Below are 133,763 nucleotides of genomic sequence, written 5' to 3'. Positions count from 1 at the left end.
ATTAGAAGACTATTCCATTTTCCAACATCCTTGTGATACAATCAGTATAATTTAATTTAGACGATCGGCTGATCACAGCACTGTGACATTTTCAAATGCTACTCCTATCGTCGTAATTTTATATCGTTACTCTTTGCGACTGTTTAAAAATGTGTCTGTCATTTTAATTACCTTCCCTAATTGTTATTGGTAGTGCACTAGTACATAGCTGCCTCCTCTCAGACAGTTTGCTGATACATGTGCAGCCTACAGCTCTGTAATCACTGGCAAGAATAATTAGGGAAAGTTTAATCTGTAATGTTAAAGAAGACGATGTATGGGGTAGTTTGTTAGAATTTCTGTGGGGCTAGCTGCTTGATGCTTATCTGTAGCCGAGTATGAAATGGTGTTGTACATGGCAATCTGTTATAGTTTCATTCGGGCTATTTGGGTGTTAGAATCTGGTGCTAGAACACTGTTTGAAGACGGAAGGAAAGAAGATTATGGTTTAACATCTCATCGACATCGAGGTCATCAGAGATGGAGCGCAAACTGCGAAAATTGCAAGTATGGGGAATGGTATCGGCCTCGTCTTTCAAAGGAACCATCCGTGGTATTGGTGTGGAGTGATTTAGGCAAATTATGGGAAACCTAAATCTGGATGGCCGCATGTGGATCTGAAGCACTGTCCTCCCAAATGCAAGAACAGTGTGCTAACCACTGCACCACCTCACTTGGTGATACTACTTGAGATCCAGTAGCAGACATCTGCTGTCAGGTTATGGCAAACATGCACTGTTAGTTTTTGGAGTTAGAACACTATTTGAGATCCAGTAGATGACGGGTTATGTCACATATACTCTCAGCTTATGGTATTGGAATAGGGGCAATCTGTGTACATTTGATTGGGGATAGTTGCTACAGTGTAACATCCTGTCCTGTGTCATGCGCATGGTGCTGTATTAGGCAATTTTTTATCCTTTTGTTGATGCTAGATGTTACAGTGTCGCTGAATGTGTATTAAATTCAGATGTTAAAACTACTGTTCAGTATGTCATTTCACTGAAGTATCATCTAGTTTTTACTGTGCAATAATATAAGTCAGCATTATCAGCAAAAGATGACAAACGTTTTGTACTTTAAGATAACGTTTGATTGACTTTGAAATGTATTTGAAAGTGGATAGTTGAAACCGCTATAATGCACTTGAGCCATTATAATGTTTGGGTGATTCTGAAAGTAGTTGGAAGTGGTGTGTTGAAAGTACAGCAACCGTTATTTCTTACACATGTGAATGTGTGTTAAATTTACATGTTAAAATTAGTGTTCAGTACGCTATTTCATCGAAGTGTAATGGAGTTTCCAATATGTGACAGAATAAGTCACTCCTTGCCAAGCGTACTTCAACCTGTAAGTTATGTAAGTAATACCAATAAACGACACATATTTGTTTCTGCTGTTCTAGAACAAATCTTATGCGTTTTGATAAATAATACAAAAAAATTTTGTTTTCTTTAAAGTGTGGTATAAAGATCGATGTATTGTCTTTGACAAGTGCCCGTCAACATGTCAGTTAGGTCAGTAGTACCAACAAACGACGAATGCGTGTGTTTTTGCAGTTACAGAAGAAATCTTTATGTACATTCATAACTAACACAGAAAATTATCATGAGAGATCCATGTGGCACCTTGTCCATAGTTGTCTTTGATATACATAAATCGACCAGTGTTTGCAAAGCTAACATATTATATTTCGTGCATTTCGGAGTTATACTAGTGTTTACACGGCGAGTCACATAGGACGTAAGACCCTTTTATTTAGTGAATCGTTCCAGATATCGAAACGAGCTTTTCGGCAAATGATAGAACCTTAAAGAGCACGTGTTTCTGTTGTATGATAACGAATCGTAACTCTTGTATCGATTGAGATACTGAAGTAGGTACTAGTTTTTTAAATAGGATGATATACTTTTTTTTACGGCATTCGAAAGGGCTTGGAAAGGAGTTACAGTGATATAACGATTGTTAATTTTGAAGGTGAAACTATTAGCAAACGATTTTGAGAAATATTCCAAAAATTTAAAGACAACTCAACCGGAATCACTACTGCATGTAGCCGCACTCATGTCGGGCTATACCGTTGTATCAAACTCTTCAACTGTTTAAGTGCCTGCACTGCAGTGCTTGCAGGAACTGCGTCGTCCATCGGCAGATCATTTCTACTACATCATTCCTTGCACGCAGACATACACACCAATGAGATGAAGTTAGGCTTGCTGCTTTTATACGGCGAGTGTCAAGGAAATGCTCTCGAAATTGTACTGCGTATAAGGATGTCTATGCTGATTGTCGTTGCCCGTCGCTCCAGGCATTAGTGCGAACAGGCAGTTTCAGCGTTAAACGGAGGACGAGGATGAAGAATGCAACTGACAGAACAGATGAAGAATTTGTTCTGCTACGAACAATCCATATGGTGGCACGAGAGCTGTTGCAAAGGAATGGGGTTCAACCAGACGAGTGTCATTCGCATTTTCCATCGACATAAATTCCGCCTGTATCATCTGTCACTACATCAGGCATTCCGACGTCGATATTTCGAACGTCGTATAGAATTTTATCAGTCTGGTCTGCAGCACCTGGGAGGCGACACAACGCTTTTGCAACATATGGCCTTTACCGGAGAAGTAAGTTTACGAATCACGGTATTGTTAAGTTAGAGTGTTGACAGTTTGCTCTGCACCGCTTGGGAGACGACACCATGGTTTTTTTTATTTTTTTAATTTTTTTTATTTTTTTTATGTTCAGATGTGTGTGAATACCTAAGGGACCAAACTATTGACGTCATCGGTCCCTAGTCTCATACACAACTTAAACTGTTGTTGTTGTTGTGGTCTTCAGTCCTGAGACTGGTTTCATGCAGCTCTCCATGCTACTCTATCCTGTGCAAGCTTCTTCATCTCCCAGTACCTACTGCAACCTACATCCTTCTGAATCTGCTTAGTGTATTCATCTCTTGGTCTCCCTCTACGATTTTTACCCTCCACGCTGCCCTCCAATGCTAAATTTGTGATCCCTTGATGCCTCAAAACATGTCCTACCAACCGATCCCTTCTTCTAGTCAAGTTGTGCCACAAACTTCTCTTCTCCCCAATCCTATTCAATACCTCCTCATTAGTTACGGGATCTACCCACCTTATCTTCAGCATTCTTCTGTAGCACCACATTTCGAAAGCTTCTATTCTCTTCTTGTCCAAACTGGTTATCGTCCATGTTTCACTTCCATACATGGCTACACTCCATACAAATACTTTCAGAAACGACTTCCTGACACTTAAATCTATAGTCGATGTTAACAAATTTCTCTTCTTCAGAAACGATTTCCTTGCCATTGCCAGTCTACATTTTATATCCTCTCTGCTTCGACCATCATCAGTTATTTTACTCCCTAAATAGCAAAACTCCTTTACTACTTTAAGTGTCTCATTTCCTAATCTAATCCCCTCAGCATCACCCGATTTAATTTGACTACATTCCATTATCCCTGTTTTGCTTTTGTTGATGTTCATCTTATATCCTCCTTTCAAGACACTGTCCATTCCGTTCAACTGCTCTTCCAAGTCCTTTGCTGTCTCCGACAGAATTACAATGTCATCGGCGAACCTCTTTACTTCTTCTCCATGAATTTTAATACCTACTTAAACTAACTTACGCTAAAAACAACACACACACCCATGCCCGAGAAAGGGCTCGAACCTCCGACGGGAGGAGCCACGCAATCCGTGATACCGCGCCTCTAATCGCGCGTTAAAGATATCGTCAAAACAGGCTGTTTTTAACATACTTTGTTGCAGTAAAGTGTCGGAAAATATGACATCGGTGGATAAACATGCAATAAATACTCCTATTATTGAGTAGTATTGGTATTATTTAGCAGCTAGATTATGTACACCAGTGGAATGTAACTACAGGTAGGCAACAACAAAAAAAACTACACTGCTGTGACAAAAGTCATGGGATACCTGCTAACATCGTGTCGGACCTCCTTTAGCACTACCTACTTCAGCATCTCAACGTGGCAGCTCTGAACAGGTCGTTGGAGTCCCCTGCAGATATATTTAGTCATGCTACCCCTATAGCCGTCCATAATTGCGAAGGTGTTGCCGTTGCAGGATTTTGTGCAGGAACCCACCTCTCGATTTTATCCCATAAATATTCGTGGGATTCATTCGGGCGATCTGGCTGGCTAGAGCATTCGCTCGAATTGTCCAGAATGTTCTTCAAACCACATCTGTGGCTCGGTCACGTGGCGCATTGTCATCAATAAAAATTCCATCGTTGTTTGAGAAAATAAAGTCCATCAATGGATGAAAATTGTCTCCAAGTCGCCGAACGTGTTTATTCCCAATCAATAATCGGTTTAGTTGGACGAGAGGGCCCAGTGAAATCCATGTAAACACAACCCATACAATTATGGTGACACCACAAACTTTCACAGTGGCTTGTTGACAACTCGGATCCATACCTTCATGGAGTATACGCCACACTCGAACCCTACCATCAGCTCTTACCAACTGAAATCGGGTCTCATCCGACCAGGCCATGATTTTCCAGTCGCCTAGGAAGCAACCAATATGGTTATGAGCCCAGGACGGGCCCTGCAAACGATGTCGTGCTATTAGCAAAGATGCTCGCGTCGCTCGTCTCCTGCCATAGCTCATTAACGCCAAATTTCACCGCATTATCCTAACGGACATATTCGTGTTACGTCCGACGTTGATTTCTCCGGTTCTTTCGAGCGGTGTTGCTCATCCCTCTGACAACTCTACACATACAGCGCTGCTCTCGAAAGGCAATGCCTGAAATTTCATATTTTCGGCACACTATTGACACTGTGGATCTCGGAATACTGAATTGCTAACGATTTCCGAAATCGGATATGGCACGCATCTAGCTCCAACTATCACTCCGGATTCAAAGTTTGTTAATGCTCGTCGTGCGGACACAATCACGTTGGAAGCCTTTTCACGTGAATCATCTGAGTACAAATGACACCTCTGCCAATGCACTGCCTTTTTATGCCTTGTGTACGCGACACTACCGCCATCTGTATACCGGGTGGTTATAATTAAACTTTCCCTACTCAACACGTCATATCACGAAAACTAATTACCGTACGAGTACCAACCTTGATAGCAATGATGTCCAGAGTGCATGATTTCCATGCGTCACAGCGCCTACGTCCAGTTCCAACTATGGTACCGTGATCAGTCATTGTGATTCATACTCTCATTCACCCAACTAGTCACAGTGCACTTGTTGACGTGTCAACATGAGCGTGGACAAAAGGAGCAGGGCATTATTTATTTATTTAACCTGGCAAGATTAGGGCCATCAGGCCCTCTCTTACATCTAACCAGGCATTCTACTTATTTTACATTCACATGTTTTAGTAGGCATGTTAAACTACATCTAGTACAAAAAGTGAAATAAACAATTAGAAAGGTACACCTGGAAAAATACATACATATAGAGTTTATATTCGTAGATCATAGGTACTGTTATAATTAGACATTATTGAAGAGACAGATTTTAGATAGGAGTGCTGGCAGCAGGGAGTATGAGGGAGACTCATGGTGAGGGGAGGAGAAGAATAGAGAGACATGATGAAACATAATTAAGGAAATATAAAGGAAAAGAAGATTGCGTGCCTAATAGAGATAGATGAAGAGGAAGGCATCTCAGGAGCAAGATAGGATACACTAGCTTTGCTATTTGACAGATGAGAGGATTGGCCTTGTACATTAATTTTGTGGAGAACTTTATGAGGATGATAGTAGGAAATGCTTCAAATTCTTCTTAAAAGCAGCAGGAGATTGAATTCTGCGCAAGGTAAGGGGCAGTTTGTTCCAGAGGCGGACAGCGGCAACTGAGGAGTTTGCAAAAGTTTTTGTTTTGTGAGTGGGCACAGTTAGGATACCAAATAAGAGTGACCTCGTGTTTCGATTATGATGGCATGACAGGTTTTTAATCTCTGAAGCAAGGTACTGGGGTGCTTGCGCGACGAGGAGTCGGTGAAGTAGACATAGAGTGTGGTAGTCACGCAATTTGTCCGGCCGCAGCCACCCTAGCTCGGAGTATGAAGCACTAACTTGATCATATCGGCGAATGTTGCAGGTGTAACGCACACAGGCATTCATGGTTAGCTCTAGCCGTCTTTTGTTTTCACTACTCATGCCTTGTTGAATCACATCACAATAGTGGAGGTTCGGTAGAACGAGTGCTTGCACGAGCTGGCGTTTCAAGTCCTGTGGAAATATGTTCCGAAACTTTTTGAGAGCATAGAGACAAGCAGACGTCTTTCGGCACACTGCGACTGTATTCTCCGCCCAGTTGAGATGCTCATCCAAAGTTACACCCAAGTTCTTAACTGTTTTCTGATATGGTACTGGAGTACCGTCGAGCAGAATAGGAGATAGCCGTTCGCGGAAATCTGAACTTATTAATTTCTGATGGGCTATTAAGATTACTTGCGTCTTTTTTGCATTTAGTTTAAGCCCCAGGGTTTTCGCCCATGTCACTACTGAAGACAGATCATCAATCATCTGAGCGATTGCAGTGTTTACATCTTCAGGTCTGACGCTTAGGTAGAGCTGGAGGTCGTCGGCATAGAAATGATATTTACAGGAGGACAGAACCGACGAAATATCGTTGACATATAAAGAAAACAAAAGTGGTCCTAAGACTGATCCTTGTGGCACTCCCGAGGAAACATGTTTCCAGGAAGATTTTTCATTTACGCAGACAACACATTGCTGTCTGTCTTTTAAGTAGCTTTCAAACCATCTCATTGCACTATCAGAGAAATTAAGCTGTTGCATTTTTCTGAGCAATATGTCAAAGTTAACAGTGTCAAAAGCTTTGCTGAAGTCCAGTAGCGTCAATGTTGTTGCCTTTCGATTGTCGATGGCATATTTCAGGTGAAGCTCTATTACCAAAGCAACAGTAATGCTGCAGCTGCACTTCGAGAATATCGCCGGCTGAAAGGATTACGGAAGGGCCCTCTTTCTCCACCTGCTGTGAGGAGCATGATGAAGGAGTTCGTATCAACTGGAGAACTGGGCGTCCCCCGGGAAGAGGGCGACGACCGGTTGCACCACAGGTGGTCGATGAAATCGCTGCGCGCAATTCCCGATCGTCAGTCAGTGTGCGTGCTATGTCACGGCAGTTGAACATCCCCTGGTCAGCTGTACGGAAGGTGCTTTGAACCATTCTCAAATGGTGTTAGTAAAATATCCATATCATACAGCAGCTTGTACCACAGGACGCACAACGACGTGTTGACTTCGCTCTACGATTTCTCTCAAGGGTTGAAGTTGACCATCCTATGGACAGACGAAGCTCATTGTTCTCTGACTGGTGAGGTGAACACACAGAATCGCAGAGTGTGAGGGTCTTCACCTCTAATCACTATGCATAAAGTTACTCTGTACGGTGAACGTGTCACCGTATGTTGTGGCTTCACGGCTACGTTCACAATTTTCCCATTTTTTTTTTTTTTTTGAACAGGTTGGCGCTCAGGGACCAAAGACGGGCAGTGTGACTGGTCACCGTTACTGCGATATGCTTCGGCAGCATGTCACAGCTGTCCTCGATAGTTTTCATGCAAGGTGGGGCCGTACCGCATATCGTCCTTGAAGTTCATCTGCTTCTCTGAAACACAGTTGGAAACGATCGAATTATCAGCCGATAGTTTCCAAATGGTTAGCCAGCACGATCACCTAATTTCACTCTCTGTGATTTCTGGTTATGCAGCTCCCTGAAGGCAGGATTTATCAGCAGAACATTCACGCCTGTGCTGATCTGAAGCGCAGTATAGCCACTTTTGCAGTAGTAATGGTACCAGTATTTAATGGTATTATGTATCGTAGCAGCAGATTAAAAGTGTATCAGTTGAACTGATTCTGCATTATTTCTCTTGTCACGTCCTTGAAATAAATGCTACAAAATTTGGCCCTCATACGGTAGTTATTTTCCGTGTTACGAGGGCTATCCACAAAGTACATTACGTTTTGGAATTAAAAATAAATAAAGTATTGGAATTTTTTTTATTATATACAGATGAAAGCCACACTTAAGTGCTACTTTTCTACATAGTTGCCATTTAAATTAAGGCACTTATCGTAGCGATGGACGAGCTTGGAAATTCCTTCGTCGTAAAATTCGGCCGCCTGCGCCTTCAACCACGTGGTTACCTCTTTTGGGACAGAAAAGGTGTGATTTTTGTGGATTTCCTGGAAAGAAGAACTACAATCAACTCTCAAAGGTATTGCCAAATTCTGCACAACCTCAGAAGAGCAATACAAAACAAGCGCAGGGGAAATTTGGGCTCAAAGATCTTGCTGATTCACGACAACGCCCGGGCCCACACGGCAAATGCCACTCGTGAAGCTCTCGAATCTTTTAAATGGGAGTTGTTTCCTCATCCGCCGTACAGTCCCGACCTGGCACCGAGCGACTTCCACTTATTCCCAGCAATGAAGAAGTGGTTGGCTATGCAGCGTTTTGATGACGACGCACAGCTTCAAGAAGAGGTAACCACGTGGTTGAAAGCGCAGGCGGCCGAATTTTACGACGAAGGAATTTCCAAGCTCGTCTGTCGCTACGATAAGTGCCTTAATTTAAATGGCAACTATGTAGAAAAGTAGTATTTAAGTGTGGCTTTCATCTATATATAATAAAAAAATTTCCAATACTTTATTTATTTTTAATTCCAAAACGTAATGTACTTTGTGGATAGCCCTCGTATAACATGTTAAATAGGGGAGGTTCAATAATAACCACCTGGTGTATGCATACTGCTATCCCATAGCCCTGGCTGTTCAGACACTTGTCCCACAGTGACACAAGGCGGTGAATGGCTGTCTCATAAAATTCCAGGGGCTGCGATGTTAACCAGTTCCGCACGAACAGCTGGACGTCGTCGTCCGAGGTGAATCGTATGCCCCTCAGAGCCTTTTTAAGGAGACCAAAAATCGTCCCTTCTGATTGTCTTCCTGCTGCACGGGTCAACAGTGAATGCCCAGCGTTACTCACAAACCTTGGCCACCCTTCGCCAAGCGATCAAATCAAAACGACCAGGCAATCTCAACCATGGGGTCATTCTGCTTCATGACAATGCAAGCCTCATACGACCAACACAGGCGCGGCACTTCTGCAGAAATTCAATTGGGAGCTTCTCGGTCACCCTACATACAGCATTCGCTGTTGTATAATAAGAACGGTATGGTACTCAGCATGTATACTGAGAACCAGTACTTTGCTGTACTGCATATTTAATTTGGGGGCCCATTATGGCTAGTAAGCACAAAGTAATGCTAATAAAGTGAGTCATGCGTGTTTTGTACTATTGCAGAACAAATATTCATGTATTTTGATAAATAACATGCACAACTTTTTGTTTCTTTAAAGTGTTACTCTACTTTCGTACAAATATCAAACTATAGTCGTGTTTTGAAACCAAATGCATCTTGACCTGTAAGTTACAAAAGTAAAGTGTTATTTTACTTTGATACAAAGATCAAACTATAGTGTTTTGACAGCATGTGTATCCTAACTTGTAAGTTACAACAGTAGGGACAATATCTTTATATGTTTTGAGAAACAATGTAAACAATTGTTGGTTTCTGTAAAGTGCTATTTTAGTTTGGTACGAAGATCAAACACACTTTGTGTTTTGACCCCAAGTGTGCCTCAAACTGTAAGATACAGCAGTAGTGCCAATAAAGTGAGTCACATATGTGTTGTACTGATACTGAGCAAATCTTTACATATTTTGATGAATAACACAGACAATTTAAACGAGGAATGAAGTGTGACATTTAATCAGAGGGTTCACTGTGCCTTTCACGAAGTAGATAGAAAGCTCGAACAACTGTCGGGTTTCGGCGTCAAGTGAAGATACAAAAGCACAGTGGCTGTCTCATTTTTTTACAACGGTGAAACACAGAGGTGTGATTGGGAGTACAAAATTTATGTATATTATGTGCGTGTGTCGGCTCAGGAGCTCTCTGATTGGCCTATTTCCTAGATAGAGGTGGGGATTAAATAGGAGCTGTGATTCGAAGAGCAAACTATGTGTGTTTGAGTGTGAGTGTGCATCCTCCAACTCCATTTTTTTTGTGTGAAATGGGTGGCAGCATCGAACAGTGCAGGTGAAGGAGCTCTTGGAGCTAGAAGATATTCGGCGAACGGACTGGATTACCCGTTTCCCCGACTTGTCGGGCCGTGTCCTACGTGAGCGACAGAAGCGAGTGACAGCGCGCGACAGCTTCAGGCGACAACCGCACGTGTAGTTACGGAAGTTTATTACGTGAGCGACATCTGTGTCGCTGCCTGTCTCTCGCTGCAACTGGCGACGTTTGAATTCAAACGTGTTTTGAGTCTTGTCGCTGCAGCACGCGCGACACAGAGCGACAGCCGCGTGTCTTCTTAGCAAAGTAGTGGAGCGGACGCGACGGCAGCTATGAATTACGACATCTGACTTCAAGAAAACTATTTGGTGAAAAATTTGATTCTTCCGCAACCTATAGCTTGATATCCTTAAATGATAAAGGATAGAATTTGTTTTCGTTTTTCGTCATAGTTACTGTGCTGCACGAAATTGAGTACATGGCTGCACGAAGTTTTTAAGAATTTGCAGAGGTAAAATCACATTGTGTAGACTTTCCGTACAGTTCATTTAAGGCCATACATTACTGCGTATGAAATGTAACCAATATTTCTAAACTATTTTAAGTTGAAACCGGAATGACACCTCTTTTCATTTTTGAGATATTGGTTGTTATATCCGCGGACGAGTCGCTCGCTGCGCGTCCGAACCTTAACTGCACTTCAGGAATCAAGTGGTCGTAAAAATCGTCGTATCTCACAAAAGTTTCAAGATATCGAAACGACGAATTTTGGAAATGACAGCACGCAGAACGGACTATTTTATCATATGATTAACACTCGATACATTTTTGTAAACGCTTGAGCAGAGCGAAAACAAGACTCCCTATACCTTACACCATGAGGTTTTGTCCAAATTTTCATAGCCAAACAAAGGGAGAGAAACAGGTAAACTGGGTATCAAAGTGACCAGCATAAGGTCTAGTTTGGCATGAAAATATTTAACTGCTTGAAAGTAATCAGGGTAAAGAACGAAAGCTTAATAAGCTGAGAAAAAACTGAAATATTTCACGAAAAGCTGCTGTAAATGAAGTGTCAAAAATGTCATCTGTTCAAGACCTAGCTATTTTGCACATAAAAAGAAACATTGGTGCGGTATTTAAATGTCAAAAAGGCTTCCTTCGAATGAAGTAAGTTAGAAAGGCAAACGAGGAGTCAGTAAGATCACGCTTTCTGAATAAAACTTGAAATTCAAAAATGGAAGAAATCAGTCAAATATTTTATGAAATGATTTGTGTAAAAGAAATAAGTAGATCAGAGAAACGTTCTATGTGCCTTTGAATGATGCTCGAAATCATGAACAGAAAATGAGGTGCACCAAACGTTTCCCTAATATTTTTTTTATTTCATACTTTCAGTCAAATCATTACACAAAACGTTTGACTTTCTTTTCAAAAATTTTGTAAGCCTCGCTTTTACGGACTATTTAGAGTAATTGAAACGCTTAACACTGACTGCTGATGAAATTTACGTTCGCAACATCAGATATCTGTAAAATTTCATGGTTCATTGTAATTTATTAGTAATTAAATGTGTGTGATATACTGGGATAGGTGTGGAGATCAAGTTCTTTGGCAAGACCTTAAAATATACTTAGCGATGCAGAGTAAACAGTATACATAAAACTTAGTATACAGAATCGTACCAGAGTCGGTAAAAACATATGAACGGCCAGAAATCAAACCAAGGACCTTTTCCTCACACACAATTGTGTACTGTGTACACTACCCCTGCTTCTCAGCTGCCTATTGTTCACCGGTGTCAATCTGTGTTTGTATTTGTATTTAGCCTAGTTAGTCATGTAATAGTAATTCCTCCTTAATTATTGGTTATTAAAAGTTCTTGATCATGTAAAAAAACATTCGTATTTAATTTATTGATGAGATAGTCGAATGCTCCTCTGCTCATTCACGTGTATTCGAAGAACTTGTCTGGCGATCTTCCTAGTTAACGATACTTAAGAAATTCTCCATGGAGATTCCTCCCTTTCTAAATTTCATGACTAGCATTCATTTTCGCTTTATTTTCTTAAGTAAACCTAATTCTGTAGCCTTACTCTCCAGCTACAGTATTCTGCAGTTTTATAGAAACAGCTGGTTGGCTCCAAGTAGCCATCTTGTAGCGCGACATGGTCGCTCGCACGCAGGACGCCCAAGGTTATCGCCCGATGTCGCTGCTTGTCGCAGGAGTGTTGCGTATCCAGAAGTCGCTCGCTGTTACTCACCTAGGACACGGCCGTATATCCTATCGAGCACCTTTGGAATGTGCTTGGGAGACACACTAAAGCACGTCCACATGCACCAACAACCACCCAACAGCTGTCCACCGGCCTGATGGAGAACTGAAACGGCGTACCATAAGGATTCCTTCACAACATTGCGGCCTGCATGGTAGCACGCTGCTGAGCATGAATTCCCTATTAATAACCACATCCCACGTTGCTCAACGTCCAGAGGACTACCATAAATCGCGGTGACTTAACTGTAATTGAATAAAAGTTTCATTTCTGTTCGCCTCACTGTATATTTCTTTCAGCTACCTTCTGTACTGTACTGTACCAGCTCTTTCCATTTATGGTTCAAATTTAATCGAGGTATTTTAATTGATAGTGACACATCATGGGCAAGTTACTTTCGTCGCTAAGTTTTGCACACCATTTTTCCCTAAGGGAAAGGTCAGCTTGAAAGGAATTGCGGCAAGTACATAGCTAGGAAACAGTTTGACAACAACTTACACAACATTTTTTTACGGAATGGAGGCAACAAATGCAAATGTAAATAATACAAGTAGTAACTCACGCAATACATACTTTACAACCGTATGCGAAATGTTTTAACAGAATATCGTTGAACAAGAATAGACAGTTGCAGGTACATGCTTTTGTGTAGTGTTCTTACTTTAGAGACATCCTTAAAAATGAATTACCCTAATAACAGTAAAATGCCCGAGAACAAAATCGGAGTCAGTTTTTAACTGCAATAAACAGCAAATATTGTAACTAGAATACACAGTAAATACACTTGATGGATGAAATCAACAAATTAACTCGTAAGTCAATTTGCCTACCATTTTTTGAGTTCCTCTCATCAATCGCTAAGAACGGAGTTCTAGGATCACTTTGTTGTCCGTCTGTCCGTCTGTCTAGCCGTCTGTCTGTCCGACTTTTAAAACCTCTTTTTCTCATATAAGTGTAGAGCTATCACAATGAAATTTATGCCACTTACGGTCTCTTGGCTGGGTACAAAATTGAAGTTTGTAACTCAACGAAATTAAAATATACGGCCGTTTATGATACATATTTTCGTACTCGCAAACTCACTCTTCAAAACGCATGGGGAACTTTCTGTTGACCTGTAATTATGAGGTTTCAGAGTACAACTAAAGAAAGAAATCCGAAAAATTTGTAAGAATATCACACGAAAAAAATTTTTTTGTCATTAGTTATCCTGTTCGTCTGTTAAAACCTCGTCTTTCCAGGGACGGGTAGACGCATCAAGTTGTAGTTTACGTCACGTACTAAGATGTAAGGTACGTCGGCGGTGTAATAAATATAAGCTACTAAGTCAATGTAAGGAAAAGGTACGGTTATTTATGTCATATATAGTGATACTCGCAACTCACTTATCAAAAACTGTAGGGTACTTTCCGTTAGCCTGGAATCATGTGTTTTGGCAGGAAACAAGATTCACAGTACAAGTTAAGGAAAAAATCCAGAAATTCTTAAACTGTAATTATACCAGTAAAATATTTCTTTTGTCCTTTGTCATCCGATTTCAGAATTAAAATTGGAATTTCCCGAACCGATACCTCGGCAGTATCAGTGTCGATAACAGAGAAATATCGTCGAGATTCTCGATTCCCGGAATGGATGAAATGTTTCAATACATAATTAAGTTTGTACGGAACTCTGAGAGCGCGAGTCCCACGCACAGCTGGCTAGTTTTTTGTTACTCCAGATCAACAAAGGTCCGTGGAAGCCCCACAAAAAATCGTTCTGTCTGACTGTAGGCTATGTATCGGCTGTTATATATAAGGCCAAGTGAAGGCGTCTCTACCACAGGCGTGAATTCTGTCAAAATTAGTCAATTGAGAGAAATGGGTGAATTAGAGCGGAATATGATTTTGTACGCCCAGAAGTTGCTGCATCTCACAGGATGTGCATGTTATCGAATCCAATGTTAGCCGAGTTACTGTCCCATACGTAACTATACGAGGTGTGGCTAGAAAAAAACCGGACTAGTACTGGTGAAACAATAAAACGAATGCAATAAGGCTGAAAGTCGCGTGGCCTGTCACGTGACTCTCGCTCCGCCTACTGCTCGAGTTTCATCTGCCTCCTGCACTCAGTCTGCCCGTGGCGTCTGTTTCAAGTAGTTGACGTTTTGTCTGTGCGTCGGAAAATGTTGAGTGTACAGAAAGAACAGCGTGTTAACATCAAATTTTGTTTCAAACTAGGAAAATCTGCAAGTGAAACGTTTGTAATGTTACAACAAGTGTACGGCGATGATTGTTTATCGCGAACACAAGTGTTTGAGTGGTTTAAACGATTTAAAGATGGCCGCGAAGACACCAGTGATGACACTCGCACTGGCAGGCCATTGTCAGCAAAAACTGATGAAAACATTGAAAAAATCGGTAAACTTGTTCGACAAGATCGCCGTTTAACAATCAGAGCAGTGTCTGAGTTAACAGGAGTTGACAAGGATTACCGATTTACCGATTTTTTCAATGTTTGCATCAGTTTTTGCTGACAATGGTCTGCCAGTGCGAGTGTCATCACTGGTGTCTTCGCGGCCATCTTTAAATCGTTTAAACCACGCAAACACTTGTGTTCGCGATAAACAATCATCGCCGTACACTTGTTGTAACATTACAAACGTTTCACTTGCAGATTTTCCTAGTTTGAAACAAAATTTGATGTTAACACGCTGTTCTTTCTGTACACTCAACATTTTCCGACGCACAGACAAAACGTCAACTACTTAAAACAGACGCCACGGGCAGACTGAATGCAGGAGGCAGATGAAACTCGAGCAGTAGGCGGAGCGAGAGTCACGTGACAGGCCACGCGACTTTCAGCCTTATTGCATTCGTTTTATTGTTTCACCAGTACTAGTCCGGTTTTTTTCTAGCCACACCTCGTATACTGCCGAAACTGCTCGTCATTTTGATCTTGCTACACATTCAAATCCGTATTTTTCAGATACAGGAACGCGCGAGGTAAACGTTTACTTTCAATCAGTCTTAGAAATATTACCTCCGTTTTTAATAACACAGCGTCATTTTTGTAGTTGATTACTCTGCATTGCTTTCATAGTTTGTTTTTGTAGATACATCATTAATTTCAACGCATTCTGGTATTTTGCATGACTGATACTGAAAGCTGGCAATTACATTGTAACTTTCAGTACTTAATTTGTTGTGTCACAATTCAACAATTTTTGAGTTACAATTACTGAAAAGATGCCATTTTGTACCTAGTATCGAGTACAAATAACTTAGTTATCTTTAGGGTTAGTTTGTAGGGCACCCTTGAAGTATTCTTCGAGTTCCAGGTGGGCGAACCAGTTACGTCACTGTGCACTTGCTGAGAATGATGGGGCTTGGGTTTGAGTAAGTACACTCGCTTGTTTTCCGTCGTGTAGAGAGAAGACGTACTTGGTGTTCAATGCCGCCGATTGCTGTGTTGCTATGAGGAGAGGTGGTTACATGTAGCCTGGATGTGTGCAGGAAATGCACACGCGTAATGTGATTACATTAATAACTCACGACATATTGTAATTCCCTATTAGCTTCCTTATTAGCTTTCACGTGTTAGACTCGCGTCTCACGTATGGTTATGAGCTCTTTGGTCTTTGTGAGGCGAGTATGTTTCGAGGCTCGCTACAGAATCGGCGTGTTATTAATTAATAGCCGACCGGAGTGGCCGAGCGGTTCTAGGCGCTACAGTCTGGAACCGCGCGACCGCTACGGTCGCAGGTTCGAATCCTGTCTCGGGAATGGATGTGTGTGATGTCCTTAGGTTAGTTAGGTTCAAGTAGTTCTAAGTTCTAGGGGACTGATGACCTCAGAAGTTAAGTCTAATAGTGCTCAGAGCCATTTGAACCATTTTTATTAATTCATACGAACGATGATACTGTCAGTTTCGTCAATCTCTATTACTGAATCTTTGCAAGTGTTCTGCAGTTTATACTGGACCACGCTTTTGTTAAATTTTCTTACATATTGCCTATATGTGTGCCACGTGTTTTCTAGTCGCAAGTTATACATGTGTCGTTGTGACTCATTCATTCTTCTGAGATCAGTTATTTGAGTTTACATTTAAAAATTCTTTCAAATTTTTCTCCTTCCATTTAAGCTGACGTGGCTAATTTGTACTCAACAGTTGATACACAGCAACTTGATTTGAAACGTGTTACTTGGCTACCTAATCAATGCAGTTCACGTTAACAATAGTAAGTCAGTCGAATATTATACTTCACATTTCTGTGCATGTTTGCTGCAGTAAAGGTGGGTTTTGGTGCATTCTGCTACAGAAAGTGTGGTTATTCGATGTATCATATTTTTTAAAGCGTTACCATAAACTCTGAGCCCATTTCCCTTGCGTCGCAAGGGTAGTCGCGCGTTCTAAGGCGCCTTGCCACAGTTCGTGCGGCTACCCCCGTCGGAGGTTCGAGTCCGCCCTCGGGCATGGATGTGTGTATTGTCCTTAGCGTAAGTTAAAGTTAGATTAAGTATTGTGTAAGCCTAGGGACCGATGCCCTCAGCAGTTTGGTCGTATAGGGACGTACCACAAATTTCCAAATTTTTCCATTTCCATTGCACTGAATATGGCTGTAAGCACCATTGCTTTAACACTTTTATGCTTGGTGAAATATCTGATATGATTGCTCACATCCACTTAAATTCAATTTTAATTATGCTGTGTCCACTACTGATGGTTGCGATGACAAAGTAGTTGTTGCCACCTAGGTAATTTCCTATAATCTCTGCGCAGTCCTTGAGCTCCTAAATATAATTCATGCATCCAGATTTCGTGTATGACAGTGCATAATTTTTATATCAGGGCATAGTCTCACGGAATTTCAGACATAAACCACTACTTCTGATTATGGAATATCTGCTGCTGTCTTGCTTCCATCAATTAATATCGCTGTAATAAGTTATCTCTATCTAATGTGAATGTGGGACTGCTAACGTCTGATCGTGCTGGTCAAAATCTTTATATTTCATTTTTTGTTTAATTGCAACATGGAGGCTGTGGAGTATCATCAAAACGCAGAAGAAAAACCTTTCCGATTCTGTGCCATGCGAGATTCTTACATCGGATGTCCCAGATTTCTGGAGAACAATAGACTAGACTATTTCAGATATAGTTCACCAAGGTGGCAGTTCCACTGTACCATTTCAAAATACAGGGCTATTACAAATGATTGAAGCGATTTCATAAATTCACTGTAGCTCCATTCATTGACATATGGTCACGACACACTACAGATACGTAGAAAAACTCATAAAGTTTTGTTCGGCTGAAGCCGCACTTCAGGTTTCTGCCGCCAGAGCGCTCGAGAGCGCAGTGAGACAAAATGGCGACAGGAGCCGAGAAAGCGTATGTCGTGCTTGAAATGCAACTCACATCAGTCAGTCATAACAGTGCAACGACACTTCAGGACGAAGTTCAACAAAGATCCACCAACTGCTAACTCCATTCAGCGATGGTATGCGCAGTTTAAAGCTTCTGGATGCCTCTGTAAGGGGAAATCAACGGGTCGGCCTGCAGTGAGCGAAGAAACGGTTGAACGCGTGCGGGCAAGTTTCATGCGTAGCCCGCGGAAATTGGCTCATGCCACAACTGGAGACCGACAGCGCCGACTTCATCTTTCAACAGGATGGTGCTCCACTGCACTTCCATCATGATGTTCGGCATTTCTTAAACAGGAGATTGGAAAACCTATGGATCGGTCGTGGTGGAGATCATGATCAGCAATTCATGTCATGGCCTCCACGCTCTCCCGACTTAACCCCATGCGATTTCTTTCTGTGGGGTTATGCGAAAGATTCAGTGTTTAAACCTCCTCTACCAAGAAACGTGCCAGAACTGCGAGCTCGCATCAATGATGCTTTCGAAATCATTTATGGGGACATGCTACGCCGAGTGTGGGAGGAACTTGATTATCGGCTTGATGTCTGCCGAATCACTAAAGGGGCACATATCGAACATTTGTGAATGCCTAAAAAAAACTTTTTGAGTTTTTGTATGTGTGTGCAAAGCATTGTGAAAATATCTCAAATAATAAAGTTATTGCAGAGCTGTGAAAGCGCTTCAATCATTTGTAATAAACCTGTACTTGTGCGTTCAGAATGATAATTCCGTTTTCTTCCACATAAACGTACTCACAAATTCTGTTGAGGTGCAAAAAAAGACATGAGATGCAGCAGAAATAGATTCATTATATACTGTATTAGCCAAACCTTTACGTAAATGTTATTCGTAAAAACAAATGGCGTAACCAATGTAGACGCCTCTTGAACAAAGTTAGATCAGACGTGCCACAGCTGATGACGGAAACTGCGAACGTTCTAAGCAAACACTTATTAAGTGTTAACTAATAGACTTATGACCACAGCAGTTGAGTCCCATAGTGCTCAGAGCCATTTGTTAACTAATATGAAATGTGTAAGAGTAGCTACTTCGTGGTCTAACTTACTTGGTACCTTAAGTGATGCGTGACTTATCAGTTTTAATGTTGCCCTCGGTGTCATACAGGCACCTACTGCAAATCGCACAATGTACCTACACTGAAGCGAAAAAATTGCAGCACGAAAAAATAATTAATATAGAGTAATGAAATTTTGGGAATACATTTTTCTAGGTAACAAACTTAAGTGATTAACATTGCACATCAGAAGTTAATGTAAGCACGAGATAACCTATTACAAATGTGAAATGTTGGCACATTAATAACCGGTGTAACTTTCGGAATGCTGAATGCAAGCGTGCAAACGTACATGCATTGTTGTACAGGTGCGGTATGTCAGTTTTCGGAACGGCGTCCCATGCCTGTTGCACTTGGTCGGTCAACACAGGGACGCTTAATGCTGTTTGTGGATGACGCTGGAGTTGACGTCCAATGATGTCCTATATGTGCTCGATTGGAGACACATCTGGTGGTAGAGCAGGCCGAGACAACGTGTCGACACTCTGTAGAGCATGTTGGGCTACAACAACGGTATGTGGGTGAGCGTTATCCTGTTGGAAAACACCCCCTGGAATGCTGTTCGCCGGCCACTGTGATCGAGCGGTTCTAGGCGCTTCAGTCCGGAACCATGCGGCTGCTACTGTCGCAGGTTCGAATCCTGCCTTGGGAATGGCTGTGTGTGTTTTTCTTAGGCTAGTTAGGTTTAAGTAGTTCTAAGTCTAGGGGACTGATGACCTCAGATGGTAAGTCCCATAGTGCTTACAGCCATTGGAACAATTTTAAATGCTTCCAGAATGAGATTTTCACTCTGCAGCGGAGTGTGCGCTGATATGAAACTTCCTGGCAGATTAAAACTGTGTGCACCGACGGAGACTCGAACTCGGGACCTTTGCCTTTCGCGGGCAAGTGCTCTACCATCTGAGCTACCGAAGCACGACTCACGCCCGGTCTCACAGCTTCACTTCTGCCAGTATCTCGTCTCCTACCTTCCAAACTTTACAGAAGCTCTCCTGCGAACCTTGCAGAACTAGCACTCCTAAAAGAAAGGATATTGCGGAGACATGGCTTAGCCACAGCCTGGGGGATGTTTCCAGAATGAGATTTTCACTCTGCAGCGGAGTGTGCGCTGATATGAAACTTCCTGGCAGATTAAAACTGTGTGCACCGATCGAGACTCGAACTCGGGACCTTTGCCTTTCGCGGGCAAGTGCTCTACCATCTGAGCTACCGAAGCACGACTCACGCCCGGTCTCACAGCTTTACTTCTGCCAGTATCTGTGCACCTGATATGCACTTGCCCGCGAAAGGCAAAGGTCCCGAGTTCGAGTCTCGGTCGGTGCACACAGTTTTAATCTGCCAGGAAGTTTCATTTTAAATGCTGTTCGTGAGTGGCAGCACAATAGGTCAAATTTCCAGATTGACATACAAATTTGCAATCAGTCTGCGTGGGATAACTACGTGAGTGCCCCTGTTATCATACGAAACTGCACCACAGACCGTAACTCTAGGTGTAGGTACAGTGCGTCAAGAATGCAGATAAGATGGTTGCAGGTCCTCAACTGACCTCCTCCTAACCAACATATGGCCCTTACTGGCACCAGGCAGAACCAGCTTTCATCAGAAAAACACATCAGACTCCCACCCTGTCCTGGAATGAGCTCTCACTTCACACCAGTGAAGTCGCAAATGGCGGTGGTTTGGGGTCAGTGGAATGCACGTTACAGGGCGTCTGGCTCGGAGCTGTCCTTGAAGCAACTGATTTGTAACAGTTCTTTGTATCACTGTGGTGCCAACTGCTGCTCAAAATTGTTTCTGCAGAAGCAGTATGATGGGCTAGACTCATACGCCGAACATGATTCACTTTCCTCTCGGCAGGACCACATGGTTGTCTGGAGCCTAGTCCTCCTGGGACCGTACATCTCGTGCCCACCGGTGCCAGTAATCACGTACAGTGGCTACATTCCTGCCAAGTCTTTCTGCACTATCGCAGAAGAAACATCCAGCTTCTCGTAACACCATTACACGACCTCCTACAAACTGAGTGAAGTGTTGACAATAGTGTTTTTGTCGCCTTAAAGGCATTCTTGACTAATATAAACTCACCACATCTCCTGTCAGAGGCAACTAACGCTCACGACCGTTACGGCGTCTATTTAAAGCAAACCTGATATGCAGCCTCATAGTAGCGCTATTAGCACCACTGTTACGCAGCTTGTGCGAAGTCTGAAAACGTATCATCTTTCAGAGGTAAAAATACGTCCACCAACTTTCGTTTATGTGGCACAACTGGTTCTTGCTGTTGTGATTTTTTTCCCGTCAGTGTGTTTATCTCAATAGGACATCCATTTCGAGCTTTCAGGAAGATTGTCTTAACTTTTGGGTTTTACATGTTGTCTATTTTGACAACAGTGTGTCAGGTCATACTTGGTTCTGAAGTCAAAATGTATTAGGTAATTTGTTTTCGTTCTTTTCCCTTTTATCTGGGAATGAGTGACGAATGTACAGTGGTTGGACAAAAATGTGTAGCGGCACCACCGTTTAGGACAGGGAAAGGTAGTTTTGTGCAATATTCTGAGCACAAGTTCCAGCCAGGTGCGGGCTGGATTGCAGTGGGTTACGCATACCAACAGTTGCGAAGTAGAATAGAGGCTAATGGCTAATGGTTCAAATGGCTCTGAGCACTATGGGACTCAACTGCTGTGGTCATAAGTCCCCTAGAACTTAGAACTACTTAAACCTAACTAACCTAAGGACAGCACACAACACCCAGCCATCACGAGGCAGAGAAAATCCCTGACCCCGCCGGGAATCGAACCCGGGAACCCGGGCGTGGGAAGCGAGAACGCTACCGCACGACTACGAGATGCGGGCAGAATAGAGGCCACAGGGCCATAAAATTGCTGAAAGACTATACATAGTGGATTTGTATGTCGCAAATCACAGGCAGAAGGGGTCCACTGGCCAACCTAGCGTGTTACGAGTATGTAATGTGAAGCGGCGTGTATGGCAAAACAGAGGCACACAGCTGTGTATAAATAGGTGCAGGTTCTAATGAGATTCATTCAACTGTGACAGCTCTCCTGGACAGCGGGGCGTGTCACACTTCCAACTACACCCAGCAGCAGATGGGGCGCCAGCGTTCCAGACTACAGCGGGTCGCTGGTTCAACCCTCTGAGGCCAACATGGGGTCCGTAGCTATCCAGCAGTGGAGCACTCCATGGCTCGCTACTGTGGACAGATGTCCTGGCTTCCAGCACACACCAGAGGCATCCTGAGGCTAGGGCCACTGATTCAGACACTGCATCCTAAGCCACACTGGCGAGGGAACAGGGCGCACACCATCTTGTAGTTGTCGCTCGGTGGCTCCTCGGAGCGGCGCTGAGGCAACGAGGATGGGGCAGCTGAGTCGGCAGCCAGTGCATCCTGACGCCATCGGAACTCCGCAGGTGGCCAAGACCGGTTCGACACTGCATTGCATTGCACAGGCCGCTGGGGTGCTTCCTCAGCATTGCGGGGCCCTGTGACGCAGACTGGGGTGTACGAGGGCACTGTAGTTGGAAACAATCACTTGGAGAGCTCGGACAAGTCTTAATACGGTGCCTTCTACCTCTTCCCGCTACATTTGGTCATCCTGATACATTCAGTGGCAGAAGTTGCCGCTACAAATGTGTAAATACCGCCAGTAATAGATGCTTGGACATGAATGCAGATGCTTGCCAAGAATGTCGATTGCTCTATTCTATTTCACGATGGAAGGCACCTGTGCAGCTTCCTCATAACGTTTCAAGTGTCAGTCATGGTCAGAATAGTGTTTTGTGTAGTTGTGAGTGCACTGTGTAAAAGTTAAGTGAATTCGAACCTGAACAAATTATTAGTGCTCGCATGGTGGGTGTTTCCGTAACCAAGGTGCCCAATGTGTTTGGAGTTTCACGAGGCAATGCATCGAAGATTTATACTACATACAAGGAAAGCGGAAAAACATCATCCACTCAGTCACAACACAGCCGAATGTGTGTCATGAGTGAGAGTGACCGGCGGTCATTGAAGAGGATTGTGACAAAAAAGAAGACGTAGACAGCTGTAATAGTCGCCACAGAACTGAATGTTACACTCGGGAATACTGTCAGCACCAAAACAACACGACTGGAGCTCCATAAGCAGGAAATTGCATGGCAAGCTGAAATTCCAGAACCATTCATCAGTGATGCAAATGCCCGTAAGAGGATACCGTGATGCTGCAGTCATAAAACCTGGGCTATGAATCAATGGAAGAAATTTAGTTGGACGGACGAGACTTGCTTCATTCTGTTTCAAACTTCTGGCCGGATTTACTTCATAGCAGTGAAAGATGGCGGGTTATCCGTGATAATTCGGACAGCCATATCGTGGTATTCCTTGTATCTCATGGGTAACCTGCAAAGTCGCATTCCTGACAAGGATTATTTGACAGTTTTGGTTGTTCAGGTCCATTCTGTAGGTCAGTGTTCGTTCCCCAATGGTGATGCTGTGTTCCAAGACATCAGGACTCATGTTCAGACAGCTAGCATCCTACAGGACTAGTTTTGTGAGCTCGAGGATGAACTGTCGCATCTCACCTGGTCACCACAGTCACCAGATCTCAATATTATTTTATGGCTAGCTTGGTATCTAAACAACACTGATTTCATTTTCAGTATACACGTTGTCATCGCAGATGAAATTCTGTTTCAAAATCTTTCGCTTCTTCTCTTTACTTTCTTTCATTTCATCAAAAGCTCTGCAAGCTGTTATATAGTACGATCAGCAAAACCACGGCAGAACGTATTTTGTATTTCGCCAACCCACACAGTAGGTGATGTATGTTTTCTTTGAACCTTAAGAATAACGTGTTATTGATTATATGGAGCACAGTCTCCTACAGTCTATGAAACAATTTCTATGTAACTGTTCCTATACATCAAGTATTGAATAAATGATCTTAAATAGTTCGACGAATGAAATAAAAATTTATTTCTATGTGTATAATCCATTTCCTTCTTACTTCGCTGCAGCCGACTTTGGGGCACTTTAGATCAATCACTTTTTAATGTTCTGTGCGTTCCTTAGTCAGCCACGTATTGTTTCATTCTTTCTGCTCTTGCTTTCGGTTCTTCTTCAGAGATCTGTGTCGTTCATTTGGTTTTGATTTTGTATTGGAACCTCTTTTTCTAGTTTTATCTGTGAGCATCAAGTGATTTGGAGCTCTTTTAAGTACTTTTCCGTTTTCTTAAAATAATTTGCTTGCTTTTCCGGAAGTAGTCAAAACATTTTATTTGGTTAGTCTATTTAAGTTCATTCTGCGGATGCATCCACAAGAACCAATTCTTTGAGTCTGTTTTTCATATGTTTGGTAAAGGATTTCGTTTGTTATGTGGATCAGTTTCTTGTCATGAAATGTGGGACCTGGTCCTGTATAAGAGTCTTCCAACTTTTCTGGGTACTGAATACATGGAAGCAAAAATAATCTCATTTAATCTACGTATTTTAAACTTCTCTATAAAAATGCAATGGAAATCGATCATAAACTGCTAAATTTTATGTTTCTAACAAAAACATTTTAATAAGTGAGGTTGTAGAAAAACGTTTTTAAGTGACAGGAACAACTTTTTCCGAGTATGTAGGGTTTTACTATGCTTTCCTTTCGGATTTGTGGTGTGTGGCAACCAAATATTTCTTACAAAAATAATCAACGTTTCACGCATTTAGTTGGAGTTCATGCCATGCTTTTTCAGCAAGTCGAGGAACATGCATCCAGAAGGTTGTTAGCTTCGTTGTGTGGGTTCTGTCGCCACTTAAAATGTCCTGGTCTTGAATTTTATCTTCCTTCCACTACGAAGGTCATATAGAGTTTTTGTGACGAGAAAGATGACCCAAACAGCAAATATAACATGTGCCACGATAAAATAATCTTCACCACAAATATTGTTTATCCCGAGTCCTGCTTATATTGACTCACTTTCTGCATGTTAGCGCCCAGTACACATGTTTGGTTACGTTTTTATTCAAAAACAGGAATTTTAGTTTTATTTAACTAACTACACTAAACAAATACTGTTACAATACACAGAATGATTTTTATATGCTCTATTCTATTTGACCATGAACGGCACCTGTGCACTGTGCAGATTCCTCATTAAGTTTCATGTGTCAGTCATGGTCAGAACAGTGTTTTGTGTAGTTGTAAGTGCACCACATTTCAGAATTATAGCGTAAGTTGTATCCTAAAAGAAAGTTCATTTAGTGGATGAAGACCTTCAAAAAAATGTTTCTTAACAGAGCAAAAGAAAAAAAATCTAAAAATTCAGAGGATATTCACCAGAATGTCATTTACGGTGGTAAAATGCCATTTCTCTATGTTTAAAATAACGGTAGATGACAAAATGAAATTAATTAGTTATTAGAAAAAGGGAATCGTGGATTTGGATCACATCTTGGATACGGGTCAGTGTCTGTCCTCAACATGCCCATATATGTACGTCTGATTACACAATGGGTGTACCATTAAAATGAGCTGGATGTTTGTCAGTGGAACATACAATCTCTTTCTTGCGCTTTGGTTCATGAAAGAATACACAATAATTTGCTACATTCAAGTGTGACTTTCTGGTATAGTTATTCAAGAAGAAATATAGAACACTTAAGGAGTATGTTCAAATCCCAGTGTGAGTCTCAACTAGTTTTCACCAGCAACACAAATTTACTTTGGAATATGTTTTTAAGTCAATGATCCACATTCTGTACGAACCTGTATTCTTCATAATTGAGGGGGTAATCCGAATAGGAAATCAAAGAAACACAATGGTAAAGAGATCTGACTGGACAACCCACTTTATGATTGTGGATGTCCTATGTCTAATGAACCAAATTCTGTATGGAAATAATTTCGCCACACATCCAACTTAAAACTCATTTAACTGTGGACTTTTGAAGGCTAGAAGGTATGCATCTCCACAGTTATTTAATGTGAAAGCATTGTAGCTTCATGAAAAGTATTTTATTCCTGCTCTTACAGTCATTCTCCAATAGGACTAGGTGTTGAACCCTTTTGATAAATTTGTGTCAGACAATGACTCACACTCTGGTCTATGACTTTAGTGATCAATGCTGTCAATCTGAGACGCCAATTAACGCAATATGTGGATACTTGTTGAGACTTCTTTGTCCTGTACTACTGATATATTCATAGTAACAGACTGGATGTATCTAAGTCCTAACTGAACCTTGATCCTGATTGGATCACATTAACAACAGTATACATACCTGAAGGTATATTATTGGAGAATGTGAAAATATATGTAATCAAACAATTAAATGGTAGAATAATTGATATAGAGAAGCTTGTGCCCTATAAACTTTTATTATTTATTATGTTTCACATAACTGATATTACAGTTTCACAAAGAGTAGTTATCATTTCTTGCTTGTTTGTAAACATAAAGTATATTGATGTGGTACATTATTTTGTAATAGTTCTTAGCAACCTTAATAAAGTCACAAGGATCTTTGCAATTTATGAGTGTGTAGGTTAACTAACTATTCAAACAAAGTACTCATTATTTATGATCTGAAATATTTATTAACCTTTTCCATTAATGTTGAATGGAGCAGAACTTATAGAACTAATTTTGGGACAATTCTGTAGTCCAATAAAATCGATACAGCAATCTGAAGGCATTAGGTAAAAGACGTTTGAACAATTTTATACTGGTGTAGGGTGCGTTGATACTACAAAAGCCATAAAATTCCGAATCATCTAATTAGGAGACTCACGATGCGGCCTAACGAAAAATCAGTCCAGTAACAGCTTAGTGTACGTCTGTGGTGTTACTATCCTCTATTACTGTGCACTGAGTGCGCTGTGGTCACTGAGCATGTCAGATGCAGTTAGAGATCATTCTTCAGATTAGCTTTGCTGCTGATGAAACAGTTTTGTTCTGGTACAGAGGTAAGACTGACGTTCTGATCCTGGAATACAGGCAAAAGTTCAAAGTGAGCATTTGGAGAGACGCTTATTGTATCTCAGGATCAGAACAGGGGTCACAGCAATATCGAATTCAGTACTCGTTAGATAAATTTTGTTTCTACTTTTATGTAGGTCTGTGCTGAAACTGCTAGGGTCGACAGCACCATTTCACATTAATGTTGAATAGAGTAGAACTTTACGCACCAGTTGCTTTTTATTGTTGGAATGTCTTGATTTTCAATTAAACATTAACACTTCAAGTGAATTCTTGGTTCCAAAATGCTTCTTAGAAACATGAAAAGATAATGTGGTTTAATTTGTCACTAACTATTGCACACTACTGTGAGAGTGAACTGATATGATGATTCAGCCCATTAATCTTGAAGTGCATACTGAAAATATATTTGCAACAGGAATATATTCATGGTAATATATTCTTTCTGAAACGATCGTGGTGCTGTTGTAAACAGTAGTTGATAAAATGGGTTTCATATTCAGCTACCATTGTGATGAAACATTCTGCTGTATACTAGATGGTATGGCCAAAAGTAGTATCCAAGACCCGTGGGAGCTTTATCAGATGGATGTTAAACTCATTCTGATCATTGGCACAGAAGCCAAAACACACTGTGAGAGTTTTAGAGATGCCAAGGGTATTCAGCATAGCGGGCTTTAAAATTATTTCCCAGGGCGGAAATCGTATTTCACTTTTCAGTATTTGTGATTGTACAGTAGCTTTATAAGTTGAAGGTAGACAATATCAACTACAAGTAAGATAGCATGTCAGCTGAAAATGTTTCTCACATTACTGTATTGATAGGATTGTATTACTGGAAGCTCCAGTTATGAAGAAGTGCTTAAATCTCAGTGCCGCCGATCTGGCGTCTAGGCTGTAGCTCAGATCTTCCGATTAACTGAGCTTATCACAATCTGGAGCAATTTCGTATTGACGTGAACATGAGTATGATAATACAGCATTTGAAATATTTTTGTGTCTTAGTAGATGATGAAGCAGAAGTATATTGTGAAGATTCACAATGCAATCTAGTAGCCCTGTATTCAGCAATAGTGAGACATTGTGTGTAAGGGTGGACATGGATGGGCAGAACTTTCTGGTTCTGACCATGTAGTAATGGATAGAACTCTTGAGTGGTTAATGCTGAGAATTCTGTCCTTGGTGTGGCCAACAGGTAGTTGAGTAAGACAGCGAAGAAAAAAACCGATGTAACTTCATGGCGGTGTACTTTTTTATTCACTGTACATTCACTGAAATAGTTTTCCCCTTTAAAGTAGACGCTGTAGATATAAGAGGCTCCTTGTAGACATTGATAATGCTTATCAAGTTCAACCCGAAGACGATCTGATGTTCACTACAGTAGTGGACTGTTGCAAATAATTAGTGTGGATGTCACTACACAGTCACAGTATGTTAAAAACTGGTAATGGTAGCGATGAATATAGTAACAAATGAAACCATTTTAACGAGAGGCAGACCAAAATGCATATCACGGTGTTTTTCTTCGTCACTGGATTATAATTCATATAAATGAGCATATATGTAGATCTGCATACTCCAGTCATGCGGCATGTCTGTAAATTTCAGTGTTGCACTGAGAGACCAGTACTACATTTCTTTTTGAGCCCAAAGATTGTTATATGTGTTGTATAGAATACATACTGTAGTAATTTCTTGTTTTCGTGGATGTGACACTGTATTTCAGTAGGTTATTACAGGATGATACTTAAGGAGGTGTCACGTGGTGGTTTACACTTAATCAAAAATTAAGCCTAAATGTCAGAGTAGATCTAAGTTCAATAGATCTGGAAGAATTAACATTAATGTGCATAACAATGACAGGCTGTGGTGTCATTCGCGATAAGCACTGGTTGTGCAAGAAGTCCACATCAGTGTGGTGGTATGGCAGATGTTATCGGTGGAGCAGTTCCTCCAAGAGACCGTTAAGTGGACTAGACTTGACGTAGAGATACTAGCGCTTCCGAGGGAAGCAGCTTGTGAAACAGTTTCATATTGTACAGATGTTACATTGTATTGTTGCCAGAATTAGTTCCTTCGTGGAATCATTAGAAGACGTCGGTGTGGAGGTGATGGTAGTGTTGCATGAAGTAGGTGTCAGCAATATTTGGATCAAGCGGCATGTTGGACGCTGAGTCTTGCACACAACACTCAGAGCAGCCAAGTAGTGGTGAGTGGTGGATGATTGCACATTGGTTTGATGGAGAGTACTCACAAGCTTTACTAATTCAAAACGTATAGATGATTTGTAGAACTGAAGCTCTTTGGCCGGCTAACATGTCATCACGGGACCAACCACAGGAGCGATGGAGTACTTTGATATTGGGGTGGATGTGGACACTGACGTTAGATAAGGGTATCTTGAATCGACTGTGAAGTACGTCAGACTCGGTTTAGACTACTGACGGCAGTAGATGGTGAAACTGTTTCATACTGGTGAAAATGCAGCTCTAGTAATACATTATTCACACTGCGTGTTGGCTGTACAGTGAGGCCATAACAGGATAGTGGTATGGGGGACGTTATTGGTGGAAATAATTCGTCCAAAAGGCTATCAGAGGACGTCTCGCCTAGAGGTGATGGTAGGTGCCAGTACTGTGGCTAGGTCAGGCGCGCGGCCCAGCCAGCAGCCCAGAAGCGTGGATCTGCGGCGCCCCCGGCACCGCGGCGGCCAGCTCCTGGGCAGAGCAGCACGTGACGCGGCCCTTGTTGGGTCGGTTCCACTTGCGCCTCGCCCACCCAGCGTCGCCGCAAACGTCGGGACACAGCTGCGCTTCTGCCGCCGTGCCCGCGGTGAACGGGTTGTTGACTCCCACGAAGGCGATCGCCGTGCCCGATTTCGGGTCGTGCACCAGCTTCCAGAAGAACAGCGGCACCGCCATGCGCTCGCCCTCCGCCAGGTACAGCTCCTTCTGACGGCCCTCCGTGTCGTTCAGCGTCAGCACGCCGTGCGTCCCTGTCCATACCTCCACAACACACAAAAAAATCCGCCATCTTTATTTAGACACCAGCTAAGTACCCAGCCTTTCCCCAGTATGTGTGTATTTCAGTTCTGTTGGTCCATCTCCCCTGTCTTTCTTCTCTGCTCCCCTCTCTGTCCACTTGCTACTCCCCCCTCTCTCCCCATCCCCTCCTCCCCTCTCTCTGTCCACCTTCTCCCTCCCACACTCTCCATCTCCTTTGCTCCTTTGCCTGTCCAGCTGCTGCTCCCCCTTCTCCCTGCCTATCTCCTTCTCCCCACTCTCTGTCCATTTTCTCCTCTTCTCTTCCTATGAACACCTCCTCTTTCTCCTTGTCCATCCCCTCCTCTCTCACATTTCTCTGTGCATCTCCTCCTTCTCCTGTCTCTTTCCATCTCTTTCCCTCATGTGAACTACACTGAAGCTCCAAAGAAACTGGTATAGGCATGCATATTCAAACACAAGAGGTATGTAAACAGGTAGAATACGGCACTGCGGTCGGCAACGCCTATTTAAGACAACAAGTCTCTGGCGCAGTTATTAGATCGGTTACAGCTGCTACAATGGCAGGTTATCAAGATTTAAGTGAGTTTGAACGTGGTGTTAAAGTCGGCGCAAGAGAGATGGGACACAGCATCTCCGAAAGCACTCCGTCTTCAGGCCACGAGTGGCCTACCGGGACCATCCGACCGCCGTGTCATCCTCAGTGGAGGATGCAAAGAGGAGGTGCGTGGGGTCAGCACACCGCTCTCCCGGTCGTTATGATGGTATTTTTGACCGAAGCCGCTACTATTCGGTCGAGTAGCTCCTCAATTGGCATGACGAGGCTGAGTGCACCCCGAAAAATGTCAACAGCTAATGGCGGCCTGGATGGTCACCCATCCAAGTGCCGACCACGCCCGACAGCGCTGAACTTCGGTGATCTCACGGGAACCGGTGTATCCACTCCGCCAACGCCGTTGCCCACAGCCTCTCCGAGGTAGCGATCACGTGGGGTTTTCCCGGACGACCATTTCACGAGTGTGCCTTGAATATCAGGAATCCTGTAAAACATCAAATCTTCGACATCGCTGCGGCCGGACAAATATCCTGCAAGAACGGGACCAACGACGACTGAAGAGAATTGCTCAACGTGGCAGAAGTGCAACCGTTCGGCAAATTGCTGCGGATTTCAATGCTGGCCCATCAAGAAGTGTCTGCGTACGAACCATTCAACGAAAGACATCATCTTTACGCCAGTGATTGTCATACGTTTTTATTACACTATTGCAATTTCGGCCTTAGGCCATTATCAAGTGCTGATATTGTGGCTTTAAGCCATGTAAACGTAATGTAAGCTGACACATTTGTGTGTCGTTGGCACTCCTGCTAAATACATTCGTGTCGTTGTTACATAGTGCGAGCACACGTATACAAACAGTGTAAAATAGTATAATCTGTAAATGCACATGTTCATTAACCCATCACTAGTCACACATGCATTAGACCACAGCTGCAGACTACTGTGACAAACAGTAGTCTGCAGCTGTGGTTTAACACATCAAGGAATAACTTCCCAGGTATTACAGGGAGCTGTATAAGATTAAAGCTGTACAGGAAGACAGAGATTAGATTGCTTAAAAGACGACATTTTCAATAAATTTAGAGGATATCACAATCACAACTATTACCCTTTCTGTCTGCATTTGTTTAATACCTCGTAATTTAAAAAATTGTATTATTCTAAAATTGTCATTTGACAACGACATTGTCATTTTACAGTTTTCTACACTTCATATTTTGGCTTTATACATGCTGAAAACTATTAAACTATTTGCTATACATGAAATACTTCGAGGCGACGGAAGTCACGGAATAGCAATATGCGTGTATACAGATGCGGTAGTATCGCGTATACACGTTATATAAGGACAGCGCACTGGCGGAGCTGTGATTTATACTAGGTGATTCATGTGAAAAGGTTTCCGACGTGATTGTGGCCGTACTAAGGGCATTAACAGACACTGAACGCGGAACGATAGTTGGAGCAAAACGCATGGCGCGGAATGACAGTTGGAGCAAAACGCATGGGATATTCCACTTTGGAAATCGTTAGGGAATTCAATATTCCGAGATCCACTCAATACTGTGAGATGGACAGTGTCAGGAGTGTGCTGGGAATACCGAACTTCAGGCATTAGCTCTCACCACGGACAACACAGTGACCGATGACTTTAGCTTAATGACCGAGAGCTGTGGCGTTTGTGTAGAGCCTCCAGTCGCCCTAGTATTCTGCCCCTCATAACATCAATATGTGTTATTTCAGCCATTTTCAACACACAGTCACCACCAGCACGTCTGAAAACGTCTACAGACTTACTCGCTGCACCGTACTTTGACATGGACCAACACACCTCTGCGTATGTGGACTGCTGCCAGCGCCACCGTGGGACGACCGCAGGTCAAATGCACCACATGGTCATACCCAGAGGTGATTTAAACCCGCAAACCGCCCACCAGAGCGTTGTTTCACCATGTATCAGTATTATCCTTAATTTATGAGCATGAGCTGGGTCTTATAGTATTTCTTGTACACGAAGCCATGTCGAAGCCATTTAAACAAATGATAGAAAAATACAAAATAAAAAAATTAAGAGAAAGAGAGAGAGGAGCAAGGAGTATTATATAGGAAAAACAGCAAACAGAACACGACGGTTACAGAGTCTTTAAAAGTTAACGCTATGACTGAAGGGTATAAGAATAAGTGGAAGACTCATATGTTACACATGGAAGACTCCAGAATCCCGAGGCTGACGTATGATTACAGCTCTGTCAGACGACGACCACTGAGAAGATAACGCGAAAGGTGGCGTGACAGCCGGAAAAAGTCGACAAGCCAAATTCTTGAAGTGGAAGAAGGAGATTCCTTTCACGTATATCTCACTAATGTGTTTCTCTTGATAAATGTACAACCAAATAAAAGCTCAAAATTACACTGAGGGAATCCGGCCAGAAATTCATATAAGGAAGTGTCCCATTTAACGTAACATCTTTAATAGAGAATAACGTACCTGTTTACAAATGTTTCAATTATATGAGATAAAACCAAAATACAGGGTTAACATAAAACCGACAAACTTCAAGGGCGGATTCCTGACTGGAAATGGAAGGAAAAAGGTCCTACGAACATGTGTTCGGAAATGGAGAGCGTGCGAGCAACGACAACAAATCGTCCCAGAACACAGAACAGAGCTGCATCGCATCCATGTGACGAAAGATGCTCGAAATGGCCTCTATGGGATGCAGTGTCATGGAGGATACATATAATCGTCTTTGGCTTCCACTATGTAGGTAGGCGACTTGCCTGGAGCTTGTACTAGGGTTCGCTTCAATATCCTGTCGAACCCGGTCCTCCAAATCTGTTGCACGTACAGTCCGAAGCCTCCCTACACGTTTGTCTGTCTGAGAGGATGCCTGATCACACAAACGCCCAAAAACAACTTGAAATATTGCGTCATGTGGTTGGTGTCTGTGAGGATACTTGTTTTGATATAGCCGTGCTGCCTCTCGGCCGTTTCCATCTGCTTGGCTGTACACAAACATCATCTCGGCTTGTTCCCGACATGAATACCGGACTATTCTGCTGCTTACACTAGGCTGCGTCAATCACACAGCCTGCAATTCACGGCATGTGGTCATTCGTCGGTGCCATCTACCTTGGCAAAGATGTATTTCCGAACACATGTTCATAGAACCCTTTCTGCCTCATTTCCAGTCAGGAATCTGTCCCTGCATTTGTTGCTTTTAATAATTTTCACCTTGTATATCAGTATTGTGTTGATTAAGTACCTGTATAATATTTCTTTTTATTTTTTTCCCCGGCTACCAGTGTGAGTAGAGAAGGAAGCCTACAACCGGCTCATTAGCGATACACGTGCTAACTTACTCGGCTTCCACTCGTGTTGCGCCAGGCTCGTGCGTCATCTTCATTTGGGGTCACTTGCTTGCAACATGCTGCTATCATGAGAGATGTAAACATTCAGGCGCACGCCGAGTATACTACCGCAAAGATATTGTGACGGTCATTTTTTTGTAAAGGAGGTAAAGAACGGCTCACGGCGAACCAATTGTGCAATGGGAAGGGCAACTACGCGGCATGTACCTTTAGTTAAAGGACTGTCAATTTCATTTCACCACTTTTCACATGGCTCAATTCCTAAACAAAGTCGATAATTTGAAAGCATTCTCTCCAAATGCTCGTCATTTAGGCACCAGGTAATGAAGCAACATATTACAAGCACTAAAATTTCCTTTTGGGGCCATGCCTGAGTTTAATTCGTAAAATAAACCAGAAAAAATATCTGACTCCAGTAGAAAATCGAGGTTTGTATCAAGCTGCACTATGCGTTTCGAAGCTTGAAGGCTCGTTTCCAGATGCCTGACATCAGTATGTAGTCACTGTTTGCACGTAGCAGTTCCCACTGGACCGGTTCTAATATTACTTCAACTGGCTTGAGGTGTGAGTAATTTCTACAGTTTTAGACAGTTTTTGCATATTACATTCGATTATTTAGAAACATTAACATTCTGAACTCTTGTGTTCGCAACAAAACTGAAACGAATATTCTTTTATCAAGAGATACCAGCATTTTTCCAAAGACCTGCCACTATAAACATCCAAAAATCATTTAATATGTGTACGCAGACGAAAAGTCCCGTGATTAATGGTGATAGTAGCGCCGAGCATACAACGGATGACATACAACATCTAACGAAAAATATCCTGGCAATCCAAATGAAACGTGGAACTGGCCACTAAATGTCACGCGAGGCGGACCTGCCAGTATAAAAGGAGGTGGAGAATATCGTGGTGTCACTACAGAAGCAGTAATAGCAGAATGAGACAATCGGGAGAGCTTTGTGACTTTGAACGTGGACTGGTGATTCGATGTTACCTGAGTAACAAATTATCAGGGACATTTCAACTCTTCTACAGCTGCCTAAGTCGACTCCTGATGTGACTCTGGCGTCGAAACGCGAAAGAACAACCACAACCAAGACCAGGTAGACCTCATGCACTGATAGACAGAGACCATCAAGCTTTGGGAGGGTGGATTGAAAAAAGTAGCACATACAGGCAATGATAGGAGACGCTTGAATTGGTGTAAAGAGTGATGCTACCGGATGGTGGGTGATTGAAAACGAGTGGTTCAGTCTGATCAGTCACGCCTGTGCTAATCCGCTGGAACGGTTTGGGTTTGGTGAGAGCCTACAGAACGTTATCTGCCATCATGTATAGTGGCAGCAGTGAAGTACGGAGGAGGTAGTGTTACGGCATAGGGGTGTTTTTCGCGGCTCGAGTGAGATCCGCCTACTGCACATATACAGATAGGCACATATACAGATGGCGGTAGTATCGCGTACAGAAGATATAAAAGGGAAATACATTGGCGGAGCTGTCATTTGTACTCAGGTGATTCACGTGAAAAGGTTTCCGACGTGATTATCACCGCACGACGGGAATTAATATGGACTTTGAACGTGGAATCGTAGTCGTAGCTAGACGCATGGGACTGCATTTCGGAAATCGTTAGAAAATTCAATATCCCGAGATCCAAAGTGTCAAGAGTGTGCCGAGAATACCAAACTTCAGGCATTACATCTCACCAAGGAAACACTGTGGCCGACGGCCTTCACTTAACGACCAACAAAAATGGTTCAAATGGCTCTGAGCACTATGGGAACTTCTGAGGTCATCAGTCCCATAGAACTTAGAACTACTTAAACCTAACTAACCTAAGGACATCACACACATCCATGCCCGAGGCAGGATTCGAACCTGCGACAGTAGCGGTCGCACGGTTCCAGACTGTAGCGCCTAGAACCTCTCGGCCACCCCGGCTGGCTAACGACCGACAGCAACGGCGTTTGCGTAGATTGTCAGTGCCAACAGACATGCAATACTGCCTGAAAGAACCGCAGAAATCAATGTGGGACGTACGGCGAACGTATCCGTTAGGACACCGCGCCGAAATTTGCCGTTAATGGGCTGTGGCAACAGACGACAAACGCGAATGCCTCTGCTAAAAGCGCGACGCCGCCTGCACTGCCTCTCCCGGGTTCGTGAGCACATCGTGTTGAGGCTAGACGACTGGAAAACCGTGGCCTGGTCAGATGAGTCCTGGTTTCAGCTGGTATGAACTGATGGTAGGGTTCGAGTCTGGAGCAGACCCCAAGAGGCCACGGATCCAAGTTGTCAACCGGGCACTGTGCAAGCGGGTGAAGGCTTCATAATGGTGTGCGCTGTGTTTACATGTAATGGACTGGGTCTCGTGGTCCAACTGAACCCATCATTCATTAAAAACGTTATGTTCGGCTACATGGAGACCATTTGCAAACATTTATCAACTTCATATTCCAAAACATGTCACCAGGTCACAACTGTTGGAACTTGGTTTAAAGAAAATTCTGGATAATTCGAGCGACTGACTTCGTCGCCCAGATCATCCGACATGAATCCCATCGAACAAGTATGAAACATAATCGAGAAGTCGCTTCGTGCACAAAACCCTGCACCAGTAACACTTTCGCAATTATGGACGGCTGTAGAGGTAGCATGCCGGCCGCGGTGGTCTAGCGGTTCTGGCGCTGCAGTCCGGAACCGCGGGACTGCTACGGTCGCAGGTTCGAATCCTGCCTCGGGCATGGGTGTGTGTGATGTCCTTAGGTTAGTTAGGTTTAAGTAGTTCTAAGTTCTAGGGGACTTATGACCTAAGATGTTGAGTCCCATAGTGCTCAGAGCCATTTGAACCATTTTTTTTTTTTTTTTTTTTTTTTTTTTTTTGGTAGCATGGCTCAATATTTCTGCAGTGGACTTCCAACGACTTGTTGAGTCCATGGCACGTCGAGTTGTTGCATTATGCCGGGAAAAAGGAGGTCTGACACGATATTAGGAGGTATCCCACGTCTAATGTCTACGTACAGTAGAGGAACAGTTCTGAGTTACTGATCATATCATAATTGGATTGGATTGGATTGATTGGGGGAAGAGACCAAACAGCGAGGTCATCGGTCTCATCGGATTAGGGAAGGAAGTCGGCCGTGCCATTTCAAAGGAACCATCCCGGCATTTGCCTGTAGAGATTTAGGGAAATCACGGAAAACCTAAATCAGGATGGCCGGACGCGGGATTGAACCGTCGTCCTCCCGAATGTGAGTCCAGTGTGCTAACCACTGCGCCACCTCGCTCGGTGTCGTATCATAATGACAACGCATCTGGTCATAAAGCAACATCTGTGAGGCAATGGTTTGCGGAGAATAACATTCCTGAAATGAAGTGGCCTGTTCAAATTCCCAATCTGAAACCAATCCAACACCTTTGGTATGAATTTGAACGTCGACTTTCATCCACACCCCAGCGTCCAACATCACTACCTTCTCTGGTTTCGGCTCCTGAGGAAGACTGGGCTGCCATTACTCCACAAACATCCAGACACGTTGTTCAAGTGCCCCCAACAGAGTTCAATCCGTCATAAAGGTGAAAGATGGACATATAAAATATTCATTTCCACTGAAAGCTGTCCAGATACGTTTGATCGGATACTGTAAGACAGAAAGAGTACGAAAATTTACGCGTAAGTGGCGGCTGAGAGGCAGATTCATTGAAATTACAATAATATTTATCCACAAAGAAGGTTGTTTACAAAGGACCAGCTCTTTCGATTAATCATTTTTGTTTCAGTGGGGGGGATCCATAACGAGCTGGGTTAACGGTAGAGGCACAGAAAATTCGAAAAAGGACACTTTTCCTCGTCACATTGTTACTTAAACAACATTAGAACGGCACAGAAATGATCAACCAGTAGGAAACGCTGTAGGAAAAACACTGTGAGGCACATCAAAGTTTAACGTTAAAAATAGCGAGCCTCTCGTTTCGAGACGAGTCAAGAGACGCAGTCACGTCACGTACTGATCATAACGATAAAGTTAGAGGAATTCTGTCTTAGAGACAGGTGCAGCAATAGCCATTCATTCCGTTCACCATACGCGAATGAAGCAGTACAGCGGTAAAATGATACTGTTTACACCACGTTGCTGTTGGCAGATCCCCCGCCGAGAAGTGATTCAGAAAGTGAAGTAATCAAACGGCCACCAGACAGCTGCAGAGGCCCCAAAAGAGTAAATATTTGCTCCGGGGAGACTCCTTGGTGAGCGTATCCTTTTAAAGCCGTGGACGCACAACATCCGTTCATTTACGCGTGTGAAGCACACTGTTACGCACTACGGTGGTTTTCGCCTCAAGTTCAGTATTCGACTTATATGCAATTACGACTCTCACTCTGCTTTGATCTATGGATATCTCGGTTCGCAACTTGTCATATGAAACACGCATTCATCCACTGTGGGGGTTATTGACTGGGCTGGCTGGACCAACATTCTAGTGCTAGGTCAATAACTGCCATCCGAGGACTGGAACTTCCCTTCCTATCGGGAACACAAGCGTCTGGGATGCTCCCAGACTTGCATTCACGATCTGGAAAAAGCTTCCTGCCATTATCTTCCCCATCGCCAAAGCCCTGTGTCGACTACTGTCAACGGCGTTTTCGTGCCAACGTCGTAATCCCCTGTCATCTTCACAGTCTTCGTACCGCCTTTCTCACCGTCTTTCATCTCGTCAGTTCTCATTCTGTCCTCATCTCCGTCGTCTTCATTGCCCTCTAGCACTTTCAGTCAGTCATTTATTAGCTCGTATTTCACACCACCTTGATCAATATGGGTGTTCCAGCACCCAACACTTTCGCTGTCGCCTATACTCACCTGAATCGAAATCCCACTCCCACAACCTGCAGCCGTCTCTTTTGTATTATTTACACAACCAGTTTGGGTGTTCCATTACAGGTCCCTTGACCAACGTAAACTGCGAGGAATCCAATATCGTGTGCAATCACGAGCCAATATTAAGTAACCGACGTCTGTAGATCTTTGGTTTACATGACACTACCCCCTTCGTACATCAAGCAATATCCTGAGTCTTCAGTTGATGACTGAAAGGATACTGCGTTGTAAACCAGAGATTTACGCGCACTGGTTATTTAATATTTCTTTCTCCCAAATTACGGTGGTCAAGGGACCTAAATATCGTGGGATCAAACACCGGAACTAGTTGCATCAATAAATTAAATGCAATAAAGAGGGATCCAGGTGTTTTAATTTTCATTTCTCCTTTTCATTCACCACAGCCTCAGCTACATAAACTTCGCCATCAGCACCCCCTAACACACCAGCCTTATCTTAGATTGCCCTTACTCCAGGTAAACCACCCCGCTACAAGTTCCAAGCAACCGATCAACTCACTTCCTTGTAAACATCATCCAAAGGGACCAAAATAGTGAAGAAATCACTCTGTAACACTCTCATAGATTTTAAATCAATCAACCCCAGAATCTCACTCCTAACCATAGACACAGGAAAACACAAGCTCTCATATATAAATTGTCATGCTCCAACCGAAGAAAGCGATGACATCAATAAAGACATTTTCTATGAGGAACCAGAAACGGTTTTAGACAATGTGCCAAGTGAACATTACAAATTCATCCTTGGAGATTTTAATGCGAAAATAGGGAAAGAAGCAGCCTGCACGGGGATCATCGGGAGGGTCAGTTTACATGATGTGAGCAGCGATAACGGCACTAGGCTGGTTAGCTTTGCGAATGCAAAAGGCTTGTTTGTAAGTAGTACTGATTTCGACAGGAAGAGAATATATAAAGGAGCCTGGGTGTCTCCAGATGGGAAAACAGTGAACCAAATTCACCACCTAATTGTAGAGACGAGAATAAAGAAGTGGATATAAAATGTCAAACGGCAACAAGTGCGGAATGTGGATCAGACCACTTCCTTGTCATGGAAAGGATGAATACAATATGGAGAGCCAGGAAGTACAAAAGAATGCAAAGAGCCATTTGATGTGACCTGGACAGCCTGATTAAAGATAACATAAGAAGAACTTTCAAGGTAGCACTGACCGTTTTCAGGCTTTGAATGAAGGCGAAGGAGATACTGTGGTAGCTCAGAGGCGACTGCAGAGACCATTAAAGAAACAGCCAAGAAGTAATCCCAAAGCGAACTAAGGGAAAAAGAGTGTGTTTCGATGAGGAGTGTGAGGAAGCTATCAGGGAGAGACAACTGGCTAGACACTGTGGATACAAAGTAATGTGCAGGAAGAAGAAAAATCAAAGTTCGAAGAAATACAATGGCAGACACAAGCCACATTGAGGAAAGCAAAGAGGAAGTATGTGAAAAGCACCATGAAGGAAGCTCAATAAGCCTTTCATGGAAATATATATAAAGAACTTTGAGCTTTGCTGGGAAGCCAGCGGTGGAGAGAAGAAGTCTCCCGTTTTGAGCTCCCAAGTTTGACAGTCGCTCAGTATCAGCTTTTGTTGGTACAGATGGACTTGCTGTCCTTGCTCTCAGGAGATTTTATAGTTAGAACGGTTAGGCACTGTACTGGCGAACTTATACGATTCTGTACTTCGCCTCCGGGTAGGGTGCCGTCGTTGAGTACGCAGCGTTCAGTGATTGAGAGCACTTCTGTGTATACTCACGTAGAGACGTTATCTGAATTCCGTCCTGGTGACTGGGAGTTCGCGTTTCTTGTCTGTATAGCACAGAGAGGAAAAGACAATATTAGATCATACTAGTCAGAGGACCACCTTCTGCCGTCCTACTGTTCGAAATAGTTTATTTTATTGCTGGAGTTCTTCCACTGTCGCAGACGTGTACGATAACCATCACTCCGACGCACCGGACGCAGTACATACGGTGATATTGCTATAATATCTAATGCTATTATTACTAGGGCTATAAGGATAAATAGCTGTGATCACGTAAGTTTTATTTCCACTGAGGTTGCACACCACTGTAGATATTCTTTGAAAGTAGTGTCTTCTAATATTTGGTACATAGATGATGTCAGACATCTCGCGTTGTTTATATTAGATCGCGTAACCATAAAAAGGGACAAATTGGGACAATTTATCACTAATATTAGTTAGTTAGAAAATTCAAATGTGTCTCTTTATGTCCACTGGACATTGATATATAAACATTTGTAATATATAAAGGGGTTTTAATCTACAATAAATGTACAAGCAGAAACAACCTTTATCATTTTATAGTTATTACTTCCCTTAAGAATGGTAAAAGTCCAGGAGAGGACGAAATTCCCGCTGAACTTCTCAACGCTGGAGACCTCTGTTTCAAGATCCACAAGCTAATCGAGCAAACTTGGGCAAAACACGAAATACCAGAGGAATGGAAGGTAGCTGTGATATGCTCCATATATAAAAATAAATCAGTATGTGACAACTATAGGAGCATAGCGCTGTTATAAGATCTTCTCCAACTGCGTATTAGAGCGAATAAAACCTCTAGCAACAGAGATAATTGCAGAATACCAAGGAGGTTTTCAAGCAGGACGATCAACCACGGACCAGATTTTTGTCCTAAAACAGGTCTGAGAAAAAATGTACGAATAGAGATACATCTCCTGTTTGCAGACTTCAAGTAGGTTTATGACAGTATACATAGACCAAGCCTGATTAGAACTATGACAGAGTTTGGTATACCAAAGAAATTGATCAATCTGGTAGAGGTATGCCTAAAAGACACAAAACCTGAGGTTAAGGTAGGCAATAAAATGAAAGAAAGCTTCCCAGTTGTAATAGGATTACGCCAAGAAGATGGGCTATGACCTGTCCTCTTCAGCCTGGCACTTGAGAAGGAAATGCGGGCTTTCAACAAAGAAAACTTCCAGGGCATTCAAACTGGCAATACATTACATATCTGGGCTATGCAGACGACATTGCACTATTAGCATGCACACAAGAGGATCTGAAAATAAGTATCCAGACCTTGGAGTTATTGGCGGCTAGGCTCGGTCTACAAATCAGCTGAAAAGACTGAGTATATGACCATAGGAAGAAAGATTCAAAACTCTCAAGATTTAATTGTATAAACATGTGAAAGAGTTTAAATATCTTGGATCAATTTTTACAGAAGTAAAATCAACTGAAGCAGAGATAAAAGCACGACTACAGGTTTGAAACAGATGCTATCACTATCTAGACCCTATATTAAAATGTAGAAGTGTCTCTCGACAACTAAAACTACGGTTGTATAAGACATTAATAATGCCAGTAGTATTTTATGTTTCTCAAACCTGGACTACTCGAAAACAAGGCCTTAATCGACTGCTTACATTTGAAAGGAAGGTCCTTAGGAAAATATTTGGACCAGTCCGAGATCAGACTACTGGATATAGGAGAAGACGCCATAACACAGAATTAGAAGAGCTGTACAACGAGCCTAACATCTTGGGAGTGTCCGACCCGATACCTGAGTGGTCAGCGTGACGGATTGCTGTCCTACGGGCCCAGGTTCAATTCAGGGCTCCGCTCAAGGACTGGGTGTTGTATTGTCTTCATCATCATTTCATCCCCATCCGGCGCGCAGGTCGCCCAATGTGGCGTCGAATGTAATAAGATCTGCACCAAGGCGGCCGGACCTGCCCCGCAAGGGGCCTCCCGGCCAATGACGCCAAATGCTAATTTCCAACACCTTGGGAGTGATGAGAAGCAAAAGACTGCAATGGGCTGGACATGAAGTTAGAATGGAGGCAACAAGGTGGCCCAAAATTGCAATGGACTGGATCCCGTCAGGCAGCAGGCCAGTGGGTAGAAAGTGGTGGATCGGTGGAGTGAGAGAAGACTTGTTGCAGCTGGGAGTCACGGAATACTGGAGACAGATAGCAGAAGACAGAGACGGATGGAGAGCTCTAACTGTCGTGGCCTGGGTCCACTGGGCCTGATCACGTGAACGAATGAATGCTGGTACCAGCGGTCACGTGAACATTCTCATACCCATAAACGAGATTCTGGACGCCCATGCAGCACAAAAGCCCGCCAGGATCACCGTATCGAACAGGCAGCAGTGGCACATCGTACAGTTACCACAGCACAGGAAACAGGGCTTGAGAGCCCAGACGTGTTAACATGACGAGTAGCGAAACAGTCATCAGCAGTGGGACTACGGGCAAGAACAGCTGTATCTCGTCTTCCGCTCACGACGCAGCTTCGACGTGCACGACTCGCCTCGTGTCGCCAGAGGATCACTTGGAAGATAGAATGGCGCACCGCAGTCTTCAGCGACGAAAATACATTCTGCCTGCACGCAAGTGATAGTCGTTTGCGCGTACGACGTACACCTGGTGAACTCTGTCTCGTAGAGTGCAAAAGTCCATGACACCCAGGCCCCATCCAAGGATTTCTGGTCTGGGATGCGATAAGCCACAACTCTCGTTCACTTCTGGCGTTTCTGGGGGACGCTAACCAGTGTTTGGTACGTGCAAAATGTTGTTAGACACGTTCTTTTGCCGTTCTTCCAACAGGAAGCTGTTGTGCTGTTCTAACGGGATAATGCTCATGACACGCTGCTTGTGAAACTCAACGTGCTCTACAAGACGTGCAGCAACTTCCCTGGCCAGCACGATCTCCACTCTAGTGTCCCATCGTGCATATGTGGAATATGATGAGTTGAGAAGTGACTCGCGCGACTCACCAACCAACTCTTCAGAATTACGCCAGCCGCGGTGGTCTAGCGGTTCTAGGCGCTCAGTCCGGAACCGCACGACTGCTACGGTCGCAGGTTCGAATCCTGCCTCGGGCATGGATGTGTGTGATGTCCTTAGGTTAGTTAGGTTTAATTAGTTCTAAGTTCTAGGCGACTGATGACCTCAGAAGTTAAGTCGCATAGTGCTCAGAACCATTTGAACCATTTCTTCAGAATTACGTGAACAGTTCGAGCAGGCGTGGCATAACGTATCCCAGAATGTTTGCCACCTGCCCGATCGACTGTATGCCAGCACCTGCACTTCCGCCCGTGGAGGCTACATCACGTGCTAATATTGTGTTTTACGTGGATCGATACCTGCTACCTGTAGTGCTATTGGTCTGTAAACGTAATCGTTCGATGTACTTCATATGCACTGTTAAAACAATAAATCTTGAGTGAATTGGAAATCTCTAAAAGGGTGTACTAATTTTTATTCTGGAAGTGTATGTATGGCGGTGTGACTCACCTCCAGATCCAGTAACTGCTGCTGTGCGTGGTTGCGCAACACCGATTCGACGGACAGCCAGTTGCCCTCGTTGAATATCTGCCACTGCGGCGCCGCGTTCACGTAGAAGAAGGAGGCGTGCTGCTGCGTGTTGAGGATGAAGTCTGCGGAGGGCGCGAGGTGGCCGCGGCTCAGCGTCGTCTGGGCGAGCAGTTGCCTCGCCTTCTCCTCCGACCCCAGCGTCGTCGATAGAGTCTGCTGGACGGCGGACGGCGAGTACGCGTTGCTAGGAGACACGCCCAGGAACAGCTCTCCCGACTCGCAGCCCTGAGTGAATGTCGGTCGCGGCTGCGTCTGCTGTCGCCGGAACCGCAGCAGCGACCTGAGGACAGTGTTGCCAACTCATTTCCAAACATGTCACTACACGACATGTGAAAAGTACCTATGTTCACCTTGAAAGTGCCTGACAGCGCAAAAATCTTGTACAGTTACGACAAAAAAGGATCTAATGACGTACACTGAACAGTCCTGCCGGCCGGAGTGGCCGTGCGGTTCTAGCCGCTGCAGTCTGGAGCCGAGCGACCGCTACGGTCGCAGGTTCGAATCCTGCCTCGGGCATGGATGTGTGTGATGTCCCTAAGTTAGTTAAGTTTAATTAGTTCTAAGTTCTAGGCGACTGATGACCTCAGAAGTTAAGTCGCATAGTGCTCAGAGCCAACAGTCCTGTTTTCAAACAAATTAAGAAAGCATACTGCCGTTAGTATTTTGAGCAATTTTAGAATCGAGGAAAATGTCTTTAATGAAATCATCTACACTGATCAGTCATAACATTATGACCACCGACCTACTATTTACACTCCTGGAAATGGAAAAAAGAACACATTGACACCGGTGTGTCAGACCCACCATACTTGCTCCGGACACTGCGAGAGGGCTGTACAAGCAATGATCACACGCACGGCACAGCGGACACACCAGGAACCGCGGTGTTGGCCGTCGAATGGCGCTAGCTGCGCAGCATTTGTGCACCGCCGCCGTCAGTGTCAGCCAGTTTGCCGTGGCATACGGAGCTCCATCGCAGTCTTTAACACTGGTAGCATGCCGCGACAGCGTGGACGTGAACCGTATGTGCAGTTGTTATGAAACTTCTTGGCAGATTAAAACTGTGTGCCCGACCGAGACTCGAACTCGGGACCTTTGCCTTTCGCGGGCAAGTGCTCTACCAACTGAGCTACCGAAGCACGACTCACGCCCGGTACTCACAGCTTTACTTCTGCCAGTACCTCGTCTCCTACCGTATGTCTCATTCCGTATGTGCAGTTGACGGACTTTGAGCGAGGGCGTATAGTGGGCATGCGGGAGGCCGGGTGGACGTACCGCCGAATTGCTCAACACGTGGGGCGTGAGGTCTCCACAGTACATCGATGTTGTCGCCAGTGGTCGGCGGAAGGTGCACGTGCCCGTCGACCTGGGACCGGACCGCAGCGACGCACGGATGCACGCCAAGACCGTAGGATCCTACGCAGTGCCGTAGGGGACCGCACCGCCACTTCCCAGCAAATTAGGGACACTGTTGCTCCTGGGGTATCGGCGAGGACCATTCGCAACCGTCTCCATGAAGCTGGGCTACGGTCCCGCACACCGTTAGGCCGTCTTCCGCTCACGCCCCAACATCGTGCAGCCCGCCTCCAGTGGTGTCGCGACAGGCGTGAATGGAGGGACGAATGGAGACGTGTCGTCTTCAGCGATGAGAGTCGCTTCTGCCTTGGTGCCAATGATGGTCGTATGCGTGTTTGGCGCCGTGCAGGTGAGCGCCACAATCAGGACTGCATACGACCGAGGCACACAGGGCCAACACCCGGCATCATGGTGTGGGGAGCGATCTCCTACACTGGCCGTACACCACTGGTGATCGTCGAGGGGACACTGAATAGTGCACGGTACATCCAAACCGTCATCGAACCCATCGTTCTACCATTCCTAGACCGGCAAGGGAACTTGCTGTTCCAACAGGACAATGCACGTCCGCATGTATCCCGTGCCACCCAACGTGCTCTAGAAGGTGTAAGTCAACTACCGTGGCCAGCAAGATCTCCGGATCTGTCCCCCATTGAGCATGTTTGGGACTGGATGAAGCGTCGTCTCACGCGGTCTGCACGTCCAGCACGAACGCTGGTCCAACTGAGGCGCCAGGTGGAAATGGCATGGCAAGCCGTTCCACAGGACTACATCCAGCATCTCTACGATCGTCTCCATGGGAGAATAACAGCCTGCATTGCTGCGAAAGGTGGATATACACTGTACTAGTGCCGACATTGTGCATGCTCTGTTGCCTGTGTCTATGTGCCTGTGGTTCTGTCAGTGTGATCATGTGATGTATCTGACCCCAGGAATGTGTCAATAAAGGTTCCCCTTCCTGGGACAATGAATTCACGGTGTTCTTATTTCAGTTTCCAGGAGTGTATATAAATCCGCCCAGGCGACAGCAGCGTCACCTGGCGATAATCTCTGCTACTCAGACACGTGCGCGGTAGCATCAGTGAGCATGTCGTTCGTGTGTAGATGGGAAAGCGGGCGATCTATCAGAGCTTGCCGCGCGGGATTAGCCGAGCGGTCTGAGGCGCTGCAGTCATGGACTGTGCGGCTGGACCCGGCGGGGGTTCGAGTCCTCCCTAGGCATGGGTGTGTGTGTTTGTCCTTAGGATAATTTAGGTTAAGTAGCGTGTAAGCTTAGGGACTGATAACCTTAGCATTTAAGTCCCATAAGATTTCACACACATTATTATATGAGCTTGACAAATGACAGATTATGATGACCTGGAGGCTCGACACTAGCATTTCGAAAATTGCACGCCTTCTCAGGTGTTTGAGAAGTGCTGTGGTGGGTGTCTTCAACAAGTAGTGAAACCAAGGTGAAATCACGCCCAGACGTAGTGAATTTGGGCGGTTTTGACAACGTTAACTGGAATACCCTCTTTCAAATTCTGAAGGTGGCAGGGGTAAAATACAAGGAGCGAAAGGCTATTTACAATTTTTAGAGAAACCAGATGGCGGTTATAAGAGTCGAGGGGCATGAAAGGGAAGCAGTTGTTTGGGAAAGGAGTGAGACAGGGTTGTAGCCTCTCCCCGATGTTATTCAATCTGTATATTGAGCAAGCAGTAAACGGAACAAAAGAAAAGTACGGAGTACGTATTAAAATTCATGGAGAAGAAGTAAAAACTTTGAGGTTCGCCGATGACATTGTAATTCTGTCAAGAGACAGCAAAGGACTTGGAAGAGCAGTTGAACGGAATGGACAGTGTCTTGAAAGGAGGATATAAGATGAACATCAACAAAAGCAAAACGAGGTTAATGGAATGTAGTCAAATTAAATCGGGTGATGCTGAGGGGATTAGATTAGGAAATGAGACACTTAAAGTAGTAAAGGAGTTTTGCTATTTAGGGAGTAAAATAACTGATGATGGTCGAAGTAGAGAGGCTATAAAATGTAGACTGGCAATGGCAAGGAAATCGTTTCTGAAGAAGAGAAATTTGTTAACATCTAGTATAGATTTAAGTGTCAGGAAGTCGTTTCTGAAAGTATTTGTATGGAGTGTAGCCATGTATGGAAGTGAAACATGGACGATAACCAGTTTGGACAAAAAGAGAATAGAAGCTTTCGAAATGTGGTGCTACAGAAGAATGCTGAAGATAAGGTGGGTAGATCACGTAACTAATGAGGAGGTATTGAATAGGATTGGGGAGAAGAGAAGTTTGTGGCACAACTTGACTAGAAGAAGGGATTGGTTGGTAGGACATGTTTTGAGGCATCAAGGGATCACAAATTTAGCATTGTAGGGCAGCGTGGAGGGTAAAAATCGTAGAGGGAGACCAAGAGATGAATACACTAAGCAGATTCAGAAGGATGTAGGTTGCAGTAGGTACTGGGAGATGAAGAAGCTTGGACAGGATAGAGTAGCATGAAGAGCTGCATCAAACCAGTCTCAGGACTGAAGACCACAACAACAACAACCCCTCATGATTGTTCTGATTGTGGTGGTAAGTTCCTATGGGACGAAACGGCTGAGGTCATCCGTCCATAGGCTTACACACTACTTAATCTAACTTAAACTAACTTATGCTAAGGACAACACACACACACACACACACACACACACACACACACACACACACACACACACACACACACACACACACCCATACACGAGGGAGACCTCGAACATCCGACGGGGGAAGCCGCGCAAACCGTGGCAAGGGGCCCTAGACCGCGCGTCTATCCCGCGCGGCACCCCTCATGACAGATGTCGGACGTCGTCGGCTGGGCAGACTGGTGAGACAGGACAGGTGGTGAACTGTGGCGGAACTAACACCACACTTTAATGCTGGGTAGAATACAAGAGTGTCTCAACACACAGTGCACCCAACACTCCTAACGACGGGCCTCCGCAGCTGACGATCCATGCATGTGCCAATGTTAACACCACGACATCGACAACTACGACTGAAAGGGGCATGTGGCCATCGGCATTGGAGGTTGGCTCAGTGGCAGAGCGTTGCATAGTCCGATACCTTCTTCATCATGCCGATGGAAGGGCGCGAATCCGTCGTCTTCCAGGAGAACAGCTTCATGGCACCTGTGCTGTGGGATGGAGACAAGCTGGTGGCGGCCCCATTGTGTTCTGGGGAACATTCACATGGGGAACCATGGGTTTAGTGAAGCTCGTGCAAGGCACCATGACGATCGAGGAGTGTCATACACTGGTTGCACACCACGTAACCCCTTCTTGACGATCACGTCTCTTGTCAGCTGTGGCATTTTTCAATATATGCCATGTCATAAGGAAAGGAGTGTGGTGGAGTGGTTCGAGGAACACAGCGGTGAGTTGCAATTGACGTACTGGACTCCCAGCTCGCCAGATCTGAACCCGCTCGAACACATCTGGGATGTGATTGAACATGGCGTCAGAGCTCATCGCCCCGCACTCCGGAATTTAAGGGAATTAGGTGACTTGTGTGTGCAAATGTAGTGCTAACTCCGTCCAGTGACGTAGCAAGGGCTCATTGCTTCCGTGTCACGACCCGTCGCCGCTGTTTACCGCGACCAAGGTGGACATACCGGCTATTAAGTAGGTGGTCATAATGTATTGACTGCTCAGAGTATGTGATCTGTTGTTGACAAAGATAGTGAACGCTCAACAACTGGGGTCGCGAATCATATTTCTGCAGCTTTGGTGTCCTCTCCGAGCCTAAGATTTGCAGTGCACGTAGTAGGTTGATGCACCCACGATGAAAGCACTGAATGTTTATTACATTGTGACACTAGATTTTTGCGCGGATCGCGATTTGCCTGTTTCAAAAGTTCGCTTCTTCCAGCACACAAACTAATGAGCACGATGAATATCCTTGGGATCAACAGTTAACCACCCTTTAAATTGTTCTTCCTTATGTGACACACCCCTAAATTCCTGTTTTCGGCTTTGACTTTCTCTTTTTTGTAACCCTCTTCTCTTTTTCGGTGCTGAATCTATAATAAAACAATACTAATACTATAGTTACGCATCCCAAAAAAAGAAACTATAGAAGCATATGTTAAGGCCAAAGGAACTGAACTGATCTATGCGGGCTGTGCAACCTTTATTTTTAATATATGATCACACAAAAAAGACAGAGTCGCCGCAGAAGTTAAGAATGTAATTGTGGAAGTAACAATGGTGTAGAGATAATAGTAGACGCGCTAAATTTTGCCTGATGGTCCCTAGGTTTGGGTCATCGCACGTCGGACCCATTCGGAGCACTTCGCGTAGATTGTCGGACCGATTCGGAGCACTTCTCGTCGATTGTCTTGTATTCACGATTGTTACTAGCGTCATAGTTTCCTCAACAGTGGCCATTTTTCTTCTAATCACTATGTTGTATTACAACAACTTTAATTTACGCTTTTTGCTACAAATAGGTACCGCATTTGAAAACGATTGTCTCGTAATTCGGATACCAGAAACTGTGTTACTTCTGTGCGCAGTTTGTAGCTTACGAGATAGCAGCTCATTGGCACGAGGACTGCTAAGCAACAAACACGTCAGTATTTCCGCTGTCACGGACCCTCTCCAGAAATTGAGTGAGATGAAAAGTCTAATGATCGACGTAAACGTATAAGCAGAACTCCTTGCCGTGTATATTGAAAAATAATTAAATATTTTCATGACGATTATTTGACAGTTAAGACTCGAACAGCGCTTGATATAGTATTGAGAATATGGGAAGGGCATCCAATTCCTTCTATATTTTTTCTTACTTCTTCTTTAATTTTGTAAAACACATTCCGCTGGCCGCGTCGATGAAGTCCTCCGAAGTTGGTACTGCTTTTGTCTTCATAAAATGCGATTAATTTATCTAATGGAATTTGAAGTTGTCTTAAAGAATCCAGACAAAACTTTTCAATTGTCTCCCATGTTTCGTAATTCGGCAAATCAAACTTCGACAGCTTCTGTTGGATTCCGTCACTTTCAGTAAAGTATTGAATAGCTAAAGGAAACATCATCTCATTCTTATGGTTCGATGCGTCGGTTCCTATGCCGTAAAATGTCACTTCTTGCAATTGTTTTATGCATTCGAACACAGAGTGTGGTGCGATATTTCCACAATCGCTGTAGCTTTGGTCCTGGTTGCAGACTGCTTTGCGGCGACTTTGGAGTCAGGATGCAATGCGGTATTCAGTTTTACGGTGATTGACAACTTTATAAGCTGTTTATTCTTCCTGGTTATCTTCTTTAATAAAGAATGTAGCAATAGGCTTTGATGTCGACACTACCGCGAATCCATTTGTACGATTCTTCGCAGAAATGTGTTGCCTCATATCTGCCTCAACTCCGTGAGTTATTGAGATGAAACATCTACAAATCTCACACAACGCTTCCTGATCCGTACGTCGGGCCTTGACAAAAGGCCACTCTTTTGTGCAATCATCCGAAACGTGACAGTTTCCCTTTCCATCCTTAGAAATTTTTGTAAGCTATAACAAGATAAGTTAGTAAACTATAATAAGATAAGTAAACAATCGACAATAACACTCTAATCATCGAAGTAGACGTCACTATACACTTCACGCCATATACACCCGATGGAAACACTTCAGACATTACTGACTTGCCCTCGTTGTTTGTATTAGGTTTAGAAAGAACCGTCTTATCGCATCGCTAATCAAATGGGAAATGCCCGATTCTTGCGGGTGGCGCAACTTAAATACGAGGGTAATCCCAGAAGTATGGTCTCCTATTTTTTTACAAGTACATAGATCTGTTTATTTCTACAATGGTTTACATCAGTTTACAGCTTGAACATTTAGCTATTTTTCGACATAATCACCATTTCTTTCGATAAATTTTTGTAGACGCTGTGGCAGTTTTTGTATGCCCATGTCACACCAGCTCGCCGCCATGCTGTTCAGAAAGTTATGAACCTCTTCTTTCACCTTGTCGTCGGAGCTGAATCGCTTTCCGGCCAAATGTTCTTTTCACCTAGGGAACAGGTGATAGCCACTGGGCGCCAAGTCAGGACTATAGGGTGTGTGGGTGATTATGTTCCACTGAAACTGTTGCAGGAGAGCAACGGTTTGACGAGCGATGTGTGGGAGAGCGTTGTCATGGAGAATGTGTACGCCCTTGCTCAACATGCCTGTTCTCCGGTTCTGAATTGCCCGTTTTGAGTTTTTTTAGAGTCTCACAGTACCTGTCAGCGTTAATTGTGGTCCCAACGATTCAGCTCCGACGACGAGGTGAAAGAAGAGGTTCATAACTTTCTGAACAGCATGGCTGCGAGCTGGTATTACATGGGCATACAACTGCCACGGTCTATGTACTTATAAAAAAATAGGAGACCTTATTTTTGGAATTACCCTCGTACTAAGCTTCGCTACCATACGATACTTGCAGCGCACAATGGAACTCGGTGATTAGCTGCACTTTAATTATAACCACCTGGTGTTTAGCAATGAATAGCTTAATTAATGCTTTTCTGCTGGTTTCAACCAACTGTGCTCGAGTTTTGGAGAAATGTGACGTCACCCCTATGCACGCGAATTCACGGTAACGAACGTTTACTTCAGGCAGAAGCGAGCCAAGGTCCAAATCGGAGCTTCACATAAGCTATAATCCCACTTTCAAATGTTCCCCAAAGATGGGGATGAAGCTTTGAGCTGCTGCAACAACTTAATTCGGGGACAGCATACAAAATGTTCAAATGTATTTGAATTCCTAAGGGACAAAACTGCTGAGTTCATCGGTCCCTAGACTTACACACTACTTATACTGGCCATTCAAATTGCTACACCACGAAGATGACGTGCTACAGACGCCAAATTTAACCGACAGGAAGAAGATGCTGTGATATGCAAATGCTTAGCTTTTTTCAGAGCATTCACACAAGGTTGACGCCGGAGGCGACACCTACAACGTGCTGACATGAGGAAAGTTTCCAACCAATTACTCATACACAAACAGCAGTTGACCGGCGTTGCCTGGTGAAATGTTGTTGCGATGCCTCGTGTAAGGAGGACAAATGCGTACCATCACGTTTCAGACTTTGATAAAGGTCGGATTGTAGCCTATCGCGATTGCGGTTTATAATATCGCGACCGGCGGGGTCAGGGATTTTCTCTGTCTCGTGATGACTGGGTGCTGTGTGACGTCCTTAGGTTAGTTAGGTTTAAGTAGTTCTAAGTTCTAGGGGACTGATGACCATAGATGTTAAGTCCCATAGTGCTCAGAGCCATTTGAACCATCGTATCGCGACATTGCTTCTCGCGTTGGTCGAGATCCAATGACTGTTAGCAGAATATGGAATCGGTGGGTTCGGAAGGGTAATACGGAACGCCGTGCTGGATCCCAACGGCCTCGTATCACTAGCAGTCGAGATGACAGGCATCTTATCCGCATGGCTGTAACGGATCGTGCAGCCACGACTCGATCCCTGAGTCAACAGATGGGGACGTTTGCAAGACAACAACCATCTGCACGAACAGTTCGACGACGTTTGCAGCAGCATGGACTATCAGCTCGGAGACCATGGCTGCGGTTACCGTTGACGCTGCATCACAGACATGAGCGCCTGCGATGGTGTACTCAACGACGAACCTGGGTGCACGAATGGCAAAACGTAATTTTTTCGGATGAATCCAGGTTCTGTTTACAGCATCATGATGGTCGCATCCTTGTTTGGTGACATCGCGGTGAAGGCACATTGGAAGCGTGTATTCGTCATCGCCATACTGGCGTAACACCCGGCGTGACGGTATGGAGTGCCATTGGTTACATGTCTCGGTCACCTCTTGTTCGCATTGACGCCACTTTGAACAGTGGACGTTACATTTCAGATGTGTTACGACCCGTGGCTATATCCTTCGATCCCTGCGAAACCCTACATTTCAGCAGGATAATGCACGACCGCATGTTGCAGGTCTTGTACGGGTCTTTCTGGATACAGAAAATGTTCGACTGCTGCCCTGGCCAGCACATTCTCCAGATGTCTCACCAATTGAAAACGTCTGGTCAATAGTGGCCGAGCAACTGGCTCGTCACAATACGCAAGTCACCACTCTTGATAAACTGTGGAATCGTGTTGAAGCTGCATATGCAGCTGTACCTGTACACGCCATCCAAGCTCTGTTTGACTCAATGCCCAGGCGTATCAAGGCCGTTATTACTGCCAGAGGTGGTTGTTCTGGGTAGTGATTTCTCAGGATCTATTCACCCAAATTGCGTGAAAATGTAATCACATGTCAGTTCTAGTATAATATATTTGTCCAATGAATACCCGTTTATCATCTGCATTTCGTCTTGGTGTAGCAATTTTAATGGCCAGTAGTGTAAGAACAACACACTCACCCATGCCCGACGGAGGATTCGAACCTCCGGCGGGACGGGCCGCGCAATCGGTGACATGGCGCCTCTAATCGCGCGTCCGGTATAGTTTCAATAGATGTAATCTACAGTATGTGCATAGCGATGTCTCATTGTATTTATATCGTGAACCAGTGTTGCGTGAGGGACGTACCCGAGCAGCTGGTGGTGCGAGTAGAAGGTGCTGGCCTTGTCGGCGTCGTGGCACGCCTCTATGACGGGCAGCCATTGGCGGGAGACGTTGAAGCCCAGCTCGAAGACGCGCAGTTTGCCCGACGGGCCGCACCGCCGCGCCGTCTTGTGGGCCTCGGCCAAGGGGCGGTTCTCGCACCACAGGTTACCAGCCGTAACGCGGCCGCCGGGCGCCTGCAAAGTGTCAGTCATCTTCACAGCTCCTCTGTGCGCACTACGCGGATGGGAAAATGCAAATGCAGCACGGAGTGTACCTGCAAAGTTTGGAGTGTGCATGCAGAGCAAGTGTTAGGCAGTATCACATTTAAGGGGTCTGCTACGTGAACACAAATGTAAGAACCTTCAACATCGCAGCGCGTCTGCAATCGTTGGTTAATATATTAAAAAACTAAAAAGCCGCCTCGATTGCGAAAAAAACACCTAGTGTGAAGTGTTAACCCAGGTTTCGGCGTAGATAACTGCACCTTCTTCAGAACAACAATAAAACCCAGAAGTGACTAAGAAGACCTTTGTCAATGGTTAAAAGAACACCATAGCTATACATTTTTAAACGAAAAAGAAAAGGAGAACACAAACAGTACATACGTACAAAGTCAAAACCACTACTTAACTTAATGGTTGACGCTCCACCTCACACCGGCCTACTTTATGGCGGGTCACGGCCCATCGAACATGGTTACATATACAGATACAAATATTCAAAACAGATATGAAATTAAATATTGATGTCTGAGTCATTTAGTTAGATTCCTTTGATGTGATAAACACATATACATTGCACGTATACAGATATAAACATCGACACAAAATTAGATTAAATTTGCAGTTTCCAGACATTCGTGTTATGTGAGATATCCTTACATCATTCGTACTTAGGAGGACAGTAATAGTTGTACGTATTGACACCTTCAGCTCGCGGTATAATTTCCCTTGCTGTGTGCATGCCACTATTACATGTTTAAATCGTCTTATTTTTCACTGCAACAACCACGCACTGGGGAAGCTACAACTTTTATTTGAAAAAGGCGACTATGGTAACATACACGTCCCAACCGCATTCGTAGCCCTGGTAGCGTTTACTCATCCTGATTCTCGTGTACCACGGTTTCCTCGGCAGGTTCCACCCGCAGTTCTGGATGAATACGGGCGTAAAATCTTCCTTTGTTTCTTGGGGTTTTCATCCATTCCTTATCTCCTTGTTCCATTATTCCTTTAAGACTGTTGGCGCATTTTCCCTATAATTATCTAATTCCTTCGAATATACCTTCCTTTAGCATATCTCTCTGCTATTTCGTTCCCAATGATGCCTGAATGCCCCCTGAACCACAGGAGGTTAACGACAATGCCAACTTTTCTTCTAGTATGAATCAAACTGAATGTATCTTATACTGTATATAATGGGGAGTGGTCACATTCCGATAAGTTTATATCCTTTGTAAGGTGTTTTGAAAGTCAGTTACGAACAAAACTGTTTGAAATGCGTTCCTTGTCCCATAGGTAGGTGCTTAGCACAATGGACCCGCACTCGAGAAGACGACGGTTCAAACAAGCGTCCGGACATCCTAATTTTGGTCTCCGTTATTTCACTAAATCGCTTCAGGTAAATGCCGTGGTGGTTCCTGTGAAAGGGCACGGTCGACTTCCCTCCCCTTTCCTCCCTAATACGATGGGACCGATGGTCTCGCTGTTTGGTCCCCTCACCCCCGAATCAACCAACCAACCAACCTACCATAAGTAGCCACTTCGCGAACTGCTAGTATTTCAGCAGTGTAAATGGATGCTTCACTAGGTACAGCATAGCCTCCCTGAAGTGTTTGTTAATGGGCAGTAGAAAGCAACTTCTGGTGTCTTGGAGCGGTGCATGTACTTTCGACTTAATTTAGCCAACCGTTTTCGCTTCCCAAGGCTGTGTTCTAGTATACTGTTGTCTCGTTGGAATAATGCTCGAAGCTGATGATAGTTATAAGAAGAGGAGCTCTATGCATATGGTTTTATTTTTTTACTTTTGGGCTGGAGGATTTGATGTAACTGCTGGATTTTCCTGGTCGTCACGTTCTTGTGGTCCTTGTGCGGTTTCTTTTTTTTCCCCCTACAGGGAGTGTATTGGTCGGCGCTGTCGATGTGCAACCGGATATGTTTTCATTGCTTTGTACTGAAGCTTGTCCTATTTCTCTAATACGAGTTGCGTTTGAAAAGTCCGTGCAAAGTCCGAGAGATGGCACCACCGGCGCGTATCGAGATCATGTTTAGTTGTTAGCATCTTTGTAAAGAACGCATACCAAGTTTCAGCCATATTGGTCTATTTATTTGTGTTCGGCATTCGTGTGAATCAAGGAAGTCGAGTGATTGTCAAAAAATGGACGAAAAAGAATTTCGTGTGGTGATTAAACATTATAAAAGGCAAAACGCTTCAGAAGACTAAAGAGAAGCTTGATAAACATTGCGATGACTCTGCACCTTCGATTAGAAGAGTTTATAAGTGGTTTCAAAATTGTTGGAGTGGCCTTATGGGCACAAGTGATGCTGAACGTTCTGGACGCCCTTTGGAGGTTACGACTCCAGAAATCATTGATAAAATCCATGATATGGTGATGGATGACAGAAGAGTTAAGGCGCGTGAGATTGCTAGTGCTGTGAGCATCTCGAATGAAAGCGTACATAATATTTTGCATAAACATTTGGACATGAGAAAGCTATCCGCAAGACAGATTCCGAGACTGCTCACGCTTGACCAAAAACGGAATCGTGTGAAGTGTTGCAAGGATGGTTCGCAGCTGTTCAGCAAGAATCCGCAGGACTGTGGATGAAACATGGATACATTACTATACTCCTGAGACCAAACAACAATCTGAACAATGGATTACCAAGGAAGAATCTGCACCAAAAAAGACAAAGACCAGTCCTTAGGCCGGAAAGGTTATGGCGACTATCTTTTGGGATTCGCAAGGGATAATCCTCATCGACTGTCTGGAAAAGGGTAAAACTATTACAAGTACATATTATTCATCGTTATTGGACCGTTTGAAAACCGAGAACGCCGGCGATTGCACCACAAAGAAGTCATTTTCCGTCACGACAATGCACCAGCACACACCTCAGCAGTTGTGGTCGCAAAATTATTGGAAATAGGATTCCAACTCGTTTCACATCCCCCCCCCCCCTTTTCTCCAGACTTGGCCCCCCTTGGACTACTATTTGTTCCGCAATTTGAAGAAATGGCTGGCAGGACGAAGATTTTATTCAGGCGAGGAGGTGATTGCAGCAACTAACAGCTATTTTTCCGACTTGGACAATCCCTATTATTCGGAAGGGATCAACAAATTAGAACAGCGTTGGGTGAAGTGTATAAGTCTAAAAGGAGACTATGTAGAAAAATATAAAAGTTTACCAAAGACACGTAAGAAGTTTTTATTTTTCCACAGACTTTTCAAACGCCCCTCGTAAGTTGCTTTTAGGGTAGGAATTGATGCTGTTGCTGCATCAAGATAATACTAAAATTTTATAATACCTTGCCAATGATGACGATGAGGTGGTTAGCGTCTTAATCCGGTCCTCTGTAGTTCCTTGATATTTGACCCTGTGTGTTTTAGTTACTTTCCGCTTTCGTGATGGGTTCTTGGTCATTCGAAGGTAATGTTGAGCTGTGTTAAGGGTTAGAAAATTATGCCGGCCGCGGTGGTCTCGCGGTTCTAGGCGCGCAGTCCGGAACCGTGCGACTGCTACGGTCGCAGGTTCGAATCCTGCCTCGGGCATGGCTGTGTGTGATGTCCTTAGGTTAATTAGGTTTAAGTAGTTCTAAGTTCTAGGGGACTGATGACCACAGCAGTTGAGTCCCATAGTGCTCAGAGCCATTAGAAAATTATCCGCAGGCTCGCGCGTACACGCGCGCAAGCTGTCGCTATCTCGAAATGCTGACCAACTGCATTGCCTTCACACTGAGTCACTGGCCGCCTGCTCGCGGTAAAGCTGTGATCACTAGCGTGGCACGGACGCGGAATACGTGTCTTCTCGGCTCACAATGGAGCGTTTCTCGACGAGTCCGTAATTATCCGCTGCTAGGACGACAGAGACTGATGGTCGGTGTAACGTGCGCGGTACTATGAACTGTTTTTGGGAATAAACGGGTGAAGGCTACCTCGCACGGCCAATGCCTAATTCCGACAAATAGCACGTGGGGTCTTTGGGCGAGGACACAAACCCCCTTATAGTTGTTTGTATCTCTACGGCATAGTGACCTGATCACAAGGGTTAGTCGCAAATATTCACCGCCTTGGTGAATATAGGATTATGTCGATAGCGGATAGGCGTTCTTCTGGTTTCGGAATCAATGTTGGCGTTCTGTCATTCAAAACATCAAGACCGAAGTCACCCATTATGTGAAGTAAAGATGCCCCATAACAGTCTTGGCAACCACATCCCCAAGCATAGTTGTGAGCATTAAAATCTTTACAAATAACTGAGGGCAGTTACAAATAACGCATTAAATTGTGCTATTCACTTCGTGAGATAGCCGTTCTCTGTAGGCAATACATTAATACTACGGATATTTCTTGGTCGACTATTCTGGTCCTCACAGCTTGAAGAATACTAATGATCTAGAAATCGATTTTTATTTCAAGGCAAATGCGACCTTAGTATGTATGTAGTATGTTCCCGATAACCTCTAAATGCACATAAGCTTCTGAAATAAACCGAATATCCGAACTTGAATCACATTAGACACATATCTCTCTTGCTATTAATTCACGACGCCGCGTGGGATTAGCCGACTGGTCAGGGGCGCTGCAGTCATGGACTGTGTGGCTGGTCCCGGCCGAGGTTCGAGTCCTCCCTCGGGCATGGGTGTGCGTGTTTGTCCTTAGGATAATTTAGGTTAAGTAGTGTGTAAGCTTAGGGACTGATGACCTTAGCAGTTAAGTCCCATAAGATTTCACACACTATTCACGACGCATGGTATCTTTATTTGCACCTGCTGAACGAGAATTTCACCCCCAAATTTTGTATTTCATAATTAATACGTTTCCTTGGTTGTAGATAAGAAGTTAGTAAGCAATCGTCGGGTGTGAATGGCTCCTGATGGCATGGAAAAAAATGGTTCAAATGACTCTGAGCACTATGGGACTTAACTTCTGAGGTCATCAGTCCCCTAGAACTTAGAACTACTTAAACCTAACTAACCTTAGGACATCACACACATCCATGCCCGAGACAGGATTCAAACCTGCGACCGTAGCGGTCGCGCGTTTCCAGACTGTAGCGCCTAGAACCGCTCGGCCACTCCGTCCGGCGATGGCATGGACTTCTTCTACAATTATCAGCAGCAGCACTCCATCTTCAGGCCGCAAGTGGCCCATCGGGACCATCCGACCGCCGTGTCATCCTCAGCTGAGGATGCGGACAGCAGGGGCGTGTGGTCAGCACACCCCTCTCCCAATCAGTATGACGGTTTTCTGTGACCGGAGCCGATACTATTCGGTCGAGTAGCTCCTCAATTGGCATCACAAGGCTGATTGCACCCCGAAAAATGGCAACAGCGCATGGCGGCCCGGATGGTCACCCACCCAAGTGTCGGCCACGCCCGGTGATCTGACGGGAACCAGTGTATCCATTGCGGCAATCTGTTGCCCAGCTTCTACAATTATATTTACTATAAACTCTGTATTTTGTATGCAAAGGATTCGCTCCTATTCGGTGAGATCGTGAGATTATGAGGTTGAGGTGCATATTGGTTGCGTAAGGTAGGGCGTATGGGGAGACGATGTGGCATATATATTTCTTGATTCATCTGTGCACAATCCTGGCGCCAGGCACTGTTACAGCTGAGTGATTTAGGCTGGTTTCCAGGGATTACTGGTCGCCACGATCGCTCCACAGCTGTTGTTGCCCTGACTATCGTGCGGTATGCTGTATTTGCTGTAATTGTCGCCGTTTCTGTTGTGTTATTGGCTGCACTACGTCAGGCGTACGATGTTGAGCTACAGATGCTCTCATTGCTTGCTACACACGTGGCTGTAGGGGTCGATATTCCGGATAACTGTCATATGCAGTACGCTTATTTACAGTTGTGTGTTCTGTTGTTGGAATTTATTTCTCATTATTTCCGCTGTCGTACATTGGGCCAAACCGTCTTATATTTCCTATTGGCATGGGACGCGGCAGAATAAATGTCTCCACACTGGCATTTTTTGCGTGCAAACATCTACTGAATTCGGTCCGCCACCTTTACTACATTTAGTTCTGCACTGCGGGGCGAGATGGTTATATAGTAAACAATTCCTGCATTGATGAGTGGAGCAATATAGGGTTGTACCAAGCATCTCATACCCAAGATTATCACTTGATATGCTAAGATTTGTGACTTAAATGCAATCTTGTATACCACTAGTGGCACATTTCTTTCTGGGTCTGTACCAATTTTCCGTGTGTATCGAGTGACGCTAATAACTGGGTATTCACATAGTATTTCCGTATAGATCGCTTTGCCTGTTAGAGTTGTATCAACACCGTGTATGATCCCGTATGTATATAACAAGAAACTGGGGGTAGACACATCAGGTTTCTTCCTTTGCATGTAGATAACTCCAGTAGATCATCCACAACAATTGCTGGCTTCTGTTTCATTTTCATTCTGTTTCTGCCCGACAGACTAATATCTTTTTTTGAGGTGGGCGCTGTCCGAATGCATCAATTTACCAACTGACACAAGAAGAAAATTTCCAACGTTTTTGTCTAGGCTTTCCACAAACACAATGAAAGGCCCTTGATCCGTTGTACTGTGTCTGTTGTTATTACCTCTACGTTCATGCATATTTTGTACTGGATGCGATTCGCGAACTCGAACCTGCTGACTTTTTGAGCCAATACTACAATGGACTACGTTCTACAGTATGTGTATCAATTGTCTCTGCTATGTCAACATCTACATGAGACTATGCATTAGGTGCAGTACAAATATGTTTGTGTTCTGGTTCAGTATCGTTTTGCACTATTATAGTTACACTTACATTCGGCAATAAGCACGTGCAGCTTTCACGGCGCTTAAATGTTTTTTGGACTGGGCTGCTGACATGATTGTTGCGCTGTTAACTGCATATGATGTTATTGCTGCAGTTGCTTTTGTTGGTCTTATAGTAATAAATGTTGTTCCTGCTGCAAGTGGAGCAGATTGTGTAGCTGTATCTCCTGTTGCTGTTGTAGAATCTGCAAGGGCGGCTGTTGTTGCTGTTGCACTGCTACCGTTGACTTCAGTGTAATTTGTCTTAGAGGAGCCTGTGTGACGTATCTTACTTAGATCGCATTTCTGTCTTATAAAGATCGCATACTTAGTGATATCTTTAACTTTGATAGTTCGCGTAAGATCCAGTTGCTCGTTTAAAACTCTCTGTCGCTATTCTACTAGCTGAAATAAGAAAATATAAAACTAATTGTCATCCACTACTAAACTCCATTTTGTTCGATCTTCTTGAACTGATTTATTGGTAAAGAAAAACGTACTGCCATTACGACATTGTTTCCTCGAGCAATAATTCAAATAATTTGACTCAAACTATGTAGTTTAAACCAATCCCAGCCACTGATGTATAAATGAAGTATAGCAATAAAAAAATCTTTAGAGATCACGGCAGGAAAGAAGTAAGAGTAGTATAATATCATTTTCGATGCATTCGGTTTCTGTTTGCATCATCTTTTTTATTACGGCTGATTTAAGAATCTGCAACTTCGAGATAGTTTCCATAGATAAAAGTTTTCATTTTTAAATCGCGAAAGTCAATTTGTTTTACCCCGCTTACCATCAGACAGAACAGGCGACATATTATTACATATTTTGCTCGACGATGCATGATATATTATAATTAGTAACAGGTTACTATCACCGCCCGTATAATTTGAACCGTCTCAGGAAGATCTGCCATCCCTTCAGCTGACAGTGTGCGTATAACACACCATTAAACACGCTTTAATGAAAATGAATGCTTCAGACGCTCGCTGGAAGTAAATACCACGTGACTGTTTGGAGTGGACAGATAACACGACCGTATTGCACGAGAACCGGGACTGAAATGACAAGGAAGGTTGGAATGCAGAGACAAACTATGTCCAGTCTTCCATGGCTATCGAAGTGGAATAAATATGGCGTATACAACCAAGGAGTATGTTGCCGGTCTTCGGCTTTCGACGAACGCCGACATAATGTCAAGCTAACAGCCTTGTTTTATGCCATGAGATTTCCTAGTCGAAGTTGAAAGTTGGATGTTCATTTTTTGGAAAGTTGGCTACTGGTGCTGCTGTTGCGTGCATACAAAAACTCTGAGTCTGAGATATTACAGGGTGTTTATAAATGAATATCGGGGTTTTAACGCATTATAATATTTATTATATCGAACTTGCAGTTATAATGATATGTCAAATGAAAGCGCAACTCAAACAGTTTTACAAAGAACCTTATAAATGTTCAATGTGAGCACCATTTGTCACAAGGCACAGATGAGATGGCTCTGAGCACTATGGGACTTAACAGCTATGGTCATCAGTCCCCTAGAACTTAGAACTACTTAAACCTAACTAACCTAAGGACAGCACACAACACCCAGCCATCACGAGGCAGAGAAAATCCCTGACCCCGCCGGGAATCGAACCCGGGAACCCGGGCGTGGGAAGCGAGAACGCTACCGCACGACCACGAGATGCGGGCCACAAGGCACACATCAAGTCTATAGCCCAGTTCTTTCCAAATGTTGATAAGTATGTCTTCAGTGATTGTAGCAACAGCTGCTTCAATCCGGTTTCTTAATTCAGGGATGTCTGCTGGTAGCGGAGACATGTACGCACGATCCTTGATGAAGCCCCAAAGGAAAAAAATTGATTGGCGTTAGGTCAGGTGAACGTGAAGGCCTTGCAAAGCAAGCCCTTTCATTGGGCCCCTTGCGGCCTATCCAGCACTTGGGTACAGTAAAGTTCAACCAATCGCGTACTTTGCTATGCCAGTGAGGTGGCGCACCATCTTGCTGGAAAATTAAGTTCTCTGGCTCATCTTCTTCCAACTGAGGGACGACCCATTGCTCTAGTGTATCAAGGTAAGAAGTGCCAGTTACAGTAGGTTCACCAAAAAAGGAAAGGCCCATAAACTTTCTGCCAGGATATGGCACAAAAAACAGTCACTTTAGAGGACTCTCGTTGCTTTGTACCACCTCGTGAGGATTTTCTGATCCCCAGATGCACACATTGTGAGTGTTAACATGTCCACTAAGGTGAAAGGTCGATTCATCACTGAAGACAACGTGATCCAGAAAATCTTCATCGTCAAGAAACAATATTTCGTTTGCAAAGTTGACACATAATCCATGGTCTGACGACTTTAGAGCCTGTAAACTGTAAACAGTAAGGACGCAGTTGTACGTGTTTTCTTAAAACTTTCCAAACAGTCGACACGGGAACTTGTAATTCACGAGTAGCCTTCCGGACTGGTTTCTTTGAGCTATGAGTGAACGACTCTCTCACTCGCTCAACAGTCTCTTCACTAACTCTTGGTCGCCCTGTGCTCTTCCCTTTACAAATGCAGCCGGTATCTTCAAATTGATGATACCATCTATGAATGTTATTATCACTTGGAGGATCACAACCGAACTTCACATTGCACAGTAACTACAGATTCGGTCTTTGAAAACTGCAAAACACAAAACGATTTCTGTTCACTAGTCGCCATCTTCGCTACTACCGCTGTCTAGCGGATTGCGGCGGAAACATTGCGTGCTGCGCACGCGCAGGAGGAATTGAGGAGGAATAGCTTAGTCAAGCTACTCCTACACCTCGGGCCAAGGCAGTCCCGTCAATATAGCGACAGCGACAGCGCACTGGTGCCAAACACAACTGTTTGAGTTGCTCTTTCATTTGACATATCATTTATAACTGTAAGTTCAATGAAATAAATATTATAAAGCGTTAAAACCGCGATATTCATTTATAAACACCCTGTATTATTGCGAGTGCTAGCGAGCAAACAGTTGTTGAGAGGAGTCCGACGCAGTCTGGCTTGGAGAGAAGCCATACGTCAGGAGAGGTCGCAGCTTACCCTGACAGAGCTAGTAGCGCCGGTTTTCGCATTTAACCTACACATGTCGGAAAGACGCGAATGCCATTAATTCCACGCCTACATTCAGTGCTTTTATACTTGCATCGGAGTCGCCCTATGTTTCATGTACGCTGCAGCAAAGCCCTCAAACATAAACGTTTCCATCGCCGCTCATACTTTTCCTCACTTACCACTCACTTTGTATAAATAACTTTACATACCTCAGCATTGTAAGGTTGTTTGCAGACGGCACAGTCATGTAGGAGGAGGCAGCACCTTTGAAGGGAAGTTGTTCGAGAGGTAGGACCAGAATCAGTATTGCGATTAATTTAACGAGCTGCGACTGAATGGTACATATGCCAAGAGACAGAGATGCCTTCCTTCATCAACGATCAGTGACGGGGCCACTGGAAACGGAGTACAAGTTCTGAATTGGGCGAAGATTTGGAAAGAAAAGAGATCGTGACTTATTCCGATTACCCCTCTTGCACTCTATAGGAATGCAAGTCCAGTGTCTCAACCGTCGTGGCACTTCACTCGGACGATGCCTAATTTGGACGGACAAAGATTGAAATTACGTCAGACTGACAGTTACCTAGGCGATTGTCGTTAATTTGGTCACAGATTCTGTGTAATGGGGAGAACAAAAAAGATAGCAGAGATATATCAACCGTAGTATCTCGCCCTTTTGCTCTTACGACACAACGCTATGTAGCAAGCAACATATCTTAGACACAGATGAGCTTATTCTAACAATCTTAATATACATTATTTGTCTTTGGCTTTCCTTACGCAGGAGTGAGCTGGAGAAGTGGATAAGAACTAGACTCATATGAGAGGAGCCGGATTCCAATTTACGTGTACGTATCTCCAATCCACGTGTATACACCCCGATTGAAGTATTCGACAGCTTCCCTAAATCATTTTACATGAAAGTCAACTGGGCCCTTGAACAAGGTCACAGCCAGTCGATGCATTCTAATCTCACTACTTTCGATTTATTTCTTCTTTGTTTTTGTTTGATTCTAGCATGTATACCGAAGACAGAGAAATGGTGTCTATCTAAGCATTGGGGTCGCTTCATAAGCGCTGACCGTATTATCTCCTCTCAGTCACTACAATCACCGAAATCTGAAGTCTTTTCGAAGAAACGCTGCTGTTATACATTAATTTCATAGCGAGCACAAGATCCAGAAACAAAACTATGTATAGGGTTTAGTCATACATTCATCTAACTGAAGACCGTGCTGGCAAAAGAAAGAGAAGAAAGTGAAAGCATTCAGCGTTTTTGGAACTTTCCTGCATCGATAGGAAGAGCCAGTCACGTTAACAGGTCACAGGCAACTGCTGCAAACATATGACGCGCACCCAAGGGTACTCTTGTTTTATTACCGTGTGTGTCATGCTCACTTGTGAGCAGCTGTGTTCGTTTTATAGCTTGCGTCACTGATCTGCGACGAAAACAACGGCGACTCCTTGTTTTTCGTAAACAAAACAAAATAATTTGAAATCTTGTAAACAACCCGAACTGGTTGTGAAGGGAAGCCGAATATTTGGAATCAAATCAAAGGGTGCACCGACAAAGCTTTCGCGTTGTTTAAGAGGCGCTTTTAATTCCGGTCTGGCCAGCCATATTTTGATTTTCTGTGTTTTCTCCAAAACACTACACGAGTATTGGACAAAAATACGGAAATACCAAAAACACGTCTATTACGGCGAAGGAAAATCGTTCGCATTCAAAACACCTTCCAGTCGTCTCGGGAATGGATAAATACAAGGTTCTAAACGGTTTTAAAGAATGTCTTACACCACTCTTCCTGTAAAACAATGAAAAGTTCAGGTAACGATGCTGGAGATGGAGAGTGGTAATACACGCTTCTCTCCAAAGTAGATCACAAAGGCTCATTAATACTGAGATCTGGCGACTTTGGTGGCCAGGGGAGATGCTAGAATTCATCATCGTGCTCGTAAAACCAATCCTCGAAGATGCGAGCTGTGTGAAAGGGGACCCTCTCGTCTTGGAACACAGTTTCACCAGTAGGGAACGATGATGATGATGATGATGTGTGGTTTGTGGGGCGTTCAACAGCGCGGTTATCAGCACCTGTACAAATTATCTACCTCTGCTCAGTCCAATCTCGCCACTTTCAAAAAAAAAAAAAAAAGTTCAAATGGTTCTAAGCACTGTGGGACTTAACATCTGAGGTCATCAGTCCCATAGACTTAGAACGACTTAAACCTAACCAACCTAAGGACATCATACACATCCACGCCCGAGGCAGGATTCGAACCTGCGACCGTAGCGACAGCGCGGTTCCGGGCTGAAGCGCCTAGAACCGCTCGGCCACAAACCGCCGGCGTCGCCACTTTCATGAATGATGATGAAATGATGAGGACAACACAAACACCTAGTCATCTCGAGGCAGGTGAAAATCTCTGACCCCGGGAATCGAACCCGGGGCCCCTTGCCCGGGAAGCGAGAACGCGACCGCGGGCCCCCGAGCTGCGGACAGTAGGGAACGAACACTGTACCATGGGATGGACCCGATCACCCAAAATGGTGTATGACCCTTGGTAATGTTGGGACCTTGCAGAGTAACCATGGGATAAAGCGATATGGCTGCCCAAATCACCACCGAACTCCCGCAATGTTTCATTCGTGGGACGTAAACTCAGCCACAGGTCGGACACAGAGTGAAACAAGATTCATTCCACCAAATGACTTTCCCTCATTGCTCCATAGACCAGGCTTTATGGCTTCGGTGCCACGTTTTTTGTTACGAGCATTTGCATCACTGATGAGTAATTTTGGAATTCCAGCTCGCTTTGCAATTCCCTCGTTTTGGAACTCCCTTCGTGTTGTTTTGGTGCTGACAACGTTCGAGAGTGCGACATTCAATTCTGAAGTGTCGTTCTTTAATTTTTCGTCACGATCCTCTTCAGTGACCGTCCACATGGTGACTTAGCGGATGATGTTTTCCGCTTTACCTGTATGAGGTATAGACCTCCATGCGGTGCCTCTTGAAGCACGAAACACTTCAGTTGCCTCGGCTCCGGAAGCACCTACTGTAAGGGCACCAGCAACATGCCCACGTTCGAATTCAGTTATCTGTTACACAATCCACCTACAACTACACAAAGAGCACGGTTCTGACCACTACTGACACTTGCAATGAACTGTAAAATTGCACAGGTGTAGTTGATGGTCAAGTAGGAGAAGGTTGCTATCCATGGGCTGACTCCATCGATGGGGAGGCTTGATTTCTCTGTGGAGATTGACAATAGGCGCATTCTAGCGCCCATTAAGTGTACTTGACATGACGCACAACGGACGGGCATACCTAGTGAGGCTAGTATGCCCGTCCGGGATTGCATCAAAAAATGAAAATTCGAAATCTGAATATTTAACCATATGGATACCTTGATGTACACTATAATAACACGTATACCAAATATTGTGATGTTTTGTTAACAATTACAAAAGTTATACAATGTTGAATATTTCAGAGACTAAGTCCCATAGGGAAGTCAATGTATAAGAACTTGAACTTTTGTCGCTTAATCGAAAGCTAACTTTTCTAAGTCCAACATGTCAAAAATTGAAAATGCATAAAACTTAAAAATTATATTTCGTCATCTGAGTGGCGAGTTGTTTTACGAAGACCCAAAAAGGCAGTGAAAATGTAAGTTTTGCACAATGTTCTTGTAGGTGACTAGTATTAATGACGCCGTAACGACGTAGTTATATGGTATTTGTGATAAAATTTCTGCAGCTATCATTGGAAATTACTAGAAGTTCACATCATTTTATTATTTTCACAATTTAAAATCACGTTCTGTGAACGTAGACTAGGTGTTATTAGGCGATGCAGCGTACGTGGGTTGCTTTCAATGAGCCACCTCGAATTTTGTTTAATTTTCAGTCTAAATGATTTACTATGAACAAAAGCTAAATATTGATTTCATTATACGTTTTTTAAGAGTTTGAGTTTTGATAATCAGACTTTTTTTGCTTGTTACCTGCGAAGGCGACGCTTCTACTTTTAGCCTCCTTCCAAAACATATTAATCGGTTTCAGGTGCCAACGAAAAACCTCTAAAAATAAAATATATGACATGTATTGACACTTAATTAGATATGTGTAGTATTTAATAGCTATCACACTACACACCATTCACGGAAAGTGCGCGGCTCAATGAGGGAAACCATTTCTTTAGATTGGGCCGATGACATGATTTTATTTTTCACATATTAACGGTGACTATTTATGCCTTTTGTGTCTACTATACTGAAAAGGAAAAGATAAAATACAAGTTACCGATGACATGATTTTATTTTTCAAATATTTCATTAACGGTGAATATGTATGCCCTTTCGTCTTTCTGTTTCCTGATATTTTATCTTGTCCGTGGCGCTAGTTTTCTTGTGGTAATGGACGGTATGGAAACACCAGCCCAACGCAGAGTGTGTATCACTGGTCGCATAACGTGACCTGGGGAACTCCATCTGCTTTCTGGGCTGGACAACATTATCACCTTCACCCTTTTACAATTCTTTCACGTCAACTTGCTTCTATCTCTTCGTTATCTCTATTCTCACATACAGTCGAGTCCATTGGGATTTGTCTTTTGTGTCTTTCCTCTCTGGGTGACTTTTCCTGGCTTGACACACAAATACAACACTTCAAGCGTAACTTAGCACTGACTAAAAGGTGTGGCTTAGGATGAGCTTCTCGAATATTGTACCTCTTTCTCTTTAATTTTCAACGCACAGTCACTGAGCTAGCTGGACTTCTCGTAACACTCTGAAACTCACAAGTGATTCTCTCCGCTTATTTCATGCATTTTGTTACAACCACCTTCCACAATGCTCGACTGTCCCTGTTCGTCAGTACATAAGATGTGCCTAGTCTTCGTTTAATTGGGTTATTCTTTCGTGCCTACATTTCGCAATTACATTGCCAACAGTCGGCTTGGGCAGTTTTAGAAGGGTTGAAATGTTCCAGAGGCATTTGTTACGCACGTGGCAGCCAATGACTAGTCTACGTTCGAATTCAATGAGTTCTCCTGACTAACTCTCTTCTGACAACACAATACTAATTGCTTCCTTTTATACTGGTGGGCCCACCTCCCGTGACATCTAGTTGTCAACTCCGCATTTCATAGGAGGGCCTGGATAGTGCTGATCAGAGACCGTATGTCCATTATCCCGTGTTATACCTATTTACATGGTATTGCATCCATTAGAACAGTATTTTAAATTGGATGCACAAGTGATTTGTGAGTGGTCTTCTTCGACTCCATTTTGCCAGTGGCCTGGCAATGAACCGATGTCTGCCAACGGCATTACCTACAGTTGAGCCAATGTGGTCATTCCATTTTATATCCCATATATTTGCTAATGTGAAAAATGTTGATGTGCAAGATGATTAAGAGTCCTCATTTATCTGCAGGTGCTCCTATAAATTACGGTGTAAGTCAGACCAAAGCTGGAGGAAGACAAGGGCATACCATCTCTGATACAATGATGTATAATAAAATACTTTAGTGTACAAAGAAACTTTCCTATTTATGATTGCTTTACCCTTGTTTGAAGCCATCTGACACACGTGTACATTGCACAGTGTGGGAAGGAAGAAAGAAACATTCTACAGACAGCACTGCCATTAGAGATGGAGCACAAGCTCAGGTTAAGAAAGGATGAGGATGGATATCAGCCATAGCCTTGTGAAAGGAACCATTCTGGCATTTGCCTCGAGTGATTCGGGAAAATCACGGAAAACCTAAATCTGGATAGCTGGACGGATATTGGAACTGTCGTCCTCCTGAGTGTGACTCCAGCATGCTAACCACTGCGCCACCTTGCTCAGTCAGTTGTTGGATAGGCAGCGTTGTGGCGCCAGCAGATAGAGCAGCGTAGTACCTGTAGGGAGCCGGTCGACGTGCAGGAGGCGTTGACGTGGGGCAGTCCTTTGTCCAGCTTGAGGCTGTTGCCGGCCCCGGGACATCCGGCTAGCACGACACCATCCTTGGGCAACAGTAGCTGTCCTGTCTCGCGATCCGGCAGCGCCAATGCGCCACCCACCGCCAGAACCGGCTCGTGTCGGCTCTTCACGCGCCACACATCCACCGAGCAGCCCGCTGCAACACAACACACACACCACCAACATTCATATTCCTCCTGCTCTCACCAAACTACACAGGAAACAGAGCCTATATTCTGCGGTGTGCAAGGGTCGTTCTGGAAATGATGCATCCTGTATTCTTGTGACAACTTTGAGGAGCGGAGTCATATTACACTGCTAACCCAAAACATTATGACCACTGCCTATCGCGAATTTGAATCCCACCTTGTAACACTCCAGGCATGTGTCATAGTAAGAAAGATAAACTGCAAACGAGTATCTCGAAAATGGCCAATGTCATGAGCATCTATAATAGTGGTCAAAGGGTGGTGAACTCACCCATTGGGGAGACTGGTGACTTACCTGGTCTGCAAAGCGTGACAGGTTTGACGTGTGGCGGATCTGACAATAGAGTACAATAGAGTGCAGGCACAAGTATTTTGAAGTACACCATTTAGCACACATGGACATGGGGCACTGCATCATGTGATCCCTGTGTTCCATACTGATCCAAAGACATCATCAATTACAACTGCACAGATTGCAACTAGCACAGGTCATCAAGATTGGGCCATGGATACACCATTGCCCAGTCGATTGGCAACTCTGAACATACTGGGGACATTCATCTGGGTTCCTACAGGACGTGCTACTAGTAAAAAGTACAGGGTGATTCAAAAAGAATACCACAACTATAGGAATTTAAATGCAACAACAAAAGGCAGAGCTAAGCACTATCTGTCGGCGAATTAAGGGAGCTATAAAGTTTCATTTAGTTGTACATTTGTTCGCTTGAGGCGCTGTTGACTAGGCGTCAGCGTCAGTTGATGCTAAGATGGCGAACGCTCAACAGAAAGCTTTTTGTGTTATTGAGTACGGCAGAAGTGAATCGACGACAGTTGTTCAGCGTGCATTTCGAACGAAGTATGGTGTTAAACCTCCTGACAGGTGGTGTATTAAACGTTGGTATAAACAGTTTACAGAGAATGGGTGTTTGTGCAAAGGGAAAAGTTCTGGACGGCCGAGAACGAGTGATGAAAATGTAGCACGCATCCAGCAAGCATTTGTTCGCAGCCCAGGAAAATCGACTCGCAGAGCTAGCAGAGAGCTGCAAATTCCACAATCACCTGTATGGAGAGTCCTACGAAAAAGGTTAGTTATGAAACCTTATCGTCTGAAATTGGTTCAAGCACTGTCTGCAGCTCATAAGATTAAAAGAATCGATTTCTGTGATTTTATCCTTGCTCAAATGGAAACAGATGAATCTTTCGTTTCAAAGATTGTGTTTAGTGATGAAGCAACTTTCCACACTAACGGGAAAGTCAACTGTCACAATGTCTGTATATGGGGCACTGAGAATCCGCGGGAAACAACTCAGTATGAACGTGACTCGCCTAAGGTGAACGTTTTCTGTGCCATTTCAGCCAATAAAGTTTTTGGTCCCTTTTTCTTCGAAGGTGCTACTGTAACTGGACTACAGTATCTGGAGATGTTAGAGAATTGGCTGTTCCCTCAGATCGAACAAGAAGCACAACAATTCATATTTCAGCAGGATGGAGCGCCACCACATTGGCACTTATCTGTCCGTAACTACCTGAACTTCAACTACCCGAGGCGATGGATCGGCCGCCAGGCAGCCCGTGACAGAGCACTTCATCACTGGCCTCCAAGAAGCCCCGATCTTACCCCCTGCGATTTTTTCTTATGGGGGTATGTTAAGTATATGGTGTTTCGGCCACCTCTCCCAGCCACCATTGATGATTTGAAACGAGAAATAACAGCAGCTATCCAAACTGTTACGCCTGATATGCTACAGAGAGTGTGGAACGAGTTGGAGTATCGGGTTGATATTGCTCGTGTGTCTGGAGGGGGCCATATTGAACATCTCTGAACTTGTTTTTGAGTGAAAAAAAAACCTTTTTAAATACTCTTTGTAATGATGTATAACAGAAGGTTATATTATATTTCTTTCATTAAATACACATTTTTAAAGTTGTGGTATTCTTTTTGAATCACCCTGTATAATGACGGCTGTGGAGTACTTGAACATTAGTGCAAACACCCTGCATGCCTTCATGCATGATGTCTTCCTTGACGACGATGGCATCTTGCAATGGGATAACTGTCAGTCTCCCTACGCCAGAAATGTCTATCATGGTTTGAAGAGCACGATATTCCACTCATGCTGATGTTTTGGCCACCACATCCGTTGGAACACATCTAACCCGCCAGGGTAGCCGAGCGCCCTAACGCGCTTCTTCCTGGACTCGGGTAGGCGCGCCAGCCCCGGATCGAACCCGCCTGGCGGATTAACGACGAGGGCCGGTGTGCCGGCCAGCCTGGATGTGGTATTTAGGCGGTTTTCTACATCGCGCTAGGTGAATACCGGGCTGGTCCCCACGTTCCGCCTCAGTTACAAGCGTCACAGACATTTGAAAACACGTTCACACTATTTCACGATTTACACTAGACATGGGCAGTTGGGATACACTAATTCCGTCCTAGGAGGGTACAGGGTGGCAGCAGGAAGGGCATCCAGCCACCTCTTACCATTAACATGCCAAATCCGTTTAATCATGGCCGACCCTGCGTCACTGCGGGATAAGGCACAAGCAGTAGATAGATAGATAGATAGATCCGTTGAAACACATCTCTGGCACTGTCAGGCACCATCTCAACGTCCACAAACCAGTGGCCTGCAGCTTATGAGAGTTATGAAAACATCTGGTGCCATATATATATGTCTGGAAACTTGTCGAATCCATGCTATGACAAATACCGCTGGAAGTTGAAACAGCGCACTATTAACCAAATGGCCATAATGTTTCGGCCCACTACCCTTCTAAAGCAAAAACACAGTTGGATAAACAGAAGTTTAAAGTCACGTAGTATAAGATGTGAGTGGGTATCATCATAGCAGCCATTTTCGGAGACGCCATCTTGGATGCAAGTCGTAATTATCAAATGGAAAGGGTGTCAAGTGACATACCAAATATTTACAGAATGTTACAAGAAAAAAAGTAGTGTCTTTCATTTGAATATAGCTTCATTCATTCTCGAGTTATGGCTGATGTTTCTTCTTTGCTGGCGACAAGCCGAGCGCACTGAGATCGTCCTGATACTAAGAGAGAGGAACACCTGTGCTATTCGAGAGGATTTCAACCACATTACCAAGGCAACGCACTACCCATACTGTGGTGCTGAAACTTCTCGCGAAATTCTGTGAAACGGACTCTGCCGCATACAAACGGAAAGTTGAAACGATCGAAAACGGCTACAGCAGGCCGCAGCGGTTCTAGGCTCTTCAGTCCGGAACCGCGCTGCTGCTACGGTCGCAGGTTCGAATCCGACCTCGGGCATGGATGTGTGTGATGTCCTTAGGTTAGTTAGGTTTAAGTAGGTCTAAGTCTAGGGGACTGATGGCCTCAGATATTAAGTCCCATAGTGCTTAGAGCCATTTGAACCATTTTTTTGAAAACTGCTACAGATGAATCAACATCCACTGCTGTTGTGGTGTCGCACAGTGAGAGTGCAGAGCGCAGTAATCGCTGCAACTAATGAATCACTGAGACAATTGGTATTGTTCATTTCTGTCAATCTTTTTTGATTGACTGCTGTAGCAGTTGTCAGTGCAGCGCACAACCTACAACTCATTCTCGGAAAGGAAAGCTAACTAATACACACTGAGGGTAGACACTTCTTACGAGACATGTTTGCTCTGCGGCACTAGTCTCCCTAGGTACACTTGCATGACCTACAAGTTGCACCTTGCAATGGTTCCTTATTTACGTGACCATTACGGCACTCCAACCCCAGTTCTCGATACCAGTAATATCGTACTACTTTTCTGCGAAGTAACAGACATATTTTTGTGACAATATTCACATTTGGTTTTATTAATGTTTAGGTACACCGATGTATCGATATATTACAGTGATATGGTTCTTCTGTGTATTCATTTCTGTGAGACTGTCATAACCTTTGACTTACTTGTAACCGTTTTGGCGCGAATGCGCACAGAGCTGTCTTTGTTTCACTTTGCAGAAGTTAAGTTGTTATTTCGCTTTGTAAAATAACAGTCAAGTTTTGTGTTTGGTGAAAGTGGAAATTAAATATATGAAGATTGATACAAAACTGTTTTCCAGATGATGTGACAATTAAGAAGGAGTATATGGGAATTTACAAGAAGTTTAATAAAAATGTGGATCGTGAACACCTAGTCAAAAATTATTTCTACCATACCATTGTTCTGATCTGGGATTGTTTGATCATTAAGAATTTCCTGAAAAACGTATTCGTCAGGTCTTCAAATATTGCTAAAATACAGATCTGGAACTTCCAGCAATCAAAGTGGACTCACCCTAGAATCAACAAGATGAGCCATAACAACTTCGACGATATCTACGTGGGAATCTATTCAAGATAAGTGCCAAAATTAATGACTTTTTTACAGTGACTCCATTATTTCCATTCTGACGATACCATCCACAGTCAATAACTTTGTTGTTGCCCGATAAAGCGAACATATGCTGCGTGAGCAACATTATTAAACTGATTTCTAACCTACTTTGCAAGTGGTGGTATTGTTAGAATCTCTATTTAAAATGAATCAAATTAAAACGTTTGCGCTATACTTACTGTTTGCAAATCACCTGATACCTGGCCTCACTACTTCTGAAATGAAAGGAACTGGAAGACTTCGGGTTGCCGATGCTTTGTGTCTGACCACTATCACCACTAATAATAATAGCAATAACAGCAATACGAGGGGGGTTCAAGACACTATCCAACGCCTTTTTTCTCGGCCAGTTTCAGTTGAAAAGATGCGGAATTTGCTGTGGACCATCGTGGAATATTTTGGCGTCAGCCTCTACAGTTTCATGAAGTTCCGGTAAATGGTGTCGCTATACGTGGCATTCAAAATGGCGTCCGTACCGCAGGTACGTTCCAAGCAGAGAGCTGTCATTTAGTTTCTTTTGGCGGAAAACCAAAGAATCGCAGATATTCTTAGGCGCTTGCAGAATTTCTATGGAGTCATGGCACAGAACAAAAGCACGGTGAGTCGTTTGGTGAGCCGTTTGTCATCATCACAACGAGGTGGCGCAAACCTGTCTGATCTCCAGCGTGCTTGCCGCCTGCACACAGTTGTGACTCCTGCAGTGTTGGAATGTGGGATACTCTCGTTCGAGAAGCTCAACGGATCGCAACCAAACACGTTGCTGCCCAACTGGACGTCTCTCTTGGTAGTGCTGACACTCTCGTCCACCAGTTGGGGTACTTAAAACTGTGTTCCCGCTGGGTCGAAAAATGGTTCAAATGGCTCTGAGCACTATGGGACTTAAAATCTGAGATCATCAGTCCCGTAGAACTTAGAACTACTTAAACCCAGCTAACCTAAGGACATCACACACATCCATGCCAGAGGCAGGATTCGAACCTGCAACCGTAGTGGTCCCGTGGTTCCAGACTGAAGCGCCTAGAACCGCTCGGCCACACCGGCCGGCCAGCTGGGTCTCCCGCCTTCTGATTTACAACTCTTTGGTTCAACGAAGGCACACAGGTATTCCCAGTAAGGTGGCGTAAGGCAGTCTCATTGAACGAAGTGTATGTTAAAAAATTTAGTTTTGTAGTCAGAAGAGTGGGAAATAATATGGTGCATTGGAATTCTGAATAAAATCAATCTGCTTTCAGGAAAAAGGTGTTGCATTACTTATAAGACGCCTCTCGTAATAATGCTGTGTAGGTCCTACAACAGTGTAGTGACCATTATGTAGTTACTGTTGCGTTGTACTTCCAATTTGTTGCTTTATTGTCACTAAATATATAATGAAAAAATTTCCGATCTATTGTGGGAAATATCTACAACTACGAGAAATAATTTTCATAAGAGATGTAAACATATGAGATACACAACATGTCTCAGGAGGAATAGTCAATATCAGGGATATGACAGGAAATCCGAAGTAAAAGTGTCTAGTAAACATGATTTATGAAACACATCTCTTAAGAGCTATGAGGACTTCTTCATCTTAGACACAATGAAACAAACCTCTTCTACTGCAAGCTCTTTGCTTTACATATTTTGAGGGATGGTACTATGCACCAAAACAAGAAGAAATGTCGAATAAACATTGACTCTTAAATTGCATACTTTAAGAGCTACTCTGACAACCGCTTGGCCACAGCAGCCGGCCTTTAAATTCCATACACCACCAAGGGACCACAGACTTTTGTATGTGACATGAATTTCAACTAGATTTGTCTATATGTTCCTCAGAAATGGGCTCTTACAGCTGGACTGACAGACAGTCGGATACCATATGATAAAAAATGTGTTTTTTGTGAGGTACAATTGTTGTTGTTGTTGTTGTGGTTGTGGTTTTCAGTCCAGAGATTGGTTTGATGCTGCTCTCAATGCTGCTCTATCCTGTGCAAGCTTCTTCATCTCCGAGTAACTACTGTAACCTACATCCTTCATAATCTGCTTGGCATATTCATCTAGTGGTCTCCCTCTACGACTTTAGAACGTGTCCCATCAACCGATCCCTTCTTCTAGTCAAGTTGTGCCACAAATTCCTCTTCTCCCCAATTCTGTTCAGTACTTCCTCATTAGTTATGTGAACTACCCATATAATCTTCTGCATTCTTCTGTAGCACTATATATCGAAAGCTTCTATTCCCTTCTTGTTTAGACTATTTATCGTCCATGTTTCACTTCCATAAATGGCTACACTCCTTACAAACAGGGCCCGTGTTGCCCGGCAGCCTCGTCCAGCGGCTAAGTCCCGTTCAAGGTCACCCGCCTAGCGTGCAACCAAGAGCAGCACGGCCACCAAAACAAAAACTGAATAGATTTTTTTAATGAAAAAGGAGGAAGATAAGGACAAGAGATAAGGAAAGGACAGAACACACTTTATCGTCTACAATAAATCATACAATCACCGTTGATCTTTATTTTACAATTGCCATTGCCGACTTTCGCCCATAAAAAGAGATACTCATCAGCATTTAACTTCTTCTTCCTTCTCGTAGTCAAAACAAATGGCATGCTTGGAACAAGAGTACCATAAAGCTGTTTAGCCAACAGTCCTGTAGTCTCAGCAATACTCCATGTCTTCCAAGCCAAAATGTTAGCATCTGGAAATGCTTCAAGGCCATCATAATCTGCTTGATTGCCCCACACAACAGCAAGTGTCAACCAGGTACTACCTCCAAACACTGCTTGTACATCACAGGTAAAGTTCAGATGGAGTCCACGAAAAACATTTGGACCTCCAACCAATTGCTGTTTATTAAACTGCCCAGCCAAGTCAATATCAATCGCCTTGAAACTGCGATACACTGGTACACTGCGCCGCCAGTGTACGAAAATATTTGTTTTGTAAGCCTATTCGGGTTCATCCTCATGACGTGAGCATAAAAGGAGCATCTTCTTTTTCTAATTTCGTCAGTAATTTTGCTGCACTTCGTATACACTTCTTTGTTGCTTTTTAGTCTGTATACAGACTTGCCTTGATCATCTGTTATTTTCCTGTGTCCAAGAATTGTCCTCACAATTCTTCTTTCACGATTTTCTATCTGTTCTGCGTATGTAAAATTTGCCAGTGTTTCTGATGCATATAGTATCTGCGGTCTAATGACAGTCTGGTAGTGTCTGAGTTTAATGTTTTTGGATATACATTTTTTTGAATACATTTGTCTGCAGTAGTGAGTTGCTGTCTCTAGTTTTTGTATTCTAGCCCTGCAGGCTGGATGACCTTTTGCCACAGGCTGAATTAGTTCACCAAGATATTTAAAATGTTTAGATACCTGTATTTTCCCGTATTTCGTAGTTATTTTCTTTGGTGGATTTTTGATATTTGTAATAATTTCCGTCTTTTCAAATGAAATTTGCAAGCCTGCTTTTTCAGCAGTTTCTTTAAGTAATTCTATTTGTTTTATTGTGTCTTTTTGTGTGTAAGCTAAACAGGCGAGATCGTCAGCGAAGGCAAAACAGTTGGTTTCAATGGCTTTGTAGCACTTCCCTCCAATTTGGACTCCATGTTTTTGCGTGAGTTTTCTCCATTCTGCTATGACTTTATCTAGAACACAGTTGAAGAGTACCGGGGACAGCGCATCTCCTTGTCTGACGCCGGTTTTGACCTCGAAATGCCCTGAAATTTCTCCTTGGAATTTTACTTTTGATGTTGTATTTGTTAATGTTTCTTTGATTATGGTGATTGTTGTTTCATCTATTTCATATTCTCGAAGTGTTTTGATGAGTGTGTCCCTATCGATTGAGTCATAAGCTTTTTTGAAATCAATGAATGTTATGAAATATTTCTTGCTCCTTGTAGATAAATAGTTCATTGTTGTTTTGAGGTTAAAAATTTGTTCGGCGCAGGATCTTCCTGGTCTGAAGCCAGCTTGATATTCTCCAAGTTTTCCCTCTATAATTGGTGATACACGATTGAGCAGGGCCTTTGATAGAATTTTGTATGGGACTGGGAGAAGCGATATTCCACGATAGTTGTTAACATCCCTTTTGTCACCTTTTTTAAACAAAGGGTGAATTAGGGCAGTTTTCCAGTGACTTGGGATTTTCTTGGTTTCCCATACTTGTTCAAGTTCTTTGTGTAGTGCTTCTACTGATGTTTCTCCCCAAAGCTTGAGCATTTCTGTTGTAATTGTGTCTTCTCCACATGCTTTCCTGTTTTTGAGATTTTTGATTATGTTTGTGATTTCCTCTCGTGTCGGAGGTGTTGAATGTGTTGGTAATGTTTCTGGTTGCGTAAAACTGAGAGTCTGGATGGGTGTTTGGCAGCTTAGGAGTGTCTCAAAATATTCAGCCAGGATTTCACAGTTTTCAGTATTGTTGGTGGCGAGAGTATTATTATTTCTCATAAGGTTTAGGCAAGGGGACTGGTATCCTCGGAGTTTCTGGTTGAAAGTTTTGTACCAAGCTGCCGTGTTGCATTTCTTGAAATTCTCTTCGATTGAGTCCAGTTGTTGTTTTTCATATTGTCTCTTGGTGTGGCGAATAGTTTTCGAGGCATTCTTTCTGGCTTGCTTAAATTCATCAAAGTTGTTTTCAGTTTTATGTGAGTTCCACTTTTTCCAGGCTTTAAGTCTTTCATGCAGAACTTCATTACAGTTGCTGTCCCACCACGGGGGTCTCGGTTTGCTCTTTTTTGGAAAGGTTGTTTCTGTTGCCTCAATCAAGTTGTTCTGAAATTCTTGGAGGTTTTGTGAAGGGGAGAATGTCTTTAGTTTTTTCTGAAAATCCTTGAGGTTAGAGTTGGACTTAAGGTTGTAATTTCTCAGGGTTGTAAGATCAAAATTTATTTTATTTCTGTTTTTATATTCACCGTTTCTGCTTTTCTGTTTGTTTCGTGGGATCAGTTTAGTTTTTATTTTCGTGAGATCGGAGTCGAGGTTTAGAGATTTTCGGACACGTGTGTTCAATATTTCTTTTTCACATTTGGAGGAGATGGCAACGTGATCTATTTGAAATTCTCCGATACTCTTTATCGGAGATACCCAGGTTTTTGTTTTCTGGGAAGATGTTTAAAACGTGTTGACATTAGCTTGAGTTTAAACTGCTTACAGAGCATAATTAACCTTTCTCCATTTTTGTTGGTTCGTTAGTGTGCGGGAAAGTTGCCGACAATATCGCGGAATTTCTTTTCTTTTCCAATCTGAGCGTTAAAATCTCTTAGAAGTATTTTTGCATTGTTTTCTGGGATTTCTGATATAGGATCCTTAAGGTTTTCCCAGAATTCATCTGTTTCTTCCCTATTTTTAGCATTATTTTTGTCATTTGTGGGAGCGTGAACATTGATTAATGTGTATTTTTTATTTGTACATCGAAAAGTGAGGAAAGATGTTCTCGATGATGTTGACCAAAAATGTTCGACAGAGTTCAGAATTTTTGTGTTTACAGCAAAAGCTGTGCCAAGCTGAGGGCATTTCTTTATTACAATTTTTCCAGGTTTTCCTTTAAATATTCTGAATTTGTTTGATTCAAATGTGTTTTCATCAGTGAAGCGAGTTTCTTGTAGCGCCACAATTTGTATGTCTTCCGTGTGTAACTGGTCTGTAAGGTGCTTAAGTTTTCCCACTTTGAGAAGGGAGTTTATGTTGAGCGTTGCTATGTTGAAGATTTTTCTGGGTTTAATCTTGTTGGATTTGCATGGTGTTGCAGACTCCCCAGAGTCCATGGGTCTGCTTGCGTCGTTGCCGACGGTGGATTGGCCACCTGGGGTAGTTTCGTTATTGAAAGACATTTCCATCATGCGTTAAGATTGTAACCCGTCTGCGGCAACCTTTAAAATCAGCAGTAGCAGAACATTGCATTCCCAAGTGACATTCAACGGAACACAATAATTTTGCATCCGTTTCCAGCTTCTGGGACTCTGTAATTAAAGAATCCGTGGAAATACGTCTCGCTGATAATTTAATGAATCGTGATGACGGCTTTCAGCTGGATAAAAATTTGAATCCAATTATTAAAATTATGCGATATGTGAATCGATTCGCCTCCTAACGCATGCTCCGTGAACCGCCAGTACGATTCGCATGCGCGGAATTCGCTATGAACACCACGACTGCATCAGGTCTCTTCAGTACTCCGTCTACCACCTGAGGATGGTTGGACGTATCTGAGTCGAGTCGAAATATCGTAGCAGAATGTTGGTGGGATCCGGCTGCAAAGCCGAAAATTACTGGAAGGAGAAATACGCCGGGCAAATTTCAGAATTCACATTATGGCTGTAGTTTCCCATTGCTTGCAGCCGTTCGCAGTACCAACACAGCAAGGCTGTTTTGGTTGATGTTACCAGGCCAGATCCGTCAATCATCCAGACTGTTACCCCTGCAACTACTGAAGAGGCTGCTGCCCCTCTTCAGGAACCACACGTCTGTCTGGCTTCTCAACAGATACCCCTCCGTTGTGGTTGCACCTGTATCGCTGAGATATAATTACAGACTATGAATTTTCGGATTTCTTCCTTTCCTTGTACTGTGAAACCTTGCTTGTTGTCGAGTTTCATGATTCTATTTCAACGGGAAGTACGCTATAAGTTTTAACGAGTGAGTTTGCGCGTATGTTCAAATTTATATGAATTACTAAGGGACAAACTGCTAAGGTCATCGGTTATAGACTTACACACTACTTAAACTAAGTTATGCTAAGAGCAACACACACACACCCATGCCCGAGGGAGGACTCGAACCTCCGGCGGGAGGGGCCGCGCAATCCGTGACGTGGCGCCTCCAACCGCGCGGACACACCGCGCGGCTTTCCGTGCATAATGAAATAATAAGCAACCAGTTGCATTAAAGCAACTAGTTGCTTATTACTTCATTATATACCACTACAGTTGTTGAGGATGGGTGAAATACTAGAGTTTGCGTGTATGAAAATATATGACGTAAATTACCGTTACTTAGGTTACATTTTTACACTGCTAAGGGAACGCAAATAACATAAATTTCAACTTCAGATACGTCTATCCGTTCCTGAGAAAAAGGGGTTTTAAGAGTCGGACAGATAGACAGACGAACTGACGGACCAGAAAGTGATCCTATAAGGTTTCTGTTTTTACCAACTGAGATACGGAGTCCTAAAAAATGTAATTATTGGTAACTTCTGTAATCAGAACCACAGTCTTATGAATGCTAATAACAGCTATGAGCTTTTACAGAAAATCGTTTTGTGGCCGAAAAAAAATTGACCAATTTTGTTTTTACCCCTCAGAAAATTTCCTTTTACCCCACAGTGGGTTAAGTGCCTCCGTGTTGGGAATATTGCGGTGCTGCCCCAGCCCCTTTAGACGTGGGGTGTACACAGGGCCGTTTGTGCCGTTAGGCAAGACTAGGCTGCCGCCTAGGGGGACAAAATTTTAAGGGCGGCAAAGGGCAGAAAAAAATTAATTCTGAAACAAACATTGAAAAAACTGAGAATAAAAAAATGAAAATGAGGAAACATTCAAACGCTGAATTGGTTTCAAAAGCATACGAAACAGTACCTTAAAACTAAAGCAGGTGCTACTGGGTACGGAACATAAACAAACATGACACTGACTCATCTCGATCAAGCGGTGAAGCGGGCAACGTGCGCTGGCTTGCGACCATGTTGCGACTTGATACTAGGACTGTTGAGATTTTTAAAAATATTATGAATTCGATATATCGATATTTAGAAACATATCATTATCGGCTTTCGAGATACAGAAAAAAGTATCGACGTACAGGCCTATAAAATTATCGGCTGCACGTTGTAAATATATTGCCGGTTAAGAATTGATTTATTATTAGATATTCCGTAAATCAATAAGCTAGCAGCCTGCTTATGCCCCTTAGAGCAATAACTGAAAGGGGAATCGATGCACGTTCACGCTTGGCGATAACCGCTTTGCTAACACTGGTAACACAGCATGTAAATAGCACAATGAAAGGTATACGGCGGGGCCATCGTTCGTTCGGTTTCGTCACATATCGAAGTTGTCTGGAACATTTCATATCAACTTCCCTGTTTTTTTTTCTTCAAACGCCAGCGAGCTGGCAGCCGTAGTGTCAAAATTGCGTGGTGAACTTAAACGTTGCAGTTTCTGTTGGTAGCGTGTTGAGCGCCGAGCGCTGATTACGTCAGCTTTTCGCCTCACACGTCTCCGCCCACCGCAAAGGCCACGCTTGTCATTTAGATTTTTGTTCATCATTTTGGTGTTTTTGAAGAACTCAGATCTGCAAAAATAGCACACTACTTGCGATAGAAATTGTTTTATAGCTAATTGCCGGGCTATTTTTTCACATCGGAAATCTTGTTGTTCACCTATATAGCCACAGCCAGGGCAATAGGACTTCTTCTTTGTGCCATCTGCACTTGCTTCACATAGTCAAAGAGAAAGACTGAACGTGATGAAAGCTCAGAAAGTATGAGGGTCACTCCAAAAGAAATGCACACTATTTCTGTAAAAATACAGTTTTCATTCTGCATGTGTGAAAGTTTTGCAGTGCGTAGATACATCCTTCCCGATTGTTTTCAAACTTAGTTCAAACTGTTGCCGTGAGTGTCGCAGTCACAGTATGTCTTCAAGGTGGCTGCTACACTTGACGTTCGCCAGAAGCAACGTGCTGTCATAGAATTCCTATGCTGTGAAAATGAGACAGTGGGAAACATCCACAAGAGGTTGAAAAAGGTGTATCGAGATTCTTCTGTCGATCACAGTACAGTTAGTCGGTGGGCAAGCAGGTTACGCATACTGAGGATTGTCCTCGCAGAGGCAGGCCTCGTACTGCACGCACTCCAGACAAAGTGCAGAGTGTTAACGAAATGGTGGCTGCTGACAGACGCGTCACAGTGAACGAATTGTCATGCTACGTTGGGATAGGGGAAGGAAGTGTTTGCAGAATACTGAAAGTGTTGGCTTTAAAAAAGGTTTGTGCCAGGTGGGTTCCCAGGATGTTGACAGTGGCTCACAAGGAAACAAGAAAAACGGTATGCAGCGAACTTCTGAACAGAAAGAGAATGGTGGAGATGAATTTCTTGGAAGAATTATGACAAGTGATGAAACATGGCTCCATCACTTTTTACGAGAGACGAAGAAGTAATCAATGGAGTGGCATCATGCAAATTTATCCAAGAAAAAAAATTCAAAACCACACCTTCTGCTGTAAAAGTTATGGCTACGGTGTTTTTCGATTCCGAAGGACTCTTGCTTGTGGACATCATGCCAAGTGGAATCACCATAAATTCTGATGCATATGTGACAACACTGGAGAAACTTCAAAGTCGACTGAGTCGTGTTCGACCACATCGGCAAAGGCAGAACGTTCTGCTGTTGCACGACAATGCACGGTCACATGTCAGTCAAAAAACCATGGAAGCGATCACAAAGCTCGGATGGACAACACTGAAAGACCCGCCTTACAGTCCTGACCTGGCCCCATGTGACTATCATCTCTTTGGGAAACTGAAAGACTGTTCGTGGAACAAGGTTTGAAGATGATGACTCACTTGTGCACGCTGCCAAACAGTGGCTCCTACAGGTTGGTCCAGAATTGTAACGCGCGGGTATACAGGCGCTGGTTCCAAGATGGCGTAATGCAGTTGAGAGGGATGGAAATTATGTGGAGAAATGAAAATATTGATCCTAAAGGATGTATCTACACACTGTAAAACTGTAGACTAAAAGATGGATTTTTAAAAAAATAGTGTGAATTTCTTTTGGAGTGACCCTCGTAGTAAAACTTCTTCACACGGTGAAGCCGGCCGCGGTGGTCTCGCGGTTCTAGGCGCGCAGTCCGGAGCCGTGCGACTGCTACAGTCGCAGGTTCGAATCCTGCCTCGGGCATGGATGTGTGTGATGTCCTTAGGTTAGTTAGGTTTAAGCAGTTCTAAGTTCTAGGGTTTTGATGACCAAAGCCGTTGAGTCCCATAGTGCTCAGAGCCATTTGAACCACACGGTGAAAGTAAAATTATATTCTACTACAATTTCAAAAGAACAGCTTCAAATATTTCCCGAAAATTTCGAAAAAAATATAATTTAAAATAAAAATATCGGCAATCTATATTGCTATCTCGATATCGATATATTGGGAGAAAATATAACGCCGTTATATAACGATGTATTCTGGAGAAAATATTGACATATCTATATATTTTCAACAGCTCTATTTGATACCAGCCCCTTTTTTGCTTTTGTCTCTGCAGATCAACTGTCAAGCGTCAGTTGAATTGAATGGTTCTGTTCATGTTCCTAGTTCCACTGTTATATCTTGTAGAGAATGTATCACGTATTCACAAGCTAGGTTTTGTACTTCTCTTTCAACATATCTAAAAGGAGTAAAAGGTAAGTGCAGTTCATCATTTCCATACATAGAAATGAGTCGGTGTCTGTAAGTCTGTCTCCATCTGAGTGTCCCAAGAAAATGATGACTTCTGGTGACCTTAGGTTAATGACTGGAAGAGTTGCGATGCTGTGCGGTTGGATGTTGGTGAGGGGGGGGGGGGAATCGGGGGGACCGATTGAACTAAAAAAAGTGTTCCATTTATCAGTTCTCGCCTATGGTGGCAATATATCTAGCAACGTCCCTGGGTGTACGAAACTAGTCAGAGGATGGCACGTCATCGGCGTATGGCGTAGCGAGCTAAAGCGTGCACGGAAGTGGACGCTCTGCCCGGATGTCCTCGGTGCCGACAGCGGCAGGGACGAGGTCAAGAGGGCCAGAGAGCTTCCTGCGACAGCGCCGTCCGCCCGCAGGCAACAGTTCCTGCCTGCCCGCTGCGAGTTTCTGCGTGACCTAGCGTGGGGCCCCTGTCTGCCATAGCGGTACCCGCACAAACAGCTGTGAGCGGGCTGCTCGTTATCTCAGCACGCCACTGATCTCCTTACCGGTCACTCACTTGCTGCGCGAGGCGTCTTCTCGCTAAAGGCGCACTGCGCACTAGTTAATGTGTTTACACAAGACGCAAATGCAAATGGCGCTCTAAATCCTGAAAACGTGACAGTGGACGTGACTCACACTCACGGTCACCATCAACCACAAGAAGAAAAAGTGAACTAGAGGGTGACACAGGGAACTAATGAGGTGCACAGTGACCGCCATGTACAGCTGACAGCACTGCGGAACTGGGACCTCGAGGTGTAAACAACTTTGCCATTTATAGTGGCCGCATGAAAATAGGCACCTCACAATCTTTCCCTCTTATAGCATTGCTCGTTAGTGATAATTTCAGAAGTTCTTAAAAACTCCGAAACATTTTTAGATGCCTCTATTTTTACTCTAGAATGTGATGCAGTACTTCCTAGAAGAAAATTCTTGTCAGCTGCTAGGAAAAGAATAAAAAATAATTTTACAAGAGATATTAAGGAAAATTGATTTTTGATTCAAATTGTTGATTAAGACACAACCACCGACATATTTGGACTGAAAAAAAATGTATTAACATTCGGAAATTTTATAGATGCATATGATACATGTTTGCCGGCCAGAGTGGTCGAGCGGTTCTAGGCGCTACATTCTGGAACCTCGCGACCGCTACGGTCGCAGATTCGAATCCTCTCTCGGGCATGGGTGTGTGTGAAGTCCTTAGGTTAGTTAGGTCTAAGTAGTTCTAAGTTCTAGGAGACTGATGACCTCAGAAGTTAAGTCCCATAGTGCTCAGGGCCATTTGAACCATTTTTTTGATACATGTTTTATCGTGGCACTACAAAAGCATACCGAGCTGAAAAATAAAATACCGTAACAGGTGTGGAACTGTTCCGCCTGTGTTAACGAAAAATGTCGTCGCTGATGAACCTGCATCCTGTCGGAGCTTGTAGAAACATCCCCAGGGAGAAAGTATTTGTTGTTGTTGTGGTCTTCAGTCCTGAGGCTCGTTTGATGCAGCTCTCCATGCTACTCTATCCTGTGCAAGCTTCTTCATCTCCCAGTACCTACTGCAACCTACATCCTTCTGAATCTGCTTAGTGTATTCATCTCTTGGTCTCCCTCTACGATTTTTACCCTCCACGCTGCCCTCCAATACCAAATTGGTGATCCCTTGATGCCTCAGAACGTCCTACCAACCGATCCCTTCTTCTGGTCACGTTGTGCCACAAACTTCTCTTCTCCCCAATCCTATTCAATACTTCCTCATTAGTTATGTGATCTACCCATCTAATCTTCAGCATTCTTCTGTAGCACCACATTTCGAAAGCTTCTATTCTCTTCTTGTCCAAACTATTTATCGTCCATGTTTCACTTCCATACATGGCTACCCTCCATACAAATACTTTCAGAAATGACTTCCTGACACTTAAATCTATACTCGATATTAACAAATTTCTCTTCTTCAGAAACGCTTTCCTTGCCATTGCCAGTCTACATTTTATATCCTCTCTACTTTGACCATCATCAGTTATTTTGCTCCCCAAATAGCAAAACTCCTTTACTACTTTAAGTGTCTCATTTCCTAATCTAATTCCCTCAGCATCACTCGACTTAATTCGACTACATTCCATTATCCTCGTTTTGCTTTTGTTGATGTTCATCTTATATCCTCCTTTCAAGACACTATCCATTCCGTTCAACTGCCCTTCCAAGTCCTTTGTTTTCTCTGACAGAATTACGATGTCATCCGCGAACCTCAAAGTTTTTATTTCTTCTCCATGGGTTTTAATACCTACTCCGAATTTTTCTTTTGTTTCCTTTACTGCTTGATCAAATAGAGATTGAATAACATCGGGGAGTGGCTAAAACCCTGTCTCACTCCCTTCCCAACCGCTGCTTCCCTTTCATGCCCGTCGATTCTTCTGCCATCTGATTTCTGTACAAATTGTAAATAGCCTTTCTCTCCCTATATTTTACCCCTGCCACCTTCAGAATTTGAAAGAAAGTATTCCAGTCAACATTGTCAAAAGCTTTCTCTTAAGTCTACAAATGCTAGAAACGTAGGTTTGCCCTTCCTTAATCTAGCTTCTAAGATAAGTCTTAGGGTGAGTATTGCCTCACGTGTTACAACATTTCTACGGAATCCAAACTGATCTTCCCCGAGGTCGGCTTCTACTAGTTTTTCCATTCGTCAGTAAGTTGTCAACAAAACTATAAAATTAACTTTGGTAACGTCTAAGGCATCATTACTGTATCGTGTCATCTCACTGAAGTGCCAAAGAAACTGGTGTAGGCATACTTATTCAGATACAATGTAAACAGGCAGGGGTTGGGTTGGTTTTGGGGGAGGAGACCAGACAGCGAGGTCATCGGTGTCATCGGAGTAGGGAAGGACGAGGAAGGAAGTCGGCCGTGCCCCTTCAAAGGAACCATCCCGGCATTTGCCTGGAGCGATTTAGGGGAATCACGAAAAACCTACATCATGATGGCCGGACGTGGGATTGAACCGTCGTCCTCCCGAACGCGAGTCCAGTGTGTAAACAGGGAGAATACGGCGCTGCGGTCGGTAACGCCCATATAAGACAACATGCGTCTGGCGCAGTTTAGATCGGTTACTGCAATGGCAGTTTATCACGATTTAAGTGTTATTGAACGTGGTGTTACAGTCGGCGCGCCAGAGACGGCACACAGCATTTCCGAGGTAGCGATGAAGTGCGGTTTTTCTCGTTCGACCGTTTCACGAGTGTACCGTAAATATCAGGAATCCGGTAAACCATCAAATCTCCGACATCGCTGCAGCCGGAAAAATATCCTGCAAAAACGGGACCAACAACGACTGAAGAGAATCGTTCAAAGTGACAGAAGTGCAGCCCTTCCGTAAACTGCTGCAGAGTGTCAGCGTGCGAACCATTCAACAAATCATCATCGAAATGGGCTTTCAGAGCCGAGGGCCCACTCATGTACCCTTGATGACTTCACGACACAAAGCTTTACCCCTCGCCTGGGCCCGTCAAAACCGACATTGGACTGACTGTTGACGACTGGAAACATATTGCCTGGTCGGACGAGCCTCGTTCCAAATCGTATCGTGCGGATGGACGTGCACGGGTGTCGAAACAAACTCATGAATACATTAATGCTGCACATCAGCAGGAGATTGTTCAAGCTGGCGGAGGCTCTGTAATGGTACGGTGTGTGTGTAGTTGGAGTGCTGTGGGATTCCTGATATGTTTAGATACGATTCTGACAGTTGACATGTACGTAAGCATCCTGTCTGATCACCTGCATCCATTCACGTACATTGTGCATTCCGACGGACTTGAGCAGATCCAGCAGGACAATGCGACATCCCACACGTCCAGAATTGCTACAGAGTGACTCCAGTAACACTCTTCTGAGTTTAAACACGGCCGCTAGTCACCAAATTCCCCAGACATGAACATCATGAAGCATGTCTGAGATGCCTTGCATGATGTTCAAAAGAGATCCCCACCCCCTCTTACTCTTACGGATTTATGGACAGCCCTGCAGAATTCATGGTGTCAGTTACTTCCGGCACTACTTCAGACATTAGTCGAGTCCATGCCACGTCGTGTTGCGGCACTTCTGTGTGCTCGCGGAGGCCCTCACTATATTAGGCAGGTGTACCAGTTTCTTTGGCTCTTCGGTGTATGAACACATTTTGTTCGCATGAGACTCAATGCGCGGCAGTGCCAAGTACTTTTGTGGGACTTTAGTTCGGACGGCTCGTCTTAATACAACAGTGAATATTCCCTTGCCTCCCGAAAATTTATTATTTGTGGCTCTTCCTAACACTTCGTCACTGCACCCATCACCCAAATCGCCGATATACGTATACGATACTCGGTACTTTCAGGCCGCTACTTCCGTTTGATGTAGACCAAAATATATTTGTGCGTATGCTTTTCTGAAAGCTCTGTTTCCTCAAAGTACACTACAAGACTATTCTTCTCAGCAAGCAGTTAAGTGCATTTTACGCAAAACTTCGTTCTTGCAGCTGCAGTGTCTCTGTATTCCATTGAAAATTTTCGTCCACCATAATACTTTCTGACTCAAAAACCACGTGAGCGGAGAAGACAAAGTACGGAGGTCTCTGAACCAGAATAATTGTTTTCACTGAGATCAGCCGTCGGGTGGTCTCATCGTGGTATCTAGTTACAGTTTTACGAACTAAAACGTTTTCTCAAAATTGTCAGATTCCTAGATTTCCGTCTTCGTTTACATCCCTTTCTTGGAGATTCAAAACACAAGCCCAAATCTAGAGGTTTTGCCAACGTTACAGCACTGTTAATGTGGAATACAGCCGCTCCCGATATACCAAAACGTTTTGTTGTCATTTCGTGAACTTAACGCAAAATTTATCGTTGCGGTAGAAACTTCTCACGAAATTCCAGTCACCGACTTTCTCCTCCGAATGCGAAAATTTTTTGTTGAGGCCGACCTACAGGGGAAACGATCGCCATAAGGGGAAACGACCACTATGATAAATATGGGAAATCAGAGCTCGTACAGAAGGATACAGAAGTTCGTTATTTACGCGCGCTATACGAGATTGGAATAACAGAGAATTGTGAAGGTGGTTCGATGAACCCTCTGCCAGGCACTTAAATGTGATTTGCAGACTTTCCATGTAGATGTAGATGCAGAAAATTTTATATTATTCCGAGTTTCTGCACTGTTAGCCAGTTCAGTAAAATACAACAGTTTTAGATTATTTTCGAACGTCCTTTTCGCCGTCTATGCACGCAGTTGCTGAGCCATGCTGCGGCTCGCGTTGGTGCTGTTTGTAGGTTTCTGTCCTCTGTTGGCGGCCACACCGTATCGTTTAGTTGGCACGGTTGCGGTTTTTGTCGTCTTCTCGTGTTGACTGGCGCCACTTGGTTTCGCAAGTGTTGCCTGTCTGCTAGTGGCAGCAGCGGCGGTTATCGATATGTAGTAACTGCAGCCCTGTCTTTGGGGCGACGTCGTGGTTATTCCTGGTCCTGTCAGTGTTCAGTTTGGTTCGGGACTCAGGAGGAGGAGCCAGGTCCACACAGTGCGAGAACACGCTGGGACTGCTGGCAACGCGCATGGACTGCCGGATCGAAGGCCTGTGGTCACGAGGGTGCACGACCTCGTCGTAAATCGGATCCTGCAAGCTTTAAGATGAGTGCATTTGGATTCAAGTAGAGAAACCTCCACCATTGTGAGATCTTGCGTTTCTCCAGTGACTTGGGTTCGTGTTGCAGCTTGTAGTGTTGCCGAGGCGAAGAGCAGCGAGTGGAGCACTTGGGAAAGGCGGATGTGATTAGCTTTCCTGGATTTGTAATGACTAGTTTATTGTGTTCAGTTTGTTACTATCTGTTAGGTCCAACCTGCGGTATTTTTTTCCTGCCCCGTGGCCGCTAACGCCCCAGTTTCTTGCGCTGGGGGTTAGTGTATATAACGGCAGTGTACGTTTTCTCGCCTTGCCACTGCTGTCTGGTGAGGCGCGTAGTTTTCACAGTTTTCATGATTGTAGGTTGGTTGGCGATTCTTCTACTCTGGTGGCAGTGATTCCTTTCTCGTTCCGGGCGCTCTAAGCACAGTATTCTGCGGCCGGAGTCCAGGCTGCCAGTTCCGGCTTTGGCGTATTTTTACAGTTTTGCATTTAGTTTATTGGATGTCAGGTACCCTCAGTAAGATTATCATTAGTCATTCATTAGACTGCAACTAATCTGAGTTACCATCTTGTGAAGTGAATGCAACTCTTGGCTGCCTATCTCATCCTCGCAAAAGTGTTTTTTTACCGGACCTATTCAGAGGTCGATTCCTGGTACACCGTCTGTGACTGGCCATTGTGTTATATTATTGTATTTGCTGTTGTATTTTTCTAAATTTTTTATATAATTACCATTCTTGCCGTTACAGCAGGTTTAAATGATTGTGCTACCAAGTTTACCATCTTTTTGTCTCACCTGTTACGTGATCAGCTGCTTGTCCTTTTAAATTAACCTTTCCATTGGTGTTTTACAGTATGTTTGTAAAATTTTGTTATAATTGCCGTTCTTGGCGTTAAAGGCCTTCAGCCGTGATCTTGGATACTTTGGTCACATTGGCTTGTTTTTAAAACATTATTTTCTGTGTCTGTATTTTATTCTCATCCAGTAAATTGTAACGCACTGAAATCACTATTAACTACACAGTTGTTTATTCCTTCATTAATAGCGCGTGACATCTTTATTTATTGCTGAGTCTGGAATTACCGTTTTAAAATAAATGTGTGTAATTGCAAAAGGGAACCAATGGTAACTGATTACGGCCCCGTCCACAGTTGTAACCGAATCGTGTCTTCCTTGACTACCAGGTTTCATTTGCTTCTGCATTTCGCTCACTACCGAATGCAGGCACTTACTTACTAGTGCATTTCGCTCAGTACTAAAGCACCAAACAAGCCAATGCACCGTTCCACGGAAGACTGAAACTACACGTGTACACACGATATCGGCGGAAACAAGGAACGCTGACCCACTGCACTGTTAAGTGAACATACGGCAACGAAACTTTGAGTCGGACGAATCACAGCGCTTAACGCCTATGTACTACAGGCAGCGGGTGTGACAAATGGCACTGAGCACTAAGGGAGTTAACATCTGAGGTCGTCAGTCCCCTAGAACTTAGAACTTCTTAAACCTAACTAACGCCGGCCGCGGTGGTCTAGCGGTTCTAGGCGCTCAGTCCGGAACCGCGGGACTGCTACGGTCGCAGGTTCGAATCCTGCCTCGGGCATGGATGTGTGTGATGTCCTTAGGTTAGTTAGGTTTAAGTAGTTCTAAGTTCTAGGGGACTGATGACCACAGATGTTAAGTCCCATAGTGCTCAGAGCCAAACCTAACTAACCTAAGGACATCACACACATCCATGCCCGAGGCAGGATTCGAACCTGAGACCGTAGCATTCGCGCGGTTCCGAACTGAAGCGCCTAGAACCGATCGGCCACCACGGCCGGCGCGGGTGTGACCTTGAGGTGCGTAATTTTGTGATGGCCACTCTAGTATTCACGGATCAGTAGAACGGCCAACAGCGTGCTTTTGCATAAAAATGTTTTGATAGTTTTGAAATTGTACAGAGGGAGTTCCTACGTTTTTTTCAACAGGGCCTCATCGTCGGATTCGATCTTGGGTTAAAAAGTTTGAAGAGACTGGAGCTGCTGTAAAAAAATGAACCAACAGGATGCCCGAGATGTGTTCATACGCCACAGAATATCGAAGTTGTAGGCGTTTCAGTCTCAGGGAGACCACGAAGTGTAGGTGGTAGGCAAGCAGCTCCGGGGAGTGTGTCCCGGAAGTGACTTCGCCGAATACTCCATTTTTAATCAAAATTCCATCCTCACAAGTTGCGTATCGTGCGGCATCTGAAGGAGAACGATTACCCGTTGCGATTAAGATTCTCTCAACAAGTTATAACAAACATAAACAAGGACTGCGGACTTCTGGACATGCTATGGATGTCAGATGAGGCGGGTTTTCATCTCACAAGTAACGTGAATAAACAGATCCTCCGTTAGTGGGCGCACAGCAACCCTAATGAAGTTCATGATCATCATTCACAGGTCTACAAGGTGACAGTCTGTGCGCAGTTTCGTCACACGTGGTCATCGGGCCTTAGTTTTTCGTAAATGAAGAACGAATCACAGTGAATGCCAGTTCGGATCCGTATTTTGGAAAGTTCCCATCTTTTGTTGCACCTTGTAATGGGACACCCTCCTCTGACATTACTTTTCTTTATAGAAATAGCCGATACAAGGGATGTTTTCGAATCTCGTATAGGTGAACATTATCTCGGCTGTTTCACTGAAAGAATTTCATATGATTTTGTATACGATGTGTTGTATTTCAGGCTAAAACGTATAAAAAGAAATTAATTCAAAAATGTTTCAAATCGCTCTGAGCACTATGGGACTCAACTTCTGAGGTCATTAGTCCCCTAGAACTTAGAACTAGTTAAACCTAACTAACCTAAGGACATCACAAACATCCATGCCCGAGGCAGGATTCGAACCTGCGACCGTAGCGGTCTTTACTTCTGGATTCTTTTAAAAAATAATGATATAACTTAGTGATGATTCTTCTTTTGTTAAGAAAGTTTGTAAACTCTTTAGTTTTGCAAGCTCTTTGGAATGTGTTAGTATCGCAGAATGAGTTGGTGGTGGGCAGGCCTCTGATGCAAATTTTAATTTTGGCAATAATTATGTAATTTTTTGTTTTATGAAAATGGAGATTGTGAAGTCAGTGTTATATAGAAGAATGAACTAAAATAAAAAAATCATAGAAACAAAGTACTTCATCAATTATTATGTCAACTGGAACCCACAAAGTCCAAATTGCTGCCTCACGAATCTACCCGTAGACCCACTGCCAACAACGAGAAAATGAAGATACGTAACAAAATTTTTTGTATATCTTACGTCTCTCGGAGATTTTGAGGCTAATGAAGAGACTGAAAATTTAATGGTGATGTATGGGAAAGTAAGATTACAACCTGCATTGAAAAATATAACACAACTTCACGAGACGTGGTTTCAACAGCGTGTTACGACATCATGCACTGCAAGGGAATAAATGGCAGCAGACAGAGAATTGTTTAGTCATCCCAAGGTTCAGTCACATTCCCTGGCCGTCAAGATCACCGGGTTTGTCCGTTTGTGGTTTCTGTTGTGGACTACCTTAAGTGTCGAGTCTACACGACTCGGCCAAGAATAATGGCTGAATTGAAACAAAGACTTCAAGGCGAAATTCGTGGTATTCCATCTGAGATGTTGCAGCACTATGTGAGGCAGTTATCCGGAAGGTCGGCGCCCGAGCCCTGTTCGTGCCGGGCGAAAAAATTAGGATCCAACGTTATGCCTCCTGTCCTCTGTTGGTAGCCACGTATACTGCACAGGAAAGGGCCTTTGCATTGTCCTACCAAGCAGTTTTCGGATTCTGAAGTAACTACGCTTCGCAAAGACGCTTTAAATTATTTATGTTCTGTGTTGTGTCCCTTACTGCTTTCGTTCTGCTTCCTGTGTATTTGTTAGCCCAGTGCTCGCGCTCTAAATACTTTTGACATTGGTAATTTCGACGAAGCGATGTCCTCAATGGCCTGGAAGGCGAAATCGAATATTCTGCTTTATTAGGCGAAGTGGATCATACATTTATCAAGCCAACATTTTTTTTCAACACATACTAATCGTACAGGAATGAATAAGGTACCATTACAAAGGTTTTTTGTAACTTTTTAACCGTCTTCTGACATTGCATACCGATTTTGCGCTAAAACTTACTATTTGCTGAGAATTTTAACACAAAAATGTATTACAGGCAAAAGGGCATATTTTACGAAACTACGAGGGCAGTTCAATAAGTAATGCAACACATTTTTTTCTGAAACAGGGGTTGTTTTATTCAGCATTGTAATACACCAGGTTACTCCCCAATCTTTTAGCTACACAACACTATTTTTCAACGTAATCTCCATTCAATGCTACGGCCTTACGCCACCTTGAAATGAGGGCCTGTATGCCTGCACGGTACCATTCCATTGGTCGATGTCGGAGCCAACGTCGTACTGCATCAATAACTTCTTCATCATCCGCGTAGTGCCTCCCACGGATTGCGTCCTTCATTGGGCCAAACATATGGAAATCCAACGGTGCGAGATCGGGGCTGTAGGGTGCATGAGGAAGAACAGTCCACTGAAGTTTTGTGAGCTCCTCTCGGGTGCGAAGACTTGTGTGAGGCCTTGCGTTGTCATGAAGAAGAAGTTCGTTCAGATTTTTGTGCCTACGAACACGCTGAAGTCGTTTCTTCAATTTCTGAAGAGTAGCACAATACGCTTCAGAGTTGATCGTTTGACCATGGGGAAGGACATCGAACAGAATAACCCCTTCAGCGTCCCAGAAGACTGTAACCATGACTTTACCGGCTGAGGGTATGGCTTTAAACTTTTTCTTGGTAGGGTAGTGGGTGTGGCGCCACTCCATTGATTACCGTTTTGTTTCAGGTTCGAAGTGATGAACCCATGTTTCATCGCCTGTAACAATCTTTGACAAGAAATTGTCACCCTCAGCCACATGACGAGCAAGCAATTCCGCACAGATGGTTCTCCTTTGCTCTTTATGGTGTTCGGTTAGACAACGAGGGACCCAGCGGGAACAAACCTTTGAATATCCCAACTGGTGAACAATTGTGATAGCACTACCAACAGAGATGTCAAGTTGAGCACTGAGTTGTTTGATGGTGATCCGTCGATCATCTCGAACGAGTGTGTTCGCACGCTCCGCCATTGCAGGAGTCACAGCTGTGCACGGCCGGCCCGCACGCGGGATATCAGACAGTCTTGCTTGACCTTGCGGCGATGATGACACACGCTTTGCCCAACGACTCACCGTGCTTTTGTCCACTGCCAGATCACCGTAGACATTCTGCAAGCGCCTATGAATATCTGAGATGCCCTGGTTTTCCGCCAAAAGAAACTCGATCACTGCCCGTTGTTTGCAGCGGACATCCGTTACAGACGCCATTTTAACAGCTCCGTACAGCGCTGCCACCTGTCGGAAGTCAATTAAACTATACGAGACGAAGCGGGAATGTTTGAAAATATTCCACAAGAAATTTCCGGTTTTTTCAACCAAAATTGGCCGAGAAAAAAAATGTGTTGCATTTCTTATTGAACTGCCCTCGTATCTCATTAATCGCTTTTCATATTGTCTTAGCCGGCCGAAGTGGCCGTGCGGTTAAAGGCGCTGCAGTCTGGAACCGCAAGACCGCTACGGTCGCAGGTTCGAATCCTGCCTCGGGCACGGATGTTTGTGATGTCCTTAGGTTAGTTAGGTTTAACTAGTTCTAAGTTCTAGGGGACTAATGACCTCAGCAGTTGAGTCCCATAGTGCTCAGAGCCAATTGAACCATATTGTCTTATTACAAATACCATTTTAGTTCTGTTAAGGTACTTATTAACAGGATAATTTGTATACCTTATTGGCACAGATAATAACCATGACCACTGCGGTAGTCCATTATTACTGCCCGTCATACTTTTCTAAACGAATATACCTTCCGAAACGGCAAACATATTTGTCATTGTTGCCAGCTACCCTTATCCCAACGACTACACTTTTCCAGGTACTGTCATTATTTACAACTGTAAAAATTCGAAAGTCTTTCACCGGTTCCTTGTTTACAATTAATGCCCAGCTGTTTGACACCGGGAAAATTGTTGTAGTACCACGGGTAAACTTAACACCAACTGACCCAAGCATGTCTTTGATCAGAAGACAATTGCTTACTAAAAGTGCATTTGCGATCGTTATAAACAGGATTGTGTTTGAAACTTCCTAGCAGATTAAAACTGTGTGCCGGACCGAGACTCGAACTCGGGACCTTTGTTTGTGTTTACCAAATCCCGTCTTTACTTAAGGGCAATTTTACATGCGTAGCCTTTTCAAGGAAAACTAAATCAACTAACATTTTTGCAGCCCTTAAAACAACGAGCAGCGCAGGGTAGCCGCGCGGTCTCAGCGTCTTGCCACGGTTCTGAAAATTATATCAGATAACATGTCATATCTAGTATAACCAACTGTTATTCCTCCAAGAACGCTAATGGAGTGTAATTAAAACAAGAGACACCCACAGAACCACGATAATATATGGATGTCAAACCCATCTGACATTTTATAATTAATATTTACCTGTAATATTAGAAATATTGTACAAGAATTATGTGCCATTTACTAACAGATAATCTGACGATGGCTGTGTGCCGAAATAGGCCTATTGTAACGAATAAAACGATCTGACTTAGCTGCGTTTGTGAAATCGTAATCACATAATTTACTTTTTTGTCAGTCGGTCCTACAATCGTAAGAAATGAAATGAAATGACAGTGTGCAACGAACGATGTCAGAGAACAGCTGTCTGAGCTTGAAGGATAGTGCAGGTGATGTCGTTGTGGTGGTGGGTGTTGGCAGCTGAGACAGGCTGCTCTTGTTGCATCTCTCTTGGGACTGGCTGATAGCATACCTTTGCCCGCGTGTGAGCCTCACCCCGCTACTTCCAACGCAGCTGTCAGCCTTAAAGTAATTTGTAGGGCTCTTCTTTCATTTTGAAAGTAGCTGACAAACGCAGCTTTGGCGGAATATTCATTTTTCTAATTTCCTGTTAGAAACAAAAACACAAATATGAGCTGTGTTTGGAGTGTAATATCCCGGACAGTTTTTGTAGGATTGACGCAGCTACTTTCTACAACACGATTTTGTAAGCGTGTCTATGACACCGTCTCTACATAGCCCTATGAATATCGATTGTTTTCGCCTACAGCCGGTTGCGTTTCGCAATTGAAAGCTGTAAAAAGCGCTGTAAGGGGTCTGGGATTTACTGATGTTGACTCGACTGTAGAGGACCACACGCCGCCGCCCTCTCCCCTGAGGGGGTGGGGGCGGGGGGCATTTTAACACTAAATTGGGGGAGGGGAGAGCTTTCTGAAAAGAAAACAATACGAATTCAGAAATTCATTAAACTGTGAAAGGAAAGCAAAACAAAATGCATTCTAAAATAATAAATTAAAATTCACATTTACACTGATATAATCCACTTATAAATAGGCCTCAATCAATACTGCACAATGAATTTAATGATTAACTTTTCAATACTGAATCAAAAATTAGTTTTGTACTTACTAGAGACTCTCTTGACCTGGCAAGCAGAGCAAAGATTTTCGAAGGAGGATTTAATGTTAGAAATAGATACTCTTGAGTTCTTTTTCCATGTTTAGCTGAGAGCTATACTTTGTCTGTAAAGCAGACAACGCAGAAAATTGGCAAAGATATGATTTCTAAAATGGTAACGGTACACGAAATGCTCTTGTTTTCAGTGCAGAAAACTCATCAATTCATCTCTGCCCAAAATCCAGTGATTTAAATTGCTAAATAGTCTTTTGATTTCCCTAATTGTTATGAAGTCTATGAAGACTTGTTCTTCGGCTGTTGCTCGCAGAGCAACAGAGGTACACTGATCCTGTTGTTAATGTACCGGATCGGTATTGCGAAATGGCAACAAACTTGCATATTCGGTTTGTAAGCTTTGTACCTTGTGACAATTACTGAACTATATGAAACAAAATCGTCGTAACTCCTGAACGGTTTGAGTTAGGACGTTCAAACTACACGGTAGGCCGCAAGGCGTGATGGGAATTAGTATTCGCGTACGCATTTGGTTTAGCGACGAAGCCCACTTTAGTTTGAATGAGTTCGTCAATAATCAAAATTGGCGCATTTGGGGGGCTGATATTCGCATTTCGCGATCGAGAAGTCTCTTCATCCTCAACGGGTGACTGTGTGGTGTGCAATGTTCACTCAGGGAATAATCGGTGCGACATTTCTTGATGGCACCGCGGCGACCGAACGGTACGTGAAGGTTTTGGAAGATAATTTCATCCCCATTATCCAAGGCGACCCTGATTCCGACAAGATGTGGTTCATGCAAGACGGAGCTCGACTCCATCAAAGCAGAAGAGTTTTTCATGTCCTTGAGGAGCACTCTGGGGACCGAATTCTTCCTCTGGTATGGGCCTCGATTGACCGCCATGTACTCCGAATCTGAACACATGCGACTCCTTTTTGTGGGGCTATATTAAAGACAACGTGTACAGCAATAACCCCAAAACCACTACTGGGCTGAAAACAGCCATTCAGGTCATCGACAGCATCGATGTTCCGACACTTCAGAGGGTCGTGCAGAATTTCGCTATTCGTCTGCGTCACATCCTCGCCAATAATGACAGGTATATTGAACATGTCATGACCTAAATACGAATATCTGTTGTGAGATTTACATGTTGAATAAAGTCTATCCAAGCCGTAGTTTGTAAATAATTTACGTTTTTTCATATAGTTCAATAATTAACACCCTGTATCCTTAGCGTCAAAATACTCAATATACATATTTTATTATGGCACGAGGAAAAGTGGGGGAGGGCGCAAGGTACGATGAAATTATGACTGAAAATTTGGTCGCGAATACTGAACGACTGAGAAACACTCTTCTATAGCACCACATTTCCAGACCATCAATCCGATGACGATCCGTCGTCTTCATTGTCTAAGTTTCTGCTGCATAGAATTCGGACGAGGGTGAGCATTGTCGTGGAGGTTTCCTTTCAGATGCGAGCAAGTTTTCTTGTGGAATGTCACGCAATCGAGAAGCGCCCTACGAATCTCACTGCAGTATCAGTATCAACAGACCCTAAAAACTCGAAGCGACTGTCGACCTCTTAGCCAGAAATTTTTGTGATGTCAGGTTTGTTGTCATTAGAGAGATCTACAACAGTCTTTGTGTTGTTGATTTCATACTCTCTGCTTCGTTCCAGACGTTCTTCTCTTGCAATTATCAGTGTCGTCTGCGTACCTGGGATTGATAATTTTTCTGCCACCAACAACGATGCCGTCATACTAGTCCTCAAGAAGCTCCCTCATATAAATTAATGAAATGATATGTGCGTTTGGTTAGGGCCTCCCGTAGGGTAGACCGGTCGCCTGCGATAAGTCTTTTTAGCTGACGCCTCTTCAACGACTTGCGTGTCGATGAGGATGAAATGATGATAAAGACAATACAACACTCGGTCCCCGAGCGGAGAAAATCTTCTACCGGGCCCCGCGAATGGCATTCTGCTGCGCTAACCCATTAGCTATGAGGGCGCACGTCTTTAACGTGCTCACTATATACAACTAACAATGATGGAGAGATAGGCAACCTTGTCTTGCGACGACAGTATTACAAAAGATGAACGAGGTGTTCCTGACTGTTATTGTCGCTGTGTTCGAAAAGAACAGTTGCCGGATCATCTACACATGCATTTCGGCGTACTCACCTCGATAAGGATAACCCACAGCTTTGATCATTTCATAATAACCATCGTATAATCTAGAAATTACGTACCGTCTCATTCTGAGAGTAGTTTTCATTAAACCATAACATGTAAGTCAGTTATCTTTCAGAATTATTAGAATTGGCATCTTGAGTGTCACAAACGGACTTTTCTTATCAGTTAGTGTTGAAATCTCTTGTCTGCTCATTATTTCACAGGGATTTTCTTGGAATACTGGGATAGAACGACGTGAAGTCCCGATTCCAGTGCTTTGGAGTATCTGCATCACGTGATTGGAATGACGTAAAAGTCACATGACTCATCGGTTCAGATTACAAGCTAACTTCAGAATTAGGGGAATTACAGGGCGTCTTATCTTTCGATGATGCTATCGCTGCAGTAGCATAACGATGTGTAAACATTCAAGTCTCGTTACCACCAGAACATCTGATGGGCGACACCGTTCAGGACGTTTCAGTTTATGCAAGCATCCGCTTAGAAATGGCGCTAATACTCTGGCCACCATAAAAGTAAACGAGAGAGAAAGCTGATCAGATTTATGCATCCAGGTGCTTCGGAAACAAAAGTGACTTTTTTAATTATTTTGGCTATATGAACACCACTTCGATTGACAACTATTTTAAAGAAACATTTCCAACTATTACTTTTGCAATAGCTACACCATTTGGTATTCGAGACGCGAACAATCTTCACTGATCTACATATGTCTTAACAAAGTAAGCAGCTGAATACTACAATAGCTTTCTATATAGTTCAGTTTTCTCCCCGTTTTGAGGTTATAATGGTAATAAGAGATTTCAACAACCACTTTCTTACACGAACGATGACGGTCGAGTTTATGCTTCTTCTGCGCGCCTACTTCAAGCATACTCTGACAGTTCAAGACTGTTCAGTAGCGTTTTGAGCGCTCTGTTCTGAACGCCGTTGCTAATGCGAGCATTAAACGTGATCGTAGCGAGTTGTTTCGTGGATTTATATTTCATTTGTTGCGAGTTGTTATCGCTGATGCTGGTGGTAAGTAATAAATTCTGTACAGGCAAGCGAGAGACGTAATTTGCAGGATATACGTACGCTTCTTTCAAGCGGAAAGCATGCCCATGTCGCTGCTGCTACGGTCGCAGGTTCGAATCCTGCCTCGGGCATGGATGTGTGTCATGTCCTTAGGTTAGGCTTAAGTAGTTTTAAGTTCTAGGGGACTGATGACCTCAGATGTTAAGTCCCATAGTGCTTAGAGCCATTTGAACCATGCCCATGCGCGTACCGCAACCGTCGCTTGGAATCGTCAACAGCGTCATCCCGCTTTGTGCCTCGATATGCGCGAAGCGCCATCGTTCGTGGATCGGACTATAACACCTTCCGCAGAGCATGGGCGTTTCACAAATCACATTATCGCATCAACAATGCCAGACGGAATCAGCAGCCAGCTGTACTCGCTGCACAGACGCGGAGTTTGTGTGTTCTGTCTAGTGATGTGGAGCTCGTGAATGAGTCGTTCAAATGAACGCTTCACTCCAGTGAAGTGTGAACTAACCACTCAATTTCAATGAACTGGTACTTCAAACTCTTCGCAGATAACACACTCCACACTTCCTTCAAGTTCACTCACTCTCTTCCCCTCTCCCTCATCCCATTACATCGGCGTTACGTCACTCATTCTCCCTTAACTTCAGTCCCCCCTCTACTGCCAGTCGACGAATCGCGCGACGTTTGTGGGAAACTATAGGTTTGCGATGGGTTGGGGAGGTGAGGGGCGATGGGAAGAAAACGTCAGCTGCTTCCTGCAGTGCTGACATCATTACCCGTGACTATTTGTGCAGTTCAGTTATACTTCGCGTCTACCGGTAGCCTACCGTTGGCAGCGCTTTCGGACAAATTAATATTACAGATACAAACGAAGAGGCTGGCTGTGTGAGCACGCACAGCCAACATGAAAATAAAAGTTTTGTTAATAACACTGAAAGAGGGATTTTACCTGAAATCGTATCAATTACTACAGGTGACAGTTTACGTTTTGAATTTGGAGGGTTATATTATTCTCAACAAAATAAAATCTACAGGAAAACTTCTGAATAATTACTTAACGTAGATATATAGACTTTGTGACAGTGGTAAACATACTCACTCTATTTTGAATTAAATTAAAAAAAAATGGTTCAAATGGCTCTGAGCACTATGGGACTCAACTGCTGAGGTCATTAGTCCCCCAGAACTTAGAACTAGTTAAACCTAACTAACCTAAGGACATCACAAACATCCATGCCCGAGGCAGGATTCGAACCTGTGACCGTAGCGGTCCTGCGGTTCCAGACTGCAGCGCCTTTAACCGCACGGCCTAAATTTTAAAAGGAACATGAAATTGGACTGCATTTTGTTGGTAGCCCTAGTTTTTCAGTCCATGAATACAACAAATAATGTTTCACTTGGCTGATAAAGACTTTTTTGGGCGTTTCATGAGAAAATGTCGAGCAAGATTAAATGTAATACCCTCTTTATATGTGACAGGCTTCTCTGTTTATCTTTCCTTTGTCCCCTTCGACCACGCTCTATTTAAGTTAGCTCAGACGCTGTAAGAGCGTAAAACGTTGCGTGCACGTTACTGCATAGTTGGCCATCTGTTGGTAAAATTATTAAGTATTACGAACCTTTATTGTACGAGCGAGGCGAAGCGAGCGTAGCCGCGGCTGAGCGGCGAACTGGGCAACTTCGCCAGGCTTCCGTACTTCACGAATGAACGCTTCACGGCAAAGAGTGAAATGAATGAAGTAGTTCACGGGAATCAACGAGTTCGACCCATCTCTAGTTCTGTCCCTGCCGACTACTTCTGATGCATCTGGAACGAGAAGACCTGTAGTTGAGTGCTTTAGCCCTCAAGAGGCCAAATGAGGAGCTGCTTGAATAAATAAGCAGCGATGTTGACACATTTTGCCGCCAAAGGGTCGTGAAGCCGACTCGACAAGTTCATCGAGATGGAAGTTCAAATATTTGGATGACGACGCAGACGCTGATCGAGCACTTATACTGAAGTGACAAAAGTGATGGGATAGCGATACGCAAATATACAAATGGCGGTAGTATCGCGCATACAAGGTAGAAAAGGGCATGCATTGAAGGAGCGGTCATATGTACTCATATGATTCATGTAAAACGGTTTCCGGCGTGGTTACGGCCGCACGACGGGAATTAACAGACTTTATACGCCGATTGGTAGTTGGAGCTAGACGCTTTGGACATTCTATTTCGGAAATCGTAAGGGAATTCAGTATTCGCAGATCCACAGTGTCAAGAGCGTGCCAAGAAAACTAAATTTCAGGCATTACCTCTCACCACATACAACACAGTGGCCGTCGACCTTCACTTAACGACCGAGATCAGCGGTGTTTGTGTAGAGTGGTCAGTGCTAACAGACAGGCAACATTGCGTTAAATAACCATAGAAATCAACGTGGTACGTACGACGGTGTTGACAGATGTGAAAATTACAGAACTATCAGTTTAATAAGTCACAGCTGCAAAATACTAACGCGAATTCTTTACAGACGAATGGAAAAACTGGTAGAAGCGGACCTCGGGGAAGATCAGTTTGGATTCCGTAGAAATGTTAGAACACGTGAGGCAATACTAACCTTACGACTTATCTTAGAAGAAAGATTAAGAAAAGGCAAACCTACGTTTCTAGCATTTGTAGACTTAGAGAAAGCTTTTGACAACGTTAACTGGAATACTCTCTTTCAAATTCTGAAGGTGGCAGGGGTAAAATACAGGGAGCGAAAGGCTATTTACAATTTGTACAGAAACCAGATGGCAGTTATAAGAGTCGAGGGGCATGAAAGGGAAGCAGTGGTTGGGAAAGGAGTGAGACAGGGTTGTAGCCTCTCCCCGATGTTATTCAATCTGTATATTGAGCAAGCAGTAAAGGAAACAAAAGAAAAATTCGGAGTAGGTATTAAAATTCATGGAGAAGAATTAAAAACTTTGAGGTTCGCCGATGACATTGTAATTCTGTCAGAGACAGCATGGACAGAATGGACAGTGTCTTGAAAGGAGGATATAAGATGAACATCAACAAAAGCAAAACGAGGATAATGGAATGTAGTCAAATTAAATCGGGTGATGCTGAGGGGATTAGATTAGGAAATGAGACACTTAAAGTAGTAAAGGAGTTTTGCTATTTAGGGAGTAAAATAACTGATGATGGTCGAAGTAGAGAGGATATAAAATGTAGACTGGCAATGGCACGGAAATCGTTTCTGAAGAAGAGAAATTTGTTAACATCGAGTATAGATTTAAGTGTCAGGAAGTCGTTTCTGTAAGTATTTGTATGGAGTGTAGCCATGTATGGAAGGGAAACATGGACGATAACTAGTTTGGACAAGAAGAGAATAGAAGCTTTCGAAATGTGGTGCTACAGAAGAATGCTGAAGATAAGGTGGGTAGATCACGTAACTAATGAGGAGGTATTGAATAGGATTGGGGAGAAGAGAAGTTTGTGGCACAACTTGACTAGAAGAAGGGATCGGTTGGTAGGAGATGTTTTGAGCCATCAAGGGATCACAAATTTAGCATTGGAGGGCAGCGTGGAGGGTAAAAATCGTAGAGGGAGACCAAGAGATGAATACACTAAGCAGATTCAGAAGGATGTAGGTTGTAGTAGGTACTGGGAGATGAAGAAGCTTGCACAGGATAGAGTAGCATGGAGAGCTGTATCAAACCAGTCTCAGGACTGAAGACCACAACAACAACAACAACAACAACAACAACGTACGACGGACATATCCGTTAGTACAGTGCGGCGAAATTCGGCGTTAATGTCCTATGGTAGCAGACGACCGACGCGAGTGCCTTTATTAACATCACGACATCGCCTGCAGCGCCTCTTTTAGGCTCGTGACCTTATCGGTTGGACCCTAGAGTACTAGAAAACCGTGGCCTGGTAATATGAGTCCCCAATTCAGTTGTTAAGAGTTGGTGGTAGCAATGAAAAGATCAGTGACTTGAAGTGGTTGTGTTCGGCTACTTGGACACCATATGCAGCCTTCATGGACTTCATGTTCCCAAATAATGACGTCATGGAGCCGGGCCACAATTGTTCGCGATTGGTTTGAAGAATATTCTGGACAATTTGAGCGCATGCTTTGGCCACCCAGGTAACCCGACATGAATCCCATGGAACATCTGTGGGACGTAATCGAGAGGTTAGTTCCTGCGCGAGATCTGGCACCGGCAACTGTTTCGAAATTATGAACAGTTATAGAGGCAGCGTGGCTTAATATTTCTGCAGGGGAAGAGACCCATTACTGTTGGATTACAATGTTAGTGATAACTTTATGTTTTCTTATTTTAGAATCTCGCAATTAAAGTTAGTGTGTTTTGTCGCAAAATTACGTTCTACGTTACTTTCCTTGGGAACAGAGACACTACTGTTACACAATAAACACACGGGTTTCCTTTAAATTCGACAAAGTAATACTGCTGCTCCCAGTCACTGTTAAAACTGCAAGTTCTTTGTCATTTAGCCATACTTCATTAAAAATAATCGATCACGTACAAGGCACGTAACTGAACCTACAGTCATAAGCTCTCAAGTTTTACTGGACAGTTAGAAAGAAACTAACAGTACAAACAACAATGTTCAAAAACATCGAACTTATTGTCTGCGGTAAAGTATTGTTGAGATTAAAGTGATTCTATACAGTTTTGAACAGCTGAGTCTAGTTTCGTTCTGAAATCTGATTTTATATTAAGAGTCAGCTTCGCTCCAGACCCTACCGTCCAACATAACTAACTTCTCTGGTTTCGGCTTCTGAGAAAGAACGGGCAGCCATTCCTCCACAGTAGAGATGGGCAAACTGAAACACGTAACTGTTTCGAAACAAATGAAACAGTACAATGTAATGTTTCGATACGCTGTTTCGAAACAGTGAAACAATTTGTGTTTTGTAATCTAATAAACCTACACATTTTATCACCTTGAATGTCTACTGTGTAAGTATGTCCATATAAACACAAATGAGGTGCGAGAGCACTAATCATGTAGCAGAAAGTATGAAACTATCACTTAGGCGTCTTGGCAGTTTCGTATTTCCTGCAGCAAATGCACTGCTTTCGTGTCGTGTGACTTTCATACTTTTCAATTGGCTGAGGGCAGCCATAGCTGAAGACAGAAGAACCACCACGAACGGAACTGGAGGTGGGAGCAAACTGCAGAAACAACGGATATGCTACTGGGGTTCCCACATTCCATTAGTATGGGTAATATACCCATCCTGCTTCTTTCCATGCACACAAAGGGAATCATTGAGGATAATAGGCACAGTCACTATAGACTCACAAATAACGCCAAATAATTCGAATAAATAACAAAATATAACAAAAAAATTTTGTCTTTCAAGGTGTTTCGAACCGTTACTATACATTCACCATGCTTCCTAGTCCTTCCCGTTCACCATTACACTATCAGTGATATGTCAAACAGATGCTTGCAATTATACCTACATCAAATTTATGTATATGTCTAATAACTGTCACTCTACGCCTTTTTTATTCAAAATGTTGCAGGCTTACTTGCGTTTCTTAATATGATTACAGTACATGAACAGAGAAGAATATGTTATAAAAAATTGTAATTTAACTGAATGATTTTCACATATTTATTATTTTGAATGTGAATAGTATGCGTTGTTTTATTGTTTAGTTAGTGTTTATAAAGCAGATGTTACGCCATTTCGGAATAGGATAGTCAGCTAGAAACGAAGCTTTAGCTAGAAACGAAGCTTTATTTTCGGACATCTTAAGCTTCATGCTATTGCTTGTCAAAAAGATTTCGACACTCTTGAAAGTGTTTCACGAAGTGTTATGCTGTGTTTCAGTACCTGTGCCGAGCCCGAATCTCGTCCGACACAGAGCGGAATGAAACATCACTGTTTCGATACAATCAGTCCGTTCCAAGCACAGGTGGACTGAAACAGCCTTATTTTGAAACAACGATACAGTTTCTGTGTCTGGCTCGAGATCGAGACAAGGGCGGAATGAAACACCGCTGTTTCGAAACAGTGAACCACAGCCGTTCCGAAACACTGAAACAGTTCCACGTATCGATACACTGTATCGAAACATAGAAACAGTGGCCAAGTCTACTCCACAGACATTCAGACACTTCACTGAAAGTGTCCCCAACAGTTGAAGCCGTTATAAAGGCGAAAGATGGACACACCCCATATCAATGTCCATTGAATGTGTCCGGATACTTTTGATCAGACAATGTAAGTTACCTGTCTGAAGGCGAAACGTCCTCTACTTAACATTATGGATAAAATAATATATGGTCCACATTAGCATTGTGTTACCGTGTGAAAGTTGCATGCCGTGATTCTGATACCTTATTCATCTTTATTTTACACGAAAATTCTATTTTTCGAGTTAATGGAGCTCATTTGTTTTTGATACGTCTTTATTGACATCCCAGAGGCTTTAGTTAATTAGTACTCTTTGCTGTATCCTTCCTGTCAATTGTTGGACAGGATATGGAGTCAGAAAGGAAAGAGGATTAACCTGTGACAAAAATTTAGCCGACCCGTGAAGCGTATTCTAGGCAGTTCAATTAGTGGTCCACTAGTTGCAGAATGGAGGAATTTGTGTTAGAATCTAAATCCGCCACAATGTTGTCACAAATGAATGCGCAAAGTTAACCCTAGCAATAACAAAGCATTTTCCATAACGCCCAATACAAAGGGGGGTGGGGGGGGGGGGAGTGCTGAGCGGTACTTTGTGCCCACCACCAAAAAAACCTAAAAAATCATATTTCGTTAAATGTGTTTAACTTTTATTAACAAGAGACTTTTTAAATAAGTACTTAAGTGTAAGTGGGGTACAGAATCTGAAAGTATCTTTAAGCACGAGCCAACGTATTTTACGCAGTGTTTAAACCAAGTGCATGGGTACTTTATGACCACCACAAAAAATTTAAAAACTATATAAATTTCGGTGGTTTTCGTTCTCAACATACAGTTTAAAATTCCGTAGATGTGTAAGAAGGGAGCTAAACCTGAAAATATGAATATGACATTTGTTGCAGAAAGTCAGTTACTACTAGACTTAAATTTTTGGGTTAAGTTTTACTGAAAAATTTAAAACATTTACGCAATTTGATATACGAAATCAATATAAACAATTTTTTCAAGATTTTAAAATATAAAGTACGAGACTAGATTACCAACCCTGGCCGTTGCAGTGGAAGCACCAAAAGAACCGCCAACACTTTAATTACATTTCCAGTATGTCTCCAACATTCGATTGATTTATTTAAACGTAACGAAACTGCAAAAGTTGAAGCAGGTTACGAAGAGTGAGAATGTCAATTAACACACAAAAAATGAATTATATACCAGTCAGAGACAGAAGTGTAGAAGACCTATACATTGAACTGATAAAAAAACTAAGATACTGGAGAGTATTGTAAGGTATCTGAGCAGTTTGTTTCAGACAGGCGTGTACCAAGCATGGCAGGTGTCTCGAGTTAACAGATTTCGAACGTAGCGTGATAATCGGTACAAGACGCATACGTCATCGCATTTCGAAGATCACTCACGAAATATGGTTCTCGAAGGCAGCACTGTCTAGTGTGAATCTTCTTCTTCCACTTGTTCTTAGTCTGTTCCTGTTTCTCTAAGGGGCCAGCATTGTTATATGGCCGACAAATCATTGAACCCATTCACACGAGGCTACCGAGAAGCGCTTCCCTGCAACTCACGGAGTGTTCACACGGCACTGGGCGGCGTAGCGCTACCGCAAGGAACAGCGGCTACTTTTGTCGTCGCGCTATGCCGCTTTGATCTGCCGCGTCTCAGTGCTTCGGTTCCGTCATGGAGCCTGATCAGCAGGTTGCCTCTATTTTACTTCTCATATTGAACGAGAAAATGAAAAAGCGGTCATTTAAGAGAAAATCCTGGGTGCCACCATTTCTCGAAAGAAGAACTGTTCAAGGTTTATTAGAAAGGCATCCAATTTACCCAATTCTGTTGCGGGTACAAATGGTAAACGTATATTCGTCATCAAGACAGTTGACTGTGGGTCGCTTTAGTAAACCATAAACATTTTCTCGATATTGTTATTCGCCATATGGGATTCCCACCACAACTCATGTTCACTGACGTTGAAGCAACAGGAGATCGCGCCTGATTGATCTGTGTTCAAGATCTGATAGCTTCTGAAGAAATTAGCTGACAATGAAACTAAATTTCCTCAAAGCAGCCACTTATGTGACGGCTGTCATTTCTTTCCTCTTGGTGATTAACCTTTCGGTTTGTCATCTTTCTTGCTGCGTTTATACAGCGACAATTTCCTTTTAAGGAATTTTCAGGCACAGACTCTGCAGGGCTGGAAGACAAGTTGAATACAGAATACAGAAATTTTGATCGGCCTTCGAATGTATCTAGAATTTGCTGATGATATCACAAAACCTTGTGTGTTGCACAGTTTTGTTCGTGATCGAGACGTACAGATCTGAGGACACTTTGCGTACCTGTATGTTACGTGACATGTCAACAGACCCAACAAAATCAAATGGCTCTGAGCACTATGGGACTTCCGTGGTCATCAGTCACCTAGAACTTAGAACTACTTAAACCTAAGGACATCACACACATCCATGCCCGAGGCAGGATTCGAACCTGCGACTGTAGCGGTCGCGCAGTTCCAGAATGTAGCGCCTGGAACCGCTCGGCCACTTCGGCCGGCCAACAGATCTAACACAAGCGTAAAGAAATGTGCGTAACATTCGTGAATGGACGTCTATTCCGAAGAACGTTTGCGTTCGTCATCGGGTGAAAATTTTAATTTCAGTCTTCTGTATTGATTTCCCTCTCTGGCAAATAGTGGTAGTATGACATACACGGCTGTACTACCAAATAACATTGACAAGGGAACCTCCCCATCGCACCCCCCTCAGATTTAGTTATAACTTGGCACAGTGGATAGGCCTTGAAAAACTGAACACAGATCAATCGAGAAAACAGGAAGAAATTGTGTGGAACTATGAAAAAAATTAGTAAAATATACAAACTGAGTAGTCCATGCTGAGATAGGCAACGTCAAGGACAGTGGAAGTCAAGGAGCGCCGTGGTCCCGTGGTTAGCGTGAGTAGCTGCGGACCGAGAGGTCCTTGGTTCAAGTCTTCCGTCGACTTATAATTTTACTTTCTTTATTTTCGCAAAGTTATGATCTGTCCGTTCGTTCATTGACGTCTCTGTTCACTGTAATAAGTTTAGTGTCTGTGTTTTGCGACCGCACCGCAAAACCGTGCGATTAGTAGACGAAAGGACGAGCCTCTCCAATGGGAACAGAAAACATTTGATCGCAAGGTCATAGGTGAACCGATTCCTCCACAGGAAAATACGTCTGATATATTCTATACGACACTGGTGACGGCATGTGCGTCACATGACAGGAATATGTTTTCGACCCACCTAACTTGTACACTTGGCGAATGGGTAAAAAGATTTTTCTACCTTGCGCGATTTAGGTTTTCTTGTGGATGTGATAATCACTCCCAAAAAAGCTATGAAAACAAGAGTCTGACACAAACTGAAAATAAAAAATTAAAATTGTCACTTGGTGGAAGACTCGAACCGAGGACCTCTCGTTCCGCAGCTGCTCACGCTAACCACGGGACCACAGAGCTACTAAACTCGTATTGGCCTTGATGTTGCTTATCTATCACGTGGACTACTCAGTTTGTATATTTTGCTTATTTTTTCATAGTTCCACACAACTTCTTCCTGTTTTCTCGATTGATCTGTGTTCAGTTTTTCAAGGCCTTTCCACTGTGCCAACTTATAACTAAATCTGAGGGGGGTGCGATGGGGAGGTTCCCTTGTGAGCAGCAATCCCAGTACTTCACGAGGCGACTGTTGACAAACGGCTGCTTGGCCGATCAACAGCACTACCGAATTGATGTATTGAGGCCGCTGATCTGAAGCAAGATTCCGCCAGCCGTCTGAAAGTGCCCATTTAAATCAATGCTTGCCAGCGGAAGCGCCGCTGGGAGGTTTTACTTTGTGGCTCCGTGAGAAGGCGGCCTAGGTGGTTGGTGGCTGGTTGTTCTTTCTGATGTCACCACTCTCCTCTCCCCAATCCATCCCGGGATTGTCTGCGTGTACTGAAAACCTCATGCTGAAGCGTGAGAACGTTTTCTGAATGATTTTGTAACTTGTGTTTGATGTGAAAGGTGGGTACCAGCATTTTAGTTGGATGTGCGAAACCACCTAAAAGCCATATCCAAGCTAGCAGGCTGCACCAGCTATTATCGCTAGTTCGATCCGGGGCACGTTCGTCTCCCCGAATCTCGCAAATTGCGCGTTAACGCGTTCGGCTATCCAGGCATGGTGGAGTAATGTTCAATATCGTACAAATAATGTTTCCTACTTGGGTGAACTACAGCACAGGACGACTGCAAGTGTTGACATCACGTAGCCACGGCTGAGGCATACCGGCGATAGACACTCAACGAATTATATATCAAGGCCGATTTGACTGTGCGGCAACCTGGGTTGTAGGAGGCAAATGCAGCGCATAGAGTGCACGGTAGTCGACTATGAGCATCACACACACTGCCTTTTAACGACATTCGGCCGATCAGTGGATGGTACCGTTGATTTATGAACATGAACAGACCGAGTTTATCATTATTAACAGCAATAACGTATATATTGTAAATCAAGCAATGCACAAGAATAGAAGAAGGATACGAAGGAACTAGCACAGAAAAAAAAACGAAAAAAGTAATCACATTGTTCTACGATAACATTAAAAACAAGGAGATCAAATACCTTCAAGCAGAACAACGTTGAAATATTTTTACAGCCGAACATTTTAATGGTACAGAACAAGAAGTGGAAGTATGAGGACAGTATGAAGACCAGGTGTATACAGTGCACAATGTTCAACGGAAGATATATTGGACAAACAGTGAAGGCGTTCTCGGCTAGATAAAGGGGACGTACGGTCAACTCCAGGCTATGTACTTACTGCAGGTCAGAACAGTTAATCACGTATACACAAGTGAGCAAATGTTAAAGGGAATGGAATCATTTGCCATATACGGTCAGGTATAAACACACACTAAAACATTGGGTCAATATCTACTTTACTAAATCTAAGAACTAGATTATTGCTAGTGTTTTTGTGTTGCCAGTGTCTTCATGAGACACAGATCTTATATGCCCCCCTACATTAATATCTAAATGTTTTTAAGTGGGATCCTACTTATCGAGCGCTAGTCGAGCATCTGTCTCCGTTTTGTAGCACTTTTCTACACTGTTAGAGAAATACTTGTAAATTTTTCTCTTTGAATGGAAATGAAAAAAATTTGACGTACTGGACACAGTCGAAATAACTATCCACGAAACTAAGGACAGATATGTGCTGAACATGTTAGCAGTATAGAGAAATACTAGATATCTGGAACGGTTTTACAGGCCTTTTTTGTAAACGCGAAGACAAAACAATGGTATTTTCGGATTTCACAGATGTAACAGATAACGGGAGTAATCGGAAGAACTGCAAGCTGTGTAGTAGTATCTCTGGAATTAGACAAAGCGCAAGTGACCACTTCAGCAACATTTGATTTGTGCTCAGTCGGCCAACACGGTGGCGCACTGCTTCTGCTAGACGCTTCGTGTTGGCACCAGGGGGTTTTAGCATCATGTGCAGGTGATGAGGTTGACGTAAACAGATGCGCAAGCGTCAGTTGTGATGAGACTGGCAAATGGGACAGAAGTACACTATTACATAGTAACAGTAATTGTAATTCTATCAGAGACAGCAAAGGACCTGGAAGAGCAGCTGAACGGAATGGACAGTGTCTTGAAAGGAGGATATAAGATGAACACCAACAAAAGCAAAACGAGGATAATGAAATGTAGTAGAATTAAATCCGGTGAGGCTCCGGGGATTAGGAAATAAGACGCTTAAAGTAGTAAATGAGTTTTGCTATTTCGGGAGCAAAATAACTGATGATGGTCGAAGTAGAGAGGATATAAAATATAGACTAGCAATGGCAAGGAAAGCATTTCTGAAGAAGAGGAATTTGTTAACATCGAGTATAGATTTAAGTTTCAGGAAGTCGTTTCTGAAAGTATTTGTATCGAGTGTAGCCATGTATGGAAGTGGAACGTGGACGATAAATAGTTTAGACAAAAAGAGAATAGAAGCTTTCCAAATGTGGTTCTACAGAAGAATGCTGAAGATTAGATGGGTCGATCACATAACTAATGAGGACGTACTGAATAGAATTGGGGAGAAGAGGAGTTTGTGGCACAACGTGACCAGAAGAAGGGATCGGTTGGTAGGACATGTTCTGAGGCATCAAGGGATCACCAATTTAGTATTGAAGGGAGCGTGGAGGGTGAAAATCGTAGATGAATACACTAAACAGATTCAGAAGGATGTAGGTTGCAATAGGTACTGGGAGATGAAGAGGCTTGCACAGGATAGAGCAGCATGGAGAGCTGCATCAAACCAGTCTCTGGACTGAAGACCACAACAACAACAACAACAACAACATAGTAAACAGAAAAGTTTTTGTCCAACACATGTTGTGTTACTACGGCTACTATGCGTGTTTCACTAGTGTTTGTGACATGTATAGAACACTGTCAGAGCGGCGGCGAGAGCGTTGACCCTCACATCGCGTTTACTGTGTTCGGTGAACATTACTTAGGTGTGCTGAAAGTTAGTAAACGCAGCTTACCATTACGCTGGGCGTGGGCGAAGTACGTGAAGCACAGTGACAGCAAACAGGTGACAGCGCGCATATCGCTGGTTGGTCTGGCAGCCAGTAGAGCGAGACGGAGATATGCTCATGCGAGAGAGTACGACGCGACCGTGGCGCCGGCAGCTCTGCTAATGCCGCCCGCGTCTTTTCGGCGGGAACCTTTCCGTTCCCCCTCCCCGCCCGACCCTCGCAGACTACTCATGACTCGATCTCTCGCGAGAGCTGGTCTCGCCTCTCATTTTGCGAGAGCCTGCCTGGCTGAACAGATGTGTAGTTGGCTGGCAAAATGAGCACTCCTCGCACCAGAAACAGTGGGCGCAAGGTCCGTTTTCGTTTGACATGTTCCCTGATCAATACCGCGCGATATGCGATGATGAAGGTGCGGCGGCGCGGTTCCTCCAGCACGTACCTACAGAACTCGTCGCAGCAGATCGCCGAACCGTACTGCAACTCGCACCAGGCTGCATTCTAAAAATCGGGAGATGTTTATTTTGAATGAAAGGTGGAAATAATGGCAAAACTTCGGTATATTCCGAAGTTTAGAATTACAGGATCGCTGCAAACTCCGTGCTCATAGTAACACAGCCATGCACAAACCCTTTCATTCACGTTAGGAAGTTTATGGTGGCGTATTTTCCGAAATCTGAACAGCTACTAACCACGGATTGTTCTTAAATGAAAATGCTCGCCATACAATTTTCTCAGCGTCAAATGCACTCACAGTTTTAGTCACCGATCTGCCCAACATGCCCAATATGGCTCTGAGCACTATGGGACTTAAACTTCTGAGGTCATCAGTCCCCTAGAACTTAGAACTACTTAAACCTTAACTAACCTAAGGACATCACAACACACATCTATGCCCGAGGCAGGATTCGAACCTGCGACCGCAGCGGTCACGCCATTCCAGACTGTAGCGCCTAGAAGCGCTCGGCCACTCCGGCCGGATGCCCAATATGCCACGCGGAATTACAGTCTTTTGTCATACACAAAATTACTTAAAAATCCATACTTTCTAAAAAAAAAACACACCGTAATAAATATGCCTTCTCTTTAATGCACTTTTGAGGCATGTAGCACAACTAACACCGGCAAACTACAACTTCCTTCGGGGCTCATACTACACACGACCGTACCGTACATTGAAAGGCTGGGCTCCGACTCTTTAGACTGCTACAAGCGTTCTCCATCTCCTAGAGAAAAGACGCGCGAAGAATACTCCGTTCTGATTGGCCAATTTGCTTTAAGGTCGATACAAAAATATTATTCTCCCGCGTTAGCCCGCGCTTTTCGTGACTAACCAACCAATAACACATCTCCGAATTGTACTTTTTCATGTATTTAACATTCTGATATTTTATTTATACTTTACGTTATTAACTATTTTCATTTGCACTCGAATCAGCTTTCCTTTTACAGTAAACTTACTTAACATATTATGATACAAAATACCCCACCGTCTGCATTAACACTGTCTTAAAAATTTCTCACGCTAGTTCATACAGCGTTTGTCACTATAACAATGATATAAACATTTACTTTAGACCGTATTCACGCATCACTCACACTACCAAATACATACACAAAACTGTACAAACATAAATAAATAAAAAAGGCCTTCAAGAAATAAACAGAACAATTCACAAACACATTCTCTTGACCTGTTTCTTGAATGTGTCTGTCCGCTACTGTACTTTGGTGGACGATAATTAGAACTATTTACTCGACTGAACCCGCTTCAGACTATCTGTCACTGTGCACGCATTCGTCACTCTTCCCATACATAAGCTCCAGACAGGAGTGATACACTCCTGGAAATTGAAATAAGAACACCGTGAATTCATTGTCCCAGGAAGGGGAAACTTTATTGACACATTCCTGGGGTCAGATACATCACATGATCACACTGACAGAACCACAGGCACATAGACACAGGCAACAGAGCATGCACAATGTCGGCACTAGTACAGTGTATATCCACCTTTCGCAGCAATGCAGGCTGCTATTCTCCCATGGAGACGATCGTAGAGATGCTGGATGTAGTCATGTGGAACGGCTTGCCATGCCATTTCCACCTGGCGCCTCAGTTGGACCAGCGTTCGTGCTGGACGTGCAGACCGCGTGAGAGGACGCTTCATCCAGTCCCAAACATGCTCAATGGGGGACAGATCCGGAGATCTTGCTGGCCAGGGTAGTTGACGTACACCTTCTAGAGCACGTTGGATGGCACGGGATACATGCGGACGTGCATTGTCCTGTTGGAACAGCAAGTTCCCTTGCCGGTCTAGGAATGGTAGAACGATGGGTTCGATGACGGTTTGGATGTACCGTGCACTATTCAGTGTCCCCTCGACGATCACCAGTGGTGTACGGCCAGTGTAGGAGATCGCTCCCCACACCATGATGCCGGGTGTTGGCCCTGTGTGCCTCGGTCGTATGCAGTCCTGATTGTGGCGCTCACCTGCACGGCGCCAAACACGCATACGACCATCATTGGCACCAAGGCAGAAGCGACTCTCATCGCTGAAGACGACACGTCTCCATTCGTCCCTCCATTCACGCCTGTCGCGACACCACTGGAGGCGGGCTGCACGATGTTGGGTCGTGAGCGGAAGACGGCCTAACGGTGTGCGGGACCGTAGCCCAGCTTCATGGAGACGGTTGCGAATGGTCCTCGCCGATACCCCAGGAGCAACAGTGTCCCTAATTTGCTGGGAAGTGGCGGTGCGGTCCCCTACGGCACTGCGTAGGATCCTACGGTCTTGGCGTGCATCCGTGCGTCGCTGCGGTCCGGTCCCAGGTCGACGGGCACGTGCACCTTCCGCCGACCACTGGCGACAACATCGATGTACTGTGGAGACCTCACGCCCCACGTGTTGAGCAATTCGGCGGTACGTCCACCCAGCCTCCCGCATGCCCACTATACGCCCTCGCTCAAAGTCCGTCAACTGCACATACGGTTCACGTCCACGCTGTCGCGGCATGCTACCAGTGTTAAAGACTGCGATGGAGCTCCGTATGCGACGGCAAACTGGCTGACACTGACGGCGGCGGTGCACAAATGCTGCGCAGCTAGCGCCATTCGACGGCCAACACCGCGGTTCCTGGTGTGTCCGCTGTGCCGTGCGTGTGATCATTGCTTGTACAGCCCTCTCGCAGTGTCCGGAGCAAGTATGATGGGTCTGACACACCGGTGTCAATGTGTTCTTTTTTCCATTTCCAGGAGTGTATAAAGGCGCCACGCCTCAAAGGGAGTGAGTAGTGGTTTGAAAGAGACTAGCTACTTGATAAACATTATTACTTAGAGAAGGTTCTCCTATGTAGGAAACAAGTTCGGGTGCAAGAATTTTGGAACTAGGATACATTAGCATTACCGGATTCTTATACTCGTAGTTAAAGTGCAGCTACTCACAGAGGTCCAATGTGAGCCCTAATTACCATACGACAGCGAAACTTGGTAGGAATGCTAATGCGTTAATGTCGAACCGATTTACGCTGGAAAAAAATTAGTTCCAATTTTTGCCTTTCTCACTTGTTTGACCTTTCCTGCTCAAGTCCCGCTCCTAATACATTACCCATGGAAATATTTCTACAGGTCTTCCTTTCATTCTCAGCGCCAGATTTGCACCTCGTGAACAAGACTGATACTAATTTTTTCCAACGAAAACCGGTTCCGGATTACCAATTCTGGCAAGTTTTGCTCCCGTACGATAATTACAGCCCGCACTGGACCTCTGTGAGTAACCGCACCCAGTACGTTGGCGCAAGCGATACTGGTGCCAAATACTGACATGAAATTGAAGTGTCAGTGCATAACAGGAACAGAAGTGTATCTAATTTTAACAGTTCAGTGTGGATAAGCAAAAACAGTACATAACCATTTATGCATAGTTAAGTATTATTACAGAATTGTTTCTTGACAACTGCTAGCCTCTCTTATCGAATAAAGTGATTAGTATCACATGTGTGGAGGTTTTCATTCATGATTGACATTGTCGAATACTGTGATTGAATGTTCTCAATAAACTGATAGTAACAAGTATTCGATTAACAACTTCAGCCAATCACGGAAACATCTCGTGGTTTTTATTAACAATGTGTCTTATAGTCACTGTGGTAAAACATTTCAAAGCTTGCTAGTGTTATGAATGAATTGTTATTTGCTGTATGTGTGCTAGAAACGGTACTTCGCTGTGGAAACCAGGACTTCTGTTTCCGTATGTTTTTTGTTTATTGAGAAACGAACAATTTCTAATTTCTTCTCTTTGTTGACAGTTAAATGTTTGTAGATGTAAGGAGAACGGTTAATTGTTGCGCCATCAGTTTCGGTAAGAAACGTTTGTTTACCTGCATTACGGCAGTATTGTTATTGAATATTTTTTTCTCTAATTCTGGTCCCATCAAAAGAGCACTTTTGTTAACCCTCCGTCGCTCGCGCGGATGACACTCGTCATCCACATGACTTTCCCGCTCAATTTTGTGTGACAGGCCAGTATTGAGATCGCACCATTTTAAGTACCTTTCTGTTAACTCTCCAGCATTTAGCTCCAATCATTGTTGGCTTTCAGTTACGCAAGATACATTGTTTATGAAACATTATTATAGTCTGGAGGACACCAGTCATCCGCGCGAGCTCTGCTGCAACAATCTGAAACAGAGTAAGTCTGTGTTACTTTATTGCTTTCCTAGATTCAACCGATCTTTCATGTGCGTAAATTTGGACTTATTGAAACCGACTGCAATTATCTTCCGTGTTACCTAGTACTCTCCTTATTTTTAGATTGTGGAAGAAATGTCAAAAGTAAAAAAAACCTCGGACAGAGTTTAGTAGAGATCCTAATGTATTGTTGGAATGGTTCAGCGAGCTGAGTGGTGAAGATGCTCACAGTGATAGCGCTGACTCAAGAGACTGAGGACTGTGTTCATTAAAGCGGACATGATTCAGGAACAGAGCAAGAAGCGCCAGAGAATGATGAATATGAGTCACAGGAAGAAGTAACTCAAAAGGATGCATTTATTTTAGGGAAATATGGAATAACTAAACGGAGGAAAAATAAATATCCTACCATTGTTAGAAGCAGATCTTGTAAAATTGTTACGCATTTGCCTGGACCAAAACATCAAGCTCGTATAAAGAAGACAGAAATAGAAATTCTGAATTTGTTCTTGGATGAAAACACAATAAGTAATACAGCTACATGCACTAATATATCCATCAGTGAAGTTCATTGTAACTTCTATAGGGAAAGGGATGCTATAGAAACAGATGCGATAGAGATCAGAGCTTTCATTGGTTTGTTATATCTGTATGGATCTTTGAGATGTTCTAGGAAGAGTATATCGAAATTATGGGATAACTCAAAGGGAAACCGACTTGAATCACGTTATTAATGCATAAGTGAAAACCGAGTCAGGTTTCTGTTGACATGTCTTAGGTTTGATAATATCCGTGATAGAGGTGTTCGCAGAGAGACTGACAAGTTGGCTCCTATCAGAGGTACTTGAACTATTCATAAACAATTGTCAAAAATATTTCTCACCTAGTGAATATCTTACTATTAACGAAAAGCTCCCCCCATGAACCATGGACCTTGCCGTTGGTGGGGAGGCTTGCGTGCCTCAGCGATACAGATGGCCGTACCGTAGGTGCAACCACAACGGAGGGGTATCTGTTGAGAGGCCAGACAAACATGTGGTTCCTGAAGAGGGGCAGCAGCCTTTTCAGTAGTTGCAGGGGCAACAGTCTGGATGATTGACTGATCTGGCCTTGTAACATTAACCAAAACGGCCTTGCTGTGCTGGTACTGCGAACGGCTGAAAGCAAGGGGAAACTACAGCCGTAATTTTTCCCGAGGACATGCAGCTCTACTGTATGATTAAATGATGATGGCGTCCTCTTGGGTAAAATATTCCGGAGGTAAAATAGTCCCCCATTCGGATCTCCGGGCGGGGACTACTCAAGAGGACGTCGTTATCAGGAGAAAGAAAACTGGCGTTCTACGGATCGGAGCGTGGAATGTCAGATCACTTAATCGGGCAGGTAGGTTAGAAAATTTAAAAAGGGAAATGGATAGGTTAAAGTTAGATATAGTGGGAATTAGTGAAGTTCGGTGGCAGGAGGAACAAGACTTTTGGTCAGGTGATTACAGGGTTATAAATACAAAATCAAATAGGGGTAATGCAGGAGTAGGTTTAATAATGAATAAAAAAATAGGAGTGCGGGTTAGCTACTACAAACAGCATAGTGAACGCATTATTGTGGCCAAGATAGACACAAAGCCCACGCCTACTACAGTAGTACAAGTTTATATGCCAACTAGCTCTGCAGATGATGAAGAAATAGATGAAATGTATGACGAGATAAAAGAAATTATTCAGGTAGTGAAGGGAGACGAAAATTTAATAGTCATGGGTGACTGGAATTCGTCAGTTGGAAAAGGGAGAGAAGGAAACATAGTAGGTGAATATGGATTGGGGGGAAGGAATGAAAGAGGAAGCCGCCTGGTAGAATTTTGCACAGAGCATAACTTAATCATAGCTAACACTTGGTTCAAGAATCATGAAAGGAGGCTGTATACATGGAAGAAGCCAGGAGATACTGACAGGTTTCAGATAGATTATATAATGGTAAGACAGAGATTTAGGAACCAGGTTTTAAATTGTAAGACATTTCCTGGGGCAGATGTGGATTCTGACCACAATCTATTGGTTATGAACTGCAGATTGAAACTGAAGAAACTGCAAAAAGGTGGGAATTTAAGGAGATGGGACCTGGATAAACTGAAAGAACCAGAGGTTGTAGAGAGTTTCAGGGAGAGCATAAGGGAACAATTGACAGGAATGGGGGAAAGAAATACAGTAGAAGAAGAATGGGTAGCTCTGAGGGATGAAGTGGTGAAGGCAGCAGACGATCAAGTAGGTAAAAAGACGAGGGCTAATAGAAATCCTTGGGTAACAGAAGAAATATTGAATTTAATTGATGAAAGGAGAAAATATAAAAATGCAGTAAATGAAGCAGGCAAAAAGGAATACAAACGTCTCAAAAATGAGATCGACAGGAAGTGCAAAATGGCTAAGCAGGGATGGCTGGAGGACAAATGTAAGGATGTAGCGGCTTGTCTCACTAGGGGTAAGATAGATACTGCCTACAGGAAAATTAAAGAGACCTTTGGAGAGAAGAGAACCACTTGTATGAATATCAAGAGCTCGGATGGAAACCCAGTTCTAAGCAAAGAAGGGAAGGTAGAAAGGTGGAAGGAGTATATAGAGGGTTTATACAAGGGAGATGTACTTGAGGACAATATTATGGAAATGGAAGAAGATGTAGATGAAGACGAAATGGGAGATAAGATACTGCGTGAAGAGTTTGACAGAGCACTGAAAGACCTGAGTCGAAACAAGGCCCCGGGAGTAGACAACATTCCACTAGAACTACTGATGGCCTCGGGAGAGCCAGTCATGACAAAACTCTACCATCTGGTGAGCACGATGTATGAGACAGGCGAAATACCCTCAGACTTCAAGAAGAATATAATAATTCCAATCCCAAAGAAAGCAGGTGTTGACAGATGTGAAAATTACCGAACTATCAGTTTAATAAGGCACAGCTGCAAAATACTAACGCGAATTCTTTACAGACGAATGGAAAAACTGGTAGAAGCTGACCTCGGGGAAGATCAGTTTGGATTCCGTAGGAATGTTGGAACACGTGAGGCAATACTGACCTTACGACTTATCTTGGAAGAAAGATTAAGAAAAGGCAAACCTACGTTTCTAGCATTTGTAGACTTAGAGAAAGCTTTTGACAATGTTGACTGGAATACTCTCTTTCAAATTCTGAAGGTGGCAGGGGTAAAATACAGGGAGCGAAAGGCTATTTACAATTTGTACAGAAACCAGATGGCAGTTATAAGAGTCGAGGGGCATGAAAGGGAAGCAGTGGTTGGGAAAGGAGTGAGACAGGGTTGTAGCCTCTCCCCGATGTTATTCAATCTGTATATTGAGCAAGCAGTAAAGGAAACAAAAGAAAAATTCGGAGTGGGTATTAAAATTCATGGAGAAGAAGTAAAAACTTTGAGGTTCGCCGATGACATTGTAATTCTGTCAGAGACAGCAAAGGACTTGGAAGAGCAGTTGAACGGAATGGACAGTGTCTTGAAAGGAGGATATAAGATGAACATCAACAAAAGCAAAACGATAATAATGGAATGTAGTCAAATTAAATCGGGTGATGCTGAGGGAATTAGATTAGGAAATGAGACACTTAAAGTAGTAAAGGAGTTTTGCTATTTAGGGAGTAAAATAACCGATGATGGTCGAAGTAGAGAGGATAGAAAATGTAGACTGGCAATGGCAAGGAAAGCGTTTCTCAAGAAGAGAAATTTGTTAACATCGAGTATAGATTTAGGTGTCAGGAAGTCGTTTCTGAAAGTATTTGTATGGAGTGTAGCCATGTATGGAAGTGAGACATGGACGATAACTAGTTTGGACAAGAAGAGAATAGAAGCTTTCGAAATGTGGTGCTACAGAAGAATGCTGAAGATAAGGTGGGTAGATCACGTAACTAATGAGGAGGTATTGAATAGGATTGGGGAGAAGAGAAGTTTGTGGCACAACTTGACTAGAAGAAGGGATCGGTTGGTAGGACATGTTTTGAGGCATCAAGGGATCACAAATTTAGCATTGGAGGGCAGCGTGGAGGGTAAAAATCGTAGAGGGAGACCAAGAGATCAATACACTAAGCAGATTCAGAAGGATGTAGGTTGCAGTAGGTACTGAGAGATGAAGAAGCTTGCACAGGATAGAGTAGCATGGAGAGCTGCATCAAACCAGTCTCAGGACTGAAGACCACAACAACAACGAAAAGCTTTTGGCATTTAGAGGAAACTGATCATTTCATTCAGGCAATATATCCCTAGCAAACTAGCAAAGTATGGGTTACAAGTGTTTGCTTAGGTTGATGTAATAACAGCTTTACACTTTGAATTTAGAAAATGGTTCAAATGGCTCTGAGCACTATGGGACTTAATTTCTGAGGTCATCAACCCCGAGAATTTAGAACTACTTAAACCTAACTAACCTAAGGACATCACACATATCCATGCCCGAGGCAGGATTCGAACCTGCGACTGTAGCGGTCGCGCGGTTCTAGACTGTAGCGCCTAGAGCCGCTCGGCCACTCCGGCCGGCCTGAATTTAGAACCGTACGTCGATCAGAAACCAGAGGGACCATGTAATGCCAGTAATTCAGCTGAAGATATTGTTCTTCGAATGGTCGAACTGTTTCAAACGTTAGAATATATTATACTGTGTACGAATATTAAATGTATTATATTTAGATTTAATAAAAAATCATAAAATCAGTCATAACGACCGTTCAAAGTGTACAAATAGACCGCTTGCTTTGTGGATGACACCTGTCATCCGCGCGAGTGACCATATTACGAATTTTCACGCGAGTAACGGCGTGTTAAAGAAGGAAAGTAGTTTATAATTTCTGCTACGTACCTTACGCGATGATACGATAATAAAGAGAGATAAGGAATTCATTTAGAAGAAAAATAAAAGAGAGATGCAAGGGATATTGTCGTCAGATATTCTTCAAACAGGAAGAGAGAAAGTTAAAAGTGCTAGGCAAAACCAACAGGTTATTAACCACATATTTATATTTAGTGATGCAAAAAATCACAGACAAAAGTAAAAAGGTCCTGCGGAAAAGATGTTAACATTTATTAAAAATCATTATATGGAAGTTAATGCATGCTCACAGTAGAGTAGTTAGTAATGGTAGAATGTCCTCAGTTAGAATTGTTAATTGTTAATCTCATGTCGAACACATTTCGGATCTAAACTGCGAGGGTTATCCGGTTACTAGGCATGTAGTTTTAGCATGGAATGTCCGTGGAGGAAGCTACACGGCAAGCCAGCAGAAGAAACGAGCAATACCAACAATCAGTAGCTCGTCGATTAGTGTTGTGGTGACTAAGAAATGAGCGTTCTCATTCCGGCTCCCGCCAAGTGCGAAGTGCGCACTGTAATTTGAAACCTAAATGCTAAGTGCGTGAACACCGCTGCGATTCATCGCGAAATTGTTTCAGTTTATGGAAACGACGTAATGTCAAGGAAGTATGTGACGAAATGGATACGGAGTTTCAATTTTGGAAGGACGGAAATTCACGATGAAGACATAAGTGGAAGACCATTTGTTGTGACTGATGATGTGGTGCAGAAAATTGGAGAACGTGTTCTCTCTGATGGCCGTTCGGCAATTGACGACCTGCACGCAGTTTGTCCAAACATTTCATTTCACGGACTGTTGTTCATGAAATCGTAATTGATCGACTAAATTATATCAAGTCGTGTGTGCTTTTGGTACCCAAGATAGTTACCGAGGTCCATAAAATGAACAGTCAGTGCCACTCGCGAATTTTTTGACCGTTTTGAGACTGAAGGCGAGGCTTTTTTTCAACTCTATAGTGACAGGAGGTGAAACTTGGGCTTATCACGATACTCCATAGCGCAAACAAAAATCAGTGCAGTGGTGCCATACTCATTCTCCTTCAGTCAAAAAATTCGAAACTCGGCAAACAGCGAGGAAAATCATGGTGTCAGTGTTTTGGGACAGAAAAGGGGTTCTGCTCGTTGATTTTTTGGAAAGTGGTGAAACAATAAATGCTGCAAGACTTTGTGAGACCATGAAGAAACTTCGCAGAGGCATACAAAACAAAGTTCGCGGGATGTTGACAAAGGGAATCTTGTCTCCTTCATGACAATGCGCGTCCGCCCACCGCTCATGCAACACGAGAGTTGTCTTCGTTTGGCTGGTATGTTTTAAGAAACCCCTCTCACAGGCCTGATCTCGCACCTAGTGACTATCATCTGTTAACTAAATAGAAAGAACACCTTCGTGGAAAACACTTTTCCGACGACGACGAGGTAAAATCGAAGAACTGGTTGAACAGGTGGCGGCACACGTCTGTGACAAAGGAATCGAAAAATTCGTTCCACGGATGACAAAGTATATTGAGGTAAATAGCGATTATATGGAAAAATAATGCAAGACCTATACTACAAAAATTCAAATAGTCTAAGCACTATGGGACTTAACATCTGAGGTCATCAGTCCCCTAGAACTTAGAACTACTTAAACCTAACTAACCGAAGGACATCACATACATCCATGCCCGAGGCAGGATTCGAACCTGCAACAGTAGCAGACGCGCGGTTCCGGACTGAAGCGCCTAGAATCGCTCGGCCATCGCGGCCGGCACCTATACTACAATGCACGTAAATTTTATTAAAATAAATTCATCTGTACTTCAAAAACTTCTTGTAATCTTACTTTCCGGATTAGCCTCGTACGTTTTTATGGCTGCTGTTTGTTCCTTTGCAGCTTACTTTTCGTAGTTTACTTTCCGGATTAGCCTCGTACGTTTTTATGGCTGCTGTTTGTTCCTTTGCAGCTTACTTTTCGTAGTTTGACAAACTTTTCGGTGCACGAAGTTCTTTGAGAGTTGAGTGACGTGAACTAAATTTGAAAGATTTTAAATAAATGAAACTATGTAAATGGGTTTCTTTTATCGGTCTGTGAGCTACAGCAGAGGAGATCAACATTGTATCCTTCCTTACAAGGGAATCTCTCTGTCGCACCCCATCACATTTAGTGGTAAAACGGCCGAGTGGCTAGCCTGTCAAAAAATCAACTCAGATCAAGCATAAAAACCTGAAGAAGAGGTAGTGGTCTGTGAAAAAAGAAGCAAAATAGAAACAGTGAACTGGCCAAGCTCAAGATCTGCAAGACTGAGTTCATTCCAAGGGTCCTGGCGGCACGATTGTTTGGTCACGGTGTTGGACTGTAAAGCGGGAGAACCGTGTTCAAATCTCTTTTGTGCTGGGGATTTTTTTATTTTTTTCACAAAATTATGAACTTTCCGTCCGGCCTCTGACGTTGCTGTTCTCCTTCTGTAATCTTGGCAGTTGTCATACTGTACATATCTTGGCAGTTGTCATACTGTACATTGCTTATAAAATGTGATTCATGTGGTAACAATGTATTACAGTCGCAAGTTAATGTGATGAAGAGTGAGTCCAGCCGCATAAATCTGTCACGGAAATGAAAACAACAAATAATCGGAGGTGAACTATGTTACAACCAAGCAATTCAAGAATCAAAACTTCTAAAAACACGTGGTACTTGTGTAGAACAAACAGGAGCTACGTACGTCTGTAGGTCCCTTCCTCATACCTCGCTGTTGCAAAAGCGACGGACTGTTCATAATACAGTATAAAAAGAATTATTGGGCACGAGGAGGATTTGAACACGTCGCAGTCCAACATCGTGACAATATAACGACCACGCCACGGCTCCATGCGCTCAGTCAGTGTGGCACATCTTGGTGTATTACAGTTCACAGTTACGAGTTTTCTTCTTTTTTCTCAGTTCAGTATACCTTTTTCCTGTTTTCATGTTTGATCTGAGTACAGTTTTTAACGGGCTATCCACTGGGCCATCTTACCGCTAAATCTCAAGGGGATGCGATGGGAGTTTCCCTTGTTAGTAATGGTGTTATAGCGCCAGTCGAGGTGAACCTGTAAGACCACAGAACCTGTCATTGCAGCAGCGTCGTCGCTACATTAATAGCCGGCCAGTGTGGCCGAGCGGTTCTAGGCGCTTCAGTCTGGAACCGCGCGACCGCTACGGTCGCAGGTTCGAATCCTGCCTCGGGCATGGATGTGTGTGATGTCCTTAGGTTAGTTAGGTTTAAGTAGTTCTAAGTTCTAGGGGACTGATGACCTCAGATGTTAAGTCCCATAGTGCTCAGAGCCATTTGAACCATTTGTTAATTTTTCTGTAACATTGCTTTAAGTATCTACTGACATGTTCATAATGCGCTAGTGAACTGTATCATTTGACAGAGGTACTTTTGAAACCTTTTCAGCTGCTTCCAGTCCCAACATAGTAGCAACAATTTATTTACATGCTGCAAAACAAAGCTCTTCTTGGATGTGATAATGTTTTTGTTCCTCCAAATATTTCAAAACTTTTGAATGATGGCAAAGAGGCTTTATCTGAGGGCTTTCTATGTTTTTGCATCATGACAGTAGATGATTAAATGGATGTATACAGACGTTGAAAATACTCTCGCTGTCTTTGAAAGACGCTGTGGTGGTGGTTTCGTTCCAAATACCTTTTCAACTTTTTAGGTAGAATGGAGTCATTTGACAACACTGTGCCGCACACCAAACATTTCCATGTAAGCTTCCCGCCTAGCCACGTAAATCCGAAGTTTATATAATTATTATTCTTTACATCAACGATTACCGGTTCCTGTCAGATCATCGAAGTTAAGCGCTGTCGAGATGGGTGACCATCCGGGCCACCATGAGCTGTCGCCATTTTTCGGGGTGCACTCAGGCTCGTGACGCCAATTGAGGAGCTACACGACCGAATAGTAGCGGCTCCGGTCAAAGAAAGCCATCACAACGACCGGGAGAGCGGTGTGCTGACCACATGCCCCTCCTATCCGTATCCTCGGGTGAGGATGACAAGGCGGTCGGATGGTCTGAAGACGGAGTGCTGCTGCTGCTATATTAGCGGTTATGTTCGTCCTTATTTTATCCTGGTTTTATGTTTCTCTAGGTAGTAGGTGAGGAAGATAGCACAATTTTTATTCTCTTTCGAATATTGATATAAACATCTCCACTTTCCTCAGATGTAGAAGAGTTGTCGACGTCTAAAGCTTTCTTGATTCTTCTTATAGCTCTGTCCATGATAAAAAGAGCGCACTAGCAACTTGCAAACGCATGAAACTACTGAACCTAGTACCAAATTACACCGAACAGCGAAACAAATGACGTGCTTGCCTGATTACCAAAAAATAAAACGACGAAGAGTTAATAGCGGACCTTTTATAAAGCGAACTGAAAGAGGCATAATTCAGAATTTCCGGAAATCCACTTTGAGTATCCACCGAAGTTTTTTACTGACGCAGCGACCATGGCGACAAATAGTCAAAGATCACGGCCCCTTGCCGATAAAGAACGAAAAGGTGCCAACGACGGCAAAAATAGAGTTTCTTTTGGTGATGATTATGTGTGGAAGGAGGGAGCCAACGTTTTGGAGTTGAATGCAAAAAATATATATAGTTATTATGATACAATACATGTTTAAATGTGTATAATTACATATAATGATGGACAATTTCTTGCAAATTGGGCTACTCAAAGAAACGATTTGGCGATAAATATTTTGTCATAGATATCTCATCTGCAGATTAGAAGACATTAAAAATGTCGCGACACACCTGACATGTATTCATGACACGCCAAATGTCACGACATGGCGGGTGAGAAATACCCTTTTACCAGTTATCCCAACCGATTTACTCTTTCAGTTTCAGCGAATCAAGGTTTCGTTTGCATTAGCAATAGAGAACGCTCAAGGTTGGGTATTTAAATACGTTGGAACTGATTGCCCGTAACATACAGTTTCGTAAAAGCGAAAAATAATGTATATTCGTAATTTTTGAGTTTGTATTGTGCACAAAAATTTAAAGAAAAAGAAACACAAAAAACGAAAACAAAAGAGTCTTTTTCATTCACATTCTAAATAATTATTATAATTACGAGTTCCATATCTTCAAAGTAGGCGAAGTGGCAACGAGGAGCCGAAATTTGCGTCCTGACACCGTTCCCAGCGATATCCCATATTAGGAGGAAAAACTCAGTTCCCGTACATATTTAGCAATTGTGAAGCATTGCTGAGTGCGCTAGTATTTGTGTAAGTCAAAATTCGGTCATAACACTTCGGCTGCAATATGTTACAATCTACTGAACATCTTTAGAGCAACAAAAGTAAGAGAATCTCCGTACATTTCTACTTCTAGAAAAATCTTAATACCACGAAAAGAAAATTTTTAGTGACGAGAAGTTTTCTCCTTCCATTTTCATAACTTGGCAAGCGCCTAAGAAGAACCCGTGATGCTGGACAAAGAGTATTTCTTTTGTACTTTTTCACCTACGTTAGTAAAAAATTAACTGTCAAAAACAGTAGTACTCCTTTCTAGAGCTTCACACATCTACCGAACATGATGGGTGACTTTTTAAAAGAGTGGATGAAGGTAAGGATGGACGTATGATCAGGGGCGGTGGCAAGAGGGGGGGGGGGGCTATGGGGGCTAAAGCCCCCACCCCCACCCCGCCCACTGATGTACTCAGCACACCTGATGATGGCAACAAGGTCGATTGCCGAAATATTGTGTCCTTTGTACACTCACACCAGGCTGTTCACCCGAGATTTATTTCGTTACGTTCTGTAATGTTTGTAGCGATGCTAATTTTGTATGTTTTATATTTATATATACAAAAAAAAAAAAATCTCTGACGGTGGCGACATCGCTGAAACTAGTTTGTGGACGAAAATAAAAACAAAACAAAAGTGTTTGCATCAAGGCGGACCCACGTAAATTTTGGAAACTTCGGGTGAGTAGTGGTTTTCCGATTCTTATTTAGAAATCGATCTCAGTAAATTCCCAATTCTCTGAAACAATTAGGTTGCGAAGTACGGAATTGTATCACTTGTCGAAAAATCTCTCTAAAATGCTACCGGTACCAATCTAAAGTTACGAAGTAAGCAGAACCTAGAATTTGAGAACACACCACATCTAAATGCACTAAACTTCTTTTGTTCATTTGTTACAGTTTGCGATATTTTTCTTTTCGTGTACAGTGATATCCAAGCATTTTACTTAAGTTTTTTGGTCATGTTCATTCACTGTAAGAGCACTTCTACACATTACGCTGTTTGAATATACGAGGGAACTTGAAAAGAGAGTTACACATTAATATTGCAGGCCAACTAACACGTATAGATGACACTGTTTTTCAGCAGTTGTAGAGTCTTGTACAACGGTCGCATCGTTATCGTTGTATCAATCGTTCAGTCACTCGAAGGTAGGAATCCGCTCTTTGGCCATAGACAGAGCCATTAGAGAACCGCTATGTGAACGTTCTCAAAGCTGGAAAACTCTCTGCCATGCCCCCTCCCCTTCCCCCACAGATGTTAATTCAGATTGCTGAAGAGAAAGACACCGCTTGGTGCACGATCTGGACGGTATGGCGTATGTTTCCAGACCTCCCACCGAAAACACTCAAGCAAAGCTCAAATAGTGCGCGCCGTGTGGGGTGCTTCATTCTTGTGCAGAGAATAATGCCTTTGCTTAAATTTCCACGCCACATGCCTTTGTGCGCAGGTGTCTGTAATGTAGAAACCCAGCGTGAGCACAGGTTTCTGATAATGCAGAGTCTAGCACTTTTTAAAAATATCGGGAACCCGATGAATCGATATTTAAAAATATGTCGACGAAAGAAGTATCGAGCACCGGCCAATGAAAATATCGGTTCCACATTGTAGTTATGCTGCCGACCTTAGATCTAAATAATTAAGTATTGATTTATAGTCGGAGATTCTGTACGTCAACAAGCTAGCTGCCTGCCTGTCCCCCTAGAACAAGAATTGAAAGGAAAACGATGCACCTTCACCCTTGTCTCTAATCATTTTGCTAACAATGCTAACTGCATGTAAGTGGCGCAATAAAAGATGTCGAAAGGATCCGTCGTCACATATCGGATTTGTCTGGAACACTTCATACCGATTTACCTGTTTCTTCATTTCTGCAAACGCAAGCGACCTAACATTGTAGTGTCAAAATTGTATGCTGAACTTAAAACGTTGCAGTTTCTGTTGGTAGCGCCGAGCGCCGCTTACGTCACACTTCTTTGCCCACCGCAAAAACCAATCTTGTCATTTGCATTACGGTCATCGTTTTCAGAAACTGTTTTTGTAGAATGCCGATGTTAAGTAATAGCACACTAGTAGCTTCAAAATTTTGTTTTTTAACGCAACTGGTGTGCCATTTCTCCACATCGGAAATCTTGTTGTTCCATTCACACCGACACCACCCTAGTGCAATCGAACTTCTTCTTTACGTCATCTGTACTTACATTATACAGTCACAGAGGAAGACTGGACGTGATGGGAGCTCAAGAAGTACAGGGTGACACACGGGAGACGGACGGTTTTTAATGTAATAATACTCAGCCAACTTTAAAATTAATGCATGTTTATTTACACAAAATCAAAGCTCATTATCTGCCATTTTAGTTAAGAAATTTATTTGTGAAAAATAATGTCGTCAAGGTGATGTCCATCATTTCGAATGCAGGACCCAAGTCTCTTCTCAAAATCCTCCATCACACGGACTAAAATCTCTGCAGGGATGGCAGCAATTTCTTGAATGAATGCATTCTTCAGCTCGTCCAAATTTCGTGGTTATAGACACAGTTCTTAAGATATCCCCACAGAAAAAAGTCACATACTGACAAGTCGGCAGACCTGGGAGACCAAGGAACATTGCCAAAACGTGAGATAATCCGGCCAGGAAACAGCGTCTAAGAACTGTCATTGAAGTGTTTGCGGTGTGCGATGTTGCCCCATCCTGCTGGAACCAAACGCGTTTTAAAGGGATTCGTCGTCTTCTTAGTTCTGGTTTCAAGAATGTTTCAAGCCTACGAATGTAACGAACCGAATGAACAGTAACTGTGGCCCCGTTCTCTTAAAAAAAAAAAATGTCCAATAATGCCAACAGAACCAAGAGCACGCCAGACTGTTACTTTCTCTGAGTGTAGAGGACGCTGGTGGATAAAGGGTGGATGCTCTGGAGCCCAGTAACGTAAGTTTTGCTTATTCACGGACCTTTAAATGAAAATGAGCTTCAACGCTCATCAATAAAATTTCATTTTCATTCGATCCCAAAATCACTTGCATTCTGTAAGCGAAGTCTTCTCGTACAGCTAAATCAGTTTCCTTAAGTTGTTGGACAAGGAGCATTTTGTAGGGATGGAATTGTAATTCTTTGTGCAAAATTCGTCTAACCGATTCACGATTGATTCGTAACTCACTGCCGGCCGCGGTGGTCTAGCGGTTCTAGGCGCTCAGTCCGGAAACGAGCGACTGCTACGGTCGCAGGTTCGAATCCTGCCTCGGGTATGGATGTGTGTGATGTCCTTAGGTTAGTTAGGTTTAAGTAGTTCTAAGTTCTAGGGGACTGATAGTGCTCAGAGCCAACTCACTAGCATGACGTCTAGCTGACCGTCCTGGGCTTCTGACTGCCGCTTGCCTTACCCTTTCAACATTTTCTGGTGTCGTTACTCTGCGTCTCGGACCAGGATGCTTCTTATCCAGCATGTTTCCAGCTGATCTGAAGTTTTCCACCTATCTGAGGATTGTGTTACGGCTCGGAACAGCTCCATGTCGACTGACATTAAACCGCGCACGGAGCAATCACGAAACTATCATAGACAAACACTCGACTTTGCAAGTCTCACTGCTCCATAGGGACTGAGTAAATGAAATGGCGTCTTGTGTGGATCGGAGCTATCCCCACCACGACCACCTCCCACCATCGCTCCCTCAGTACTACGCAGTTCAAAACCGTCCGTCTCCCATGTGTCACCCTGTACTAAGATTCCTTCACACAGTGAAAGTAAAATTATGTTCTACTCCAGTTTTAAAAGAACAATTTCATAAATTTGCCCAAAATTGCGAAAAAATATAATATAAAATGAAAAATTTGACACTTGATATTGCAATTTCGATAACAATAGATTGGTTATAAAAATGTCGCCGTCATGCTAGATGTTGTTGTTGTTGTGGTCTTCAGTCCTGAGACTGGTTTGATGCAGCTCTCCATGCTACTCTATCCTGTGCAAGCTTCTTCATCTCCCAGTACCTACTGCAACCTACATCCTTCTGAATCTGCTTAGTGTATTCATCTCTTGGTCTCCCTCTACGATTTTTACCCTCCACGCTGCCCTCCAATGCTAAATTGGTGATCCCTTGATGCCTCAAAACATGTCCTACCAACCGATCCCTTCTTCTAGTCAAGTTGAGCCACAAACTTCTCTTATCCCCAATCCTATTCAATACCTCATCATTAGTTACGTGATCTACCCACCTTATCTTCAGCATTCTTCTGCAGCACCACATTTCGAAAGCTTCTATTCTCTTCTTGTCTAAACTATTTATCGTCCATGTTTCACTTCCATACATTTCTACACTCCATACAAATACTTTCAGAAACGACTTCCTGACACTTAAATCTATACTCGATGTTAACAAATTTCTCTTCTTCAGAAACGATTTCCTTGCCATTGCTAGTCTACATTTTATATCCTCTCTACTTCGACCATCATCAGTTATTTTACTCCCTAAATAGCAAAACTCCTTTACTACTTTAAGTGTCTCATTTCCTAATCTAATCCCCTCAGCATCACCCGATTTAATTTGACTACATTCCATTATCCTCGTTTTGCTTTTGTTGATGTTCATCTTATATCCTCCTTTCAAGACACTGTCCATTCCGTTCAACTGCTCTTCCAAGTCCTTTGCTGTCTCTGACAGAATTACAATGTCATCGGCGAA

The 133,763-nt window shown here is 43.4% G+C and overlaps 1 protein-coding gene across 1 annotated transcript; it reads right to left on the bottom strand.

Annotated features, from left to right (window-relative positions):
• Window positions 1-26,310: 26,310 nt before the first annotated feature.
• Window positions 26,311-114,405, bottom strand: LOC126251454 (uncharacterized). Its single transcript, XM_049951884.1, has 5 exons — window positions 114,260-114,405; window positions 70,057-70,274; window positions 54,028-54,239; window positions 44,001-44,361; window positions 26,311-29,887 (listed from the first exon to the last, which is right to left on the bottom strand). Exons 1-5 carry the CDS (start codon window positions 114,321-114,323, stop codon window positions 29,528-29,530), a joined length of 1,215 nt encoding a protein of 404 aa, XP_049807841.1. The 5' UTR covers window positions 114,324-114,405; the 3' UTR covers window positions 26,311-29,527.
• Between the last annotated feature and the right edge of the window lie 19,358 nt (window positions 114,406-133,763).

Source organism: Schistocerca nitens, chromosome 4 (genome assembly GCF_023898315.1).
Source record: "Schistocerca nitens isolate TAMUIC-IGC-003100 chromosome 4, iqSchNite1.1, whole genome shotgun sequence".
NCBI classification, from domain to species: Eukaryota; Metazoa; Arthropoda; class Insecta; order Orthoptera; family Acrididae; genus Schistocerca; species Schistocerca nitens.
This window is presented reverse-complemented; position numbering and strand designations above follow the sequence as displayed.

What these genes read in the sequence shown, in the direction of transcription:
- LOC126251454 (XM_049951884.1), bottom strand. Translation starts at nt 114,323, where the DNA reads ATGCGCGCTGTCACCTGTTTGCTGTCACTGTGCTTCACGTACTTCGCC. An exon ending in CGCCCACGCCCAGCGTAATG is followed by an intron (nt 70,275 to 114,259) that starts GTAAGCTGCGTT and finishes GTTGTGTTGCAG; the next exon opens with CGGGCTGCTCGGTGGATGTG. An exon ending in CGTCGACCGGCTCCCTACAG is followed by an intron (nt 54,240 to 70,056) that starts GTACTACGCTGC and finishes GACACTTTGCAG; the next exon opens with GCGCCCGGCGGCCGCGTTAC.